Below are 121896 nucleotides of genomic sequence, written 5' to 3'. Positions count from 1 at the left end.
CTGGGTCTGGAATCAATTAAGGAATTGGTAGCCGCTCGACCTCTGCTCTACTGGAGAAGGCTCTGGTCTGTACCCAAGCTTGCTGCCTATAGAGCGGAGTTTCTTGAGGTTTAGGGACAGATAAAGAACAAAAACATCACCTGGTTATCCCACATTAAGGCCCTTATCTATTATGTAGGCTTGCCCCAGTTATGGGAGACCCCCTCGTTGAGCTGCCCGAGGATATCCAGGAAAGAGTTGGTGGCCTGTGTGAGGAACCAAAACACTCATGCATTACAGTCCTCATCAACTCTGGGCAAGCTTTCGGCTGAGTTTCTCTTAGTAAAAGTTGATTCCCTGAGGGAGGAATTCTTAGATGTAGTGCAACCTCCCCTTGCAAGGAAGCTATATACCCAACTGAGACATGGCTCCCTGCCCATCAGGGCGTTTACCTCTAAATGGGCCAACACTGATGAGGGAAACTGCCCAGCCTGCAACTGTACCCGAGAAGATGTTGTGCATGTTTTGTTCTTCTGTCCGGCGTACAGTAAAATAGGGAATTGCTGGCTGATCCCCCTATGTAGAAACTTGGGACTTAGGCAATGTGTGCAAGCATGTAGGGTTTTAACTTATGATACCTCCCCCCTTGTGTTTTTTGCTGTTCCCCGCTTCCTCCACGGTATGTGGCGCAGAAGGAAAGGCTTTGTTTAAGGCTAAATGGAAGTTACATGAATCAATTGTATCCCTCCTTTTTGTCTATTTTTGTCTTTTGATAACTTACTGTTTAATAGCTTTTTAATTCTTTTTTTAACTGTTTATATTTATGGATTTTATTGTTGTGCTCTGTATGTATTTTAACTGCACTTTAATGGTCTATGACTGAAATAAAGTTATCAAATGGCCAAAAATCGGAATTTGACATTCCAGCATTTGCCGGCAGGGCTGGGGTTGAACACCCTTTGGTTCAATCCTCAGACTCTAATGAAGTTGCTTTTGGAAAACTTAATAACATTTTGAGTGTGCCCTTAAGAGCAAGATCATCATTGTGGTCATCGACCCTGGTTTACTGAGAAAAGACCAATGAAAACTCAAAGAGTAGGTGCAACATAACAAAACCATCCTACAGGATCTGCTCCCTCAGGCGCTGGACTCAACATCACAGTTGTAAGACCCTCCTGCTTGGGTGAGGTTCCTTGAAGGCTGTCCGATGATACTGAAGATAGAGCCAGAAGAAATAACTTTTGCATCGTAGGTCAGTGGTGGCTCCTCATTAGGACCTCGTTTGGGTGTCTCCTCATATAACACCATTATACTGAATTATCCCTCATGCTCCTGTTTCAATGGAATCCTGATTATGATCCTATTATTTTAATGGATCAAAACGCTAAGGCAGACTTCATTGCATCTATGTGTACTATGTGAGACTTAAGTTTAAGGAAATAGTGATGTGTATATATTTCTGCATATTTCACGCATTCTCCTTGAGCTCCAAGCATTTTTGTTAACCACACTGCACTGTGATATTTATTGGTGGTTGAAATGTAATGGCGTTATATGAAGGATTATTGAATGTGGACAATCATTCTTTCGAGTATATGATCAATCACGTTTTACTAGGGATTACTGTTCTTGATACTTAATTGAAACCCCAGGTCCCTTGTGATCACGGGGTACACCTTGTGCAATAGAGCAAACTTCTGTGAGATAAGGTGCAGCCGAGTCCTACCTTAGTTTCGACTATTAGGCGGTATGAGCGGTGGTTCATTGGTTACATGGAACTACGCCCCCATCATTCCCAGATGTCTTAGTTCTTTTGGCAGGTGCCATGACCACCACAACACATAGCCTGCATTACCTTCTTTTGTTATCGTTTGGATGGGTTCTGTGCCTGATCGGTCTAGGAGTTCAGAATTGGAGGGGGAAGGGAGCTTTCAAGGGGCTAGCTCAGCACCTGGTCAGGACCATGCCCTCTGTCCACTCCATTAGGTCATCAATTAATTATGTGCTCTGGGGATCCTTAAGTAGGGCACTTTAACATGCACACGTTTTCATATGATAAATTAAAAAACCTAACCTGAAACATTTGAGGAATGGGCTACCCTAGCAAAAAAGTGTTAGAGCATGAGATACTACAACATAGATGTAGAGGGCTGTTTTTTTTCAACTTCCTACTCAGCTTATGCTAGAAGGGCTGCAATGTGGGTTTATCTGGGGAGCCCCTTCAAGACTCGCGCTACCCGTCTAGACCTATTGGCAGAAAGGACATGGTAAAGGGCTCCCTAGACGCCATGTTAATAATCCTAGGCAGCATCCATGCTCCCAATGTGATGCATTTGTTCTAATTTAATTTTCTAAAACTTTATCACTTGGGCAGCCATTCCCTGGGTTCTCCGAAGTGACTACAACTGCTTCTTAGATGCTATCCAAGGCAGGTCCCACTCTCCTCTCCCACAATCTCTGGTCATACACAAGGATAAGCCTGGTTGCAACACTGATCAGTAGATTAGACACTAGACATTTCATTTTACTCCAACATGCAACATTTATGTCAGGCTTGATCTTAATTTATGCACTGAGATCTACAAGGTTGCATTTCTCACACCACAAAAATCAGAAAATAAAGCTTCTGACCACAACTCATTAGGGCTGCGTATTATCTGGGAAACTGAAAACTACAACCTGCTCAGCCGGAAGATGCCATCTTCACCAACAGGTTGAAGGAGGCCACTGAAAATTTATTTTGCTTCAAACACAAGAACCATGATCATTTGGGAGGCTTTCAAGATGGTTGTTGGCTTGCAGGGAGCAAGCCTATGTACCCTAATTGATGATCACAAAACTATTATGAATTCCCTTTAAGCAAGAACTTCACGTTAACTGTTGGAACAGGAGGCAACCAAGAGCACATAGGGGAAAGCAGCACTATTACAAGAAAAAGATAAACTTGCTCTCTGGAATACTTGAGCTCCTGAAGTGTATTGATTACAACTTTTATTGGGCCAAAACAAACACAGAGTGGGATCAAATGGGTAAATGTCTTGCTAGACTAGTCCACCCACCTTGGCTTGAAGTCACAATACTCACAACACACGACAACATGGGTTGCACTTTGCACTTACCCGGGGCTCCGCTTTTTATGATTTCTATTGACGGTAATGCACTCAGCATATATCCCTATCAGTGGACAAGATCTCAAGCTATTTATCCACTATAACAATTCGCTATTTACCCCCCTACTGGCTGCAAATCTGGAGAAGCCAATCAATGAGCAGGAAATTAGAGGGCCCTGTTGGAACTACTGATAAGTAAAACCTCTGGCTCTGATGGGCTTCCTGCCATGTTTATAGAACCTTTGCCATATTATTGGTCTCCCATTGTCAACTTTCTACAAAGCCTCTCAACAAAAGGCCTATATACCCCCTCCAATCATGAGACAACTATTACACATTATGTGGGTTGAGACTCAACTCCTATAGCCGCTTACAGAAGATGTCAATTTTAAATAATGAGTACTGCATTTTTAGTAACATACCTTCCAGTAAGTGTCTTAAACTTCTCCCAGGATTACTCCACTCAGACCGGGATTGCTTTATTCTCAGGCACAGCACATCCGTTAACATTAGGCATCCGTTTGACACTGGGGGTGGGGCCCCCAAACCTGTCCTTACTCTATGTGCCCGGCTTTAGACCTAGAAAAGGCATTTGATGCTGTAAACTGGAAATACATATGCTTCAGATGCTGGAAAAATATTGGTTCAGAAAACAAATTATCAGAGTTGAAGCAGGAGGCAATGGGACTGCCCACTCACTCCTGAACCCGTAGAGGCTACGATCCATGAGACCAGAACAAACTGGGTCTCCAGATAAGAACCATCTCCATTGCATCTCCTTGTATGCCGATGATATACCGATATATTTCAGAGAGGCAAATATTTATTTATTCTGTTCTTCAGATGTATTGATAATCTTTCAGGGGATATTAGGCTTGGGAGCTAACTGGGCTAACTCGTGAGATCAGAGCAAACTGGGGTCTCCAGATAAGAGACATCTACATTGCATCTTCATGTATGCTGATGATATCCCAATATATTTCAGAGAGGCAAATATTGATTTATTTTGTTTGTCAGACGTATTGATAATCTTTCAGGGGATATCAGACTTGGAGCTAACTGGGCTAACTCATGTGCATTGCCCAGCTCCTCCTCGCACGAGCCCATACCTGCTGTACAGATCAATGAGAAACTGCGTTCTCCCACCTCACCCCCAAGACCTGGAACACCCTCCCCATCCACCTACGGCAAACCCAAGACCTGCTGACCTTCAAAAGACTCCTCAGACCTGGATTTTTGACCAGTAGCAGCATTCCCCACCCCCAGCGCCTTGATACCCTCACGGGTAAGTAGTACGCTTTACAAATGCTATGACTGATTGATTGATTGATTGATTGCGTTGGGGCCTCTTTTTGCGTATTAAAATATACTATATGGATGTCAACTTATTATATAGAGTTACCCTTGTGGGCATTCTGGCATTTATGTGAAAGCAGAATCCCTTTAGGCTTTCACAACAGTGTGCAGGGGAATTCTCACATTTTCACACATCTCACCTTGCATCACAAGGTTTATTTGTGTCATCATAAATGTCTTAGTGTGTATATTTTAGCTGTTCATAGCTCTCTCAGAGACAGAGGTGAGGACTTTGATTACATTTTAGAAAGCAGAATAGTGCAGTTCTGAGCTCTGAGTTGAGCTACCTAAGGCCATCTGCGCTGTATGTCCCTTATCCTTTCTTCTCATGTAGACTGCCTTGGCTGGCAGATAGGTCAACTGTTCGGACAAATATAAAGGATGTAAAGGAACAAGTGTGTGTAGATTCTGTTGAACTGCTGGCCCTCATTATGGCAATACTTTTTATAGGTTAGTCACACAGGGACTCTTAATAATGTAGAACATGCTGCAGGGTTTCATAATATTTACATTCTCTGATTACTCTAAAGCTATTGCTAAGTTTTTTGTTTCATTTATTCTGCAGTAAAATTGTCTTACACTGAACCTTAAACAATGTATTTGCAGATCTCTTTTCTGTGTGCACTTGTGGTGAAGGGATGCCAGAATTCACATCAACAATACATATGTGACTCTGATAGTCTCTGGTATTGTGATATGCCCATGAAGCAATAACTTCAGGTTTACTGAGGGAGATGAGTGGGTCATGACCTTTCTGTTCCTTGAAACCTGCTGTGGTAAGTTGGTCCATGTATACTCTTGCAAAGAGTCCCACTGGATCAACCAGGTAATGTTTGCAAAAACATAACGGAAGTGTAGCATGCATATATGTATGGTAAAGTTTGTTGTCATTTATCTGAATACTCTTCAGATAAAGCTAAAGTATCAGTAGTCCAGCCTAGATTAGATGAAACGATAGTCAGGGAAAGGTAAGAACCCACACAATTAACAAGACTGAAATCTAAAGAAGAAAGAATTACACATAAGCTATGTTTATATTGTGGAAAGTCTAGTCATTTTGTTACTGACTGAAGAAATAAACCTAGATCAATTAAGAAACATGTTTTGACAGTGCTGCTGTCAGCATCTGGCTTGAAATATGCTTACCTTTATGTGCAAATCCAGCATTTGACTCTATTCTGAACATGCATGTTGTGAGTAGCAGAAGAGGATGGGAGGTAACACAGCGTGTGTGAGCTATGCGAATAGAAGAGTTGTACCCTATTAGGGAGTGCATCCTAAAAAAGCTATGTAAAGACAAATAGGACTACTTGTCCCATGGGACCTCAGGACACTAACAGGACTTGCTAATCATGGCAGCCATCTTGAATGCCTAGCATATAACTTAACATGCTAACTTCAGTCACCACGGAGTTCACTTCTACATTTGGATATATGCTTACCGAGTTACTAGACGAATTTTCCCCCTGAAGAAGAGCTATGCTCGAAATGCATAGGGGATACAGCTCACTAACGTAACCCACGTGACAACGATGGTTAATGGAATACAATCATTTTCTATGTCACTAAAATTGAATTGATCTACCATGGACGTTTTATCATATGACACAATATGATGTTTGCCGTCAACAGAATTAAAATTTGATTTCCACTCTGAGAAGAACTAATTTTGTTCACTTTATTATTAAGAATTCCAGCACGTTTGACGCCACAGGAGTGCTCGAGATTTATCCTTACACTGGGTAAGGTCTCCCAGACATAGCATATAAGTTCCTCATGCTCCATGGCATCCTTGCTAGGCAATCATGATAGTTGTTACAGCTGGGATCATGTGTTGGAATCCTTGACAAATGTTCTTCTGTGAAATCAACCACAGACACACTGAAGTAAGAGAAGTAACTCACATCACACTTGCAAAGATATATTGTTGTTTTCAGAAAGGAGTCAACCATTATGATTTCAAACTTAATAGCCCTTGTTTTTTTCCCAAGAAGTCATTCATAAGGATTACAAACTCTAATGCTCGTATTAATGTCATACGGTGTTATCATTAAGATGCTGAACTCTATGACTCTTGTTTATTCCACAAAGAGTTTTATGTGATTACTTACTAATACTTGTAGGCTAATCATGCTCGCACATAATTAATGTTGTATAGTATGTGATATCAGTAACAGCTGATATGTAATTACCAGGAGTATAACTAAGATGTGCAATACTAATGGATGCATTTCTTGCTACAGTTCTCAACTTGTTACATTGAATGACCTTAGAATCTTGGCAAGCTAGTTCATAATATTGAAGACAGCACTCATCAGCACACGTTATAACCTTGAGTGTGATTCACTGTTATTATATCACCCTTAATTACATTTCAGCTCAGATAAAATGCTAAGTTGCTTTTCATAATTGAGAGTGGAAAACACAGAGAGTGTGCACAAGTATATCATTTACATTCTTCAGAAGTTAAACTTCAAGGTCCTCTCTACAGCCATCTAAACATGTCCTTTTGTTTCTTAATATCTACACTGCAACAGTGTAAAAGTAAGGATAGATGTTCAACCAGGCAGTGTGATGCTATCCATTGTCTCTGTTTCTCTCTCTTGTCCCATTCCTCTTACTTCGGGTGTAAAGCAAACCTACACTGTAGTAGTGTCAAGTTAGATACAGATGAAACATCATCACTCTTGCAGGATTTGGATTGCAAGTTTAGTATAGCTTGACAGTTCCAATTGAAAGTCAAAAGGTAGCCAAAACCTAGGGGCCTCAATTACAGTTTGACAGTCTAGAACTCCTTCACACATGGAACGACTAGCCCTTCCACCTTATTACAACTATACTAGGAGATAATTCCCTAGTAACAAGGCAAATTAAATATCTGTAACTTTTGTGATGGAGTACCCGTCGCCAAACTCTAAATTATGCTATAAGTTCCTTGGGCAATGAAAGGAGCTGCCTTATCAAGTGAATACATTAAATTAGTTCCTAAATGGGCAATGAATGCTGTGTGGTCCACAGTAGCTCATTTGATAGTTCCCATGACAAAACCTTTGTCATAAGGATGGGATAATGTGACATCTATCCTTTTACATTCAGGAACATCAGAAAGCTATATGGACAGTAAGTTTGCTTAATGTTTGCAAATTTCTGTAATTTAGAAAAAGGTTCCTGAGGAAGTCAAGGCAGTTGATAGTTATTCTTGTCTTCAGGTCAGTATATTTCCAAACAAAGATGAATTTGTTGATCTGCTTTGTTAACAATAAAGAAAACTATTGCTTTGACTTGCCATTTGACTGTGAATTTGTGTATGTCGTTCATGAATTTTTGTCAGGGCAGCTGTCTGACTGCATATAAGTCTGGGGAGAGTCATCCTTCTAAAAAGCTTGTAGAAAATGGTATTAATCCAGCTATTCTTTGTGCAACTTACTTGCTCTCTTGTCACGAAGAGTCCAGTGAAGAATTTATTAGGAAAAAAGCAAACGTGTTGTCCCCACATAGACGTTATGATTGTTAGACTGATCTGGAACAAGGTTATCAATAACTTGTAGTTAGTGTGTACGCTCACTTAATCAAAAACAAAATAACTTAAGCAGTACTTAAATGAAAAAATGAATAATGAGTTTATTAGGCCTTCCCAGTCACCAGCTTCTTCTCCTTTATTTTTTGTTCCAGAGAAAGGGCTTGAATTGAGACCATGTGCAGAATATAGAGTCCTCTATAAAATGTATGTTGAGGAATAGTATTTGCCACTGGTAATTGCTTTGTTAAATCAGGTTCGCAATGCAAAGATTCTCACAAAACTAGGTGCATCAAGTACAAAAATAACAATACAAAATTGGAATTTATGCTAATTAGCAATTCACAATTTATGATTCCTTATGTACTAAAATAATACCTAAGAATGATTATGGATCATTATGATTCACACTTGCTAAAGAAGAAATTGCTAATGCAGAATCATTAATAAACACAAATTGCCAGTGGCATCACAAATTGACAATGTTGCTCTGGCTTTCTGCTTTTAACCAACAGAACTTCTAACAACTGTTCCATGCAAGCCCCTGTCTGAGTAACAAAAAAAGATAATTAGGTTTATGTGGAATCAATTGTTCTCTAGGAAAGAGGTGGATAACTTGCCCAGATGTGTTGCTATTTGATCATGCGCAACATCTCTAGACATTAAACGGGGTTCTCCAGTGAACAATAATGTCACAATAGACCTCAAAACCCAAGCAAATATCATCAAATAAAGTAACATTCTGTAACGCCGACTGCTGCTAATTGTTAGAGATGCTGGACTGGGTAAAGATATTTTTTTTCTTCTCCACACTGAATGGCTCCTTTAGTAACTGGCTTAACCCACAGTTTACTAAGAAATAGAAAGCCTTGTTTGACTTCATATGTAGAGGGTGCTGTAAACAGGTGACAGCCAATTGTATTGGTGAAACACTCTTATCATTTAATAAAAACTCTGATTAGCAAATTCTTATGTTGTACAAGTGTGGGAATAGCTTAATCTGTGATTGGGTCTGGCAATATGTTTTTCATGGCATTCATTGTAATGTTAACTTTAAAAAAACAAATTCCGAAGTGGCCTTCCAATTTGATATACTGCTAAATAAGACATTGAAAAGCACACCACAAAAGTATTAACAAGAAATGTCCATATAACTGGATAAAATGGCACTCCTTTTAATTTAATTTAATATTTCATTTTCATACGGATGAACTTGCCATTCATATTGATAGTTTGGAAACAAAGTGTTCTGTATTTGCTTCTTCAAATGATATGTGTTAGTTTCATAAATAGCATCACACTAAATTAAATATTATTCACAGTATTTTATTGTTGGCAGTGTTGGTGTCAAATGTAAGTGCTTGTAAATTTGGGCTTTGCTGACTATTCACAACTAAAGTGCAAGAAGGGGAATAGAGGAGCCAGCATCCTCCACCCAGTCCAATAGGGTGTCACTGAGCTTTGATTGCTGAAGGCTGGCCGAGCAACTCACAATGCATACCCTTTTCTTCACTGACCATGTACCCATACCACCTTAAAGGCTTCATTTCTCAGAAATAATGGCATGATTGATGTACTATGTTATAAGTAAGGCAGATGTTGAATTTATTGCACGTTTAGGTCATACTCATGGATGAATCCTGAAATGATTTCCACAAGTGTCTCTTTAGAGTTTGGAGGCAATGGAGAACTTCTAATTTGTGGAGGAATTGGTGGGAATCATGGTGAATCCAGTAGTGGAATTTACTAAACTATGTCACTCAAATCCAAAACAGGTTCTCTCCATTAATCAGTAGGCTTGTCATACATGTGTCTGTACGTCTGCCTGATTATTGTTGTGTCAGTATTTTATGTATCACTCTAAGCTTTGATAAATATAGGTATGTGTGAGAATATTTTCTGCAAAGGATAATTTACCAAATGTTTTTTGAAAATATTAGTCAGAAAAAATAGGTTTGTTTAGGCCTTTGTCTTGCAAAATATTTTTATTGCAGGGCTTTTCATCTGTGATTCTTTTCATAGGTTGCCAACTTTTTGCAGAGGGCAAACACCAATGTTTCAAATTTCGCACCCCGCAGAAGACTATTACAATAACATTTTAATTTACTAAAATATCTTGAATATAAGTGTAAGAATAAGATGATATAGTAAACAGATATGGCAATTTAGAAGACACACCTGATGGCTAATACTTGGCTACAACTTGTATCTGACTCTGCTTTATTCACGTCATGTGATTTGGATTCCTGATTGATCAATTTGATATCTGAGAGCCTTTAATTTCAAATGCAACTTACATTTGAAACTCATTTTTTGCAAATATAAAAGAATCATAACATCTATGTAATTTTTTGGGGAACTCCTGCCCTTTCATTTTAGAATTTAAATTGGAGTTTTGGAACTGAAATGTTGCAACAGCAATATTTGTATTTCCAAATCCAAAAAATGAATGTTGATAAATATTTTGAAGCTTTAAATATGTGTAGGTTTCCATTACCTTTCAAACTTCTTATTTCGAATTTCACCCACTCCTACATTTTCCCCAGTAGGTTATTGGCTATACCAAATTCTTCATACAAACAGTTCTACAGGTGGACACTCATTCTGAAGGCTACCTTATTAGTAGTGTGCAAAACATATGTGAGAGTTGTTCTTGACTGAATATTTTTATATGTTAAAAGGAATTTGGAAAAATGGTCAGTTTTGATATGGTTTGATTTCAAGATGGCCGCTCAAGTTTGAACACATCTCATTATGACAGTGAAACTACAGCAATTCGCCCAGAATCAAAATTTGCCATGTATGTCTTTCATTTAAGAAAGAATGTCTTCTAGATCATAAATAATGACATAACAATAAAACTGTGATTCACAGCATTGATGCATATGCAGTAGGCGGTGGACTGTATAAGTTGCAGTTCAACAGATGATACGCCACTGTCAGCTCTAACCCAGAGAAGAGGGGTCAAAGCTGTCTCTGTGGGGCAGGCATGTCTTCTTCTTTAACTCTTGTTTCGTCATGTCTATTTGACCCTGCCCGACTTCCAGGTCAGCGTCATATTGCTGTAAGGAAACCATTTCCTCATGAACTGGTTCAGCTGCAACAGAGAAACATTGTTGTTGTTTCATGCAGAAAAAACATAACCCCAGAACTAGACTTTGATGATACAATAGTTTAAAAAAAAAAAATTGTTGGTTTTCATCATGCTACATATCAATTCTTCATGCATTTCTTCAATATCATCATGAGTAGTCAACCTTATAAAGACAAAACCCAAAACAAAACAATCATAATAATTAACCTAAAGGGGAAGCACTCCTGCTCTGTCTAATAGATATCAAAGGCAAACTGTTTACAATATTCACCTGATGGGTTAAGCTACATTATTTGTGAGAAAGATAACATCATTTAATAAGAAGAGACTATAATCAATTATACATTTTTTCTTATTTTGATTACTACAATCGTCATGTGCTTAAACCTAAAAATGTATAATGTAATGTATGAATTGTATTTGTGTAATTCTCAGAACATCTGATCTACTTTGTCTTCCAGTGCCGCAAGTGATGTACAGTTCTCCTTTGCTTTCTAGCTAGGTCTACACAGTAGAAATATCAACATCACACAATCATGGAGGTTCTTCAACTAATACCGGTTCAAGTTTCATCAGGATTACATCCCAATGTGAAATCCCTGCTGCTTTCCCTGCTTGGAGATAATGGGTGTGTTCACACTATTCTCGGCCAGACCTATGTGCGCATCTCTGATTGCCAATTTGTAAGGCAGAGGGTCAGTCCCATTTTGGGTGCGCCTGCATTAATTTCCTAAAATTTGAGGCTCTTCATTGTGCTAAGCTTCCAGAAGGACATTCCACCAACCACTGGTGGTCTCACGCAAGGCTCTAGCCCATGCTTTTTTATCACAGTTTTTGGAGGCACCATACGAATTTTCCACCAGTGACCGCAAGATTTTAGCGGGGTTGTTTTCAGTGATGATAAATGACAACAGACTTCTCACTGAATTATCTGTAAAAATGCCTTGTCAACTAAAACCCGATTAATGATAATTATGATGCACCTCTAGCCAGTTCTGGCCCTCAAGCCTAAACCACTTTGCATGCTGGAATTTGGTAGCCTTTCCTTATTGTTTTAAATGAGAAATTACTATCCCAAAATGCAGTTGCATAGTTGGCTAAAACGCCAGGGCTGGCTGAGAATGGCTCACAAGAAATGGGCCCAAAATGGGAGTTCTGAACATATTTAGTAGTTCAGACAATGTAGTTAGGTTCAACTATACCTTTTAAAAATCTAATCAAATACATGATTGCCAACATACCATTGGTAGCCCAGGCTCAGTAAAAGTGTGGAAGTGTCCACATAGTGACCCTTTATCAGAAATGGGAGCTGGGTGGCGGGGGGGGGCAAGGAGGAGGGTGATTTGCTACCTCTTTTTCAGCCAGGGCATGAGTGCCAAATGTTTTGATCAATAGTCTATTATGGAATGGCCACTCTGCTTTTATTCACTGAAAGCATAGCAATTAGGGGTGGGCGGAACCCACAGAGTTTCACTCCGTGGAAGTCCGCAGAGTTACATAAAACTCAGCGGAGTTCCGCCAACATCCGAAAATGTGCATCTCGCACTTAAACTTGGCTCCAGGAGCGCGAGCAGCAATGAAAAATCAGCGCGAACTGCACCATGCATTGTGCAACAGTGCGCAGTCATTCGAATTGATTTTGCAGCCGCTCGAGTAGAAAATCTTGAGCTGCAGCAAATCTACCAGAGCTGCAGCCTTTTGACCATGACTGCTCATGACTGCATTCATCCAACAGTGTTAGAAAATCGCACTATGGGATGCCAAATCTCGCTTGTGCTTGCCAACTCACATTTCTTGGAGCCTCGCCAGAGAACAATTCTGCCATGGGGCGGCTGGCTAAATTTTGTCAGAACAATGCATCAAAGAGTAACGCGGAGTCGCTAAAATTCCACCAATCCCACAGGCTGAATGAAACATTACGCCGACCCCTAATAGCAATGTTTTCACCATGATTGTCAATTTTTCCCAGCTAAAAACTAAATGAACCTCTTGGACAGAGCTTGGGGCTCTCCCTGAGATTAATTCATAACCCCCCACCAATCCACCGCGAGAGTGCCCTGCGTCATACCTGGAATACCTCTGTATTAGTCTGTGCCTATATATTATGAGCAAGGGACCAAGTGAACTTTAGAAATTAGGTCTCAGGGCCAGATGTATGACCATAGCATTTTTCGAAGCACAAATTGCGACAAACTGCGAGACGCAATTTGTGAGTCGTAAACTGCTGTGTACAACAGTGTCTGAGACACTGTTTGTGATTCCCAATGGGGTCGCAAATTGCGTGCCTCATAAATATTAATAAGGCTGCTGCAATTTGCGACCCCATTGGGAATGGCTAGCACTCCCAGGGATGGTGGCCTGCTAGGGTCCGCAAAACACCCTGTCCGGGGCTACTTTGTCAATAAAGCAGTATTTGTTTTTAATGCAGCGGGATGCATCTAAAAACTAATAATTTTACTTTTCAGTTTCATTTTGTTAAGGGGAGGCAATGGTCCCTGGGACCACTGCCGGCTCTTAAAAATATTTGGTCATGCATTCCCAAAGGGGAAGGGGTCCCGTTTGCGAGTGCCTTACCACCCTTCTGAGAAGGGTGGTAAACTGTGAGTGTTTTGCAACCGCAATTGCAGTTGCAAAACATTCATACATGAGTTCTGGACTCTCAATTAGGAAGGGGCACCCTTGGCACGCCCCTTCCTAATAGCGAGTCACTAACCCTATTTGGCGAGTCGTTAATTGATTAGCGACTCGCAAAATAGGGTTTGTATATTGGCCACACGTTGTTTGGTCGCAAACAGGTCTAAAACCCCTTTGAACCACACAAAACGGTCGTACATCTGGCCCTAAATGTATTACAGAAGGGTATTCAATTTTTTTCCCCACCATTTGAATCTCGCAAAACTAGGCGCCTCATTCACAAGCATTTTACTTTGAATGCGTGCGACTCACGCTTGTTGTACTCCTATTCAGAAGTGCTACAAGAGGTTGTCACAACAAATTATTTGTGAATCAGGTTGAATATTTGTGTGAAACCAGAATGGAGAAAGAAAAATCAAGACAAAGGGCCCTGTGTTTTGGAACATGCTAACCCCATCCATGCATCAAGCCTATTACTTACTTGTTGTAGAATCCTCTCCCTGACTGCAGTGTCTGTGAGATTCAGAAGGGTGGATAATCCCAAGGACAGATGGATGTGAGTATCACCTATGAAGAGAACAAGTGAAGGACGGTTATTAAACCATGAAATATTTCTAGCCCTTAGCCTAATCAGACATGCCCACATTCCTGAAATCAGATTTATGGCAATTGTTTGTAATTCCTTACACATATTTGATACCTATTAATAGGGAACATGTTTATTTACCTGAGTATTTCTTTACTCAGTATGTTTTACATAGTGGCAGATGCATCTCTGCTTTCTATCTTCTTTTTAAGGAGAGAATGGTGGGTGTGTTGATAAAAGCTCAATTCAATGATCAATAAGATCAGAAATTCATGCCCAACAACTTGCCTATTCCAAGCTTGAGTAGATGCTCGCTGAGTATGTCTTAAACATGAAAGACACTAGCTGCAAAAATTGAAAGTTTAGTACAACCCCAAGATTGGATAAGTCCTTTCATACAGGTTTTTTATTTCATGCAAGGAAACCTGTGTTTTACCATTAAATAGTGATTCCAACGGCATCTTTGAACTATAAAAAAATAATAATTTTAGAACCATGTACGCCCCAAATCTGGACCCTATTACTCTTCACAAAGTTATGTTGGCCCTAGAAAAAAGTGCACATGGAAAGGCTCCTGGTGTTGATGGGGTCCCCATAGATATCTTTAAATTTAAGATGAGTTTTTGGGCACCTCTGTTACAAAAAGTGTTTTATACTATTGCTGAGGGCCTGGTACCAAAAACATGGAGTGAAAGCATTATCGTCCCGATATTCAAAAAGGGCAATAGGAGTGATGCTAAATGTTATCGCCCGATCTCTCTCCTCGATACAACTTTGAAATTGATGGGCAGGATATTGCTGAAAAGTCTAGAATTGTGGGCAGGGGAAAATAAAATTATCACTGAAAGACAATATGGCTTCAGAAGGGAAATAGGGACAATAGAACAATGTTTCAATTTGCATCTCCTGATTGGTAAATATACGATTGTTATGTTGATCTTACTAGTGCCTTTGACCTGGTAAAACACTCAAAGTTGTGGCAAACGTTGCTTCACATGAGTGCACCAAATTATATTGTTATAAATCTTTCACAAATTTATAGTCGCTTGAGCAGTAGAGGCCGTTATGGGCTAGAAGGAGAGTGTACAACAAGTTTTAGGGTAACACAGGGAATTAGGCAGGGATGTGTGCTTGCCCCTCTCCTTTTTCATTATATATAAACAGAGTTGATGAGGGGTTACAAAAATTAAATGCAGGCGTCCCAAGAGTTGGCAAATGCCCTGTTCCAACTTTACTCTATGCGGACGACGCAGTTCTTTTTTTTCGAGAACTGTGAATGGGCTCGAGTCCCTCATAGAAAAATTTGCAGAATTCATGCTTGAAAAGAATTTAGTACTCAACTTGAAAAAAACATTAACGATGGTGTGTGGGAAAGGAAGAGTAAAAACCAAGATTCATCATGTAAACAGTGTCCCTATTGAAGCAACACATTCAGTTGTATACCTGGGATTAGTTTTTACAGCAAATTGATACTGGAGAGCCCATATTGAGCACTGTAAACTAAAAACATTTAGGACGACCATAGCAATTTTTAGATTCTCAAAAAAGATGGGTAACAAACCTATCAGGGATATCATGACACTATATGAGAGGAAGTGCCTTAGTGGAATCTGTTATGGTGTAACACTTTGGGGGTCGGCAAATTGTACAATTCTTCATACTCAAGAAAATGCTTTTTTACGAAGGTTGCTAGCCGTACCCAACTCCACCCCTACATATAGTGTACATAAAGAACTGCGGGCACCGTATATCAGTGACTTTATAAGCACTATAAGTTTAAACACCTGGTACAGGATATGTAGTAAAGAGGGCACAAAGTTTACATAAGATGGTATTAAAGACTATATTGCACTCGACCATGGAAATAAAACCCATTGGCTGATATATCAGAAATCTCTTAAGTGAATGCGCCACGGATATTGCTCTGGAAAACCCCTCCCAAATACGTGAGTATGACAAAAAAGAACTGAAGACTAGTCTGATGGACTCACGCATTTGGTTGAGGGACCTTTGGGATAGGGATACAAAATACTTATTACAGGTCACAAGCACAACACATAGATTCTACTTTACAAGATTACGCATGGGATTAGCTCATTTTGTAATAGCTTTTCCAAAAATGGGTACGTGGAATTGAAATTTGCCAAAGTGTCCCTGTGACGGTAAATCAAACCAGACAACGTTGCACTTCATTTTATTTGTGATTTCTATAGGGGAATAAAGGAAGGGTCTTTTACGCCCTCTGTTCTTAAGGAAGAGTCTATTTTTATATAAACCTGCCTTTGAATACGTTTGTGGCCTAGAAAATTGTTGTAATCTTCCATGTTAGTTATGGAGTGTGGAGCACTGTGGTTAGTGCGTTCCACATTCCTATGAGGTTGTACAGTTCTACTCTGTGGCAGTTACAGATTGACCAGCCAGAGGGAGAGCCACAGATTTCTACTCGGAAGAACTCAATTAAATAAATATGTTACTCTTCAGAACTAAACATATCTGATGAAGTATTATTTCACCTACCACAAAAATCTTGCCGTTTGCTATGTAGTGACGGTTTTTATCCAGAAGGCAATTAAAATATTATGCAAACACTCACATCTTGATGCACTTGTTTATGAGGAAATTGGGTCACAAAATGATGAATGAGGACTCAAGCTATAACCTGTGTTATAGCTTGCACTTTCTTGATCATGCTTTTTAGAAATATTGGTGGAATTTTTAATTAAATGTATTTTAGCCTGATATATGGTGAGAAAACCAGAAGTAAACGGGTCACAAATTGATGATGTCCCAAGTTATATCCTGTGTTCTGTATACTACATATCTTATCACATTTGCACTTTTTGTATCATACCTTTTTGAAATATTGATGGAAATTTTGTATTAATGCACTTTAGCTTGGTATGAGAAAAACATAAGTATGAATGGAGTTAAATTCCCGCTGAAATGGTCCTTTTTGCACTGTGCACTTTGTGCCTATGGAGTTAAATTCCCGCTGAAATGGTCCTTTTTGCACTGTGCACTTTGTGCCTATTGATTTCTGGGGTCTGTTATTGAGCTGTTAAATTTTGTGGCCAATTTTAAATATACGTCATTGTATATATTGTGAAGACAAGAAATCCCCCTGCCTTAGAACTGTACCAAACTAGACATTTTGCATATACCACCTTATGTACATGGGCTTTTGGTGTTTGTTGCTGGAATTTTAATCAGATGTGTTGTTTTTAATGAATTTTATAATCTTGTGATGTGCATATGTTTATGATTTTTAGGATGCTTTTATGGTTTGTGATTTTAAACCGAATAAAACTTTGAAATTGAATTGAATTGAATTGAATTGAAAGACGCTATCACAATTGAGCAAACATGTCCCATATGAGGTTAAATGAGAAACACACTTGTTCTCAATAATACCAATAATGTGTCCCTATTGTCAATGTAGAGGACCTGAGGCATAGTAATACAAGTATATGGGATGACCTCACACACACCCCTAGGTGTCATGCTTCATCATCGGTCAGCCCTAAGAATCCTCTAATGGCAGACAGGCCCTCAGTTACACTGAGGGTACTTACAGGGAGAAAGAGGCAGAGGATCCAGAGGAGGATTACAAATCCCGTTCACCACCCCTATAGATATTACACTTTATTGAATGACTAGTGAGGAAAAGATTAAAACAAGAATATGTGATGTGTAAGACACTAATATGAGTCTTACATCCATTCAAGTCAACAGGTTTCAGCCCTCTTGGTGGCCCAGAAAGGGTGCAGGGCTTTCTTCAGGACTGGAATCCTACTTTCCCTTAAACGTGAAACAACCATGTGGTTGTTCTTGTCATAAATTGATGCATATTTATGAAAAAACATGGAGTCTGAAGCTTGAGGTATTTACATTTGGTCTCTCCTAAAGAGTCAGATGGAACGGAATTACATTATGGAATTCTGGTCCACATTATTCCAAGTGGGTCCTTTTTTCTACACCTGTTTTCCAGATGTGTGTGAGCCAGTCCCAATTTTAGCACACAGTAATTCCACCCAGTAAATTGGCAAGAGGCTTTGGCTGCAGCAGCAGACAAGAGTCATTCCAAGTTTTTGTTCTGAATACAATGCTCCACCCTGCCTGAAACCTCCTTTCCCTTTCCTCCATTACTCCTCCAAACCCATCCTTCATCACCCACCCTACTTAGAAGTTCCGGCATACATTTACTACTTACTCAGAGCTGGTGGAAAATGTATGTAATGCCATGTGGTTTTACAACTCAAAAAACTTTCCTATAGGATGAATCCCCATTCTGTGGGTTTAACTTTTAACTGCATGATACTGGGAAGGATTAACGATAAAATCACATGCAACTTGGAATGAGGGCCTGTAGTAGTCACCTACCCCAGATATCTTGGCTAAAGAATCACTGGTCAGTATTGGTTGAAATGGGTGGTGTGGTACAAACACAGGCCGGGAACAGTGGCGTAGCTAGCCATTTGGCCAGCCATGGTGTTTGCTGCCAATGGTGTCTAAGTCTAAAACTTTGCATTGCAAACCTGAGAACATGCATCTTTAACAGGTGTGCAAAGGGTTTGAACCAGCATAATATAGCCTCCTATCTTGAAATAAAACTGCAGATTCTCCTGGATAATATCCTGATTTTATTCAAAACAAAAACAAAGGAGGTGGATATTATCCCACCTCTGATATTTGTTATCCTCTATTTTCTGATGGTAATATATTTGTTTGGTTACTCCTAGTTACAATCTTGACTAGCCAAGCAACGGGTTCAAGCATCTAACAATAATCTGGGGCTGCAAGTTGAACATTGGTTCTGGGAGGAGTATGACCAAAAGAAAAAAGTTCTTTGGCTACCCCTTCATGGACTAAAGAGTCTAACTCATCAATAAAAGAGGAAGTGGTGTATGGCTAAATGCTAATTATAGGAGGGGATGTCATTTGTACTTCTTGCCCAAGGTAGGGTGACCAGAATTTGAAAGCAAAAAACTGGGACATTTCACTAAAATAAAAGGAGGACTATAAATTTACGTCAAGTGAGCGCACAGAATGACAGCACTCCCCAGCAGAGAGTTACAAAACAGGCAGTAGAACATACATACAATGCAATTTTTAAACCCAGTAGCTTGCCTGTGAATTAAATTGCTTACTTGGAACAACTGCTAACTATCCCCACTTTGTAAAACATAAAAAAAACCTGCCCAGTTTTTAGTCGACCCTCTCCAAAAACCGGGACGTGAGCTAAATTTCTTGAAATCTGCCCGGACAGCTGGTGAAAAACGGGGACTGTCCTGGCCAATCCGGGACGCCTGGTCACCCTAGCCCAAGGGAGCAGCATTATGGGAGTTGTTGTATTCTTTTAAGCACAAAAAAAAACAAGTAAAGAGGCTGCTTAATTGCCACTGTTGTTAGTAAAATCAGGACTCTCCTTCAATATTATCTTCGATAATGTGAAATTTCACATTTAACTTAAGACATATACAGCAGGAATGAATTTGCTTCCAAATTTCCGATTTGAAGTCCCCAGGTTGTTAGTTGGGTGATTTTAGTTGTACAATTTTTACAGAGTTATACTACCACAATATATTTTAATCTGGCGTATGACTGATTTTTCACTGTTGTATATGCCAAATATATCGATGCCTACGAGTGCTTGAGACTGAGGTGAATTTAAAAATTATTTTGTTGGTATTTTCTTCTTTTTGGGCCCGATTCACGGAACTAACTTAAGACAAAATCCTAAACTTACTACCATTTTGGTATTCACTGAAGGCACTTACTCATTTTGGTATTCACAGAAGTCACTTACTCATTTCGGTATTCACAGAAGTTAGGAGTCCTAACTTTAGGACTCTTAAATGCCTTCTATGAATACCGAAAGTCTTAAACTTAGGATTTTTCTCAGTTTAGGAGTAGTAAAGTTAGGACTCCTAACTTTAGGACTCCTAAACTGAGAAAAATCCTATCTTTAAGACTTTCGGTATTCACAGAAGGCATTCAGGAGTCCTAAACGTAGGAGTCCTAACTTTACAAAATGTACTTGCTCCTGAAAAAAGAGTAATGAGGACTATGAAACAGTCTATTTCACTGTTTGTTGCTGAACCTTGTTGCACCTGGTACTGTGACATTTCTAGTATGGCGACTAACCAAGTTCAAGGCTCATGTTAAGAGGCAAAAAACGTGAGGTCTGCTATGCTATTAAATAAAACAATTCACGACCACCATCATCATACAAATGCATATCTTTGTTTCGAGTCAGTACTTTTTCATGATAGTACAGGCAGTCAGATTCAATGCAGATGTCGGAATAGCATATATATTACCCAGTGGCGATCGCAACCGGGTAGTTATAGTTAGGATCTTGTTTCCATAGTAAAACCCTTTTTTGTGTTGGCAAAAACTCTAGTGCTGTTTGACTACGAAAATTACCCAAAAAGTGCCACATTTTGACTAGTTTGCACATGGAAGGTTTCGGAATGATATGTCAAGTGGAGGCCAAGAAAAAAAGGGGGGGTCCCAAAACACAAAATCCCCATCCATTTTCCGTAGACGTTTTTTTAGACAGCTGTACTGAAAACACTGCTGAATTAAATTACACCACATTTGGCAGGAACCTAGATCTTGGTCTGGAAAGCATGTTTTCTGTGATTTGCTGTAAATCTGTTAAGTAGGTTTTGAGTAATTAAGGTCCAAATATTTTGTATATCTGAGTCCCTCAACCCCAATTTAAAAAAATTGGCATAGAGAGTTTTTTTTACCCATGGATCAATTTGCTCCTGGTAGAGTCAGACTCCTGTGGGAGCAAGAGCTCTGATTGACTCGTTAAAAAATATATATATAAAGGGGCAGAATACAGGTACATTGCTCTCCTAGGCCCAGTAGGGCTTGGGCACCCAGAGGTAGCCACCTAGGGCCTATATAAAAATTGCCAATTTTTGCTGTGATCCTGCAGGAGTCCCAAGGGATAGAGGCAAAAAACTCAACAAAGGAAAGGGGACTGCACGACCTCCCTCTTGAATCATTAAAGACCTTGGAGACACCACCCCCCAGGGCCAAATAGTTAAAAAGGGGGGGCACGCAGCCTCCCTCCATGAGCCACTGTAGGTCCCTTGGAATCCATCCCCTCAGACCGAAACAAAGTTTAAAAGGCTTTAAATACCCTGGGGACCCCATTCTCCGGGGTCGGCTATACTGCTCTATCCTGGGGAGCCCACCCTCAACACACATTATTTTCCCTGCCCTCACTAGTGCAGGCAAGAAATCACGTCTTTGCTCATGCTTGGCGGAAGCATTTAGAAATCTCCCACTAAACAGGAGCAAACCCACCTTGCCTGCTTTCAGTAGTGCAGGAAGGGAAGGCAAGTCTGCCCTAAGCTGGCAGGAGATTTAAGGATGCTTCTGCTGACTTTGCTTTCCTGCCCTCACTCAAGTGGGTAGGGACACAGAACACATATTGCTCCCGCCTGGGAGCATATATAGCTGCTCCCTCCAAGTGGGAGCAACAGTAGCTGGTGGTCCTTATGTGCTTCTTCAGGGGGCCTATACCTACTGTTTCTGGTAGCACTTATCTTCTGTTTCTGACAATTACTGCCTGATGTGTATGGTGAGCCTTCCCTGCTTCTTTCAGGTGGTGCTTCTAGTAGTCTTTGTCTGCTATTTTTGTAGTACTTATTTGTTGCTTCTAACAGCCCTTGTCTTCTGCATATAACCTTTGTCTTTTATTTCTGGAAGTCATTTAATGCTCCTTCTGTTGCTCATTGTGCAATTTCTGTCAGCCAGCCTTACCTGCTTCTTCTGGTGGTCATTGTCTGCTGCTGCGAAAGTACCTTATCTGCCGCTTCTGGAGGTCAATTTTTGTTGTTAAAGAGTATTATTATGTACTGCTTCTGACACTCCATATCTGCTCCTTCCTCCATCCTTACCTGCAGTTGTTGATGATACTTATCCGCTACTGTTGATGGTCATTGCCTGCTGTGTCTGGCTATACTTGTCTACTGCTTCTAGATATGCTTATCTGCTTCTTCGGACAGTCTTCCCCGCTGTTTTTGCAGTCATTATTTGTTTTTGTTTCTTATCTGTTGCTTCTGGCTTACCTTAGCTGCTGCTTCTAATGGCCATTGTCTGTTGTTTCTTTTGGTACTTATTTGCTGCTGTCACTTATCCTATGCATCTGGAAGCCTTTGGCTGCTATTTCTGGTGGTCCTTTTCTGCTGCTTCTAGTAGTGGTTCTTGTCTGATTCTTCTAGTGTTCATTGCTATTTTTGGGGATTCTTATCTGCTACTTCTAACAGTCTTTGCTGTTTGCTTCTGCAAGTCTTTTCTCCACTATGTCTAGTGGTCCTTTTCTGCTGCTTCTGTTGGTCCTTGTCTGCAGTTTCTGACAGTCCATAAACCCTGCTTCATCAGCCTTCTATGGCTGCCTCATCTAGTGGTCATTGTCTGTTGTTTTTACTGTATTACTTCTGGAGGTAATCTTCTGTTGGTATTGACAGTCTTTATTTGCTGCTTCTGGAAAACATTTCTGCTTCATCTGACAGACCTTGCCTGCTATTTCTGGTAATCCTGGGCCATAGTACTAGTAGTTCTAATCTGTTCTCTCCAGCATTCATTTACTGCTGCATCTAATGGTCATTGTTTGCTTGTATTGATGGACCTTACCTGTTGCTGCTGGCAGTCCTTGCCGGCTGACCCTGGTTGATCATTTTATTTCTATTGATCCTAATCTGCTACTTCAGGAGGTCATTGTCAGATGTTTCTAAAGTTTCATATCTGTACCTCTGTTGGTCATTGGCTACTGTTTCCACTTTTCTATCTTGCATCTTTATTTGCTATGACGTAAAGGGCATTCATCATGCTTGATGGATTACTGCTCATTCTATGTTCATGTACTTAGTTTGCACATGCTGCTCGTTATAACACAGTCAATTAAGATTTTTGATTAATGTGATTAATCTATATATTACTAACTGCTATGTAATTTGTTCTTTGGAAGATGAGAAAATCAATGGACCTGGACAAAAGAAAAAAGCCTTATTACTTTACACACTGCCCCTTGTACTGCAATCCCACGGGGTCCATCAGGCTGCTTCTGGCTCGGCTACCTGTATCAATAACTTCTTAGTTACACGTCCTAATGACAGAGAGTTCCGAGTATTATAGGTCAGCGGGTGATTGGCCATGCACTGTCCCAGGGCTTTACAAAAGGTAACTCTTACATCCTTTCCCTAGGCCCTCTGTTGCCAAATTAAGTTTCCCAGAAACCTATGATCTGAAGGAGCATATAGACCTGAACCTGTGCAAACCACAATTCATTTTTCAACACTCCCGATCAACTTGTGTCTTTCAGCAACTCTGTATTTTTGCTGCACTATAATTCTCATTTGAGATTGCAATAATTGTAGGAATAATCTAACAAACAATCACTGTTACCTGTGCCAGGGGTAGAAGGATTTGAAGTTCTGCCAGCTGAGGTGACATCAGAAGGGGCTCTTTGTGTGGCTGTTGGCCCCGTTGTAGTACTTCCTTTTCTCACTGTGGTGGTGTCACCAGTCAGGCTGCTTCTTGAGGTTATGACAACTCTTGTAATTGTGGTTTCAGGAGTCTTATTATTACCTACTTGGTTTTCCAAGCTGACCTGCTTGAAGGCAGGTGTGTTGGTTGATGTAACCATGCTTTTACCATTATTGATGGATTCAGAGGTACTCCCACTGGCCTGTCCTAAGGGAGTTGTGATGTTGGCTGTTGTATTTTTTATAATATTGTTTTGACTTAGCTGCTGTACAGTGCTGTTTGTTACTCTTGAAGACATGGTTTCTGAACCTACGGTGTTTGGGAGTCCTTCTGAGCTGGTAGGGCTTGTAGTATTTGCCTTGATATCTTGTGTATTTGGGTTCTCAAAGGATCTGCTGTTGAGAAAATCCGGCGGGAGGATGTTATTTGCTATTGTGGTGATACTTTTAGGAGTAGTGGTGGCCACAGGTTTCCTTGAGGTGGTCTGCACCATGATGCCTTTTGTACTTGTGCTTTTGAAAGTTTCTATATTTACAGTACTCCCTACAATAGGGTCTGCTATCATGCTGATGCTGTCTTTTATAGTTGTAATGTTAGAAGCTTTCACAATTGTGACATTGCTTGAGCCAGTTGGTGCTGAGGCATTGAGGTTGGTCGTTGCTGGTGCGAACTGAGAAGCATTTGTGCTTATTTTATCCTCTGAGCTAGTCTTCAAGGCAGTATAGATTACATGATCATTTGCAGATGTGTTTTCTAAGGCAGTGCTGTCTGAAATGACTTGTGCAGGACTGAAGGTGGTCCCTGCAGTTATACTTTCAGTTGTCCTGGGGTTGACAGGATTTTCAGAGGTGACCTTTACTTGAGTACTGATGATGGAGTATGTTGATGTACTGCTTTTGATAGCAGTGATGTCCTCACTGGTTTTTGAGAATACCTTCACTGAAATACTATCGTCCTGTGCCCTGGTTGTATTCTCCCAATTAGTTTTGACTGCATTGGTTTGTGAGATGGTTTGTTGTAGAGGTATAAGGGGTTCTGCTCTGTGTGTTGTGGTCTCAATAGATGTGTTACTTGAGATGGTTTCTGTGACAGGGTATGTTCTTCCGTCATCTTTTGCTTTTGTACTTTGAGAGGTTATGCTCTGTTTAGGGGTTTCTGTCCTGATCTCTACCATGGAAGTCCCACCCTCTGAGGTTGTGGTCACACTTTTATACGTTTGATTACTCAAAAGTGTTTCTTTCTCAGAAGTTCTGTTTACTAGTGCTGTGGTTCTTGCTGATATGGTATTGTTTATGAGAGTGTCTGAGCCATGCTCTGTCACAGCAATGGGGTCAAAAGCTTTGATAACTACACGTTCAGATGGGTGGATGCTTGGATAGTCATTCACAATGGTCGGAGTCAATACCTCTGTACTAGAACTTGGAGCAGTGATGCCTTTAATGAGGCTGCCAGTACTGATCTGGATAAAAGCAGTAGAATGTGGTGCTCTTGGAGTTGTAATCTCACTACTTATAGGTGGCTTTAAATTGCCAAATTCTATTGTGTAGCCAACACTGCTGGAGGTGTCCTTCGCTTGAGACAATATTCCTTCTGATGTGCCCATGTCTGTGCTTTTTAAACTCTCCCAGCGTTGTCCTGTTGAAGATTCCCTTGCTTGCGTGATTGCTGTAGTCCCGGTGTTTATCATGAATACGGCTGAGGTCCCTGTCTCTCCGCTGAGACGAGATTTTGTTGTGAGACCATTGCTTATAGATACACTCCTCACTTGAGTCAATGTTTTTGCATCTAAGTTTTGCTCTGGTGTGGCTTCTCTAGTTTTAGTTGCTGATGCTGTAAAACTGACCATAGCTTCTCCAGTTGTGATTGCGGTCACCATGTCAGGGCCAGAATCTTTTGTGAATACAATGTTGGAGACTCCACCCTTCTCTTGAGTTGAAGTTCCTACTGCCAGGCTGCTTCCTGTGCTTTTTAAAGCTTCCCAGTTTTGCCCTGTGGTGGTTTTTCCTCCCACTGTACTTGCTACTGTAATGCCATCTGTAGCGAATGGACTTATGTCCCCTGTCTCCGTGTTGAGGCTGAAATTTCTGGTGATGTCCTTGATAGTGGATGTGTCTTTCTTTTGAGTCACATTTCCTGCTCCAATGCTACTCCCTGTGATGGATCCTCTACCTGTTGTGCTGGCTGTAGTGGTGGTATTTATCACAGCTGCAGTTGTTCTTGCTGCCTCCATGATAAGAGAATTTGCTGTGCTTGCTGGTGTATTGCTGGCTAATGCAATTACAGATGAGGTCACCTTATTCATGCTAACATCAGAACTCCCTGTGAAGCCATTACTAAAAGATCCATCCTTCACATGTGTCGATGGAACTGCTGCCAAACTGCTCCATGTGCTTTTTAAACTAACCCAACTTCGCCCTGTAGTGGATTCACTTGGTGGTGCACTTGCTGCTGTAATGTTACTTATCACAATTGCAGTTGTGCTAGCTGTTTCCATGCTAATGTTAGAATTTGTACTGAAGCCACTGTTGGTGGACCCAACCTTTATTGGAGTCGATGTTGCTGTCAGACCACTCCAAGTACTTTTCGAAATCCCTGGGATTTGTTTTGTGGTGGATCCTCCTGGTGATGTGTTTGCTGCTATAACATTACCAGTAGCCATTGCAGTTGTGTTCTCTGTCTCCATGCCAATGCTGGCAATTATTGTGAAGTCAGTGCTGGTGGAGCCATCCTTCACTTGAGTCATTGTTCCTGTGGCAAATTTGCTGTCTGTGGTATGTCCTCCTATGGTTGTGCCTGCTGCTGTAATGTTATGTATAGCGATTGCTTCTGTGCTCACTATCTCCTTACTGAGGCTAGAATTTGTTGAGATGCCTTTGCTGGTGGAACTGCTTGCCACTTGACTCAAAGTTCCTAGTGCCTGGTTACTCCCGGTGGTATGTCCTCCTATGGTTGTGCTTGTTGCTGTAATAGCACGTGTAGTGATTGCAGCTGTACTCACTATCTCCGTGCTGAGGCTAGAATTTGTTGAGATGCCTTTGCTGGTGGAACTGCTCTCCACTTGACTCAAAGTTCCTAGTGCCTGGTTACTCCCTATGGTATGTCCTCCTATGGTTGTGCCTGCTGCTGTAATGTTATGTATAGTGATTGCTTCTGTGCTCACTATCTCCTTATTGAGGCTAGAATTTGTTGAGATGCCTTTGCTGGTGGAACTGCTCTCCACTTGACTCAAAGTTCCTAGTGCCTGTTTACTCCCTGTGGTATGTCCTCCTATGGTTGTGCTTGCTGCTGTAATAGCACGTGTAGTGATTGCAGCTGTACTCACTATCTCCGTGCTGAGGCTAGAATTTGTTGAGATGCCTTTGCTGGTGGAACTGTTCTCTACTTGACTCAAAGTTCCTAGTGTCTGGTTACTCCCTATGGTATGTCCTCCTATGGTTGTGCCTGCTGCTGTAATGTTATGTATAGTGATTGCTTCTGTGCTCACTATCTCCTTACTGAGGCTAGAATTTGTTGAGATGCCTTTGCTGGTGGAACTGCTTGCCACTTGACTCAAAGTTCCTAGTGCCTGGTTACTCCCGGTGGTATGTCCTCCTATGGTTGTGCTTGTTGCTGTAATAGCACGTGTAGTGATTGCAGCTGTACTCACTATCTCCGTGCTGAGGCTAGAATTTGTTGAGATGCCTTTGCTGGTGGAACTGCTCTCCACTTGACTCAAAGTTCCTAGTGCCTGGTTACTCCCTATGGTATGTCCTCCTATGGTTGTGCCTGCTGCTGTAATGTTATGTATAGTGATTGCTTCTGTGCTCACTATCTCCTTATTGAGGCTAGAATTTGTTGAGATGCCTTTGCTGGTGGAACTGCTCTCCACTTGACTCAAAGTTCCTAGTGCCTGTTTACTCCCTGTGGTATGTCCTCCTATGGTTGTGCTTGCTGCTGTAATAGCACGTGTAGTGATTGCAGCTGTACTCACTATCTCCGTGCTGAGGCTAGAATTTGTTGAGATGCCTTTGCTGGTGGAACTGTTCTCTACTTGACTCAAAGTTCCTAGTGCCTGGTTACTCCCTATGGTATGTCCTCCTATGGTTGTGCCTGCTGCTGTAATGTTATGTATAGTGATTGCTTCTGTGCTCACTATCTCCTTACTGAGGCTAGAATTTGTTGAGATGCCTTTGCTGGTGGAACTGCTCTCCACTTGACTCAAAGTTCCTAGTGCCTGTTTACTCCCTGTGGTATGTCCTCCTATGGTTGTGCTTGCTGCTGTAATAGCACGTGTAGTGATTGGAGCTGTACTCACTATCTCCATGCTGAGGCTAGAATTTGTTGTGATGCCTTTGCTGGTGGATCCGCTCTCCACTTGAGTCAATGTTCCCAGTGCCAGGTTATTCCCTGTGGTATGTTCTCCTATGGTTGTGCTTGCTGTTGTAAGAGCATGTGTAGTGATTGTAACTGTACTCACTATCCCCGGGCCGAGGCTAGAATTTGCTGTGATGCCTTTGCTGGTGGATCCGCTCTCCACTTGAGTCAATGTTCCCAGTGCCAGGCTACTCCCTGTGGTATGTCCTTCTATGGGTGTGCTTGCTGCTGTAATAGCTTGTGTAGTAATTGTAGCTGTACTCACTATCTCCGGACTGAGGCTAGAATTTATTGTGATGTCTTTGTTGGTGGAGCCACTCTTCACTTGAGTCAATGTTCCTAATGCTACGCCACTTCCCGTGCTTTGCCCTAAAGTTGTTATTCTTGCAGCAGTGGTAGTGTTAACTGTGCTGGGTTTGGATGTTTCTGTGTTGGCTGTGCGTGCTGTTGCTGAGCGGTAGTTTTCAGTTGTTGGTGTTATTCCTCTAGTTGTTCCATTTGTAGAAATCCTGGTGGTTGCTGTTGTGGATGTCTGCGTCGTCCTCACTTGGAGAAAACAAAAAATCAGAAATATCCAAGTCATTCACTATATATAGTGATAAGCCCACCACTACCCTAAAGTTTAAGACATATGGACACAGTCAGCTTTGGAAAGCCAGCTAGACACATCTCCCCCAAGTAACACAGAGAGTAGAAGTGCAGTGTAATCAGTGTGTTGTGTAGGAAGGGATTCTAATCCACGGTGAACACTGCATATCCACATATGTTTATGTAAGGACGTTTCTCCCTCAGGGAAGAGGTTAATAGACTGATGTGAAGATTACTGAATGCCTGAGTGCCTAAACTTGTGAATGAATGTATGTGTGAGTGAATGCAGAAGCAAGTGAGTTCCCCTTTAGAGACTCAGGGCAAAATAGCGTACAAATTCAGTGATTGCCACGGGTGTTATCTGCTTTTGTACCCTAAATTTGACCTGATTTTCTATGAAAGATTGTCTTCACAATGTATGCTACACAGAATATTCACCTTCTTATATGTTAGCTTGCAAGAAAACCTGAAATCCACCACAGCAGTGGAAGCTTCACAAAATAATACTCACAAAAGATGTGATTAAAAAAATTAAATGCTAAGATCCATAGATAAGAGCAGCCTAATGTGAAAGTTGTATAAATAGAACAATGAATGGTTCACCTGGATCTGATATGTTTAACTTCTTCGATAAGGGAATACAAAATCTAAGCTAACATTTAATGTGAAAAACAAAACCACTCAAGACCCCTATGAGTGATTTAATTAAAGCACAAGGTAAGTGCAAATACACATAGGTTATTTACAAATCACAGAAAGTATCTGTACCATATACAATGTACACAAAACAGACAAGACGACAAATGGGCGCTACGTCCTGATATGGGAACACACATTTAAGTGAGTGAATGCAGAAGCAAGTGAGTTCCCCTTTAGAGACTCAGGGCAAAATAGCGTACAAATTCAGTGATTGCCACGGGTGTTATCTGCTTTTGTACCCTAAATTTGACCTGATTTTCTATGAAAGATTGTCTTCACAATGTATGCTACACAGAATATTCACCTTCTTATATGTTAGCTTGCAAGAAAACCTGAAATCCACCACAGCAGTGGAAGCTTCACAAAATAATACTCACAAAAGATGTGATTAAAAAAATTAAATGCTAAGATCCATAGATAAGAGCAGCCTAATGTGAAAGTTGTATAAATAGAACAATGAATGGTTCACCTGGATCTGATATGTTTAACTTCTTCGATAAGGGAATACAAAATCTAAGCTAACATTTAGGGGGTCATTAGGATGGCGGACGGACTTGCGTCCGTCCGCCACCCCTGAGTTTGAGGGACCGTCCGCATGGGCAGCGGCGGTCCCTCCATAGCAAGTAGGATGTGACCGCCACCCTGGCGGTCACATCCTGTATGTTTTACATTGCGGCGGATGCTGCTTGAAGCAGCATCCGCCGCAATGCAAAAAACGAAAGGTGTGCATTTGCATGCACAAAGCGGCAGGCACCGCGTGGTGCCTGCCGCTTCGTGCACGCAAGGGCAGGGGGGTACCATAGGTACCCCCCATGTGCACCCCCCACGCAACCTTCACCCAGGGGGCCCGCAACGGGCCCCCAAAGTGACTGTCCGTATGCTTTTCCACGGCGGAAAAGCCGCCGCGGAAAAGCATGACTCACCCTGCATCCTAATATGGCTGGCGGTGTCTGATAGACACCGCCAGCCATGTTATTGCTTTTCCGCCGTGGTCGCCTTCCGACCACGGTGGAAAAGCGGCGGACGGATTGGGAGACCCACCAGCCATCCTGATTTGGCGGTGGGTCTTTCAGGCCTCCTCGGCGGATTTCCCGCATACTCCGGGCCGGCGGTGGCTTCCGCCGGCCCGGAGTATGCAGGAAATCCGCCATCCTAATGACCCCCTTAATGTGAAAAACAAAACCACTCAAGACCCCTATGAGTGATTTAATTAAAGCACAAGGTAAGTGCAAATACACATAGGTTATTTACAAATCACAGAAAGTATCTGTACCATATACAATGTACACAAAACAGACAAGACGACAAATGGGCGCTACGTCCTGATATGGGAACACACATTTAAGTGTATGTATCATGATTATATACAAACAAACATTTCATGTATATGTTTCCTGAAGCACACATATATTAAGTCTGTATAAAGGAAATTAATTTAGGACCGTATAAATCAGTGTGCTAGAGTGTCTATGATGTTTCAAACTTGTTTGAAATATGGGGTTCTCTTCAGGACAATTGGATGGTAGGGACACCTGGGAGAAGATTCAACAGTAATATAAATTACTAAAGGAAATGGTGTTAAGAGGTCATCATCATGGGCTGCAGTGAATTAAGGATATTAACCTGAGAACAAAGAAGGCCACGGGTGGTAACTTATCTCAGACACATACGTAGAGTGAATTGATAGATCCATTGTTGCGAAAGGAGACAATATTTAGGGCAGTAAATGTGAAAACACGCATCTTGGGGCAAGTTTATCAAACATTCAACCAGTGCAGTGAAGCAAGCCACCTGTCTGCGCCTCGTGAAAGGGAAATGGCAGGAATGCGCTGTATTTAACATTATATGGCACATGCATGGCATTTTCTTTCACTGGCGTACAAATTGCTGCCTAGCACCAACGCAGGCAGCCTTGCCCCATGTTGCAAGGTTGCCTGTATTGCAGGCAGGATAGTATTTGTGCAGGAAGGGACTATTTGAATTTTGGAAGGATCTGGTTGAAACATTGCAAATCGTAAGTATTGGTTAATTACTTCCGAAGCCAGTCCATGGGCTTTAGGGGCGTTCTGAATCTAATTTAGTTTAAATAAGATGGACGGTTTCTTTAAGCGAGTCAAATTGAGACACAGGAATATTGCTCAGAATTAGATATTTGGTCAGATAAGGAGCTGAGACAAGGGAGAATTTTTGATTGGAGAATTAAAAATATTTTTTGAGGATATTTTTTGTGACAGCTAATAATATTGGATTACATTTTATTGTTTCAGAATCCTGTATCATGGGGAGAAAAGGCATTTGTTATTGACTTCCAATGAATTGAGAGATAATTTAAATGTTGATATGAGTGTATAGAGATGGGACCATTGGATTAAGAATATTGGGCCCGATTCACAGAACTAACTTAAGACAAAATCCTAAACTTACTACTTTTGGTATTCACAGAAGTTAGGATTTTGTCTTAAGTTTGTCTTAAGACAAACTTAAGACAGACTTAAGACAGACTTAAGTTAGGATTTTGTCTTAAGTCTGTCTTAAGTTTGTCTTAAGACAAAATCCTAACTTCTGTGAATACCAAAAGTAGTATGTTTAGGATTTTGTCTTAAGTTAGGTCTGTGAATCGGGCCCGATGTGACTTAGAAAGGGATTAAGATAGTGAGAGGAGTATAAGAGAGGCTATTGTTTAATTGATATCGATATGTACTTTTTTAATGAAAATTTTAAATATATTTAAATTATAATTTGCTCGCGTTGTGTTTCTAAATTGATGTGTTGAAAGGCTGATATTTGTATGAACTTTTAGAAGCCAACATTTTCAGTGTCTACCTAGTATTGCATAATGGATCTATGGCTAAAATTGTGGAACAATTTGTATTGTTCATTTAGATTTTCGTAGTGTAAATATTTGTATAATGGGCTGAAAACAAAAGAGGGCTTTGATAAATGTATGGATTAATTATATTGTTTGCTGCTCTTTTAACATTGGCTTTATGGACTATTTTACTGGGCCAATTAAACTGTTCTTTTATATTCCTGTATAATGGAGTGAAAATTATTGAGGAGTTTCTTGTACAAAGAAGTTGAAGCAATCTAGGTGAGGGTGGGACATGGGGAAATGTTTGGCACAATTCAGGGTAATAATTTGGAAGATAATGTTATGGAAGGGAGGTATATACAAGCTAATAATATTCTATCCGTTTCATGCACAAAAAAGCCTGAAATAAAAAGGTTTTCACTAACAATCTGATAGCAAGGTGGTGTTTAGTTGGAAGTCAATTGGGCTGGAATTTTATCAGAATTTTTTGATCTTATTATGAGCTGGGAAAGACTTTATCTGGATACCAATTTTATCAATGAAATAATTGAAAACATTTTATTACATCCTCACATGCCACTTCTGTATATATTGGAAGATAAAGAACGTAAGCGAATGATAATTTGTTGATTATAAGAATATATATACTTGGAAAACTGATAGGTATCATGGGAACCAACATCTTGGATTTTGATAATGAAGTGTTATCATTATTAATATCTCTACCTTTTAGGTGTTTGGTTATGATTTGAGGAGGATCACACTAATATTTTATACCATTACAATATATTATGTTCCCATAACATTAGCATATGAAAATTAATTTGTTTTATATTGCTAACAATGTAGCTTTTGTCATGAAATCTCAATGTGCATTGTGAATTTGGAAATCATGGAGAAGCATTAAAATGTTATTTTTATATATTTGACAGACCTGAAGAAGCTACAATGTCACGATATATGATGGTTGTATTGATTTGATTTTGGATTTGGTTCAAGGGAATTAATTGGAGCAATTTGACAACTTCCTGAAATAGAGGACTTTTTCATTGACTGTTTATATTAAAGTTTGTAGTGTCCTCAGATCCTTTGGACATTTCATATGGAGACATACTGCACACTGGCTGGACTACCAGTGATCTGGGACATAAGCACTGGGCTAATTTTCCTGTAACCCAAAAGTTAATTGCTCAATTTAATACTAAATTATATGTTAAATTTGAATGTGGTCATACAAAAACAGTTTAAATATCTCTTGCCCAGGATCCCAAAAATAGTTAACATAACACTGTTTTTGAGCGATAGAGTTAGAGGTAATGGTAGGCAGTGAGGGAGAGGGGTTAGATAGAGAAATTGAATAGATAGAGGTCAAATAGACGGAAAGTTAAGTGTCCCAGGGGGAACCTTGGATGGTTGGGGCCACTTGGAAAGTGGGGGCCCTGGTCAGTTGCCCACTTTGACCATGCCATAGAACATCTTTGGCCAGGCAATCATCCCTTCTTCGGGCCCTTTCTGCAGTTGAATTTACCCGTGCTGCAGGTTGCGTTGTAGTCTGAACAGCAGTCAGGTGGAAACTTTTTCGAGCAGAACTCATCACAATAGCAGTCTCTCCTCAAGCAGGTGTCATTCTTTCCAAGGCAGCAAAGCGGGGGGCTCAGTGAACATTTTCCTGCAGGTATAGGAAAAGCAACATGGCGCAGTTACACAGCTGTCAAGTTTTGAGAATGCTAAGGAGAGACACCTGGTTAGCAGGTTTCATGTTATTGGGGGAAGTGATAATACACAAGCTCTGACATCAATTAAAACATGAGAAGGGAAATCAGAGAAATGATAAAGAAAAAGTTTAAATAATTATACACTTACACCAGCACTTCAATCAATCATTCAAAGCATCTTTACTCTGCATGGAGACCCACCATAAAAGCAGTTCGAAATACATAGAAATCAACATCAACGGCAAACAACATGTTTCATATAGAACTTGAGTAAAAGCATGGCATGTACGGATCAATAGTATAAAAAAAGTACAAGGGGGCACATGCATTAATATTGCTTTTTGCAATTCCTTAATTGCGAAAAATAAGGAATCGCAATTAAGGAATTGCAAACTGCAATGCATCAAGAAATCCCTAAAAAAAATAACGATTTCTTAAAATTCCTTAATTGCGATTCTCTAATTGAGAATCGCAATTAAGGAATACCTCCCCATTCATTCCTATGGGCCTAGAGGCACATAGAAATGAATGGGAAGACATTCTCAATTTGCGATTCTCCATTAGAGAATCGCAAATGCAGAATGCAATTCCAAGGGTGCAGGGGTGTCACCCTGTTGCACCCCTGAAATCTGCCTATAAGTACATCTTGCACACACACATGCCCCAAGGGTATGTGTGTGTGTAAAATGGAACTTTGAAAAATGCACTTTAGTGCATTTTTCAAAGTTTTCGCAAATTACCATAAAGGTCAACTTCATGGTAATTTGCTCCCCTTATTAGCGAAATCGCTAATTTTTTAAGTTTGATGCATTGCATTTAAGGAATCTCAATTTGAGATTCCTTAAATGCATTTGCAATTTAAGAAATCGCAATTGTGCGATTTTTTAAATTGCGAAAAGTACAAAAATGATGATGCATCCCAAAAGTTGAAATTGCATTCGCAAACGGCCGAATTTTGCGATTCGCACCATTTGCGAATGCAATTTACAATGATGCATGTGCCCCAAGATGTTAGTCAAAGTGCACAGTGCTTATTGAAGGGACGGCTGCTTTAAGAAACAAACTTACGGAAGAACAGTTTTCATTGTCAGTTAATTCTTGCAGAAACCTAAAAACTTGTTGGCATTTATGATAATTTTTTAGCCTTAAAAAAGGTACAAAAATACTTTCTCATAAATAATTGGTAGTACCCACAGAATAAAGTAAATTGGATCATAGTTTGCTTAGATACATTGTTGCACGGGCAAACTTGTGAGTTCAAGTTGTGCTGGAAACCTCGAGGGAATATTTCAAGGTCCCTGCTCTAAATTGAAATAGAAGCAAGCGCACCCAACTCCTGGTTGTATTCATCAGTTGACACAGCACCAAAATTAGCAAGGAAGTAAACCCCAATCTTATGTTTCTGTGATTCCTCATTCAACCTGAACCCTGCAATTTTTCCATCAACAGGGTCTGTTCTTGCTTTCTGCTGGGTAGCACACCTATAGCTGACTGAGAAGCAGCAAACCTTACACCAATCCCTTTCAGTGACTTTATTTTATGTAGGGCAGCCACGGAATAGAGAGCCCTTTGTCACAGGCCAGGCAGTCAAAAAGTATCTTTCTAGTCAGTGAGGATTCCACATTGCTCGTAACAGAGAGCCACAGCAGTGCAGGACAAATAGATGTTTGGTTGCATAAATAAATATAAATGGAGCACTCCACTAGGTGCATCAGACATCAATGAATAATAGAGCTAGGTGAAACAGACACCAATGTACAAAGGAGTTGGGGAACCAATCATCAATGCATCACTAGCTAGGTGAACCACACACTGATGCATAGTGGAGGTAAGTGAACCCAACACCAATGTACACAGGTGCTAGTTTAACCAATCACCAATGCATCACCTACTAGGTGAACCAAGCAGTAATGCAGAGAGGAGCTAGGTGAACCAGTAAGTAATTCACGAAGCACCAGCAGACTCAGACACCAATGGATAATGGAGCTAGGTGGATCAGACCCTAATGGGAAACATCCTTTACAACGCAACTTTTACCACGCAGTGCCTTTACGACGCAACTATTACAACGCATGTCATTACAACGCATAGCGCTGGGGGGCGCTCTAGGATAGGGAATAGATTTAATTTACTATCCAACACCTTCCCTACTATCCACGGGGACTGGAGTTGGAATAGTAAATTAAACTATTCACTATCCAGCACCCCTAAGCGCTATGCGTTGTAAAGGCATGCTTTGTAAAAACTGCGTTGTAAAGGCATGCGTGGTAAAATCATGCGTTGTAATGTCATACATCCGACACTAATGCATTGAAGAGCAAGGCGAACCACACGGCAATGTATAGCGGAGCTAGGTGAACCAGATACCAATGAATTATAGAGACAGGTGGCCCAGACACCACAGCAGCCGGAGTCCACACAGACATCAACGGAGGATGGCACCAAGTGACCGAGACACCACTGCAGCAGGGGCCCACACAGACACACACAGATGGAGGATGTCACCAAGTGACCGAGATACCACTGCAGCAGGGGTCCACACACACACACACACACCCCGACGGAGGATGTCACCAAGTGACCAAGACACCACTGCAGCAAGGGTCCACACAGACACCTACTGAGGATGCACCAAGTGACCGAGACACCACTGCAGCAGCGGTCCACACACACACACACCCCGACGGAGGATGCACCAAGTGACCGAGACACCACTGCAGCAGCGGTCCACACAAACACCAACGGAGGATGCACCAAATGACCGAGAAACCACTGCAGCAGGGGTTCACGCACACACACACCAACAGAGGATGGCATCAAGTGATTGAGACAGCATTGCGGCTGTTTGGCAGCGGTCCACACACACACACACCCCGACGGAGGATGTCACCAAGTGACCAAGACACCACTGCAGCAAGGGTCCACACAGACACCTACTGAGGATGCACCAAGTGACCGAGACACCACTGCAGCAGGGGTCCAAACACACACATACCCCGACGGAGGATGTCACCAAGTGACCGAGACACCACTGCAGCAGCGGTCCACACACACACACACCCCGACGGAGGATGCACCAAGTGACCGAGACACCACTGCAGCAGGGGTCCACACAAACACCAACGGAGGATGCACCAAATGACCGAGAAACCACTGCAGCAGGGGTTCACACACACACACACCAACAGAGGATGGCATCAAGTGATTGAGACAGCATTGCGGCTGTTTGGCAGCTCTCAAACCACAAGGTGTACATCTGACATCAGAGATGCTTAGCATCGATACAATGCTGGAGTGTATGCTGGTAAAACAACGTAACCATCTCTGAACTGATACCTGTGCTATCAACTTCAGAAGACTGTACCACTGAATACTGAGACCAGGAAAACAAGAATACAATAATATAGAAGAATATTGATGACAGAATATTGAAAGATAAGTGCATAAGTATAGATTTACAATTCCTAACTCCACATCTGTGTGCCTTGAAGCTATATATACTGAATAGGTATATAAATGTGCAGTCAGGTAAAAAAAACACTGGAATTATTTACCTGATAAAGTTTATTTTCACATGTTTTTCCTCAATATTCTGTCCCATCGGTTTAGTGGCTTGGATATTCAAGGTCACACCACATCAGAACACAGTGGTGACCCTTGAAGTAGATGGAAGGGGAGACTAATGCCAGGGTGATGAGGATCAACAAAAACATAGAGGAAGGGAAGGGAGGAGACTAGAATGGAACAGGAAGGGAGTTGGAGAATGTGTGAGAGGGTAAGAAGCGGAAATAGAGAAAGAGATATGGGTAAAGAGAGTAGAATAGTAGTGGGTGCAAAGAATAATTAGAATAAATGAGAACGTGTAACTCCACTAGAACCAATATATGTGCTGAAAAACAGAACATAATGTTGCCTCCCGGAAGTTAGTAAAGAGGAAAGAAATCCAGGGGTGAGGAGGAAGAACAGGACTTTGGAGGAAGGGTAGAATGGTAGCAGAGAGATAGTTGGGTAGCACGCGATGGCATAAGAGGAATGCAAGAAGAGAGTGACAGGCAGTGCCTAATTTGTGAAAGAAAGAGTGCCGGTACCCGAAGCTCTACTCAGAAGCAGCTGAACGGTGCAATTAAAAGTTGGTGAGTCGAATACCAAGGCTGGTGGTTTTCAATCCACTACCAGGCACTTTCTGCCTCTTGTTCTCACTCTTGCAGGCTCCTGGCTTCTCTCTTTGTGATGTTTTTGCTGTCTTTCTCTTCCTCCTTGAATGAATGAATGATGCATGAATAAAGGCATTTCTATAGTGCACAGCTACTCAAAAGAGTGTCCCAGTGCATAAGATTCAGAAAAGGGGGTGGTGATGAACAGAGTGTCTGAATTAAGCAGACCACTCTTACCCAGTCCAAAGATCAGGGCTTGATCCATCACCGTTATTTATCTCACTGCCCCATCCCAGCTCAGAACCTGGCTATATGCAAATTGGTCTGTCCCTGGCCCAGTGCATCATGGGAACAGGGCAGACCAAACTACCAAGCCAATTCTTCACCAGAAAGGAGACAAGCTACCGGGGACCGGTTTCTGGCATTTCAGCCTCTTCGGCCCGGCTTGCTTGAATCCTGATGGAGCAGTGAGAAAGGGACTCATGTCTGAGTATACCCTGCCACACCTATAGTGGCCAAAAACGATTCAGAAAAGGGGGTGGTGATGAACAGAGTGTCTGAATTAAGCAGACCACTCTTACCCAGTCCAAAGATCAGGGCTTGATCCATCACCGTTATTTATCTCACTGCCCCATCCCAGCTCAGAACCTGGCTATATGCAAATTGGTCTGTCCCTGGCCCAGTGCATCATGGGAACAGGGCAGACCAAACTACCAAGCCAATTCTTCACCAGAAAGGAGACAAGCTACCGGGGACCGGTTTCTGGCATTTCAGCCTCTTCGGCCCGGCTTGCTTGAATCCTGATGGAGCAGTGAGAAAGGGACTCATGTCTGAGTATACCCTGCCACACCTATAGTGGCCAAAAACGATTCAGAAAAGGGGGTGGTGATGAACAGAGTGTCTGAATTAAGCAGACCACTCTTACCCAGTCCAAATATCAGGGCTTGATCCATCACCGTTATTTATCTCACTGCCCCATCCCAGCTCAGAACCTGGCTATATGCAAATTGGTCTGTCCCTGGCCCAGTGCATCATGGGAACAGGGCAGACCAAACTACCAAGCCAATTCTTCACCAGAAAGGAGACAAGCTACCGGGGACCGGTTTCTGGCATTTCAGCCTCTTCGGCCCGGCTTGCTTGAATCCTGATGGAGCAGTGAGAAAGGGACTCATGTCTGAGTATACCCTGCCACACCTATAGTGGCCAAAAACGATTCAGAAAAGGGGGTGGTGATGAACAGAGTGTCTGAATTAAGCAGACCACTCTTACCCAGTCCAAAGATCAGGGCTTGATCCATCACCGTTATTTATCTCACTGCCCCATCCCAGCTCAGAACCTGGCTATATGCAAATTGGTCTGTCCCTGGCCCAGTGCATCATGGGAACAGGGCAGACCAAACTACCAAGCCAATTCTTCACCAGAAAGGAGACAAGCTACCGGGGACCGGTTTCTGGCATTTCAGCCTCTTCGGCCCGGCTTGCTTGAATCCTGATGGAGCAGTGAGAAAGGGACTCATGTCTGAGTATACCCTGCCACACCTATAGTGGCCAAAAACGATTCAGAAAAGGGGGTGGTGATGAACAGAGTGTCTGAATTAAGCAGACCACTCTTACCCAGTCCAAAGATCAGGGCTTGATCCATCACCGTTATTTATCTCACTGCCCCATCCCAGCTCAGAACCTGGCTATATGCAAATTGGTCTGTCCCTGGCCCAGTGCATCATGGGAACAGGGCAGACCAAACTACCAAGCCAATTCTTCACCAGAAAGGAGACAAGCTACCGGGGACCGGTTTCTGGCATTTCAGCCTCTTCGGCCCGGCTTGCTTGAATCCTGATGGAGCAGTGAGAAAGGGACTCATGTCTGAGTATACCCTGCCACACCTATAGTGGCCAAAAACGATTCAGAAAAGGGGGTGGTGATGAACAGAGTGTCTGAATTAAGCAGACCACTCTTACCCAGTCCAAAGATCAGGGCTTGATCCATCACCGTTATGTATCTCACTGCCCCATCCCAGCTCAGAACCTGGCTATATGCAAATTGGTCTGTCCCTGGCCCAGTGCATCATGGGAACAGGGCAGACCAAACTACCAAGCCAATTCTTCACCAGAAAGGAGACAAGCTACCGGGGACCGGTTTCTGGCATTTCAGCCTCTTCAGCCCGGCTTGCTTGAATCCTGATGGAGCAGTGAGTAAAGGGACTCATGTCTGAGTATACCCTGCCACACCTATAGTGGCCAAAAACGATTCAGAAAAGGGGGTGGTGATGAACAGAGTGTCTGAATTAAGCAGACCACTCTTACCCAGTCCAAAGATCAGGGCTTGATCCATCACCGTTATTTATCTCACTGCCCCATCCCAGCTCAGAACCTGGCTATATGCAAATTGGTCTGTCCCTGGCCCAGTGCATCATGGGAACAGGGCAGACCAAACTACCAAGCCAATTCTTCACCAGAAAGGAGACAAGCTACCGGGGACCGGTTTCTGGCATTTCAGCCTCTTCGGCCCGGCTTGCTTGAATCCTGATGGAGCAGTGAGAAAGGGACTCATGTCTGAGTATACCCTGCCACACCTATAGTGGCCAAAAACGATTCAGAAAAGGGGGTGGTGATGAACAGAGTGTCTGAATTAAGCAGACCACTCTTACCCAGTCCAAAGATCAGGGCTTGATCCATCACCGTTATTTATCTCACTGCCCCATCCCAGCTCAGAACCTGGCTATATGCAAATTGGTCTGTCCCTGGCCCAGTGCATCATGGGAACAGGGCAGACCAAACTACCAAGCCAATTCTTCACCAGAAAGGAGACAAGCTACCGGGGACCGGTTTCTGGCATTTCAGCCTCTTCGGCCCGGCTTGCTTGAATCCTGATGGAGCAGTGAGAAAGGGACTCATGTCTGAGTATACCCTGCCACACCTATAGTGGCCAAAAACGATTCAGAAAAGGGGGTGGTGATGCTCAAGCAAGCCGGGCCGACGACGCCTGAAATGGCAGAAACCGGTCCCCGGAAGCTTGTTTCCTTCCCAGTATAAGAATTGGCTTGGTAGTTTGGTTTGCCCTGTTCCCATCATGCACTGGGACAGGAACAGACTAATTTGCATATAGCCAAGTTCTGAGCTGGGATGGTGCAGTGAGCTAAAAAACGGTGATGGATCAAGCCCTGATCTTTGGACTGGGTAAGAGTGGTCTGCTTAATTCAGGCACTCTGTTCATCACCACCCCCTTTTCTGAACCAGTGCATAAGAGGCCCCTGGAATAGACCTCCCTACCAGCTGCATTTGGAAGGAAAAGAGGGGAAAACAGGGACATCAGAGAGAGAGGATCGAAAGCTCACAGATATTGGTTAAAGAGCAGAGTTTTGAGATGTTTCCTGAAAGTGGCTAACTCTGTCACCGCTCTCAGTGCAGCGGGCAGCGCATTCCATGCTTGAAACCCGAGGAACCCAAACGAGGAGCCCCCAGCCTGAACATGAATAATTCTAGGGACAGTGGCTAGGTTAATAGAGGAGGATCTTAAAGTTCTGGAAATAAGATAGTGAGCGATCCTTCTGCAAAGGTACTTAGGCCACATTCAATGCAAAGCTTTAAAGAATAGCACCATAGCTTTAAATTCTAGATGATTCTATCCTTCATCGGGAGCCAATGAAGCACTCTGAGATGGGGGGACATATGAGTTCTAGCTTTAAGCCTGAGAATGGCTCTAGAGTCTGCATTTTGTGCCACCTGCGGACGCTTGAGAAGATATTCTGGAATACCGAGGTAGAGTATGTTCATAGTCCAGTCTTGAAGTGATCAGTGCCTGTACCACCAATGTCCTGTGATCTAAGGTCAAGAATGGAATGAACTTCCTCAGCATCCTGAGGATGCCATAGCACGTTCCCACCACAGATTGGATTTGAGCTTTCATAGATAAGCGGTCATCTATCAAAACGCCCAAATTCTTTACCTTTTGTTGTGCAGCCAGAGGTGGCGACATATCTTTTGGCCACCAGAGCCTCCAATCGACTGGCGGTTGGGTGCCAAAAAAGATAATTTCCGACTTTTCCGGATTGCATTTAAGGTGGTTAGATCTTAACCATGCAAACACTTTTGAGAGGCAAGTTTTCATCTTGGATCCATCAAAACTCTTCACTTTGTCACAAGAGAAAAGGAGCTGAGTATCGTCAGTGTACTTTTTGCTCCATATGTGTCTGCTAAGACAGCTAAAGGAGACATGTAAAGATTGAATAATGTGGGACTCAAAATGGAGCCCTGAGGGACCCCCACATCGATTCTCGGAAATCCAACATCAAAAGGAGGAATCCAAACCTCCTGAACCCTGTCCTTTAGATAGGAGGCAAGCCACTTGCAAACTGAGCCTCCAATACCGAGAGCCTGGATCCTGTCCAATACTTTGTCATGGGGCACGGTATTGAAGGCCGCTGACAAGTCTAACAGAATCAGTTGTGTGTTTTTCCAGCCCTTGCACTCTGTAAATATCTGATGCTGGATAATAAGTGCCTGTCCCCAAAAGTAAGTGCTGGTGGCCCCCACCAGTGAACACCAGCTCAAATTAAGCACTGCTGACAGGCACTAGGGGGATATTCTTTAGAATTGTTCATATCACTTCACCAGAACAAATGTATTTCCATCCCATAATTTACTTTGAAGCAGTGTGTTTTTAGTTTTGAAAACCTTAATCAAACAAGGTGGGAGTATATTGACATGTATCAACTATGTTTATAAGAAATGATCTAAATAAATTGTACAGTGCTAAGGCCCTTATTTTCAGTACTTCACCAAGAGGAAAACCACTCTCTGACGCTTTTGTAGACCTGACTTTACCCCTGCACCCATTATCAGACGAGAGTAAGTACCACACACTTAGGTCCTATGTTGTTTTTCATTATTAGGTCTCACTTACAGTTAGCTTTCACATGCCTATTGTTGAAGACCTCTTGTGTACAACACCAGTACTTAGAGTGGGCTTTGGGCCAGCCCACTCTTTATCATTGGTTGGCTTTATTGTCAATGCCATTTGCTTTCTTCTTATTCAATGACTTCCTTCTTCCTGTGTGTGTTACTCCTGTGGAAAATAGCTTCTTTACCTACTTTTGACTTCCAATATTCTATCCTTCTATGACTCCACATCTGGAAACTACTGTTTTCTTTTTCTTTTAGCACTCCATGGGGGTGCATGTGTTATCTTGCTCTCTTGCCTATGTGCTGCTTCTGCCCACACATCCCCAGAGCTTTCCCAGGTTCATCTGTTGCTTCCCCGGCCATCCCTCCTCTTTTTTTAATTGCATTTTCAGAATTCCCCATCCAACTCCCCCATTGCTCATTGGCTCTCACCTGTCCTAGCGTTTACCTGCATCCAACATACTCTTTACTGTTGCTCCCCTTCCCCTCCTAGTCGCATTTTCTTGTTTTACCTTTTTTAAGAGAGCATGGCAGCCATGGTTGATCTTTCAAAATAAGGAGCCTTTGCCCACCTTTAATATGTGATTATACAACTAAACACGATTTTGCACCTAAATATGTTTTTGATTCCAAATGTGATTTGTGTTCCTAAATGTGTTTTCAGTCTCCAGATACTCTTGTACCAGTGGTGATTTGAACCAGAATGTGAATTTGGATCTAATTGTATTTTTTGTTTTGCTCCTAAATGTTTTTCCACACTCATGTGATGTTACACAAAGAGTGATTTTGCACTTAAATGTGATATTTGGTGCTCGATGTGATCTGGGCTCCTAAAGGTTTATCTACACACAACTGCTGATGTTGGCCCAAGGGTAGTTTTGCTGCTAAAAGTAATACTAAAATCCTGCTTACTTTGCCCCAAATGTGTTTTGCAGCTAAACATCATTTGGCACCTAACTGTTTTTTCTTCTGTTAAAGACTTCTCACACTTTTACTGATGTTGTTTCAGGGGTAGTTTGACACTGCCATTTGTTGTCATCAAATGTGAGGTCATGTAGGCGCATGCCTTTTACACGAGGCGCAATCTTGCTGTGCCGAGCTGCGTCATTTTGCAGGAATGCGGCGTATTTACAACAAAACTGTGCATTCCTGTACTTACGCCGGAGCAAAAAATGCAGCCTAGCCCCAGTGCAGGCACCCTTGCATCATGGTGCAAGAATGCCGGCATTGCAGGGATGATTGTTTATATACAGGAAAGGACACCTTCCTGCACAAAACAATCATCAATGACGTTTTGCTCCTTCTATATAGAAAGAGCAAAAAACAAGGAGAAATAAGTGTTTCTCCTTGATGCACCACTCTTATGCCTCCCCTGGGGAGGGGTACGTTTTTGGTACTGCCTCAAATTTACAGATCCTTGAAAATCTAGAGCAGCGTCAAAAACTTATGGGAGCTGAGTGGGAACGCCCATAGCAACACAAATTGCACGCCCCTCTGCCGTAGAAACCTGCAATGAGCAGGACCATATTTACAAGGCAGCGTTAAGCCACGCTAAGTGGCTTAGCGCCACCGTGTAAATATGGAGCAGGGCACAGCGCCTACGAGAGTCGCAAAAAGTGACGTTTCGGTGGTGCAATGCCTTGTAAATGTGCCCCCTAATGTGTCATTATACTATTGCATTTTCTTAAAATAAATTGTCCACATTTTTTTCATATGATTTTGTAATAATGTAAAACAAATTTCAGCTAAAACAAAGGAACCTTCATATCTGATCAGATTAAAGGATGCATAAAGCAACACCTCAGAGATCATATTCCCACTGACCTTTCCAAAACTGCTACAAGCACCAAGCTCTTTGTTTTATTTCAAAGTGAAACTCTACATGGCTGGGATTGGTGTTGTGTGTGTCAGGGGATGTGCAAATATTTGTAATCATGTATGTACTTTGGCACCAGAACCTAGCGTTTGCCTTAAATTTCCAAAACCGCTTAAAGAATTTTCACTAAACCAAGAAAAGGCAATTAAATAACAGAAGAACCAACAAGCCATTGGTGACCAGGGGGGTGTGGCTGACATTATGGCTGTGAAGACCTGAGTTGCCCAGGCTCTGCTGGAGTGTAAAATAATTCTTACATTATCTTATACAAAGATGACCAATCCAGCTTAAAGAACAACATTGCACAATGCTGGATGGAAGGAAAATACAGCGATGTGCTTTTTATTCACAAGAAAGTTGAACATGCTCTGATTTAGGTGCCGTGGAGGATTTGAGGTGCAGCCTTTGTGGAGAAACAAAGATGGCGGAGCCAAGAATTGTGTTGAACTGACCAATCAGAAACACATCACGCGAGATGATTTTCTCTCCGCATTGGATTGAGGGGATGAGTGGTGCAGTGCCCTTGTGGGGCTTTAAGGAGTGATAGCAGAGCTGGGCAGGCAAGGTGGCAGTAGAAGAGACTGGATTTGGAGCATGGAGGAGTGGCGGGCAACAGGAGAGCATTTTGGCCCATTTTGATCCCCCGCATGGCATAGCCCATGACCTCTGGAGGCTCCATAGGTTGGACCAGAGCTCCAAGTGAAAAATGAGATCTGGAAAATATTACAAATAGCACCTCAAAGTGGGATTGCACATTAAGAGAGGAGATGGACTAGATGAAAGACAGTTATCGAGAGCTACTGCTGCACACATTAGGAAGAGACCCAAGTTAAAATCCCTCTGTATAAAGAAATAATCTCCAAACTTGACTGCCCTGAGTGATGGGGCGTGGGATCCATTGCCTCCTTGAGACTGCTGGTGGCCTCATACTTTTTGTTCTCCACACAGAGTAAGTTTAAGATAGCATAGGTGGCTCAGTAGACCTGACAAGACAGGGCTGCATGGACTTCAACGTACTTCAAATTAATAAAGATGTGAAGTAGTCGTAGCCAGATAACCAGTTCCCAAGATAAAAGGGATTGTAGTTCTTGCAACACAGATTCTTCATGCCACTGGTGAAAAATCAAATGGAGAGAGAGAGATAACAAAGTACTTCTCCACCCCTTCGTTAGGACTGGAGCAGAGTAAATATGACCTCACAAGCAGTGTCCCACACCTCAGACAGACTAAAATGCATCCGACTGAGGATAGATCTACATGAGCTGAGTGTAGATCTACATAAAACTTTGATAGAATTAAAATCGAACTGAGAACCAAGACAAAGCATCTTAGAAGTGATAAAGGCTCAATGGCAGCCAGAACACTCAAAGCAGAGGCACTAAATTTGATGAACTGGAAAGCAAAGAGAGTAGGGTGAGAAAGGACGCTGTTGCACTGCAAACACAAGCAACAGCCATCATTTCGAAATGCAAAGACCTCGAAAATTGAGCTGGGATAAGCAACATTCACATGCAGGGGTTCACTGAGGGTGTGGAGGTGGTCCGCCTAGAGATTTGCTTTATAGGTCTTTTTTTGCCATTGCTAGAGGATGAACACTCATCAACTTACAATCAAAAGAGCACACAGTGTATACCCAATGCAATGCAGCAAAATGAAAAAGCGGAGAGATATAGTAGTAAAATTTCATACGTTCAAAGACAAAGTGAAAATCCTTTAGCAGCAAGAACCAACGACTTAACTGTGTATTGAGAGCACAGGTGTTTCTATAGCATGACGTTGCCCTGGCCTTTCTGTGCAAACAGCATTCCGTCAAATAACAGAGTCACTTAAAGAAGACCGCCATAGATACCGCTGAGCCTATCTCATTGGTATATCATTTGACTATTACCAGAGATGTACCATTTCGCAGAAGTCCTGTGGGCAGCTCAACTTCAACAGATTTAAATATACCACAATGGCATTGAAGATCATCCAGATGGAACCACTCAACATTCAGAGCGTGATGTTGGTTTTGCTCCATAGAGGAAGTCCAGAACACAAAAATAGAAAAGAGAGCATAAAAGCCTGCACTGTTAAAGGATAATAATGAAAAATACAAAGACATCGCAATTGTTATTATGGGTTGTTTGTTCATAATGATGCTTGAAAATGGGCCCCTGGGACCCTCTCTTCAGACTGCCAATGAGTGCTTCAGGAGAGACAATTCATTCTGGCTGTTGGTGGCTGATCACCATCTTGGGAGCACTGCCTCGACTTGAGGTAGTAGGACTATCATGGGTGTTTTTTTCATTTGTGTGGTTTTGTATGGGGGGTTCAGGTTGCAGATAATGAATGAGGGGACTTCTTTTACTATGGTTCGGATACAACGCAGAGATTTATCTGATGCTCCCATACACAATGTGCTGACTACACAATGTATGGCAGAATGGCAGCTTTGCACAGTGATAAAATATGAAGCTTTAAAGTGTGTCACTCACTTCAAAGAGGCTTAAATTCCATTTAAAATAAAAACATTCTTGCAATATGTAGCGGAAGGTAGGTACAACATACTAGCACTCCATATTACATACACAGGGAAACATGACGATCACTGCATCAAACACAGATCCTACCCACTACCATATTGATCCCCAGCCAGGACACAATGGGGTGGCTATGTTTTTCAATACAGCCTTAGGTTTCACCCTAACGGCACACATAATTGATAGGGAAGGCAGGTATATTATGATCTCTGGACGTCAACATGTCTGGAAAATCACAATTGACACTCTGTATGCCCCCTAATACAGACCAGGATGTGCCACTCACCTCATTGCTTGAGGCATTGGGGATTTTGCCATAGGAGATATAATAGTGGCTTTAATTCTGTTTGGAACTCTGCAAAAGACACATCTCACCTCATTCCTCTAAAACTGAGGCTTTCTCTAAAAAACTGAAATCAGCAGTCAGAGATATGGTCCTTAGAAATCAATGGAGTGAACAATAATACACTAATCAATCAAACTATACCTTGTTTTCATAATCTCATGGATCGTATTACAAAATTTAGTACATTCTCACAAATAATAGGCTACCTCCCTTGTGGAGTCATACTAAACCAAATAGTAATATCAGACCACGTCTTTATAGAAATGTACCTATTAACAGATGCAACATTTATCAAAAGGTCGAGGTGGATACTTCACCCAGTACTACTTGGAGATCAGGTGCTAAATGAGAAGCTAAAAACACGTATAAAATATTTCCAAACAACCCATCCTGAACATTCTAGCTATGCCTGTACCTGGGATGCCTTTAAAGTGGTGTTACAAGGGAAATGTATTAGGATGGCAGCAGAGTATAAACAGTTAAAGCACAGGGAGCATGATATGTTGAAAAGGAACTCAAACTGGCAAATAAGACACACAAGGAAAGCCATTCAAGAATATTGCAAAGGAAGGTTAGGGCACTAAGGGTGTAAATAGAGCTGCTATCACACCTCTCCATCCTAAAAAGACGTCTTGTGAGCAAGAATAAAGTAGGAACACATTTAGTGAGGCAGTTGCAACAAATGATAGAACATAGTTATAATGGGGCTGTTAGACAGTCTTGCCTACAGTATGTGTCACCTGAAGATGGGAAGTTGAGAACTTTTTGAAACTTCTATAGCCATCTATACACATGAATCATATTCATATTGAATGTTTGGAAAACGTTGAGTTTCTCTGACTGACTGATCAGCAAAGACAAGAGCTTAAAACAAGTATTTTAGAAGAAGTCATAGCTGTTATTAAATTGCTTAAACTGCATAAATCACCAAGGCGATAGATTCAGCTCAGGTTTTTATAAAACCTTTGTTCCAACTCTGACACCCTTTTTAACAGATTTCTAACTGTAGTAGCAATGCAAGATCAGGTAAATCACAATATGAAAGCCGCACACATATCTTTCCTCCCCAAGCCTGGTAAAGACATGACAAAGTATGCTTTGCACAGACCTATAGTTCTAGTTAATGTTGATATAAAGTTATGTACTAAAATTTTAGCAACTAGAAATGAAAACTTTCTTTCTACCAAACCTAATACATCTCGATGAGCCGGGATGCATCAAAGGCAGCCAAACATATAACATTTGTAAAATAATCTTTAAAAATAATATTCATCCATTATTGCAGGCCTGTAAGTGTTTAATCTTTCCACCTTATGAAATAGTTTGTGACAAGAAATTTCAATTTCTTTGATGCTTTTCAAATTTGTACTAATGAGTTAAGTTGCCTGCATACACAATATGTCACTTATTTAACAGTCACAAACTCTGTGTTCTATTATGCACTATATTACTTTCTAGTTTAGTGTCCTAATATAATAATAATATACTTAATTAGTTTTGGAGGCCCTTAGGAGTCTAATGTTTTCTCCAAAGGCAATGCATGGTGTGAAGACTTTTTTAATTCTCAGATGTTTAAAACGTATAACTGAGTTGTAGCTCACTATTTTGTCTTTAATATATTGTATTTATTCTTGTATTTTGCATTTTTGAATTTTTGATATTGCATTATGTGGACCTCCTTTGGAGTTCCATATCATAATACATTGAATTTAATTGAATGGTAAAGTGGTCTACTTGATTGAAAATGATTGTAAAAAGAAGATGCCAGCTAATATAGCGTTACTTTTCCTGCTATTAAAAAACTCATGTAGAGATTACCCTACATTAATGCCTTTGTTTCTGTCCTGGGTAGGCAGGATAAACGCAATAAACAAATTCTTTATCCATTTCAAGCACTACAATTGTAATTCAGATAAAATTCTTTGTTGAACTTAAGCAAGGCATTAAAGTTCATATGGCAAAACCAAAAAGCTTGATTGACTTTTATAAATATCTCTGTGCCCTTAAGCAAGTAGGGGTCCTGGCATTGCCAGTGTTTGTGACATACTATAGAGTATCACAATTAACGGTTAATATCAATTGGTTGCTGAGGTGCTTATAGGAGCGCAGGGGTGGGAAGGACTATATGAGATCTAGTATGCACACCCAAGCCAGATAGATCACTTAATGCTTACAATAAGTACTACCTCTTACATTGCCCTGCCCATTTGGGATACCCTGAAAAAACACTTTGCTATGATTTCCTGCCTTTCCCCAGAACCCCTGTGCACCATAACCAGGGCTCTTAGTTTTATGGTAATATTAATTTTTTGAACATTCCATATGTATTTATCCATATTTATTTGTCTGACTTATTGGAATTCATCCATATTTATTTTGAGGTGATGTCAGTAAATGAAGTAGGAACATGCATATTTCCACAATTATTTAACTAATAAACATTCACTCATACCTTGATGCCTGTGGGATTTTAACTCAATAGATAGCCAAATATAATAACACCATACACCTATATGTACATTTTAGCATTAACCTACACATATATGTTGAAATCTGCATTAGTTTAAGGAAATCTCAACCACTTTTTAACTGCCCATGCTGTGAACCTTTTCAGATGTTTGCTTGGAATTCATGAATGGAGTCACTAAAAAGAGGCCCAATTTTCCCTATTCTTCAGCTTCAAGCTTAAATATAGAAAGGAATCACATTTTTTCTGTCTGTATTTATCTGTAAATCAGTAAAAATTGAAAACTTGGAGCCTTAACCATAACCCAGAATTTAGTACAGCCTCGTATCTAGGCCCATTTGATAAAAGGAATCAGGGAAATTAACTGGCGATTTTTGAAATGTGTCTGGGCAACCAAATCCCACTCTGGAGTGTGTCTCTTTTTTGGATGTGGTGGAGGCATAGAACCACCCCTCCTGAGCCATTTGTGGGCCTGTGAACCCCATCCTCCTGGGCCTAAACAATGATAAAAATTCTGTGGGTGCCCCGATCCGATCCCTATTGCAATTGTAGGCCATGGGACTGTGGGGATATCCTGCCTGCACATATCCTGGCTTCCTAGGGAGCTGGCTGTATGTGTTTGCTCCTGGCCAGTGGGAGTAGCTTTTCCCACTGTTCCAGTCGGGCTCTTGGTTTGATTGGACAACTTATAAACTAACGCCCAAGCGCGTCAAGGCACTAAAGTGTTTGATCCTCCAGGGGGCAAGAGCATCATCCCTATATTAAAAAAAAAGAAAACCTTACAAGGCAAAAAGCCAGGTCTTCAAGGACTTACGAAAAGATAGGTTGGCTTCAAGGCAGGAGATGGATTGAGGTAGAGTGTTCCAATGCTTAGATGCTGCCACAGCAAAGGCTCTTCCTCTCCATCTAGCCGGCGAAACCTAGGAATAACCAACAGGTTTTTCCTAGCACAACACAACTGTTTAGTGAGAACATACCGTTAGAAGAGATGCTTAATTCCCACAGGGCCTGAGTTGTGAAGTGCTTTATTAACAATGCATATGGCGGGAGAACGGCGGCGCGGCGACGCCAGTTGGCCGCCGCCTGAAGAGCTCCGCTGCTTCGAGCTCCGCTGCTTCGAGCTCCGCTTAATTCACTTGGGACCTCCTGTACGTCATCCCGCTTCGACCTGAGTATGGATTTCGGCGTCGGAATGCTGGGGGAGCTATCGGTGCATGTTTCAGACCTGGAGGTAGTCTGAAGTTTTTACTTTTTGGTGTTCGTTTGTTCCGCGATATTGCGGCCGCCATTTTGTCTCTTTTTTTTGCCGGCGCGCTATACTTTCAGTCAGCGCGATAGTGCACCGCTCTCTTTTTCTTCAATATCCTCCCCATTATTGCTCTGGCGCATGTTCTTTATTTTTCCCCTTTTTTTCCCTGCTGCAGAACTGAGGCATTTATCTATCCCATGACTTTAAAATATAACAGAGGTTAACTTAATAATGGGATTGAGTTGCTTCACTGTCTCCTCGTCTTTTGACTCCTTGTGGTGATACCTGCGCTGCTCCTCTGTTCTGCTCATTGTGCTCTCTCAATTGTTGCTTCTCCAATAAATAATTTGACGGTTCCTTGTTACGCCTACTCCCCAACTCTTCTGCAATTATGGAGCACTCCCATAAATCTCAGGGCTCAACTCCTGGTGGGCACAAAGATGCCAACGCTGCACCCGGCAAACGTCTTAAAAAACACCTGCCTTCACCCTCTAAGTCACCTCTTCCTCTCACCCTGGAGGACATTATGGAGGAGTTGCGCTTCATTCGCCCTTTCATGTCTGAAACTGCGGCCAGCTTACAACGTATGGAAGACAAATGGACCAATCTTGACTTAAGAATATCAGACGTCGAACAGAAAGTCAGTGATGCGCAGGATGTAATTGCTAAAGTGGCCACTCTCACTAATGAAGTCACTCAACTGAAGAAGGCCACGGAAAACCGCAATCGGCTCAATAATTTCTGTATTTATGGTACTCCGGAGAATTCAGAAGGCCCAGACTTGATCACGTTCTTGAAGACTCAAGTCCTTCCAGTTGTCGGTCTACCAAAGTCAACGAACTTTAATATCCAAAGGGCACATATACTTGGACCTCAGGATGCTTCCACCTCTTCCAAGCCCAGAGGGTATCATTGCCTATTTTCTTCTCCACTCTGATCTCATGGCCATCATCTCCGCTGCAAAACAACATAAACAACTCTTCTGGTCTGGTCATAGACTATTCTTCAGTCAAGATGTTGCCAAGTCTACCGCCACTCGTTGGAAGGAATTCCTGGATTTGAGACCTACACTACGCCCCATGAATGCACGCAATGGATTAATTCATCCCTGCTTCTTTAAAGTCACCTACAAGGAGAGGACATGGAGTTTCGAGGACCCTGCTTACCTCCGCAAATTTATTCAATCTGACAAGGGAGAGTCAATGGACCTAAGTAAAACATGATGATGAACTTTGGTTGTTAATGTTTGTTGTGTCTCTTATCTTGTTAGTTATGCCTATATTCTCTATTCAACATCATTGTCTTTACCTTCCCTTGTGTCTTTCAGGTGTGTTTTCCCCACTGTAGTTGAAGATTTACTTTCCACATGTAGCGTTTTTGTGTACCCCAGTATGTCTACGGTGTTCCCGTGATCCTGTTCTTCCTAGTTCATGGTAAGCCTCTTTTATTGTCCCATTGTAATTTCTTCTTTTCTCTTTTCTGCTCGTTGCACCTCTTCTGTGTGGAGGTCTCTCCCTTCGCTGCCCTCTTCCCACTTCATTGGTTTTTCTTATGTCTCATCCTATGATTGAAGTTTTCTGACTTCTGGTCATCTCCTTTTTGATATCTGTCTGGGTGGAGTCTTTCTCTCCGCCTTCTCTCTCTCTGGTTTCTGCTCTGTTTCTTTCTCTTTCCCCCCTTTCTTTTTTCTCGGCCCCCTCACTTTTTTATCCATCATTCTGGATACTATGACTCTTCCTGCTCGTATTTTTTCACCAGGCTTTTCTGTATTTGTTGTTTCTCTGCTCGCTTCTCATTTTTTTGTATTTTACTTTTCTATGCTCCTTCATTTCTTTTTGTCTGATTTTTTCATCCCTTTCCATTCTCTTCATTCCTTACTCCTCCAATCATCTTCTTATGTTCATTAATTTCTGTTTCCTTTTTTTCCTTTTTATTGTTATGGGTTTTTCTTCCCCACAACTCTCTATTCTTTCTCTATTTCTTCTTTTCTCATATTTTGGAAAGGATTACGAATCATTACTTGGAATGTTAAGGGTTTACGTAACCCCATCAAAAGACAACGGGTGCTCTCGCACCTTGCTAGACTCAATTGCTAAATTGCAATGTTACAAGAATCGCATCTTAAGTTTGAAGATTTATCTATGTCACGTAAACATTGGGTTGGTGAAATCTTTTGCTCGCCTGCTGTTCACAATAAGAATGGTGTTATTATCCTTTTTCATAAATCTTTAGATGTTTTATTACATAACAGTAACATCTAAATAAAGCCATCTTCCAACGTCATCTAAAAATTTGTTAACAAACATCAATTGTCTCTTTGCAATGTTTATGGTCCTACTGGTGTAGATGTTTCTTTTTGGACCAACCTTTCCACTTTTCTTTCCTCACACGCTGCCGATCACTTAATTCTTGGTGGGCACTGTAACCAACTCCTGGACCCTTTCCTTGATAGAAAATCCCAGACAAGATATGTCCCTAATAGAATGCAGAAAGGCTTTCTCAAAGCCATCACTACCAGAGGATTAATAGATACATGGCGTGCTTCTCACCCTGACACCCTAGAATTTTCTTTCTACTCTCCCGTTCACAAATCACATTCACGGATCAATTATCTTTTTCTCACACAACCAGCACTTCAATTCATGACCAATGTTGAGATTGGCTCAATACTCATATCTGATCATGCCCCTGTTATTCTCGATATGGATTACCCTCTTCCTTCTTCTACTTCCAGGAGATGGTGCTTTAACAACTCACTCCTTCTCGATCCGCAATTCTCTGCTCCATTTCTCCAATTTGCCCAAGAGTTTTTTCATCATAATCTTTCTTCCGTTTCTGACTTTCATGTTTTGTGGGATGCTTTTAAAGCTTCTGCTAGGGGTTTTATTATCGATTTTGTTTCTCGTAAGAAAAAGAAATCTCTATCGCACTCACCTTCGCTTCTTAAGCAAATTAAAGATGTGGAACACATGTACTTTACTACTAATTCTCCCAATACTTTACCTCTTCTCATTCAGGCTAAGCTGCAATATAATAAAATCTCGTGGGATTCAGCTAGCAATACCCTTCTTAAATTTAACGCTAAAATGTATGGTGGTCGTAACAAGGCTGGTAGGTCCTTAGCAAATTATTTTAAGATTAAAAAAGAGAAATCCAAAATTGCTGCCATCAAAGACGACTTAGGCACTTTGCACTTTTCTGACTCTGCTATACTTGATTGCTTTTCTAAATATTACTCTTCTCTCTACACCCCCGAAACTTCCCCATCCTCTGATCTTCTCGACTCCTTCTACCGCAACATTCCTAAAGCTCCAGATAGCTCCCCTGACCTTACCTCTCTTGATGCTCCTATCTCTGTGACGGAACTAATCGAGGGGCTGACTCTATTACCAAAAGATAAAACTCCAGGGCCTGATGGTTTCTCTGTTCTCTTTTTTCTACATTTCAAAGCACTTTTGATTCCCCATCTTTTATCACTGATCAATTCCTTTTTGCTATCTGGCGACTCGCACGGGTCTTTTACGCAAGCTATGTTGTGTTTAATCCCTAAAAAAGATAAAGATCCCACATTATGTAAGAACTCCAGACCGATCGCCTTAATTAATACTGATTGTAAGATTTATGCTAAACTCCTTGCTCTTTGTATAAACAATGTCATCCCCAATCTTGTCAACATATATCAATCTGGCTTTGTGAAAGGTCGCTCTATTATAGATAACTCGCGTACCCTTCTTAATATTATCCACTTAGCTTCGAAATCCGATTGCCCAATTGCAGCTATTACCTTAGACGCCGAAAAGGCTTTAGATAGGGTTAGCTGGGACTTCATATTCGGATCCCTGAAGTGGCATGGATTCGGTCCCACTTTTATTAAATTTGTAAACCTTCTATACTCCTCCCCTTCCACTTCAGTTTGGGTTAATGGTTCTCAGTCTTGTTATTTTCCTCTCCTCTGTGGCACAAGACAGGGTTGCCCTCTCTCTCCCCTCCTTTTCATCCTTGCTTTAGAACCCTTTCTAGAAACTCTGAAACGCTTCAAGGATTATTCGGGATTTGCTTTTCATGACATAGATATAAAGTTTACTGCTTATGCTGACGATATTCTTCTTTTTATCTCTAACCCATCCACTTCCCTTCCTGCCTTTTTTTCCTTATTACATAATTATTCTTGCGTCTCGGGATATTAGCTTAATGTTGACAAATCTGAAATTCTCCCCTTAAATAAATTCTGCTTCTCTTCCATGTTTAATGACTCTGGTTTTGAATGGGCCTCCTCTCATATCAAATGTCTTGGTATTTTGTATTGTAATAATCTAAAGGACACTATTAACCTTAATCACTCAGCAATTCTCACCAAGATTACGGCTCTCACAGACAGTTGGTCTCCTCTCTTTCTTTCTTGGTGGGGCAGGCTTGCTACTATTAAAATTATGCTTCTCCCTATTGTTAATTTGTAGCTCTCTATGCTTCCTATTTCCTTCTTTCGCTCTATTAACAATCTACTCACTAAATTTCTCTGGAACAATCGCAAACCCAGAATTTCGCTTGCATGCCTTCAACTCCCTAAGGATTCGGGAGGAGTTAACTTTCCCCATCTTAGACGATATCACTCAGCTTTTTCCTTGAAGCATTTGGACCTTTTTATCCGAATCCAGTCCCTCAACTTGTACTGCATGGAGTGCTTTAGAGTTGGCGCAATGTTCTCCTTTCTCTCTTCTTTCTACTATCCGGATCACCTCACCACCGAAACGACTTTCTTTCCCCACTCTTGATTCATTCTAAAGCATTAGTTCTAACTTCCCTCTCAGCTCACCTCTCTCCCACTTCTCCTTTCTTTGATATACCTCTTTGGTATAATAAACACTTTAAGATCAATAATCGTGCCCTCTTTTGGAAGGAGTGGATTGATAAAGGGATTAATACTCTCCAACATCTGTTTAAAGACGATACCTTTATGTCCTTTTCTGAACTTCAATCCCTTTATGACATCTCATCACGCTATTCCTCCCATTACAATTCACTCAAAGATACCCTCACACGTCACTATTTTCCCCCCACCCCTCCACTCACCACTTCACATGACCCCTCTCCTCCTACCCCTATTCCTATTGACTTCTTCACTCAATTCAAAGCAGCCACCATCTATAAACTGATATCTCACCCCCCTTCACCCAGAACCAAGTCTTCCTTAGAACTACTATGGGAAAAAGACCGAGGCATTGATCTCCCTATACGTACTTGGGATGTTCTCTGGTCCAAAATTCATACTACTTCTCGTTCAGCCAGTACGACACAGACCCTATATTATTTCTATAATAGATTATTTTTTACCCCCAGTCACCTCCACAAATTTAAAGTGTTTGACTCTCCTACCTGTTGGTCGTGCCCCCACGCTACTGGTGACATCCTCCATATGTTCCTTCAATGCCCCCCTATAACTGACTTATGGTCTAAAGTATGGTCTACAATTAATGAAATCCTCATATCTGACATTCCTTTCCAAGTGGAACATGTTTTTCTAGACAGTCTTGCTCCTGCTTTTGATAATTATAAAGATGTTGGTAACTTTGTCAACCTTCTTATTGCCATCACCTTTCCAATTATCACTTCTAATTGGAAGGATGCTTAGAAAATTTCCTTCCAAGCTTGGTGGAACCTACTCTGTCACCACCATAGAATGGATAGAGCTTTCGCTACCTCTACTTCTTTACTGATTAAAAGAGACTTATTGTGGTTACCTTTGACTAATTTTTTATCCAGGAAATTGCCCTAATTTCTTTTTCTTTTATTTATCGTTATCTATACAGATTTATAGTTGCCTTTTTTCTCTCTTTTCTTTCTTTATTTTCCTTTCCCTTCCTTTCTTCTTCTTCCTTTCTCTTTCTTTTCTTTCTTTACGAAGAATTCTTCAAAAATGCATTTGCACTAAGTTTGATTATCTAATCATAAGGATACTCTGTAATATTATTTTTTATCACATGTCAGGTTATTAATACTTCCTGCTTTCTTATCTCCTGTATTGATCTTTTACATTGTTTTAATATTTTAATAAAGCATTTTTAACTTAAACAAAACAATGCATATGGCCTTAAACACAATTTGTTTGGCAGCCAGGAGCCAGTGCAGTTTCTGAATAGCAGCAAAGATTAAATGACATTTGGGAAGTTCAAAAACGAGTCTTGCTGCAGCATTCTGGACTAGATGAAACTTATCAATGACTGTCTTATTAATGTCCAGGTAGAGCGCATTACTATAGTCCATCCTGGACATAATCAATGCCACAGCACTTGTTCATGCGCAGAGAGGGAGAGACAGGTAAATGCCTTCTTAAGGGTGGTTTTAATAGCCCAAAAACAGGATGATACTGTCTTGTTGACCTGAGGATTAAAGGACACATTGTTTTCAACTAGGCCACCAAGAATATTTGCTGAGTAGGCAGGGCTGGGACATTGCCCAAGCATTACTAGCCACCAGGAATGGGTCCAAATAGATTGTTGACCACCAAAGATCAAGACCTTGGTTGTGTCTCCATTCAATCAGAGGTAATTAGTTCATATCCGATTGGCCACAGCCTGCATCCAATTGTTAAAGTTAGTGGTGGAGGCCCCTATATCCTTTGTGATAGACACAATTATTTGTGTGTCATCAGCATAAGATAGTGCCTGTAACCCAAAATATCTAATCACTTTGGCCAGTAGGGAGACATATATAAATTGAACAAGTTAGGGCTAAGAAATGAGCCCTGCAGAACCCGACACAAGGTAGGTATGGGGTCAGAGTTGAATTGGTCCACCGCCACTGTCTGTGACCTATCTGCCGGGAAGGATGATTGAAGGGCCTTTCCCTGGGTTGTGGAAAGTGGCTTCACATCCCCTCCCATTTATAAAACAAGTATTGGCCCCAGGGTATGGGGTCCCATGGTCCTTGAAAAAAGGCTCAGAGAAGTGGGGGGGGGGGGCACACCTCCTCCTTAATAAAAAAAAGTTATCAACATCGGGGATGTGGTTCCTGGGCCATTGAAATGGCTTGGGGAGCGGGCTACATGCCCCATCCCCATTAAGAATAAAGTGGAGGAGCTGCTCATTTCACAGTCACTGCTCCAGCTTGGGAGTGTCCCATAATGCCCTGAAAGGCCTTTTTAATAAAAATCTATTTGTTCTTGTGGTGCCCCTAGAATGCCAGGGCACAGGCAAACTTTTTTTTTAAATATCGTGGTGGGCTACAGGAAGCACAGAAGCCCCTAATAAATTTTTTTTTGAATGCAGTAAGTCTCCCTGGTCACTAAATCTACTACCCAGGAGAGCTCATCATTATTTTCCAAACACTTGGAGGGACTCCTTGTGGTTGACTCTATGGCTGTGTTTTGTGACCTGATTTTTTTTTTTAAAGACTCAAAGACTTATCTTTTTTATAAATGCTTTATTGGGAAAAGTCTGTAACAATCACCATTAGTAAACATTGGAATGCTTATATTTTTAAAATAATCATTTGATTATAGATATTTATAACTTTTTGACAATGTCAATAGATCAGCTTTGTATATGTTGACGTGCTGACTCCTTGTTAAAGCAGTAAGGCCCGCTTTTCATATTTTTTGTTGTTCTGGCTTTTTGACAAAGCCAAGAGGAGAGCCTTACTAAAAATAACTCCCTATATATTGTTACTGTTACATGAGATAGTCACAGCTATGGACATATGTTGTATTTTTAAATGTGTTGTATTTGTAAAGTGCACGGCTGCCCACGCGACGAGGCGTCCCGGCGCTGCACTCATACCGCTGTGGAACCCTTCCTGGCTTTTCAATGTGAAATGTCTACTCCTGGGCACCTCCAAGGTGAAGCCAGGCATCCAAGCGCTGCTGGGGCTGTTGTGGAGATTAAGCAAGCTATTGCTCAGAGTCACAGAGTGGGACCCATGATTAGACTAGGCACCGAGGCGAGAATTATCAGGTCAGGGGAGATTGAATCCAAGAGCAGCTGAGGTGGGAATTGAACCCTGGTCCCAAGCTAGACCTCTGCATCAGGGTCTGTCGCTCTAACCATTGAGCCACGCTTCTCCACATCATACTTTATGTTAAAAAAAACATAGAAATTTACTGAATTTCACAAAGGTTAAAGTGATGTTATAATTAGGAAGTGAAATTTTATCTTACTTTATTTATTTTTTTAAACATAGAAATTCACTGAAAAAAAATTAAAGGGACGTTATAGTTAAGCAAAAATGCCAGTTAAAACATGCTGTCATAAACAATGCCACTGAAATTCTTCTGTTATAGTTATCTCAAGTAAGTATAACTCATGCAGGGCTGTCAGGGGTTGATTAAAGCTGGCATGCTGTCTGTAAATAGAAACTCACAAAAAATCTAAATGAACAATCTGCACTGAAAAAGTGTTCTCAGGAAATATTCTAAAATGATTCAACATAAGAGTTGACAGCTGTGCAGAGGGTAACACAGCACGAAGAACCGTGCTGTGAATAAATGAACTGACTGCATGGATTTAGCCATTTGTTTGCGTTTTATGAATAAATATTTTTCTTAGCTACTACTGAACATAAAAAAACTTTGCAAGAATCACACATGCAGATAGATCCCCAGAGCAATAAGCTCATTGTTAACACTGAGAAAACAGGTAGTCAGGCCCATTCGGGGTTACACTTCTCATGAGTCATACCCCCCCTCAAGAACATTACGTGGAAGGGGTGATACAAGAAAATTGTAGTCAGAATTACATCTGACTGAACTATTGCGTTTTAAATATCATTGACAAAATGTTGCCTGAATAGAGTTAATGACAGAACATCTTCACCCAATGGGACAATATTTTTGTAAATGCTATTAAGTATGCAATACTTATGTCAGGTGATATTTATGTATAGAATATTCTGACATATAAACCAATGGTAATAAATGGGATAATACAATGCACCCATCTGCAGGTATACTAAATGTTAATTTCTCACCAGCATATATACTAAATATTATATACACGCTGAGTGAAACGTTTCAAGCTGACCAGCCAATCAGAACTCTCGCCATTTATACATTGTATGTAATAAAATGGATAGGAATGCATTTAGTCCTTGGCACTGGTGGGGGCCATGGGGACCGGTACTAATTTCTCTGCAACTCATATTTTTCAAGACCATGACGAGGAAAAACAAATAAAGAGGAAAGATGAAGGAAGAAAATATGGAAAACTGCCAGAAAGGGAGAAAGCAGAAACTTGCAAGAGTGGGGTAAAGGGGCAGAAAGTGCCTGGTAGTGGATTAAAGATGCATGTGGGGGATTCAAGATTATGCAGCCTTGGTATTGGGTGCACCAATGTTTAGTTGCACCAGCTGTGGGCTTCTGAGCAGAGCTTAGGGTGCTGCCATTCATTCTTGCACAAATTAAGCACTGGTTAAGAAAAATTGACTTCTCCACAAAAGGACAGAGAGTGACTGGATGTTTGGTGTCTGTTCCTTTATATGTCTTACATTACATTCTCAAAAAGCCTGGTGTTGTTATGCATTAAGGAAGCACGGAGCACAGCCACAGGCAAAGTGCCAGTGTTTTGTGTGTGTTTTTGTAGTAACTTAACTCTCTTTTACATTCCCAACCCCGCCAGTGTTCCACTTATCACTGCACTTCATCTGACACCCTCTGTATCATTTCATCTTCATTTCAGCATCATATCTTGTAATTACGCCAGATCTGTTGTGTTCTCAGTGCTCCAAATGAAAGAGTGTTTTGTTAGCTCAGGCACTTCTGATGGAATCTCTGGTTTCAGGGCCCAAGAGGACTTAATTACAAGGCACGCACACACACACATATGAAAGGACACCACAATGAAAATAGAAAAGATGTTGAATGTTTTTCCTTGCATTGCAACTAAATTCCATATATTGTTTTGAAAAAGTGGTGGAAGAGCCATAGTCCAAGAACATGTGGTGACATACTGCTTGTTTACATCTCTTTGCAGATTGTGAAATTATTTGTTTGTTGATTATGTTAACTGCATTCATTCTGTTATCACACACCAGCCATGCTAACTTCTTATCTACCTCAACAAGCTCTGGATCATCTCTCTTTCGAGAGCCCCCTGAAGCTGCAGTGGTGGTATCTGGCTGTGATAGATACTGTGTGACTTTGCATGCTGGAGCTGGTTGTGGATACATATACATACATATATATATATATATATATTCACTAAAAACACATAGGTTTCACAATCGTTATAGTAAGGAATTAGCATTTAAAAAACCTTTGAAATTCACTGAAAAAACCATAGGTTTCACACCAGTTATAGTTAGCTGAACATTTTACTCATACAAAACCATTGAAATTCCCATGTTATAGTTAGTTGGACTCAGTATAACTCGCGCGCCCGCAATCCACTGCTGATGATGTCACATATTACATCATTCATGACATCACTGATGACATCTCAAATGACATTACTGATGACATCACTGATGACATCTCAAATGACATCACTGATGACATCATCCAGTGTCTGTGTGTTTCTGTAAAGTTAAAATATGTTTTACATATTGAAGAATAAGTGTATATATGAGTGTCTGGATGAAGGATTTAGGAGGTGCGTGACTGACTGTATGAGTGAGTGATTAAATGTGCCTTACTGAATGCATGGGTTAGTGACTAAACTGTCTGAATGTGTGCATCATTATGACTGTTGTTGTGTAAGCTGCTGCATGTGTTGATTAGTAGCTATATGAGTGGCTATATGGGTTATTGATTGGTTGCCCAAGTATTTGTATGTGAGGGTGAGTGTGTGTGGGAGTGGCTGGGAGGTGTGTGACTCTGTGCATAGATAAGTGAGCAGTTGATTCACTTGGTGTATGGGTTCAAGAGTGAGTGTGGAAACAGCTGTATGGGCGATTGACTGTGTGCATGGGTGTGTTGGTGAGTGAATGGATATCTCAGTGCTACATGTCCAAGTAAGAACATATGTAAAAACACAGTGCATGTGAGAGTTGGCATATATCAATGACTATACATGAGAGCCTGTGATTGCGTAAGTGACTGTATGGATCAATGTGTACTTGTATCAGTGATTGTAAAAGAGAGTAAGTATGTGTTAGTATATGTTTGAATAAGTAAGGTCATGTGTGTATAACTGTATAGATGAGGAAATGGGAGTGTGATTGATTCTTTGCATGACTGACTAGGTGTGTGAGTAACTCCATGGATGAGTGGCAGTGTGTGAGTGTCTGTATAGGTGTATGAGTGCATATGATAGTGTTGTATTGATGAGTGACTGTATGTATGAGTGATTGTATGGGTGAATGAGTGGATGTGTGTGTAGACTTAGGAATCTGTGAGTGTGTATGTAGTAACTGGTATTGGTGTGTCAATAATTTCAGGAATGGAAGTTTGTATTTAACACTGGGTGTATCAAAGGTTAGATTAGAGTGTGAGGAGGTGCATCGTATTATCACATGGATGATGACATCAGTGATGTGATCAGTGATGTCATTTGAGATGTCATCAGTGATGTCATCAGTGATGTCATTTGAGAGTTGTACTAACTATACTTCGCGCGCCCGCAATCCACTGCTGATGATGTCACATGTTACATCATTCATGACATGGTCAGTGACATCACTGATGACATCTCAAATGACATCACTGATGACATCATCCAGTGAATGTGGTTTGCTTTGTTATTTAAATATGTATTATATATATAGCAATTTGCATTGAAGAATGAGTGGATATATAAATATAAATATCTGGATGGAGGATTTAGTAGCAGTGTGATTGACTGTTTACTTGACTAATTTAAAGTGTCTCTCTAAATATATTGGATAGTGACTAAACTGTGTGAACATCTGTATCACTTTGTCAGTTGTTGTAAAAACTACTTCTCCAGTTGGTTACTAGCTATTTGAAAGTCTATATTAGTTATTGATTAGTTACCTGAGTATTTGTATGGGAGAGTGAATGTGTATGTGGTTCGGTGGGAGGTATGTGTCATTGCGGATACCTACCTATGCTAATTCCTAACTATAACTGGTGTGAAACCTATGGTTTTTTCAGTGAATCTGAATGGTTGTTTAATAGCAAATCTCTATAGGTATGAAAAGTAATATTTTTTATAACTAATTTTATATTGTGTAATTATGTAATAGTATTTTTTACATTTTTATTTTTTTTTGCCCCGGGGCGCGTACCGATGCGCTCACCGGTAATCGCAGTGCTTCGGCGCGCCCCGGGGCGCGTACCGGTGAGGGTCCCGTTAGCGCTATTCCCACGAACGAAAACAACATCGTGACGTATCGCGTAGCCACGTGATGCGTCATATGACGCACTACATAAGCGCACCCGGAAGCACCCGAGCGCATACGATTGCGCAACAAAAGCGCCACCGGGCGCGCCCCCGTGTACGCACGGGGCGCGCCCCCGGGCACGCACCGGGGCGTGTAGCGTAAGCGCGTTGGGTCATGTGACCTGAAAATAACACTTTTGATTGGATCAGAACACTTTTGGTTTCCAAATGATGAGAAAGCCCAGGTCATGAGACCTGAAAATAACACTTTTGATTGGTTCAGAACAGTTTTGTTTTCCAAATGATGAAAGACCCCACCTTTTTTCCTCATTTTCACTTTGTTGTTTGAGTGAAGAAGACCTGCATTCATTCTGTGAGAAATGGCTTCACTAGTAGCAGCTGCAGGTGCATCTGCACCACCACCACCTCCACCACCACCACAAGGACCACGACAAGACCACATTGGTGGTCAAGAAGAAGAGGAGGACGAACAGGAGGAGGAGGAGAGGGACTTTCTGCCTGAGGACAATCCCCCATACAGACCCAAGGAACATTTTATTTGGAACTTTTACAAGATGCCAAGGGGTGCAAAAAAGGTGAATGCAGCTAAGGTGACCTGCCTCATCTGTGGCCAACAACTGTCAAGAGGGAACCCAAAGAAGAAGTATTCTTTTGGGAACCACACTATGATTCGACATATGCAGAGGAAGCACCCGAACAATTATTCGGCAGCAGAGGTCAGGGAACTGACCAAGAACCCTCCCCATCCTTTTTCTTCAAGCCCTCCAATCAACCCACTCCATCGGGTGCACAGGCTAGGGAGATGGTCTCTAATGTACAAACCAGGTTTGCAAATTTTAAATTTGTTTGCAAATATTGCAACAAACCAATTTCATATGGTGAGCAAAGCATCACTTTACTCAATTGAGCTGCAGACAACCATCACTGCAGCAAGCACCTTTAATTTTTTTCAAATTTTTTTTTTGCTCCAGTTGAGCTGTTTGCAATTCCCTGTGTTTTGTTTGACCCCAGAAAAACTACAAAAAAATATAAAATTGTTCAGAAAAGCCAAAAAAAGTAAAAAAGTTCCAAAAAACAATAAAAAAATATAAAACAACAATAAGAATAAAAAAACAGTTCTTTTCAGAACTACCTCCAATTTATATAAAATGCTACATTTTTTAAAAACTCTGTCTTTCTTTTTTCTCCAGGGTACGCGTACCGATACGTGTACCGGGGCGCGCACCCCCTCAAAAAAAGAAAAAAATAATAATGTGTGTGTGTGCGTGTGGTGTGTGTATGTGGGGGGGGTGTGGGGTGTGTGTGTGGGGGGTATGTGTGTGGGGTGTGTGTAGGATGTGTAGGTGTGTGTGTGGGGTGTGTGTGTGGGTGTGTGTGTGTGTGGGTGTGTGTGTGGGTGTGTGTGTGTGTGTGTGTGTGTGTGTGTGTGTATGTGAGGTGTGTGTGTGGTGTGGGTGTGTGTGTGGGGTGTGTGTCAGAGGTGTGTGTGTGTGGAGGGTGAGGTGTGTGTGGGGGATGTGTGGGGTGTGTCTGTGAGGTGTGTGTGTGTGTGTGGGGGGGGAGTGAGGTGTGTGTGGGTGGGGGTGTGTGGGGTGTGTGGGTGTAGGTGGGGGTGTGGGTGTGTAAGGTGTGTGTGTGGGTGTGTGGGGTGTTTGGGTGTGGGTGGAGGTGTGGGTGTGTGAGGTATGTGTGGGGGGGTGTGTGTGTGTGGGGTGTGTGTGTATGGGGGTATGTGTGTGGGGTGTGTGTGTGTGGGGGTATGTGTGTGGGGTGTGTGTGTGTATGAGTAAAATGTTCAGCTAACTATAACTGGTGTCAAACCTATGGTTTTTTCAGTGAATTTAATAGGTTTTTTAAATGTTAATTCCGGACTATAACTGGTGTGAAACCTATGTTTTTTTCAGTGAATTTCATATGTTTTTTAAATGCTAATTCCTAACTATAACTGGTGTGAAACCTATGGTTTTTTCAGTGAATTTCAAAGGTTTTTTAAATGCTAATTCCTAACTATATAAGGCCTGAAACCTTTGGTTTTTTCAGTGAACTCGCAAGGTTTTTTAAATGCTAATTCTATTAGCGGATAACGTTTATATATGTTAATATCCGTATGGGACCACCTGAACAGCCCTAGGGGGGTCAGGGTGTTTCTACAAGGCCCCCAAATCTTTTTTTTTCTTTTAAAAAAATGAGGTACGCGCACCGTACGCATACGGGTACGCGTGCGCATACCGTAGGCGCACCGTAAGCGTACCCCGCGACTTTCCGACATTCTTTTTTTTTTTTTTTTGGGCCTTGGTGGTCCTTGTGGGACCCCCTGAGCAGGCGTAGGGGGTCAGGATGCTTCTACCCTGCCCCCTTTTTGAGTTCTACACGCTTGTTTTTCTGATTTCCTGTGCCTCAGTCTACCGAGGCACAAGATGGCTGCCAACAGTTTCTGTTTTGGAGTGTTGACAGACATTGGCAGCCAATCAGAATGCAGCTCGCACACTAGAGGTACGCGTACGGTACGCGTACGGTAAGCGTACCGTAAGCGTATGGGTGAGCTCACGGGTAAGCTGCTATAGATACATATATTTTTTTTAACCTAAATTACTCAAAATCCACTGAAGCACATATCTTGAGACATAGCAAAGGCACATCGGGCTACCAGTCCCTACAATTTTGCCAAGTTTGGTGGAAATCCATTCAGCCATTCGGGCTAAAAGTGAGTCCAACCGCCCTATGGAAATTAACATGGGGAAAACACGTTTTGGGACCCCCCTTTTATCTCGGCCCCCGCTTAACGACTCCCCCCAAACTTTCAGGAAAGGACCGGAGCGCCGCGAGGCAAATTTGAGGAAAATTTCACGCAGATTCCTCAACCGGCGCCAAAGTTATTCCCAATAGAATGTTGCGATTTCCCTATGGAAAACAATCCTAACTATAACTACCTACTGGCGACCGCCAGTAGGTAATATATATATATATATATACTAGCAGTACGTCCCGACGTTGTCTGGGAGCAATCAGGCTTCTGGGCCCCCGCCCGCCCCACTTTCAAGGCCCCCAACGAGCCGCACACGGGCCACTTCACCTACCTCAGCCGCCGCTCCTCCCCGCCTGTCCGCCGCTCCTCACCACCTGTCCGCCGCTCCTCACCGCTCCTCCCCGCCTGTCCGCCGCTCCTCCCCGCTCTCATGTCCGCCGCTCCTCCTCGCGATCCTGTACGCCGCTCCTCCCCGCGCTCCTGATGTCAGCACGCACGTCGCGGCCGGCGCTACTTCCAAGGGACTACTTTTTTTTATCGTAAATATTTTAAAGAACGTATATTTTATTTTTTATATAGCCTATGTCCATCTGCAGACCCTGACAATTACAACGATGTATCGGGTGTTTGGATTGGTGCTGTGGTTCCTGAGTTTACCCGCCTCAAAGGTTCAAAGTTCTCTCTTTATAATAGTAGTATAGATTAGTATGGATAGATACAATTGATTTCACAAGCACAGCGCAAGCAATATGCAGGAATAAACTAAAAAGTGCAGACAATCAGGGGCGGCTGGTGACATTTGAAGGTGGTGCGGCGTAAACTAATTTGCATATTGCACCGCAACGAGCGAGCCCGAACCACCTTGCATCCATCCATACATCATTCATGCATCCACCCATCCATCCACCCACCCACCCATCCTGCATCCATACATCATTCTTTCATGCATCCACCCATCCATCCATCATGCATCCACTCATCATGCATGCATCCATGCACCCATCCATACATCATTCATGCATCCACCCATCCATCCACCCACCCATCCTGCATCCATACATCATTCATTCATGCATCCACCCACCCATCCTGCATCCATACATCATTCATTCATGCATCCATGCATCCATCCACCCACCCATCCTGCATCCATACATCATTCATTCATGCATCGACCCATCCATCCATCATGCATCCACCCATCATGCATGCATCCATGCATCCATCCATACATCATTCATGCATCCACCCATCCATCCATCCACCCATCCTGCATCCATACATCATTCATTCATACATCCACCCATCATGCATCCACCCATCATGCATGCATCCATCCATACATCATTCATGCATCCACCAATCCATCCTGCATCCATACATCATTCATTCATGCATCCACCCATCCATCCATCCATCCACCCACCCACCTATCCTGCATCCATGCATCATTCATTCATGCATCCACCCATCCATCATGCATCCACCCATCATGCATGCATCCATGCATCAATCCATACATCATTCATGCATCCACCCATCCATCCTACATCCATACATCATTCATTCATGCATCCACCCATCCATCCATCCACCCACCCACCCATCCTGCATCCATACATCATTCATTTATGCATCCACGCATCCATCATGCATCCAACCATCATGCATGCATCCTTCCATACATCATTCATGCATCCACCCATCCACCCACCCATCCATCCTGCATCCATCATTCATGCATCCATCCACCCATCATGCATGCATCCATCCATGCACCCATCCACCCAACAATCATTAATGCACCCACCCTGCATCCATCATTCATGTATTTTTATGACCATATAACTTGCACACAGCTTAGCGCCACAGTCTCATAAACTTGGGCTTCTGGTCGCAGTGGTGTCTGCATCCTTTGCCAGGGGGTGTGTAAAAACGCCTGTTGCAATCTCACTGTAATGCTGACAAACCTTAACATGTGCAGACAATTTATAATGCCACAATTCCCGTAAACTTTGGCCACTCTGGTCGCAGTGATGCTGGTGTCTTCACGCACTCATTGATCACTGTAAAGCAGCGCTTTGGCAGAGACCTGACAAAACCTCAGCACCCAAATTGTCTGCGATGTAGAATTCCATTTTTTATAAATGTGATTTAATAACAGGAGAGACATTTACTGTGAGTGGTGTTAAAGTGGAAACAGAAACAAATATGAAATGACTTCACCCGATGAATATCACAAACCACTGATTCTCTCTCCCTCCCACCCTCCCTCCCCCGCCTGCCGCGTCCATGATCCGTTATCAGGTGTTTTTATCAACTATCTCTGCCTCTTGTGAGTCTCCGTAGCTCCGGGGGGAGGAGGGTTAATCCGGTCCTCAGTCCCTGTATTGCTGCACACTTTTACCGATTCCGAGTAACCACAGGCCTGTTTTATTTATTTTTCTGAGTTGTCGAAGGGCCTTCTTTTTCCCTGTTTATTCATTTATTTGTAGCCCGTCCTGACGTTGTCCGGGAGCAAAAGGCTGCTTCTGGGCCCCCGGCCGCCCCGACGTTAAGGCTGCTTCAGGGCCCCCTGCAATACTGACACCCGTCACAAATTGTCTGCTCCTTTCCGCGCTCCAGGAAGTCCCTTACCTCGCGTCCCCACTGTCGCCGCCACTCTCTTCCGTGCTCCTCCCGCCGAACGCCGCATTAGTTTTCCTCCCCATGGCTGTACTCCTCGCGCTGCTGATGATGTGAGCACGTTCGTGCACACGGCCGGCGCTACTTCCAAGGGACTATTTTTTTTGTAAGGTATATGTTTCAAAGAACGTATATTTTTGGGGGTTATATAGCCTATGTCACTCTGCAGACCCTGCCAATTCCAATGATGTATTGGGTGTTTGGATTGGCGCTGTGGTTCCCGAGTTTACCCGCCTCAAAGGTTCCTAGTTCTTACTTTATAATAGTAATATATATATATATATATATATATATATATATATATATATATATATATATATATATATATATATGAAAAGAAGTTTCCTCCTCAGCTTGCTCTGCGCTCGCAGACACCGCCTCCACGCCAGCAAAGAAAAAGGACCGGACCAGCAGAGTCAGCAAGATGGTATTTATTTTAAAACAGAAACAGAACCAGCCATTTTAAAACAGAAACAGAACCAGCGACGCGTTTCGGGCCAGAAGCCCTTGGTCACGCTGCAACATGTTAAGGATCATTATGCTATTTTGTAAGTTTATGCAGTGATGTTGACGCCGCCCCCTGGTGGCGTCCACCATAATCACGTGACAAATAATAAACAGTGAAAACACACTATCGCTAATATACTTGTCTATTTGCTTGCATGTAAACAAAAGGTTGTTACTGGTTAAATCCAGGAATTAATCCAAATCAGTCACATAATGAACATTGTAGATCAAAAGCATTAAGAAGCAATTTCTTTTGTCAAATTAAAATTCAAATGACATATATACCAATTCTGTGCAAATATGCAAATTCTTATATGTAGCAGCGAAATTTTATAAAGTGCATAGATAAAAAAGTGCATAAGTGATAAAGATGTAATAAAGTGCAAGAAAGTTGCGGGAACATACTAAACTACCATTAGAACAGTAATGTGCAAATATACAATGTACATTAATAAATGCATGATTAAATTCATCAAACAATCCCATTCTGTACTAAGTTCTTTTAAAGTGTTCCAGGTAGAAAAAGCAATTATTTTCCAAGAAGCTAAAAATGACAATATGTATAAATAAGACCATATTTCATATATACACACACACACCCCACCTCTACATACCCTCCCCCACAACTAACCAACAGCAACTTTAAATCAGCTCAAAGAAACCCCACTATTATAACGAACACAAAAGAACCCAATTTCATCCCAGATATATACATCTATATACATATATACATACACATATTACCTACTGGCGGTCGCCAGTAGGTATATATAGTTAGGATTTTTTCTCTATGGGTTTTTTGAAAATTCTATGTCTAATAACTTTGGCGTTTGTGGACGGAATTGGCTGAAATTTTCAGGAAAATGGCACATTTTGTTTCTGAGCAGCCCTTGAAAATTTGGGGGGGGTTCGTCCAGTGGGGGCCGAGAAAAAAGGGGGGTCCCAAAACGTGTTTTTAACATTGAGTTTTCCATAGGGCGGTTGGCCTCACTTTTAGCCCGAACGGCTGAATGGATTTGCACGAAACTTGGCAAAATTGTAGGGACTGGTAGCCCGATGTGCCTTTTGTAGGTCTCAATATATGTGCTCCAGTGGATTTTGAGAAATTAACGTTTAAAAAAAGATATATATCTGTAAGCGCGGACTGGGCAGCGCACTGGTTCGCGGACTTTTCGCGCAACGGAGCTTTGTGAAGCGAAGCTGATTGGTTCTCCGGCGTCTGTCAACATTCCAAACAGTCCGTAGCGGCCGCCATCTTGTCTCTCGGTAGGATCGAGAGACAAGAGGAGGTCAAAACAAAGGGGGAAATAACTATAAGGGGGCATAGTAGATCCTCGCTGACCCCCTAGGTTTGATGTGGAGGTTTTAAAAGGGCCCCGCGGGGCAAAAAAAAATAATAATAATAATAATTGAACGGCTGAATGGATTTGCACGAAACTTGGCAAAATATTAGGGACTGGTAGCCCGATGTGCCTTTGCTAGGTCTCAATATATGTGCTCCAGTGGATTTTGAGAAATTAACGTTCAAAAAAAGATATATATCTGTAACAGCGCTCCGCTTCGCGTAACGGAGGTTTGCGAAGCTGATTGGTCATTCTGTCACTGGGCTATAGTTGGGCTACATCTGGCTGATATTTGGGCTACATTTGTTTTTTTGTGTGTCTGGCGGCCATCTTTGGGCTACATTGGGCTTCATTGGGCTACATTCGGCTAATTAGCAAATAGCTCATCGCAAACTAGGAATGGTAATGAATCGCTATTTATTCCTTAAAGTTCGCTATTTAGGAAATGCAAAAAACTTTGATGATACATATGGCGGTTCATCTCTAACAAGATAAGAAGCATAGGGATACATTTATGATGACTGGCGCATCACCAGGGATGTGTTAGTCATTTTGTGCCGCTGTTCCGTCACCTATGGTGTGCTGCATTTACAATGCGGCGCATCATGGGGCAAAAACAGCACAGATGCGTGATGTATCTGTGCCGTAAAGGTGGCGCATTGCTGGAGTTGTATCGCAAGTGTGATGAAGCTCCAGCAAGGGTCGGGGGTGCCCCTGTCGCAGGGTTTCTGTTCTCACACAGAACTGTGGACAGAGGATTGGAACCTCGGCGAATTAGGGTGTCCCAAAACTCACGTTAGTAATCAAAAACTCCTTAGCAAGCTAGGTACAGTGTCACATTGGATATAACAAACTCTCAATGTTTAGACAATCCAGAATATGAACTTATAGTACCTCAGGATACGTGGAACTCATGAACAGTCGGTCGTTATAGATTTCTTAGAAACCAGAACATGGAGTTAAGAAGAACAGATGTGTATTTGAAATGTTTATTTACTAATGCCGTCTTCTCAGGCGTAGTACCTTAGATAATAAAAGTACACATATTATCAGTAGCAAAATTACCAGCATAGTTACTAGTACATAAAAAGTGAATGGTGATAGTATGTTAACATGCTGTAAATGAATAAGAGTTAGCAACACTTATAAGCAGCCGCGGGCCGTGGAGGGAGTTACGTTGAGGCAGGGAGGCGGGGAGGGGGAGAAGCAGGGTGGAGAATACAAGTACACATATTATCAGTAGCAAAATTACCAGCATAGTTACTAGTACATAAAAAGCGAATGGTGACAGTATGTTAACATGCTGTAAATGAATAAGAGTTAGCAACACTTATAAGCAGCCGCGGGCCGTGGAGGGAGTTACGGTGGGGCAGGGAGGCGGGGAGGGGGAGGGGCAAGGTAGAGAGGGCTCCACCCTGCTTCTCCCCCTCCCCGCCTCCCTGCTTCACCGTAACTCCCTCCACGGCCCGCGGCTGCTTATATCTCACCCTCCCTAATACACATATTATATTATTTGCTAAGAAGGTCTCTTTGTGTTGGTTTAGGGCGTGCCCATACTTTAGTGTCTTAGATTTGAAGGAATCACATCAGCATACACCAGCTCTCTCTTCATGTGAACCGCATCAACTGTTGTGTATGTGTGTTCGGCAAAGCAATATAAAACCCGCCTCATGCCCAGAATTGGCAGAAGTTGCACTTATGTTATGAGTATGAAGTCGTGGAGATCAGACCTCATAACAATTCTGTATCGTGTTGTTCTTGAAACTTTAGCACTCGCTGTACAGATATAGTTTAACAAGTAAAGCAGATAGTAGACCAATAACATATTATTCTCATGTAAACCACGATGAACTACTAGGTGGAAAGCTAAAGCAACAACTAAGTGTCGTGTGCAGAAGTTGCAAAAAAGGAAAAATGGCGTTTAAACCGGTAATGAGCCCATCCTAACTTAACACGGTGTAAAGATATCCAGGACCTAGATGACACTTCCTCATGATCCGGAAACGAACTGAATAAGATAATAGAAGTGCCATCTCATGAGAGCAGATTGCAAGTTTATATGTGGACGGTCCGCAAGGTAAAGCATTAAAAACTAGGAAAATTTAATGCTAAAGAAAAATAAAACAGCCAAGTACTTTATCGAGTCTTAAGCCAATAGGCAAGGTAAATAATAAAAACTTGACAAATAAGTCAATGAATTGTCAATGAAATGCTAGTACTCAGCATATCAAACATGAAAAAGGTCTATGACATAACTGTGTATGCAAAATAAGCTGCAACAGCCTCCAATAGGAAGTCACCGTCTTCATCCGAAAACAGTTCAGCCATCCAATTTAAAAGCGGAAAAGAACATACGTGCTCTCCCAGCACCGGATCCTCTATCACCATCAGAGGACAGCTCGGTGGGTTTTCAAGAAAGCTCTGTTCCAAGAAAGACTGTGCTGCCGCCAGTAAATTCCAGGGACCAAGTAGTCCATGCATCAATGCCACAGCCATAATCCTTTCGCCAGGACAAATCAACTCGTGAGTAATGATAGGAGTCATCAGCTGATTAAAGTCGACGTCAGGAGAAACCGGTCCGCAGAGACACAAATCAATGGCCCAATCGAAATCACAGGTCAGGCAGTGAAATACAGGCTGGACACAGGTGAAGTAGGAGAACCGAAAAGATAATCCATATGCCGTGCTTAATATCGCCAACGGCATTGTGCCATAATATTCTAGCATGCGATTGCGGAACAGTGTCAGCAGCTGCAGGGTCGGAGGTTGCATAGGAGGGACATCCATATTTAAAAATGTAAAAAAGCACAAGAGCGTCCGCTGGTAATGCAAGTAAAAATGCCAATCCACGAACCAGAGTGCAGAAAATACAATGAAAGGGAGCAGGGATGACTCCAAAGATTTTCTCAAATGAAGTCACGAGACCACTGGTAACAACTTTAAAAAAGTGTGCCAGGGATTTTGTGGAGGATGCGTTAAAGATAGTCGGAAACATGTTGCTGAAATTGAAAGGCAAACCTGTGTACGGGTGTTCGCTATGTGAAGTACGAAAGTTTCACGGGCCGAACTCAAGGCCACCTCTCTCTGAGACAAAAGAGCTCTTATTCTTGCCATGCCGTTGAAACGTGTCCCAAGGTTGGTATTTGTGGCCAGATTGAAAACTCCCTATGTTCATGTGTGGGAGGAAATAGAACATTTCTGCAGCAAATAACCCGTTCACTTACTGTTACGATAAAAGGAATACTTTTAATTAACTCAGAACAATCTTCATTATTGAGCATCAAATAACTACCATTTTCCAACAACTTGAACGTGGGGATGATAGCAGGAACTGGCGTGCCTTGCAACACGCAAGCCATATTTGGTCGGTGTTTGTTGCATGAATCGTGTAACTGTATGTGCCTACACATTAGTGAATGATCTGGCGTCTCAGTGCATTCCTCTCCATTCAGATAAACTTCTTGATCATCTTTGAAACATCTGTATGTGTATGGAAGCGACCAGACCTCATGAACAAAAGCACTACCTAAAGGTTCATAACGACCTATTGGTATATATTTCATACAATTTGAAAACTTATATAAAGCAAAAGGCAGCGTTATTAAACCGTGGATAAGGCATGTTGCCAAAAAACCCGCAATCCTCTGCTGATGATGTCACTGAGCATGTCATGAATGATGTAATATGTGACATCATCAGCAGTGGATTATGGGTAATGGTATCTCTAGTTTACTCCCCTATAGCTGTCTTTCTTTTAACATAAGTGTGTGTTTCCTTCCCTTATACTTACTGTTTTTGGTTCGCTTCCAGTTCGCGTACCAGCGAGCGAACTAGGAAGCGAACCAAGAGAAATAGAGGTTGGCACAGTTCCAAATATTGTACCAATTTTTTAATAACGGGGAGGTAGTTCTGAAAAGAACTTTTTTTTTTTTTTCTGAACATTTTTTTACTGTTTTTGAATTTTTCGGAACAGTTTTATATTTTTTTGGGTTTTTCTTGGAGGGGGCAATGAAAACGATTCATTGTAAAGGGCTCAACAGGAGCAACAAAACAAAAAAAAGAAGTATTTATTATTTTGGGCGTTTCGGACAAACTTGCATATGATAGTCAATAGCTCTGTTGATCAGAGTGATGCTTCTTTCTCCGTAGGAAATGAATCCATCGCAAAATACGCAGGTGTGTTTTACTTCACCAAATCTCATTTGTATATTTGGCACCATCTCCCTGCCCTCTGGTCCCGTTACTTCCGGTACAACAGATCTTCTGGCCATAATAGGGAGATTATCTAGGTCGTTCCGAAACTGTGCAGCACTGTAGTTGTTAGGATGCCACCTAGTCATATGGCGATGCATTGTGTAGTTTCCGAAACTGTATTTTTTGTCGGTCCCTCTGGACAGTCTATCTTGACATATAAGGCAAGTTACGTATCTTGCATTTACTTTTTTCTGACCTTTGGGAATTTTAAAAAATTGCCAAATGAAGTTTTCTTTCCGGTGAGACGTCCTGGGCTGCTCAGGCAAAAACTGCCTCTCTTCGTGCTCGTCCTCCTGTTCCTCTTCTTCTTCTTCTTGTTGAATTACAACTTCAGCAGGTGGTCCTCTCTTCCTTGGAGGCGGTGGAGGTGGTGGGGAAGCACCAGCTGAAGCTACTAAAGAAGCCATTGCTCAGTGATCACAAAGGGTCTTTCTCTCACAATGATGAAAGTCAGAGTGAGGAAAGAAGGAGGGATTTTCATCATTTGGGAAAAACAAGAGTTCTCAACCAATCAAAAGTGTTCATTTTAGATTATATGACCTAGTCTTACATCATTAGGAAACCAAAAGTGAAATGAACCAATGAAAAGTGTTATTACCAAGTCACATGACTTGCTGTGTTTACGTTAAGCGCTTTGCAGGGCCTCCCGGTTTGCTTCTAGAAACCTGCGCTTTGCGACTCGCTTCGCGTACCAGTTCGCTAACGTAGCACGTCATATGACGTATCACGCGACAACGTGAAACGTCATGCAGACGGGAGGCGTCACGATGTTGTTTTCTAACGCGGCACTTGCGGTAAAGAAACGTTTACCGGCTCGCGGTCTATTTCGCGGCATCAAGGTCAGCTAACGGGAAGCTTCCCGATTCGCGAAGCGGGAACGAAGAAAAAAAAATATTTTAAAAAAAAATTATTCATAAACATATAAAATATATTTTTGGATTTAAAGAAGAATACATTTTACAGCTACAGATATTAGCTGTTAAAAAACCAATGAAATTCACAGAAAAAACCATAGGTTATAGACCATATATAGTTAGGAATTAGCATTTACAAAACCTTGAAAATTCACTGAAAAAACCATAGGTTATAGACCATATATAGTTAGGAATTAGCATTTAAAAAACCTTATTTTACTCACACAAAACCATTGAAATTCCATATATAGTTAGTTGCACTAACTATATATCGCGCACCCGCAATCCACTGCTGATGATGTCACATATTACATCATTCATGACATGGTCAGTGACATCACTGATTACATCACTGATGACATCTCAAATGACATCACTGATGACATCACTGATGACAACATCCAGTGACTATGTTTCTGTAAAGTTAAAATATGTCTTACATATTGAAGAATGAGTGGATGTATAAGTGTCTGAATGAAGGTTTTAGTAGGTGCGTGATTGACTGTATGAGTGAGTGATTAAATGCGTCTTACTGAATGCACGGGTTAGTGACTAAACTGTCTGAAAGTGTGCATCAGTATGTCTGTTGTTGTGCAAGCTGCTGCATGTGTTGATCAGTAGCTATATAAGTAGCTATATGGGTTATTGATTGGTTGCACAAGTATTTGTATGGGAGACTGAGTGTGTGTATGGCTGGCTGGGAGGTGTGTGACTCTGTGCAGATCAATGTGTACTTGTATCAGTGATTCTATAAGAGAGTAACTATGTGTTAGTATATGTTTCAAAAATGTAAGGTGTTCTGTGTTTAACTGTATAGATGAGAAAATGGAAGTGTGATTGATTCTTTTCAGGACTGACTAGGTGTGTGAGTAACTCCATGGATGAGTGGCAGAGTGTCAGTGTCTGTATAGGTGTATGAGTGCATATGATAGTGTTGTAAAGATGAGTGATTGTATGTATGAATGATTGTATGAGTGAATGTGTGTGTAGACATAGGAATCAGTGAGTGCGTATGTAGTAACTAGTATTGGTGTGTCAATGGTTTCAAAAATGATACTCTCTATTTAACACTGGGTGTAACGGAGGTTATATTACAGTGTGAGGAGATGCATTGTATTATGACATGAATGATATCATCAGTGATGTGATCATTGATGTCAAGTGAGATGTCATCAGTGATGTCATTTGAGATGTCATCAGTGATGTCATCAGTGATGTCATTTGAGATGTCATCAGTGATGTAATCAGTGATGTCACTGACCATGTCATGAATGATGTAATATGTGACATCATCAGCAGTGGATTGCGGGTGCGCGATATATAGTTAGTGCAACTAACTATATATGGAATTTCAATGGTTTTGTGTGAGTAAAATAAGGTTTTTTAAATGCTAATTCCTAACTATATATGGTCTATAACCTATGGTTTTTTCAGTGAATATAAGTATATATATGTGAACATACATACATACATATACAAATACAGGCACAGACCTCCCCTTTATTTACAAGTATATACATGTGTGCATCTCCATAGATACCCCATATATGTAGATGTTCAGCACAATATCCATATGCACAAATCCACAATTTATACCTTCATATTTCAATAACTATACAGTCTAAAATTGTCATTGGAGTGATTACCATAAAACTCTTTCAATAAGTCCTGGAATAGAATTGTATGAATATATTAAAAATGAATATTAATCGTGCTATATAATAGAGTACATGATGTGCGTCACCATGAGTGAATAACGATCTAAACTTCACTAGTTGTAAAAGCAGATCATGGGACAAGGGATATTGCAAACACAGGGTACTTCTAATAGGGAACCTGACTAGAAGTACATGTATAATTGCTGAGAGGAAAACAGAGTGGAGCAACCAGTATTAACATGATAATTAAAAAAAATGGTGCATTTCCTCAATATTGTTGAGCCCGTTGGGCCAACGACTATCGAGTTCCAATATGAACCTAGACTCCATTTTCCTGAGTTCTGCCTCACGGTCACCTCCTCTTCTTAATCTGGGTACTGCTCCAATCACAAAGTAGCTGAGGCAGTTTAAATCTTTGTTATGTACCCGCTTGAAATGTCGGGCGACCGGGTATGTAGGGTCACTATGAAGGATTGCCCGCAAGTGCTGTAATATTCGGACGTGCACCTGGAGCTTAGTGCTGCCAACATATCTAAGCCCACAGGTGCACGCCAGAACATACACAGCATGATCAGTTTTGCAGTTATAATTGCCATTGATGGTCTTGGCAACTGTGCTAAACGGGGTAAGATAGTGAGTGGTAGTGACGCCAAACTTACAGGCCCTACAACTGGAACATTTAAAGAATCCCATAGTCGGGCGTAGCCATGGAATTTTGTTTTTTAGTTCAGGCGCAGCTTTGTCCAAGTAATTGCCCGTGGTTTTGGCCCGTCTAAAGGTTACAGTAGGGGAAGAGGGTAATCTGGTGTTTAAGATGTGATCACTCAGAATGATCGGCCAATGTTTATTCAGGATTGACCTGATTTTCCTATCTTCCCTACTGAAAGTAGTGATTAGACGTGGGCACTCTAGTTGGGGTTCTGTGTCCAAAGGTAACTCAGTTGTAGGAGTAGAATCAGGAAAAAGACTCTCCCTAGATCTTGAAAGGGATTTAGTTACTGCTGCGTTTAATGTCCGCTCGGAATACCCTCTAGCTCTCAATCTATTTAGAAGTTCTTCCAAGCAGTCATCAAAGTCAGAAGGGGAACTGCAAATCCTCTTTAACCTGAGGATTTCCCCATAGGGGATTCCAGAGATTGTATGCCTGGGATGCATACTGGTTGCATGCAATGTGGCATTGCCTGCAGTCTGTTTCCTGTGAAGGGTAGTGTTTAGAGTTCCATCGGAGACATATACCTCAACATCCAAGAATTGGATGCGGTTTTTCTGAATGTGGGCCGTGAAGTTAAGATTTAGCGAATTGTCATTGATATCACAAATAAAAGACAATGCTTCCTCTTTACTACCCTTCCAGACGATGAAGACATCATCGATGTACCTTAAAAAGCACCTTACATGACTCTCCATCAACGCCTTGTGGCGTACTTTGAGGACCTGCTCCTCCCACCAGCCAACGTGCAAGCACGCATAGCTGGGAGAGAAGCAGGCCCCCATCGCCACGCCTCTTAGTTGCCTGTAAATCTCTTTACCAAAGGAAAAGAAGTTGTTATGAAGGCACCATTCTATAAGGCTCACAATCACCTTATTGTGTTCATAATATTGGATGGGTCTGCTAGAAAGGTAGTGTTGTACGGCTGAAAGACCTCTCACGTGATCTATGCTGGTGTACAGCGATTCAACATCAAGCGAAATAAGCCACATGTCACTCTCCCATACAATTGTAGCTATCTTAGTTATAAAATCACTGGTGTCACGAGTGAAACTGGGGAGTTGTTTGACAAAGTCTTGGAGGAAAAAGTCTATATATTCTCCAACTTTTTCCCCTGCACTGCCAATAGCTGACACAATTGGCCTGCCAGGAATTGGTTGCACGGCCTTGTGTACCTTCGGAATGAGGTAGAGAGAAGGCAAGATGGGAAAATTAACATTCATGAATTTGTATTCTTCAGATGATATTAGTCCTTCCCTTTTCCATTGGCTTAAAGACTTATGTAGCTGAGATGTTGCTTTTTCATATTCTTTTTGTGTACTCTAAGCATAACAAAGGGGGTCCTCAAGTTGGCGCTTGGCTTCAGCGATGTAGTCTTTTTTAGGCCAAATCACCAGGTTACCCCCCTTGTCCGATTTCTTGATCACTATATCAGGGTTGTTATCTAGTTTCTTCATCAGCTTGTCATAGGCAATTTTTCTGTGAGTCTCCTTTTTGCGTCGTTTATTGTTAGTTTGAGTATACAATTTCTTGATGTCATTTGTGACGCAATCATGAAAAATGTCAATCGCATCTTTCGGCATTAAAGGTACGAATTTTGATTTGCTGTGGAAAGGACTCAAACCAGCTCCTTTAGGAGGAATAGGGACTTGTCTTAGACGATTTTGGGTTGAATCTATAAAATCAGGTTCTGCATTATTATTAGAGCTGAGTAAATCATTAGCATCAAGGAAGACATGTGTATCGGATGCCAATAGTGATACTGGCCCTTCAGATTCATTTGCTCTCATGTCGTCATTCTGGCCATCAAGATCTTTGGCTGATTGTAAAGCAAAATGTTTTTTCAGTTTCAGTTTTCTTATAAAGCAGAAGAGATCAACCCTAGTCATGGTGTAGTTGAAATTTTGTATTGGTGAATAGTTTAATCCCAATGTAAGTAATTGCTCCTCTGCTTTGTTAAGAACAACATTGGAGAGATTAATGATGGTATTATCACTTATCGTCGTTTCCCCCATGTTTTTTCTTTTTCTTTTGCTGTTGCTGTGCCTGCACACCGGCGCTGCTTCCTTCTGCGCCGTTTTTCCTTCCTACGTTTGTTTCTCCTTTGTTTGTTTGTGGATTGTGTTGCCACGATCTCAGGGTTTGGAGCCTCTCCTCCACTACAAAATCCATTTCCTGCTGGAGATTTAATGTTTCCAGTCCAATTAAGTTTAAATCAGAGCTAGCTGAGCCAGATGATAAAGATTCGATGCTGGATGCACTTGTGACCGATGAATCAGTTTGATGTGCCATTCCATCTGCATGAGAAGTGCCAGATACTGTTAGGCCAGAGCTAGAAGCTGTCATCACATTGTTGGATTTGGATGCAGAGGCATTTTTCTTGTTCGTGTATGCCTGTCTTTTAGCTGTGTTATATTTTCTGGAAAATGTAAAAATCCTGCCGAGGCGATAATCGTCTGCATCGCGGGTATATATGTAGAACACTCCTTTGGGAAAAGAAGCAGAGGCCACGTCGGGGTAGATAGGGAACACCTTTATTGAAGCTTCGACTCGTGTGTGGCGAATGCATTTCGGCATTATTTAGCCTTCCTCAGCGCCCAGAGTCTATGAGCAGGGTGTGGGCAAAAATGAAAAGTTTATGCACTGTCCTGCCGCACACCGATAGGTTCGCTTCTGACCCCGACTCCCAAGTGGTCAATCTACTACACCTGAAGCTAGGTGACTGCAGCGCAACTACAGGCCCCAGAATGCAGCGCTTCAATGAGGTGAGTGATGCGGGGGGATCAGATGCATGTTGCGGCGAGGAATGAACATCTTTGCTGCCACTAGTGTCCTGTTTGTTGCTCCATGTAAAGTGCCCCCTCGAGTCCCCTGCACCGCATAACCTCAGAAGAAAGAGCAGGAAAATGACGGGGGCTCGTCCTGAATTCCAACTTGCCCGTCGTGGTGCATGAAAGCCTCCAACACCGCTAAAGTCCTTGCAACTTGATCCGAGGGTGAGCCTGGCAAATTTCAGTAACCTGAAGAGAGATGGCGCCGAAGCGGTTACCAGTAGAAGCCAGGCCAGCTTAGGATGCGGGGTCCCCTGAGACGCGATACTGGCAATCGCGTGAAATATGTAGAACACTCCTTTGGGAAAAGAAGCAGAGGCCACGTCGGGGGAGACAGGGAACACCTTTATTGAAGCTTCGACTCGTGTGTGGCGAATGCATTTCGGCATTATTTAGCCTTCCTCAGCGCCCAGAGTCTAAGAGCAGGGTGTGGGCAAAAATGAAAAGTTTATGCACTGTCCTGCCGCACACCGATAGGTTCGCTTCTGACCCCGCCTCCCAAGTGGTCAATCTACTACACCTGAAGCTAGGTGACTGCAGCGCAACTACAGGCCCCAGAATGCAGCGCTTCAATGAGGTGAGTGATGTGGGGGGATCAGATGCATGTTGCGGCGAGGAATGAACATCTTTGCTGCCACTAGTGTCCTGTTTGTTGCTCCATGTAAAGTGTCCCCTCGAGTCCTCTGAACTGCATAACCTCCGAAGAAAGAGCAGGAAAATGACGGGGGCTCGTCCTGAATTCCAACTTGCCCGTCGTGGTGCATGAAAGCCTCCAACACCGCTAAAGTCCTTGTAACTTGATCCGAGGGTGAGCCTGGCAAATTTCAGTAACCTGAAGAGAGATGGCGCCGAAGCGGTTACCAGTAGAAGCCAGGCCAGCTTAGGATGCGGGGGCCCCTGAGACGTGATACTGGCAATCGCGTGAAATATGTAGAACACTCCTTTGGGAAAAGAAGCAGAGGCCACGTCGGGGTAGATAGGGAACACCTTTATTGAAGCTTCGACTCGTGTGTGGCGAATGCATTTCGGCATTATTTAGCCTTCCTCAGCGCCCGGAGTCTATGAGCAGGGTGTGGGCAAAAATGAAAAGTTTATGCACTGTCCTGCCGCACACCGATAGGTTCGCTTCTGACCCCGCCTCCCAAGTGGTCAATCTACTACACCTGAAGCTAGGTGACTGCAGCGCAACTACAGGCCCCAGAATGCAGCGCTTCAATGAGGTGAGTGATGCGGGGGGATCAGATGCATGTTGCGGCGAGGAATGAACATCTTTGCTGCCACTAGTGTCCTGTTTGTTGCTCCATGTAAAGTGTCCCCTCGAGTCCCCTGAACCGCATAACCTCCGAAGAAAGAGCAGGAAAATGACGGGGGCTCGTCCTGAATTCCAACTTGCCCGTCGTGGTGCATGAAAGCCTCCAACACCGCTAAAGTCCCTGCAACTTGATCCGAGGGTGAGCCTGGCAAATTTCAGTAACCTGAAGAGAGATGGCGCCGCAGCGGTTACCAGTAGAAGCCAGGCCAGCTTAGGATGCGGGGGCCCCTGAGACGCGATACTGGCAATCGCGTGAAATATGTAGAACACTCCTTTGGGAAAAGAAGCAGAGGCCACGTCGGGGGAGACAGGGAACACCTTTATTGAAGCTTCGACTCGTGTGTGGCGAATGCATTTCGGCATTATTTAGCCTTCCTCAGCGCCCGGAGTCTATGAGCAGGGTGTGGGCAAAAATGAAAAGTTTATGCACTGTCCTGCCGCACACCGAGAGGTTCGCTTCTGACCCCGCCTCCCAAGTGGTCAATCTACTACACCTGAAGCTAGGTGACTGCAGTGCAACTACAGGCCCCAGAATGCAGCGCTTCAATGAGGTGAGTGATGCGGGGGGATCAGATGCATGTTGCGGCGAGGAATGAACATCTTTGCTGCCACTAGTGTCCTGTTTGTTGCTCCATGTAAAGTGTCCCCTCGAGTCCCCTGAACCGCATAACCTCCGAAGAAAGAGCAGGAAAATGACGGGGGCTCGTCCTGAATTCCAACTTGCCCGTCGTGGTGCATGAAAGCCTCCAACACCGCTAAAGTCCTTGCAACTTGATCCGAGGGTGAGCCTGGCAAATTTCAGTAACCTGAAGAGAGATGGCGCCGAAGCGGTTACCAGTAGAAGCCAGGCCAGCTTAGGATGCGGGGGCCCCTGAGACGCGATACTGGTAATCGCGTGAAATATGTAGAACACTCCTTTGGGAAAAGAAGCAGAGGCCACGTCGGGGGAGACAGGGAACACCTTTATTGAAGCTTCGACTCGTGTGTGGCGAATGCATTTCGGCATTATTTAGCCTTCCTCAGCGCCCGGAGTCTATGAGCAGGGTGTGGGCAAAAATGAAAAGTTTATGCACTGTCCTGCCGCACACCGAGAGGTTCGCTTCTGACCCCGCCTCCCAAGTGGTCAATCTACTACACCTGAAGCTAGGTGACTGCAGCGCAACTACAGGCCCCAGAATGCAGCGCTTCAATGAGGTGAGTGATGCGGGGGGATCAGATGCATGTTGCGGCGAGGAATGAACATCTTTGCTGCCACTAGTGTCCTGTTTGTTGCTCCATGTAAAGTGTCCCCTCGAGTCCCCTGAACCGCATAACCTCCGAAGAAAGAGCAGGAAAATGACGGGGGCTCGTCCTGAATTCCAACTTGCCCCTCGTGGTGCATGAAAGCCTCCAACACCGCTAAAGTCCTTGCAACTTGATCCGAGGGTGAGCCTGGCAAATTTCAGTAACCTGAAGAGAGATGGCGCCGAAGCGGTTACCAGTAGAAGCCAGGCCAGCTTAGGATGCGGGGGCCCCAGAGACGCGATACTGGCAATCGCGTGAAATATGTAGAACACTCCTTTGGGAAAAGAAGCAGAGGCCACGTCGGGGGAGACAGGGAACACCTTTATTGAAGCTTCGACTCGTGTGTGGCGAAGGCATTTCGGCATTATTTAGCCTTCCTCAGCGCCCAGAGTCTTTGAGCAGGGTGTGGGCAAAAATGAAAAGTTTATGCACTGTCCTGCCGCACACCGATAGGTTCGCCTCTGACCCCGCCTCCCAAGTGGTCAATCTACTACACCTGAAGCTAGGTGACTGCAGCGCAACTACAGGCCCCAGAATGCAGCGCTTCAATGAGATGAGTGATGCGGGGGGATCAGATGCATGTTGCGGCGAGGAATGAACATCTTTGCTGCCACTAGTGTCCTGTTTGTTGCTCCATGTAAAGTGTCCCCTCGAGTCCCCTGACCGCATAACCTCCGAAGAAAGAGCAGGAAAATGACGGGGGCTCGTCCTGATTTCCAACTTGCCCGTCGTGGTGCATGAAAGCCTCCAACACCGCTAAAGTCCTTGCAACTTGATCCGAGGGTGAGCCTGGCAAATTTCAGTAACATGAAGAGAGATGGCGCCAAAGCGGTTACCAGTAGAAGCCAGGCCAGCTTAGGATGCGGGGGCCCCTGAGACGCGATACTGGCAATCGCGTGAAATATGTAGAACACTCCTTTGGGAAAAGAAGCAGAGGCCACGTCGGGGGAGACAGGGAACACCTTTATTGAAGCTTCGACTCGTGTGTGGCGAATGCATTTCGGCATTATTTAGCCTTCCTCAGCGCCCAGAGTCTAAGAGCAGGGTGTGGGCAAAAATGAAAAGTTTATGCACTGTCCTGCCGCACACCGATAGGTTCGCTTCTGACCCCGCCTCCCAAGTGGTCAATCTACTACACCTGAAGCTAGGTGACTGCAGTAATCTACAGGCCCCAGAATGCAGCGCTTCAATGAGGTGAGTGATGCGGGGGATCAGATGCATGTTGCCGCGAGGAATAAACATCTTTGCTGCCACTAGTGTCCTGTTTGTTGCTCCATGTAAAGTGTCCCCTCGAGTCCCCTGAACCGCATAACCTCCAAAGAAAGAGCAGGAAAATGACGGGGGCTCGTCCTGAATTCCAACTTGCCCGTCGTTGTGCATGAAAGCCTCCAACACCGCTAAAGTCCTTGCAACTTGATCCAAGGGTGAGCCTGGCAAATTTCAGTAACCTGAAGAGAGATGGCGCCGAAGCGGTTACCAGTAGAAGCCAGGCCAGCTTAGGATGCGGGGGCCCCTGAGACGCGATACTGGCAGAGCCTATGAGCAGGGTGCGGCAGGACAGTGCATAAACTTTTCATTTTTGCCCACACCCTGCTCATAGACTCTGGGCGCTGAGGAAGGCTAAATAATGCCGAAATGCATTCGCCACACACGAGTCGAAGCTTCAATAAAGGTGTTCCCTGTCTCCCCCGACGTGGCCTCTGCTTCTTTTCCCAAAGGAGTGTTCTACATATATATATATATATATATATATATATATATATATATATATATATATATATATATATATATATATATATATATATATATATATATATATATATATCAAACCAAATTCTCCTCCTTAGGAGATGAAATGCAAAGGACACAGTGGGGCTCCGTTCGTTGTTTTATTGGGAAACAGGCATGACCGGTTTCGGCGGGATGACTTTATCAAATGCCACAGTCCCAAAAGCGTGAAACCCACTTGCAGGTCTTTTAAAGTAGGCTCCTCCTTCCCCAGTGGTGGTGGGTTCACCTGCACTGGATTACAACTGCATGTGTCAATCCATAAGGACTACCAGTCCCAAAATACAACACGCTGGTTCTCCGGTGCAGGGCAGTGGCAGAAAACACGCTGAGAATTAAAATTTAAAAATAAACAACTCAATGTCTCCTACTTTCAACCACCATCTTCCAAGGTAACAGGTATGGAGGCGCAGATCCAGTGACAGCGTTACTCCATACTCAATGTGCCCGCTGAAATTAGCCGCTTCTTGGCACCTTGGGGATTACGGTGGTGGGTCACGGTATAGTCCGACATCTCGGTAACATCAGCAGGATTCCCATGAATGCGTGACCACACAAATGAAAGGGTCCTTTGCACGCCCCACAGGGAACGTGTAAAAATCAAACCAAATTCTCCTCCTTAGGAGATGAAATGCAAAGGACACAGCGGGGCTCCGTTCGTTGTTTTATTGGGAAACAGGCATGACCGGTTTCGGCGGGATGCCTTTATCAAATGCCACAGTCCCAAAAGCGTGAAACCCACTTGTAGGTCTTTTAAAGTAGGCTCCTCCTTCCCCAGTGGTGGCGGGCTCACCTGCACTTGATTACCACTGCATGTGTCAATCAAAGAGGACTACCAATCCCAAAATACAACACGCTAGTTCTCCGGTGCAGTGCAGTGGCAGAAAACATGCTAAGAATTAAAATGTAAAAATAAACAACTCAATGTCCCATATATATATATATATATATATATATATATATATATATATATATATATATATATATATATATATATATATATATATATATATATATATATATATATATATATATATATATATATATGTGTGTGTGTGTGTGTGTGTGTGTATATCTTACCTACCGGTGGTTGCCAGTAGGTAGTTATAGTTAGGACCATGTTTCCATAGAAAAATCTTTTTTTACTTGCCTATAACTTTGGCATTGTTTGACAAATCTTCCTGGCATTTTCTCAAAAACGTGCACCATTGATTCTTGTTGTGCATATTACCTTACAGGGTGATCTGTCGAAGGGAACTGAGGAATTAAAATCTGTATATGTGAGTGATGGGGTGTGTGAGTGGCTGTATGGGTGGGTGAGTGAGTGAATGTGAAAGTGGCTGTATGGGTGAGTGTGTGCATGTGTTAGTATCTGTATGAGTAAGTGAGTGGGTGGGTGTGTGAGTAACTGTCGGGGTGATTGAGTGGCTGTATGAGTGACTGCATGGGTGAGTGAGTAGGTGTGTGAGTAGTTGTATGGGTGACTGACTCAGTGTGTGAGTGGCTGTATCGGTGTATGAGTAGGTGTGTTATTATCTCTATGACTGCATGTGTGAGTGGCTGTATCGGTGAGTGAGTTGTTGTGTGAGTAGCTGTATGAGTGAGTGGATGTGAGAGGGTCTATGAATCAGTGCGTGGGTGTGTGAGTACTTGTATGGGTCTGTGAAAGTTTTTATGAGGGGTTGTCTGGGAGTGGGTGTATATGAGGTTGTATAGGGGTGTGAGTGGGTGTGTGAGTGGTTCTGTGGATGATGCCATCAGCGATGACAATACTACAACATATATCACATATACATCATGTTAGTTGGTTTTGCATGTTATGTTTGTATTGAGGTATATGTGATATCTGTAGTATTGTTTGTCTTTTTGTGATGATGACTGTCATAGAGAAGGAGGTGGAGGATCGTCGCCCCACTGCTTTAAAGAAGTGCAAAGGAAAAATAAAATGATAATAATGGAACATTATTATCATTTTATATTTAGTGTTGCAGTTGCACTGCAACCAGGTTAAGTAGGGCGGGGCTGGACCGGGCTCCTGTGACGTCAAGGGAAGAGGAGTGACATTTTGGCAGCCGTATCGGGCCGGCAAAAACTCTCATGCACACTTTGCATGCTCTCCACAATCTGTATTGCACAGCCTGGTTGGAGAACATGCCCAGACTTCCAGTCCCTCTCTGATCACCGAACCATGGCACTCTGACCAATCACAACGCTGTTGTAATGAAGCGTTGTGATTGGCTAGGGGAGTCTGGGAGCCTGTGTGCTTCCTGGTTCCTGCATCGGAGGAGAGGTGGCAGCTGGCGCAGGGCCGGCTCTAGGCTCATGGTGGCCCTGTGCAGGAAGCGTAGGTGGGGGCCCCGGAAGAGGGGGACCGGACGGAGCGGAGCCAAGTCTAAATATGGTTATGATTTCCAGTGCACTAATAGCCCCCCAGGGATCCAGCACAACTCCCCCCAACCACAAAAAGAGTGATAATACTCCCCAATCAAATAACTTGATTTTACATATTGCTTCATGCCTCACTTATGCCATTTCAATACCTATACGTGACTGGGGCAGGTTACATAAACTTAAGGTGCAGATACCAGTGTCCAATTCATTTTGCACAATGTTGGCACTTTTCAAATATGAAATTGTCCCCAAAATGTTTGTCTGAGTCCACATTACAGAGAGATCTTTGTACCAGGGAAACGATTGTGGAACCATTGCTGACCATATCAACTCACTTTTTTTGCTTATAAATCAATTTATGCGATCATTGAGATTTTAACAGACAAGCCATTGTCCATGAGTAATTCTTCATTTAAAAGAACGAGCAAAGACACTTTAATATATAATATATATAAAGTATGGAGCAGACTGATTTTCCTTCAGATGTAGTCCTAAATCGTGCACATTTGAAAAATGCTGAAAATGTTTTTTTCTTTACACATGCTTTTTAGAAAACAGTAACAACTATGACTTCACTTTGTGTCTTGCTTGTCCTGGTGAAACCAGAATTTATCTGAATCCCTATCACAAAAGTAGCAAAAATGGTGCCAATAAATATGCTCTGATTTTGGGGTCTCAGTGGGGTGTTTCTGCAAAACGGTCAGTGATGTTTCTGTCATTTGACTTAATAGTGCTCAGTTTACTCACTTTAGGAAGATGGAACGCTGACTCGACGTTTCAAGGATTAAAACTCGTGCCCTGGCGATCATTGCAGAGGGCAGACGGAAACGCCCAACTCACTGGACCATCTTGACGGCTAGTGCTTTAAATGAGACTGCAATGTCGGGTTCTGAGTACCTACACTTCTTTATTTGGAGAGGGAGAGTACCTGCACTTCATACGCTTTAATGGGAAAGAACCGACCCTTTTCAGAAGTAAACAGGTACTGTTGTATATAGGGTACCTGCACTTATTTTTCTTTTTAAAGCACTGTTGGCAGCATATATGAAAACATAAAAAAGGATGTCCCAAAGACTTTCTAAAGGTGGCATTTTGGGCAGCAGTCACCACCCCTATGCAACATACGCTTGCTACCCTTTGTAAACTGCTTGCATGCTCTGTGGTTTAACCCAATTTTATTTTTAATTAAGTGTTCAACTTTTTATAGTTGCAGTAACTGTTTTGTCAGTGCCTGTTGTCAAATATTAACGTGCTGCTGCTTCGTTTCACAAAACTTTAAAACAGTTATGTCGTCCACTGGTCAAGTGTTCTGTGATAAAATCAGAGAGTTTTTTTCCGTTTTATATAGCGCGAACAAGACCTGAAGGTATTACATGAGCACCAGTTATATTACACAAGAACACAATTTTTGGTAGGCACGGGGAGATTAAGTGATTTGCCCAGAATCACTGGATGTTAGCCGCTGCTGAGACTCGAACCTGGTTCCCCAGTGCCAACGTTGGCAGCTCCCTCTGGCCATTGCGCCACATCCTCTCTCCACATCCTCTCCTATAAGGGGCCTACAAGGTTGTTTCCGCTCCCCATTATTTTGCTAAAATGGTGTAGCCGAGTCTAGTCCTGTCCCCCCTCACCCTTCCCTTCTGATATGTTGAGAGGCCCTTCCAACAAGAAGCAGAAGGCGAGAGCAGTGGAGCACACGCCTGGCACCATGCATGTTATTGTTGCCTCCTTGAGTGGGCAGGGAAACCACACCAAGTTCTCCTACATTATTTTTATGTTTGCCTCGGCCATTGATGGGGTCATGCGTCCTTTGTGGACGCACTCCTCAAATACCTGTTTCAATGTAGGTTGGAGCGTGGTGAGGTATTGTTTGTAAAACCCTGCAGAAAAACCGTCTGGCCCTGGTGCTTTGTTTTCCTTGAGGCTTGCCGTAGCTTTCCTTATCTCTTCTTCCGTTACTGTTACCTCTAGAGTGTCTCGCTCTCTTTCTGTTAGTGTGGGTGTGGATATGTTTTTCAGGAGTTCCTCGCCCCCGTCCTCAATCTCATCAAATCCTAGACAGAGTGAGCATGATGTGTCACATACAGGGCTGATCACATATCCGAATGCAATGACAGAAACATCAAAATACAAGCTTTTTAGTGTGTCTTAAAACCACGCCCTTAATTAAATCGGCCACCCGCCTTTGAGAGAACCCCCCCCATTTTTTATATCCCACTTAAAGCCCTGTTGGTATCTATGCTACCCACTGAAAGCTCTCTTACCTCACTCGTGAATGATGCACTCCAAAGTCTGTGTCTATACAAGGCAGCCAGGGGTGGTTGATTAGAGAGCAGAACAGCGCCGACTGCCCCAGGCCAAAATGAGCGCGAGAGCGCGTGGCGGTGAAGCGCCTGACGCTAACTGCTACGTCCTACTCATCGCGACGCGGGGGCAGGGCCAGAAAAAATAATACATGATTTAATGTCGCCCCAGGGCCGTCATTGGTAGCGCTCGTGCGCTACAAGTCTGATTGACGGGCCTGGAGGCTGGGACGGACCGGCGGACAGTAGCAAATTAAAATGCTGGCAGCAAATTAAAACGCGGGAGTCGGGACCAGGACGTTGCTACCGCAATTTTTGAAGAACAGCTGCGCGCACTTTCAAACTGGGCCACGCACAGCCTTTCTAATTTATTTGTGGACAATACACAGTGTCCCAAGGCCCACATAAATAATAAAGGCCGCAAAAGGCCGCAAAAGGCCACAGTGCCACGCGACGCCCCCGAAATTGTGCCCCCCCCCTAGCTACGCGGCTGCAGTGAAAACAACAACGCTCACGCATTGCTCGGAGGCCGCCAAATCCTGCCAGGGGGCCGCCAGTGATCCTTCTGATCCGATCCTCGTGGCGGCCCCTGGGGTTTGGCGGCCCTGTGCAGGTGCACAGTTTGCACATGCCTTGGGCCGGCCCTGGCTGGCGACGGCGATCCCCAGGTACATTTTCTTTTTCTTTTTTAGTGTATTTTTTTCCTAACTCCCCATCTTCCCCTGCCACCGTTCCCTACCAGCCATCACTGCTCTAGCCTCTTGTGGGCCAAACAATAATCTGTGTTTTATGCTGTCTTTTGGAGTCATGTACAATGGGTGGTAACAGACAATAGTCTTTAGATTTATTTGGTGTTCCATGTTGTAAATAGAATACTATGTGAAACACGTGGGGTGCACCTATCTGTATTTGGGGAAGAAACAACTGATTAAAGAATCACAGAATCAACCAAAGAAGGTTTTTGTTTTATTTCCTCTTGGTGTTCTATGTTCCAAAGTTCATAAGGATACTCTGTTTTGTTGCCTCTCGATTATGCTTTAAAATATTTCATACATCAATACCACTCTTCATGTTATATAACATCTGATGAGTGATATCAATAACATGTACAATCAGTAGATTCATGCTTATAAATGGATAAAACATGAAACAATAGCATGACATTTAAGAAGTCATCACAAAGTAGAATATTTATTTAGAAAGTGCTACATTTACCAGGAAAGAAAACTGTTTCATGCCGCCAAAACAGAAAGGATGAGAGTAAATACCAAAGTGTATCCAAATGTGGCAATCTTCTGTGCACCAGATTCTATTCGCCCTCTTCATTTTAGAAAAGCAGATCAGAAGATTGGAAATCCAGCTCTCATTTGCCTTGTTTAAACTGCAGCTTTAATTTGGTCTCATGATCTGCAATTCACCTTGGCTGCTGGCTCTAGCAGCAGGTATTATGAGGAGACATCTCAAATGTAATCTCTTGTTACAGTGGAGCAGCTACATCAGTTCTTTATTACAGGAGACTAGATACGCCCCAACTCAATTGTAATAAAAAGAATTAGAAATCGGATTGCAAGCTCCCATATATTATATAAGGGATAATTTACCGCTACTGTACATTATAAGGATGTTGCAAGTCACTGAGGAGTTACATAACATTATAGGGGACCGAGGAGAAAACTGAGTTCCTTTTTAAGGTTATGGAACTCCAAGAAGACTTGCATTATCTTTTTCATGTATGCCCGGTGATACTTTATCCCTTATAATACATGATCACTCCATCATCTTTCCAACAAACCATTTAAATCCTTTGTGCGTAATTGTTTTAGAAAGAGAGAACATGTTTAAAAACATGAAGAATAAAAAAAACTTCTACCGCAAAATTAAACACATCAAAAACGTGTGTCAGATATTTTTTGCACAGAAACAGTTCAACACTCGTCAGTTTTAAAAAAAAGACTGCAGTAGCTGGGAATGTGTAGAAACATGCGGAAAGATTCTAGCTTTTCTCTATCTGAGGAGTGTTGTGTTGAATCACAAGGCACAGTGAAAGACAGAGCGCGCACAGCATAAATGAAATATACACAACATAACAAGGAGTGCAAAAAATAAACATTCTCTCTGCTTGTCAATGTTCAGTTTTTATTGCTGAAAACACCTGTTTTAATTATGCTCTGTGACCTGACCCGCCTTTCTGCTCACCTGCTGTCTCTGGCAGCAGTCATTGTAAGGCCGTAATTCACTGAAATAACCTTATAATAGTCGAGTTCTGATGTCTTCTCTTTATAATCAGCGACGGGGTGCACCACAAGTCACCGATTATAAAAAAATCAGAGACTGCTGTTTATATAGGGGTTTCAGAATCCCATGTATTATAAAATCATATATAACAGCAAAGACAGGTTCCCCTTAGAGAGTTTTTTCTGAAATGTTCAATACTACAATTTGGTAATTTTATTAGGCCAACTGATATTTGTGGTATTATTGCATGGTTCCACTAAATGAGGGCTACGTATGGTATTTTTAGATGGGCCTGGTCCTTGCGCCTGTTCTTTAAGTCTGATTTTATAATTAAGGCCAAAGTAGCAATAATGCCCGTGGAAATACAGAGCTGGAGATTAGGAAGAACATTTGGTATTGTAGCAGGCAGAGCCTGAGCACGATGATGGCTATGATGTGCCTGTATTTCCCATGGTGAGTGGACCATGGCTCTACAGTTAAAACCAGTGCTTAATTTGAGCAGTGGTTTTAGGTGCTCGGCACCAGCACCTAATTGTCAACACCAGCACTTATGACAGTCTGCCACATGGTGGCGCTGTTTGTCTCATTTAGAGGTGACCACAGCAACAAAGGTTGTTAATTTACTCAGTATACACTACAAAAATGACAAATACCTGCCACCAAAACCATTCCTATAGCTTTGGGGGCTTGGAATAGTCTGAAGTGTCACACTTGAAGGGGTACGATGGTTAGAAGGTGTGTTTGTGCTGTGACCTGCAGCACTGGTCGGGGCATTTGGGTGGTAAAAGCTGCAGTAGCCACCTAAAAAGGGCCCATGCACTTATTTTTTCTACAAATTAAGAACTGAAATGACCAGTTGAGTGGGGGAGTTTGTGAACGGGCAAAGTACGGTTTGTAAAAGCAGAGAGAAGCGGTACGGATGGGGGTCAAGGTGCAGGGCTGTCAGAGATAGAAGCAGTGCGGTCTTACCGCATAGGCACACTGGGCATTTGCCCAGGGGTCCCATGAGCACAGGCACACCATGCAAACCAGAATTTAACAATAATTTTCTATTAAACATTTTTATTCCTGTGAGTGGTTGTGTGGGCGGGGCCCAGTACACTACTTTGCCCGGGGTGCCTATAATGCTGTTAAGACGGCCCTGGATACCAGATGATAAGAAGAGGGTGCCATAGTCAGATGGATGTCAGAGGCAAAGAGGGAGCCAGGCCTGAGTGCTGGGCTTGTTTGTACACTTTGAAATGTCTTGCTGACCCCTGTAAATGTAGGGGAGAGGATGTGGCCTAACGGCTAGTGCAGTGTACCTCGAAGCTGGGGAACCATGTTTGAGTCTCGGGAGGGACGTTCAACATCCTGTGATTCTGGGCAAATCACGTAATCTCCCCGCGCCTAACAAAATGAATGTGTCTGTCAAAAAATGCAACTGGTGCTCATGTAAAGCGCTCTGATACCTTCAGGACGAGTTTGAGCTATAGGAAACGGATGTATGTCATCACAACGCATGCTTTTACTGCGCATGCCTTTACAACGCAGGATTTACAACGCAAGTCGTTACAACGACTTGCGTTGGGGGGTGCTGGATAGTGGAATAGTTTCATTTACTATTCCAACTCCAGTCCCCGTGGATAGTAGGGAAGGTTTTGGATAGTAAATTAAACTATTCCCTATCCTACAGCGCCCTCCAGCGCAAGTCGATGTAATGACTTGCGTTGTAAATCCTGCGTTGTAATGGTAGTGTGTCGTAAAAGTTGCGTTGTGATGGATGTTTCCCATAGGAAACTCCAAAAAACACAAAAAAGCAAGCGTGGTGCTTCATGACCCTACTTTGCAAGACAAAGTAGGCTCCTCTTGGTGCTACAGCGGGAGCACAATAAACCCCAACAGTCTTTATGTAGTATGAGGCCTTCATTGGCTAGCTATGAAGCATTGTTCCTATGAGAATATCCTGAATATTGTAAAACAGCCAATTTGTAAAAAACTTCAGAAGATAAAAAAAACCAGCACATCCAGTTCAACGGCCTGACTTACGCATTAGAAAACTGAGCCAGGAAAGATTTGAATCAGGAAACTTGATTTATCATGTAGGTAACTGGAAACACTGTCTTTGACCTCATTACAAGATGTATTCAACAGGCTCTTTTATTCAGAGGAATCTGACTTCCTTGGCAGATGTTTATAATACATTTATATTAATAGTAAAGACAGAATTTAACCCTCATGAGTCTTTTACGACTCGTCCAGCCCTTAAAATATTAAGCGATTGGCCCTCCCTTCTTTCATCTGGCCTTGTTTGACCTCATAACATAACTTGTGTATTTGTAAGGCGCATGTATACCCAGAAGGGTATCTTGGAGCTGAATAACAGATGTTTATTGTTACCTAACTCAATGGTACTGATTATATCGACCTCAGAAGGATGAAAGGCTGAGTGGTCCTGCCTGAACTGAACCTGTGACCATGAGGTTGAACACAGGCCCCTACAGTGGATACATTAGTCCACTATGACAACAGACCTCCCTCCTGATCACTCCATGAATATAATCAGACATTATATATGATATTTACATATGTGATGCTTCCTTACACTTTAAAAGTGTTGTATATTCAACCACATTACTCAGTTTCTCACCAGCCGCAATCTGCTCCACACCCTTCCATTGGGCTTCTGAACACTCCATTCCAGAGACACTGAACTCACTCAAGGTGCTAGGGGCCAGATGTGGGAAGCACTGGTCACAAAATACCAGTCGCAATACGTACTGCCCCCTGGGATCCCTTTATTTATTTACTTATAAAGTTTTATATAGCGCGAACTTGACACAAGAGGGTATCAGACCGCTTTACATTTAGAATTGTAGCGTTACAAGTTACATCAGATACAAGAGTATAGTAAGGTGCAGTACACATAAACAATGTTTCAATAATTCGTAGGAGGGAGGGGAGGAAGGAGTAATAGTGGGTAGACGAGGAGGAACAATGCCCAATGTCCGACTGGGTAGGTGACGGTCAAGGGAGAAAACCAGGGCCAGACTTCTCAATAGCTGTCAAGCAGCTCCACCGGGCATCAGCCATGTTGCTCAGGTCTCAGCGTTCAGAAAAAAACTGTTTTTAGTTTATTTGATTTGCTAAGGTTAAATAGTGCTATCTAGACCCGGACGTGTCAGACCGCAAAACCAGGGGAACGTTGCATTAGAAGGTACATCAAAAGGATTATAAATCGCTGGCTGGACCCGTAGGTATCAGAGCGCTATGACAGAGGAACATTGTGTTACAATTTACATCAGTTACAATAGTGTAGTAAGGTACAGTAAACAAACAACGAGGTTGAGGGAATTTATAGGAAAGGAGGGGAGGAAGGAGCCATAGCAGAAAGACAAGGAAGAACTGTGTCCAATGTCCGGAGAGACAAATAGAGAGGGAAAGGGGAGAGGTAGAGTGAGAAGGGAGAGGATGAGGGGGAAAATGGAAATGAGATAAAGGGAAAGTCAGCCCAAAGACCGAGTGGCTAGGTGACGGCCAGGGAGATAATCCAAGGCCAGTCTCCTCTATAGCTCTCAAGGAAGCTCCAACGGTTATCAGTCCGAAAGGTAGTCCAGAGCCAGTCTCCCCTATAGCTCTCACAGGAATCTCCAACGGGCATAGATCAGAAAGGTGGATAGAAAGGAGAAAGGGCAAAGACAGAGCATAGGAAATATGAAGAGAGGGGGGGGTGAGACAGGGAGAAGGGAGAAACTGTGCCCAAGTTCCGGCTGGGCAGGTGACGGTCAGGGGGTGAGACGAGGCCGATCACCTCATTAGCTGAACAGAGCAGCTCCACCGGGCGTCAGACAAAATGCTCGGACTCCACTGTCAGGATAGAGGTCATGTGAGCTCAGGGATAGTCAGAAAAGTGTGGGGGGAGGGCGGGAGCTTTGGTCCGAAAGAATTGCAGACATCCTCATGAGGGCAGGCGCAGTCCTGGATGGGTAGAGTAAGTCAAAGATCAGCAAGTGGGGGGAAGAGGTCATTATTGTCAGCCATGATGGGGTCAGGCATCCTTGGACCCTGTACCATACCGAGAGAGTGTCGAGTGTGGCGGAGCTTTGCAGGGATGGAAGAGTCCGACACCCATTAGTTGTTTAAACAGGCCACAAAGTCAATCACTCACGGCGTCCCTATGTGCCCTGTAGATGCGCCAGGAAACATCTCCCTATACAGTGGGGGCTGCCATTTTTCTCGGCGCATGGGTGGAGGGGAGAGGGGACCGCTCACCTTGCTCTTCGGCAACAGGAGCCTCTCTACGCAGAGTAGCCGACATGTCTGCTGCGGTATCAAGTTCCTCCAGGCACACCGCAATCCCCAGCACCTCACCACTTGCGCCCCCGGCAATGCGCTCACCTCGTTGTCACATCAGAAACTATCGTGGGCTCCCAACAGTGACTCAGTTACAGATCCGGATTCCTTCCCCGTAAGAGTAGTAATCGACGTCGGTTACCACCTCCTTTGAGGTGTTGGTGACCTATTAAAGATTTGCGAAAGCAATGGCAGTCGCAAACCATTTGTATGTAACATTAGAAATCGCAAATTAGAAGGTACGCCCTAAACACCCCCTCTCAATTCACGATTTTATATGTAGTCCCGAAACCTATTTTGCAATTGTTTGGACCACTTTTTAAGTAGCCCATATCCATGAAAGGCTGTCCTTCAAATATTAATGACAGCCATACCAGTAAGTGCCTAACACCAGGTGAACCACAGTAGCCAGTGGTTGAAAGGGGCTGTCCATGAGACTCTTTCTGTATCTATATGTGTGCATGTATATATGCTTGGGTGTGTTGTGATGACATGAATGCTAGCCAGCTGCCTGAAGGCAAGATCTAAAAAGCCACAAACCAGTAAGTAAAATTGTGATGTGTCATATGTCTTAGGCAGAGAATTTGGCTTGGTCTGACCGTTGGTTTCCGGAGACTTGTGACTCACTACTAGGGGTGGGCGGAATTTGCGTAATCGCGTTACGCAAATCTTTGCGTAACGGTAAAAAATCTCAGAGAACACGCAGAAATGCAGCGAGCACGCGGAATTGCTTGTTCGCAATGCTTTTTTCCTGTTCGCAATTGCTGTTTGCGTGCTCTGGGAATAATATCTCGTGAACGCGCATTTTGAGAACGCGAACAAGCAAAAAATTTCACGAAGTCGCGGAACGCAGAATTTTGGGCAATTTCGCGTACTTCGCGGAACGCCAAATTACCCAAATTTCGCAAATTCCGCGAGCGGAACAGAATTTGCTGCCCAGGCCTACTCACTACCTGTTCCTAGAATCTTCGCTAAAAAACCTGTAGGTGATCTATGATAACACTCTGACATTTGACCCCCAGGTTAATAGTATAATGAGTTTCTGTTTTTGGCTCATCAAAGAGCCTGAAGAAGGTCTTTCCCTCCGTACCGAGAAGTTAAGAGTGTCAGTGGTCAGTGCGCTAATAACATCTCACCTTGACTACTGTAACGGTCTGTATTTGAATGCCAACCAGTATTTGCTGAATAAACTTCAGGTCATTCAAAATGGCGATTCGTGATTGGTGTTGGGCGTTCCTAAACATCTCTTGGTGAGGGAGGAGTTGAGGTCTCTGCAATGGCTGCCATTGAGAAAGAGGCTGATTTTCAAAGCCCTGTTTCTGATTTTTAAGGCTCTTAGCCAGCAGGGCTCTTAATATTTAGGAACCATTTTTAACTGGTATCTTCCCGGCAGACAATTAAGACCGACTGGTCAGAGGAAAGTGACAGCTCCCAGTTTTAGGAAGGCGAGATGGGGTGAGCGTGTATTCTCTGTGGCAGCTGCTAGGTCATGGAACACTCTCCCTGTACACATTGGTAGCATTGCTTCTTCTGTGTTTCGCAAGAAGGTGAAGACCTGGCTTTTCTCACAACTATAACTTTCTCTGTTGGTCCCACCTTCCCCCCCCCCCCCCCCCCCCCCCCCCTGCGCTTGCCAAGTTTCGCACTTTGATGCCTTTTGGTTTTATGCACTTTACAAATTTTAAGTTACAATTATGTAATACGTGAAAGAGCACAGGCTGGCTCTAGTTCAACAAAATGACTACATGATGCCTGATTACAAACGCGCAATACGAATATAAGTGAGGCAAACTAACTGCATCAGAAATGCCACAGCATTGAGGAGTAGACTATCCAAGCAATAGCAAACTATGAAAAAATCTATCTATGAAAGTAACGAGAGAAGGGGCTGGCCCAAAGCACAGTCTTGATGTATGGTCTTCCTTGAAGAAATGATGAGATGAGGTCATCCTAACAGGTAAACCAGTATGTTGCCAGACCTAAATAGGAAAGGAGGAATGCTTGAACAATCTCAGTCAGTCGTGATTATTGTGGGCCACTTTTTGTACTTTCTCATCACTTTATGCTTTCCAGAAGGCACAGGTATTTGTAATAGAACACAATAAAAGTGAGCAGCTACTTATCAACTAGTTTAGTGTAAATGTGTGTAATAAAAGTGTGTTATGAACATTACAATAATTCCACTCTCAAGTCGTCTGTTTTCTAAAGTTGGTTGACATCTTGCATGATGGTTCTTATCTTCAGAATGAATACCTGCACTGTAGGCTAACATAGTTCCTGATTATACACATGATTAGGCACCAGTCAGTCAACATGGCAGCCCCTATGAATCTCAAGCCAACATGGAGCGGCCCATTAATGTAAACAAGGAGAGTCAGGCTTAGATAAATTAGGCTGTGATAGTTTAGTCTAAATAGATGTTTTGAAAACATTGGCACAAAAAACCCGATAAAGATTTGGCTTTTTGACCATTAATTGGGAAGGTCTTTGCCTACAGGTTATCATCAGACGTCACGCCGCTTTGCTGATTTGTGGGTCCTGATCCAGATTTGACTCTCAATCAGAGAGATGCATCAAGAGAGCCAGCTGATACACAGAGAGAGCCACCTCATAAATTCAGAGATCCAGCGGATACATCGCGAGAGCCAGCTTATACATTGAGAGAGCCAGCTGATACACAGAGAGAGCCAGCTGATAAATTCAGAGATCCCGCGGATACATCGAGAGAGCCAGCTTATACACAGAGAGAGCCAGCTGATAAATTCAGAGATCCCGCGGATACATCGAGAGAGCCAGCTTATACACAGAGAGAGCCAGCTGCTAAATTCTGAGATCTAGCGGATACATCGAGAGAACCAGCTAATACATCGAGAGAGCCAGTTGATACATCGAGAGAGCCATTTTGTCTCAGTTAAACTTAAGACAAAGTTAAGTTTAACTGAGACAAAATCCTGGTCATAAAGTTAGGATTTTGTCTCAGTTAAAACGTAAGTTTATCTTAAGTTTAACTGAAGACCAAAACGTAAGATTAACTGAGACAAAATCCTAACTTTAGTACTCCTAAATGCCTTCTGTGAATACCGAAATTCGTAAAGTTAGGATTTTGTCTCAGATTACTTTTGTGAATCGGGCCCCATGACAGGAGAAAAACATAGCATACAAATGTCCAGGAGAGACACATAACTGATTGCCCGGGAGGTCCTGTCAGTGCATCAGTTGCCCTATCAGGAGCCTCACCCCCATGTCGTTCCTTTTTACCGGCCACTGGGTTGCCCCCCCTTCAACAAAAATTTATTGTGTCCTTACTTTCCGGCCTTCCCCCGTTTCGCAATTCCTTTCTCTTATTCCCCTACAATCCACCCTCACACACTTTTTCAAATGTACTCAGGCAACCACGACCCATATAGCCCAACTTAGGGCACACATCCATCTCTCATGCCCAATCTTGTAGTCCTGGAAAAACCTGCACTACCCCTTCTCCATGCTATCTCTCTCTGTGTTAGGAGAAATCCCTAGTTATCCAAGATTTTCTGATAAGAGCTGAGGTGTGTAGACAAGGCTGGCTTTAGAGCTGGTGGTGCCCGTGCGACAATCAGTTTTTGTACCCCCTCATGATCTCCACCTCGGATTCCCTCACTACCACTGCGTAAAAGTGCCCCTTATCTCTCCAAAGCCCCTCTCTCACATTCATTTCATTCATTTTAAAACACTTGTAAAGGCTGGCTTTACTAATAAGAATGTATATCTACTCACCCTAACCCTTTTTAGCAACATTAGGAATAGATAATGAAAGACTGGGGGAAAAAACATAGCATCCTAACTATCTTATGCAGGTTGCATGTAGCTCTTTGATGACAGCTTGTAATAGTCACTGTTCTATGTAGGGATGTATCTTACGTACTGCAGTAACACAAGGCTCTCTGTGACAAAAGCAGTAATCCGCCCATCTATCTGTACAAAATACAGATTTGTGATCTGCAAGGTAAGTGTGCTTTGCAGCAGGTATAATAACCCTCTGCCTTACTTTATGTCGGATGTATGACATCACAACGCATACTTTTACATCGCATGCTTTTACAACGCGGTTTTTACAACGCATACCATTACAACGCATAGTGCTTTGGGGCGCTGGATAGTGAATAGTTTAATTTACTATTCCAACTCCAGTCCCCGTGGATAGTAGGGAAGGTGTTGGACAGTAAATTAAACCTATTCCCTATCCTAGAGCGCCCCCCCCCAGCGCAATGCGTTGTAAAGGTTTGCGTTGTAAAAGTTGCGTTGTAAAGGCACTGCATGGTAAAAGTTGCGTTGTAAAGGATGTTTCCCCTTTATGTCACTAGACAAAACGGAGACATCTCTCTCTAATAGGAACATTAATCAGAAGAGTTATCTTGACATTTTTCTTGCAAAGGTGTTTTGAAATCATAAATTATTGCAAAATATAGTGCCCCCTCTGAGGTCAGTGCTCCTCTTCCAGGTCAGTGTGGCTGCACCAGTCGCTCTGCCTTAAAGCCGGCCCTGTCTGTAGACCCTCACCCCCCCCCCAACAATGCCAACCATGCCTGGGGTACAAGCTGCTCCCAAATCGATATCTCCAAACAAGCTTTTGCTCCCTCCCAATACAGGTGGATCTTAGGACACTCCCACAAATTATGTAAGAAGGATCCCTCCTGACCACAGTCACACAAGTACTCGTTTACCACCATCGAGATCTTGTGTTTTTGCTCCCATGCCACCCCAGTTTGGACCCAGCCATATGCAAATCAGTCTTGACCCTGCTCCTCATAGGAACAGTCCAGCCCATGCTACCAAGCCAGGTTCTCCCTAGACCTGAAACAAGCATCAAGGGACTGGTTTTGGAGTGTCACCCCTCATCAGCCAGGCTACCTTGTATCCAGTGGCACAGAGAGCATGGGAACCACGTCTGGGCATACCCTTCCCACTTATTGCGACAAAAGCAAAAAGAACATATGATGAACGGAATGCTGAACAATGAAAACATTCAACCCCAGTCAACAGATCTGGGTTTAATCCATTGTTTTTTAATCAACCACGCCACCCCAGTTCAGACTGGACTGCCCCATGAGGAGCATTGCATCTGACTGGGTACAAACTGGGGTAGCATAGTGAGAAAAAGAACAATAGATTCAACCCAGATCTGGGACTGAGATGAGTGGTTGAAAAGTTTCAGCACTTTGTCGATCTAATTGTTGTGTTTGATACTGTACACTTAGGTCCGATGGTTACTTGTGTGTGCCCCTCAGCCTTCCAGTTGTTCTTGACGCTCGTAAAGTGCCTGTGTCTTTGCCTGTCCCTTGCACTTCTTTCACTGCACCTTCTGTTGGCAGTTTGGCAATCAAGGCAAACAGTAAAAGTGCATTTGCCAGGTTTGTTTCATTGTCCAAATCATTACTGTGAATGGAGCTCGCTGGAACAAATGTAGCCTCTTCGCTAATGTAGTTTTCCAGTTTTATATACACAGCACCCACATTTTCCCCTATTTGCTGATAAGCACAAAGAACGGCAGGGAAATTCTATGATTTGTCTATAATGAAACAATTGTGTAAGGTTGGAACAAATACATCTCTCCAGTTTCCATACCGAACACTGTGGCATGTTATTTGGTGACATGCCCTAGGCAGCCGCTCCGTGATTGGCTCTCACCCCTGCCTGGCCCTCCAGGAAGTACTGTACCTTTAGCTGGGGAACAAGCACTTTCTTGTGGAAGCCGAGGAGGCAGGAAGTCTGCAGGTGTTGGCCACGCTGCAAACCCTTCCAGGAAGGAGGGGGACCAGGCATGGTGTCAGGGGCTCTTTGTCTCCTGTATATATTATAGTAATACAAGTGCACCAAAGAGAGTGCATCCGCTGTCGCGTGCTGCAGAACTGGTTCGGTCTGTTTCTTTTTCAAGTGCCCTTTTCAGGATTCCTGCTTTTCATAGCAGGGAGCATGGAGCCCGACGCCAAATCACAGGCACAAATATGGTGACAATCACATAGAGATGCTGCAACGTGCACCTCCAGACAACAAATGGCATCAGATTTCACGCGAAACATACAGACCAGGTCAGCCTTGGAGTGGAACAGCCAACACTATAGGCACATTGATGTGTGAAATCTCAACCCTTCAGAAGCAACAATTAGTCCAGACAAAGGGTAGGCCTGGCCTAGACATTTCCTCCACAACAGAAACTATAGTCCCACCTTTCACCCCTACCATCAATAAAACTAGCAGGGCTCAGGAAGAACTAATCAAGAGCCCTTTGCTAACAACCATCATGGAATTCCTAAAAGTAGCCATGTCTGCATCCTCCTCACTTCAATGTTTGGGTCTCCACCATCCAGCTACAGGAATGCAGGCCATGCTCTTTAACATTCTGGCCAGCTCCCCTCCTCCACATCTTGTGCCATATCATAACTACGGGACATCCACAATGTATCTCACTTCGCTTTCATTATTAAAACTGTAAACCAAACTTCAAGGGTGAGCATCAGAAGACATCTACTCCACAATCTGCAGAATCTCCTCTTCGACGTTTGATTGATATTTTCTGAGCACCCTAATTTTGTACAGTCTCAAAGAAACCTCTTCTGCATGCTCATGAATATTGACCTTGTCTTAAAACATCCAATTGCTGTCTCTCTGTTTCTTTCAACAATCCATTGCCTGTAGACCCCCTCTCTCTGGGCACAGCACTTTAAGTCATATGCGTGTTTTACCTAATCCCTAGTATTGTATGCGTTTATTTCCCACACCTCTTGTCAAAGATCACACCGTCTCAGACTCGGGACAACCAACCTCTGGTCGGCACTTCTGTCCGCCTGATTACGATGCGACCGAACACTGTTTGGTCGGATACATCCATTTCTAAATGGGAGCTCGTATTACAGCCATAAACCGCCCCTAATACAGGCTCCCATGAAGAAATGGGGGGGTAAAACCTGCACCCTATTGCAGGCACCCGATGGTGCCTGCCACACAGTGCATGGATTTACAGGGGGCACCTTAGGTATCCCCTCAACCACCAAAAGTAGACCGCAGAGGAAAGGGGGCTTTGCTAGGGGGCCCCAAAGTTGCTCTCCGCCAGCCTTTCCGGCTTGGAAAGGCCAGCACAGAAAGGCTGTGGGAAACTGACATCATAATCCCGACGGTGGAAACGCCTTCCATAGGGGAATGGAATGACCAACAGGTTCATGCTCTACCTGACGACATCGTAATTTGGTGGTCAGACTGCAAACCAACCATGTCGGTTGGAAAGCCTCGAACCGTGGTCGGAAAGCTTCCAACTAGCAGTCGGAAGCTTTCTGACTGACATCATAATTGGCCCCTAAATCGTATTTGGGACTTGAAATGTTGCTCTCGGTGCTTATTTTGTAAAGAATTAAGTGCCAGGGCCCTTCTTGGAAAGCAACTGCAGCCTGCACCACCCATACCGTGCCAGTGCTGCCAATGATAGTACCAACATAACATCCAAACATCGCACTCCTAAAAGTGTGACAATTCAGGCTATTTCAGGCCATACAAAGCTATATAGGCTATTATTCATTTTCAGTGTATATTGCGTTAACAAACATGGTTGTTGTGCTCATCTCAATATTATAAAGACAGCCCCACCGTGTGGTGAATCATCACAACGATTGGGGCTGACAATTAAGTGCCGCTGCAGAGCACCAGAATCCACTAGAGCAAATTAAGCACTGGTTGCTGTTAATATGGTAACTATAGGCTAAAAAACCTCAAAAGTTTGGGGTACCTTGCAGAAGATTGAAAGCTCCGGGTCTTTTGAGGCTCCCATCTCTATGAAGTGATGCGATTGTTGAGGATGGAGGCACTTTTGCTTATTTCATGCTGCACATCCACAAGCAGAGTTTTGGTACCTGAAAAAGGTTTGGGTCTCTGAGTCGGTTAAAAAGGAAAGTGTCAAAGAAAGGCAGGGCCCATCCACCCAGTTGATGTTAAAATCCAATTCGATTGTTAGGAAGAATTGTTGGTGGAAATAATCGCCTCTAAAATGCATTATATATTAATGTACCCTACACACCGTAAACATGTTTACTGTAGATATCCTGATAACATGGTTGGATTTGGTGGGTCAACAAGCCATAGACAGATCAAAGAGGATCAGGACAGTAGTGCAGTACATACACAGCTATGCAATATTATTTTGTAAAATATTTAATAAATTGTGTGTTTGTTTGAAGCATGCTTATTCCTGCACTTCTATGCATTATTTTGAGGTTCAAAGTTGTAAAAATTGCATAGGCGGGTTTCCCGGCGTCCAATTGTGATTCAGTGGGGCTCTGCAGAAGCCACAGATTAAGAACCCCTGCTTAGCATAATTCCCTTTTATTGATCTCTCTTTACAGACCCCAATAGGTAGTGCTGATAATCAATCTCGTCTAGATTATTCTAATTTAATCTACCTTGAATCACCAGCAAAATCTTACGTCGCCTGCAACTTGCTCAGAATGCTGTGGCACGAGTGATTACAAAAACTGCCAGAAATGTGTATATTGTAATAGTTCTGCAATCACAAAATTGGCTTCCCCATCCATAGCAGGTAGCCGGTAAGTCCCTTAGAATGCTCCATAAGAGGGTTCTTCAAAGTCAGTCCCGGAGAGCTGGATCCATGCCAGATTTGTAATTCCGCCGCGGCGCTATGAGGGAGGGGGGGTCGCAGGGCGCCACCATGCTCGTGACGGAACCACTCCGTCATGAGCCACGAGCGCGCTGTGCTCATGATGGAGTGGTTCTGTCATGGCCCCGCCCGCTCATTAGAACGGCCGCGCAGGCGTGGAATTCCTGCAGCTTGGGCGGGGCGACCGCGCCATGACGGAACCACTCCGTCATTAGCACAGCGCGCCCGTGGCTCGTGACGGAGTGGTTCCGTCAACAGCACCGAACGGGTTAAGATAACTACATTTATCTGAATGGGGATATGCAAAAAATCTGGCATGGATCTGGTCCTCCAAGACTGACTTTAGAGAACCTTGGTCTATAAAGTCCTACACCTCAACCCATCTTCCTTTCAGGTGAATACATTTTTATTATATCAGCCTTGATGGTCCGTTAGACTTAAGAAACCATGTGTTTTCTACAGAAGCAGCCAAACTGTGGAACTATCTCCTTTTGAGTTTGTGGGCAGAAAAAAATCTACTTTTTTTAGACGTCCCCTCAAATCCTGGCTTTTTGAGGATTTTCAATACATCTTCCCCCAGTCAATGTCAGGTTTTAAAGTTGTGTCTTCCTAATGCATCAAAAGTATCTGTGCACGTGTGCTCTACAAATAAATTATAACATAACATGTACCTAAATAGTAAGTACATTGGGCTTTTAATGGTGTTACATAAATAAGTATGAGCTACTTTTCTAAGTGAACACTACAAAGGTTATGGAGTATTTACACAGTGGAAACAAAACACATGAATAGATTAGGCTTCAATGCACATGTTACCCATTTGCATAGACGTGATTTACAAAGTGTGTAAGTTATGAATTTTGCCAATACTTTTGTTAATTGAGACTGGGGTGTATTTTTCACATACTATGACCAGGGAATGGAGGAGGAGAAGGAGGGACTCCAAAGGGATGTGCAATGGAGAGAAGATGAAACAGTTGTAGGGTTGGAGTAGGGTGGGGGGATCCAAGAAGAGAATAAGACAATTATTGGCCAGGCTGATATTGCTGGAAGTTGTATGTTTTGCTTTGGAGAGTAAGTCCATGATATAATGGGCTTATACAAAAAACTATGGGGCTTATTTACAAGCCTATTGTGCCACCAGCGCGAATCTTTTATTGACCCATCAGCAGCGCAATGGGCTTCCCCATATTTACAAGGCCATGTAAAGTCACCCTGCATGACTTTTCATGGCCTTGTAAATATGCTTCCCTTTCACGCATATCTTCCATGGTGGTTGCTGTGGGTGTTCCCATACAACATCCATGGAACTTGACGTATTCCCAGATTTAAAACATTTTGTAAACCTGGCAATGCATCAGAATCCTACGTCCCTCCCGGGGAGGTATAAGGATTCGCAACGAGGAGAAATATTTTTATTCCTCCTCATTTTTTATTCCTTCTATAGAAAGAGGAAAATGCCTTTAATGATTGTTTTTGTGCATCCCCCAGCGCAGGCACCCTTGCAAAATGATGCAAGGGTGTCTGCACCGGCGCAGGCGAGGACAGGAATGCAGCGTATCTTGTAAATAGCGTGCATTCCTGTCCTTTTATTTTGACGCGCGGCAGCGCAGCACGAAGGCTTGCTGTGCGTCAAAATATTGTAAATGAGGGCCTATGTGAGTTATAAAGGCCATGCACAGGTCAGGAATGGGCAGCCCTGTTAGAGGGGCCTACAAGTATCCTTATAAATGCTAGATTACGCCTCATACAGTATTTTATAGCCCACAGGGCATACTTGACGGGAAACATCCATTACAACGCAGCCATTACATTGCACTGCTTTTACAACGCAACTGTTACAACGCAACTGCCTTTACACCGCATGTGATTACAACGCATGCCATTACAATGCATGTCACTACAATGCATGCCATTACAACTCATACCATTACAACGCATGCCATTACAACGCAATATAAGGTAAGTAATCAAGATTTTTTTGTTTTAGGGTGGGTATAGGTTTTGGGGTAGATGGGAATAGTCATTTTTACCCCTACACTATCCAACACTTTCCCTACTGTTGCACTCACTGGAGTGGGAATAGTAATTTTTACCCCAACACTATCCAACACTTACCCTACTATTGCACTCACTGGAGTGGTAATAGTAATTTTTACCCCTACACTATCCAACACTTACCCGACTGCTGCCCTAAAAGTATTATGCTTTGTAATGGTATGTGTTGTAATGGAATGCGTTGTAATGGTAGTTTTTAAAAATGCGCTGTAATGGCATTCGTCGTAAAATCATGCGATGTAATAGTAGTTGCGATGTAAAAACCACTTTGTAGAAGCATGCGTTGTAATTGTTTGCGTTGTAACGTCATATATTCTACCTGACACCAGCTAGAATCAATAAATACTTTGGACGCATGAACGCTCACTGTCCCAGATGCAGCCATGTAGATGCAGACCTATTGCACATGCTGTGCTACTGTACGGCCCTCACCAAGTACTGGTAGGTTGTAATCACTTATTTGTCGACTTGCACTGGCCGCGAATTGGGCACCTCCAGGGCCTCTACCACAGATCCAAGACACATAAAACAACATCCAGGTTTGTAGAGCTAGGACTAATCACAGCTCACTGTCTGATCACCAATCGCTGGAAGCACCCGGATTGCTGACGTTGAGGACCGTGAGCAAGCAAAAAATGCCCGCTATGCATTTTTGCACTGTGCTACGTGCAATTCGCGTAGCGCTGTAGTTGCGCAAACTATGCAAACTACGTGAGCGTAGCATAGTTTTCCACTTAGGCTTCTCAAGAGGGCCTGGTTTCACTCATTGACCACCTGGGCACAGGCGTAAAGCGTTGCTCACCACCGCGAAGATACCATGGGGATTCATAAACACCCAATGGCGACTGCATGGGACACAATTCTATTAGACTTCCGAACCACCTGGCAGGCAAGTACAGAACCCCAGGCGCTCATCACAGACAATGGTGACACACAAGCCACCATAAGCCACGTGGCAATGTTGAAGCATAAATGTGACCCACTAGAAGACTCACTACAGAGCCTGGCACCTTAACCTCACACGTATACACCCCGGAGGCACAACTTCTGATGAAACAAGGAGGGACATAAACCTGATCCAATCACTAGAATGAGCAATATGCACTGCAAAATTATAGAAAACTAAGTTGGGCAAAAGATAATATTGTTTACCTCTAGTTACCTCCCCCCTTCCCCTTGTTTAAATATTTTATTGTTTAACATCTTTGCACATTTTAAGCATACAGTCAGAGCAGTGCTCTTGCATCAAGAGAGAAAGAAAGACAAGTGATTGCCAGCAGCATAATGTGCAGAACCCAACAGCAAAAGGAGAGACAGATGAGTAGATCACAGCAACCACAAGAAGTCATGGGAGAGTGTCCATAGACAGGGCGGATCAGTTCTGATGAGCCTCACCACCGAGTGGCATGCAGACCATTCAGATATAGTGCAGTTCGAACCAAACTGGGGGCATAGGGTACAACAAAATGTGGACAACAGAAGTCAAGGAAGGGAAAGGGAGTCGCTTGAGACCTGCTGCCGTATCTAGTGTAGCCATGGACCGCCCCCCTTCCCCTTGACCTTCCATCTCCCCTACCTACCCTCCCTTGCTTCTACCACACATGTCAGATGTAGCCACAAAACTTACCGGCACCAAAAGTGTATTGTCATCCTTCTTTGATCCACCACGGAACAACAAGCTGATGGCCGTGGCGGATTGGATGACTTCTAAGTATTTGCAATTAAATGCAAATAAAACTGAAGTTTTGCTAGTTGGCAAGAATGCTAGCCTTTGGGGTGAGCATTGGTGGCCAAATGCTCTGGGCAAGGCCCCGGAACCTAAGAAGGAAGTTAAGAACTTGGGGGTGTGGATGGACTCCTCTCTTAGTTTTTGTATTCACACTAAAAAAGTGGCAGGTACATGTTTTGGCCTTTTACGAGGTCTTAAACCCATCCTGAAATTCTTTGACCCGTCAACGCGCCAGCTGATAGTCCAGTTGACTATTCTTTCTCACCTGGACTATGCTAGATCCTTGTTATTGGGGGCTAACCAAGCTGAGATCATCCGGATGCAGCGTATTCAAAACACGGCGGCCAGAGCCTTCGTAGGTCTTCCACGGTTCCGTCCTATCGCCGATACCATCCGGAGACTTCATTGGCTCCCTATGGCGGAGCGGATCCAATTCAAGACTCTTTGCCTCTCTTTTAAGATCCTGAAACTTGCCACACCTAATTTACTCTGTAATTTGTTGACCCCGTATGTTCCCCCCATGCACTGCGTTCCCTGGGGCAGCACTTGGTCACCGTTCCTCGGGTGAAGCGCTGCCGAGCGGGAGCCTTGAATTATAGGAATTACTAATACAATGAGAAATAAGCCACTAAGGAATGTTTAATGCTGGAACATATCCTTCCCTGCACAAAAACAACCCTGACCACAAGGCAGGCGCACACTCAGGCACCCATGGTGGCCTACGGGTGACTATAATGGCTCTCGACTCCTAAAAGTGCACCAGTGCCTGGAGAAAGTAGAAGAGCGCGTCTCAATAAATATATTGCATTTCTGACTCAACTCTTTCATGCATGGCAACACAGAAACCTCCCTTGCTGCATTCGTTGTGTGAAAGATTAGTACATCTGGTGCCAAGTCTCCTGCTGGAGAAGGGTACCCGATCGGCGTGAGCATACATAGAGGATGTGGCCTAATGGCTAGAACGGTCGGCCTTGACGCTGGGGAACTGGGTTCGAGTCTCGGCAGGGACGCTCAACATTCTGTGATTCTGGACAAACCACTTAATCTCCCCGTGCCTAACAAAAATGAATGTGTCTGTCTGTAACGCAACTGGTGCTCATGTAAAGCGCTCTGATACCTTCGGGTTAAGTTAGCGCTATAGAAAACTAAAAATAAGAAAAACCGTAAATTGTGTGACCTTCAGTGTGCCCAATAATTGAGATTTATGCATACTCTGCTCAGGCTTTGTGGTAATATACATAAAGGCCAAAATTAGCGTCACATGCAGAATGACATACATACACTCCTAGGTACCATTGGCAATTATTTTTTTGTGCTTTTTTTTTTAAGTAAATTAAATTGCACATGGCAGTACATCCTTCTGATACATCAGCTTACAGAAGAGCGAGCTACATAGAGAAAAGGAAGAAAAGGGAGAACATTCAAGTCACACCACAGTCTACCGAAAAAAAAGATTCAGATAGTTCAGAATGTCTGCCTTTTAAAAATCTGATATTATATTTATGCATCATAAACTTGTTTTGCTAATTACAGCTCCCAATCGAGTTTTACCTCAATGGATCAATGCATCTGCTATGAACATTTCTGCGCAACCTGAAAATCAGAGATTTGAATCACAGTAGAAACAAGAATTGGCAAATAGTTTTGCCTGTGAGAATAGGGATGCTGACCTAATGGTTTTTATGTTTTCCCAGATGGTCTTTATGAATCTACATGCACAATGCTTCTTTTTAAAATCAGAAGAAAAATCATTCTAAGATTTCTGTCATGTCTGTGCACTCATGTGTGTACACACACAGCAGCCATCTTGGATTGGTTTTCCTTTTGCTTTAATAAAAAGATTTTCAGGATGGCCGCCATGTGCAAGCGTACATGCTTACTCCAGCAACTCAACTCCGGTTGAGACACCATCCAGAAATGGATGCGCCAGCCTATTTTAAGCTTAACTAGTCCAAGACAAAATGGCTATTATTTGCCAAGAGCAACAAGGAATCCCAACTTTAACCCTTAACTTCTCAAATGAAGCTGGACCGATTCGCTCCTCAGCTTCCACTCAACTCAAAATCTTTTCCCTTTGTTCTCACAATCTAGTGGTGGAGGCACTAGCAGTCAGCTGCACATACCCTGGAGTCACCAAAAATCATAAAATGACATCATAAAGTTATTTTATAGTTGATGAATACCAAGGTCCTACCACCACTATCCCCTAAAGTTAGACAAAATGAATGGTCTCGATCAAGATTATTAAAGTATGTTTCAGCACTCTCTACTATATGTTCAATCAAGATTCAAATTCAAAGTAGGACAAGCAAAAAAAAATGTATGAATATGGGATTCCTTTCTAGGGACACAGTAATCACATGATGATCCAATGTGAAGTATAAATGGTATTCTTTATTTCATGATGTTCTTCACACTCTTCATATCATATTGATGCACGATTCAATGTCTTGTTGTAGCCAACACGTTTCGTTCATAAGAACTTCTTCAGGGCTCCTGTGTCCAATATAGTTCTTTATCAATCAGGGGTTTATAAAGTGCCCTACTCACCCGTGAGGGTCTCAAGGCACTGGGGGGAGCTCCAGAACAGTCAAAGAGCCAGGTCTTGAGGTCCTTCCTCGATGTGTGCAGGGTCAGGGAGCGGCTGATGTTCACAGGGAGCTCGTTCCAGGTCTGGGCTGCGATGTAGGAAAAGGCTCTCCCACCTGCTCTGTTTCTGCGGATGCAGGGGACCTCTGCCAGGGCAAGCTCGGCTGAACGGAGGTTCCTCTTGGGTATGTGGGAGGAGACTCTCTCATTGAGGTATTTGGAAACGATGTTGTTGAGGGATTTGTAGGTGTGGGTGAGGAGCTTGAAGGTGACCCTCTTCTTGATGGGGAGCCAGTGGAGGTCGCGTAGGTGTTTGGTCATGTGTTTGTGATGCGGTGTCCTGAGGACGAGTCTGGCTGCAGTGTTCTGGATGGTTTGGAGTTTGTGTTTAAGAGTTCTTTTGATTCCGGCGTATAGGGTGTTGCCGTAGTCCAATCTGCTGGTTATGAGTGCGTGGGTGACGGTCCTTCTGCAGTCGTTGGGGATCCATTTGAAGGTCTGGCGGAGGATGCGCAGGCAGTTGAAACTGGAGGAAGTTGATCTAACCACAAACATGTGTCATCTCGATGCATCCATTCCTGTGCAAATATTAGTACATAATATCCTCCTTTGGTATGGAGTGCCATTCCAAAATTAGCAGCCGTATCGTAAGAGTTCCTTTTTCTTCAGAGAAAACATCGACAGGAGGTCTAAGACAGCATGGTCCTACAAAATGTGAAACCCTTCGTCCTTGAAGCCAGCATCATAACGATCTTCTCTGGTCCTCTAGCACCACACTGGAGGCAATGCCCTACTCCAGAGTCTCCCCAACATTACACTGGCCTCTGCGAAAGACATCTTGCATCATGTCTCATCAAAGACTTGAAGAAGGTCAGCCATATGACCCTAATCCTGAGAGACCGACACTGGCTCTGGTTCCAGGCCTGCATCCTCTTCAGCACCGGCTGTATCACCAACAAGGGTACAAGGTGTGGTGCCCCCGCACACTTATTGACATGTCCACCACCTTGAGTGGGGAGTGCCCAATCTGAACCGAAGACGGCAAATAACAAAATGCAAAAAAGAGAAAACTAGAAGACAGTCCTGCACTGTCTACGCTCCAAAGACATGCAAAGATATCTCCATCGACATCTGTAAAGTACCACCTCTCCTGCAATTCAGAAAGAACCAAGAAAATCCCCTCTTCAGAGAACATTACATCATCATAATTTAGGATCCAACGCCCTCATATGAAATGAAATGAATTTGTACTTGTAAAGCGCACTGCTGCCCCAGCAAAGGGACGTCCTGGCGCTGTACTCATACCACTGTGGAACCATTCCTGGCTTTTCCTTGTGAAATGTCCACTCCTGGGGACCCCCAAGGTGAAGCTAGGCATCCCAGCGCTGTTGGGGAGATTAAGCAAGCTATTGCCCAGAGTTGGACCCATGATTAGAATAGGCACCGAGGCAAGAATTATCAGGTCCGAGGAATTGAGCTCAAGACCCGCCAAGGCGGGAATTGAACCCTTGTTGCAGGCCAGACCTCTGCATCAGTGTCTGCCACTCTAACCATTGAGCCACACTTCCCCTCAATGTAAACAATCTTGAATCGTATCCTATATATCCCCATTTCATACTCAGCACTCTGTTACTCTCTAGCTATATTTGTGCTGTACACATAGACCCATGTGAATATATACACATGAAGGCACCTGTTCAAACAAGCACTGGCAAAGCCAATAGGTCTGGTGTTGGCTTCCAGTCTTTTGATAATCTTCATTACAAAAACATTAAAAAACACAAATGAGATAACATTTACAAAGTACATACACACGTATTAGCCCACCAGTTCCTGACAGTGAAAAGGACCACTTTCTGTGTGAGTGACACCCCCGTGCTTGGGGAGACGCTGTCACTCATGTAAAGTATCACTTGGTTTCGTACTAGGGTCTTTCACGTTCATTTTGTAATAGTTCCAGAATTCCTGACACTGAAGTTACAACTCCAGAAGTAGAATTTTTTTAATCTAAAATAAACTCACTTACTCCTGCAGTAATCTCGTCATCACCAGAACAAGGGGGTCATTTAAAATCTCCTGAATGTTCCAGAGAGGAAAATGTCCGGGTTAGCATCTCTGATATTATTTCTGATGTACTCAATATAAATATGTCTGATATTTACAGAGTGCTGCAGAGGTAATACTGTGGTTGGTCACAGCAATGCCGTACACCTACAGTTAAATATTGAAAATGTTTCCATAAGCATTGTTGTAATGGCCAGCTGGAACAACGGGCTACTCCCCAAATTCTACAGACACGTTTCAGCCATGTTGCAATATTTTATGGACATGCTCTTCTTCAGGGCTTTAAAATGCCAGAAAAAAAGGGGATAGATGTGATGATGCTATATTTAATGCTTCAACTGACTTACATTAATACTACGCATCACTGCTGTAGAATGTAATTACTGCACCGTGGATAATTACCACAGATTTAGAACCACCCATTAAATGAAGGCTATGAACTGTTATTTATGTATTTTACTGCCTCGTGTACAGTAGTGCGCACCTCTCTGATAAATTCTGCTTTAGAAACAGAAGATTCAGACCCCCCCCCACACCCCTCAAATGAATTCCCTTTCTTTGATATCTGTTGGCCACTCTTTTCTTGCTTGTCAAATTACAAAGATCGCCCGTTCGACATTGTTCTGAAATTCCAGCTTTTCATAGATTGTATTGGTTTCGCAACACGTGTGTACTAGCATTTGAAATGCACAATTATCAATGACAATGCTATTTTTTGACTTTGCAAACGGTGTAAAGGTTAGTATTAAATTGCACAGATTAGAAAGCAAATTTTCGGTGCAATCTAATTAATCGGGCGATTGGTGGTTCTAGTGACTATTTTACAGAGCGCCCAGAGGCGATATTTAGCTGCCTTCGGAGCTTTACTTTACCCACCTTTGAAAAGCACATACACGCTTACCTGTGGCTCCCATCACCGCGATGGTCTTTAACGTGTGTAGCAGAAGGAACAAGGGTAAACATCTCCATGGGCCAGTAACGCCCATCTGCTGGCTGTCCCTGGCCCAGGGTGGGCCACGGTGCTGGAGTCGGGGTCCAAGTGTGTCCACGTGCCCGGGGGAGCTGGAGAAAGGCGCGCGGCGCAGGCTGGGTGTACACACCTGAATAGCCGTGGCTGGCTGCAGGGTAACTGGGTTTGCCTTTCACAGGAGGTGGGCGGGGCACAAGCATCTTGGAAAGACGATTCTGCTGTGCCCTAAGGAATACCTGGCGTGTTGTTGTGAGTGGAGGCCGAGGGAGGCTCGTCCACGTGAATGCACGGTCTCATGTTACCTTTATCTCTTTGGAAAAGTACCCGCACTGTTCTGTTGAAAGAATTACAGACCGGCTCTGCGACACCAGTACAATCCTATTAAAAGTGCTGTTACTTCTTCAGAGTCCTGCCCGCCACATGATAGACAGAGCACACCGTCCCTCCTTTGAAGTGCCGCTACTGTCCTATTACACGCATGCCAGAGATTCAGAGAACTGCCCCTCCTATTTTAGATAGAGGGCACCATCCATTGTTTGAATTGCCAGCACTGATACTGCCCTATTACAAATAAACATGTCCTTTAAATCCTGCCTGTCCTCTTGAAGATAGAGGGCACCATCCACTCTTTGAAGTGCCGCTACTGCTACTGTCCTATTACAAGTAAACATGTCCTTCAGAGAACTCTCCGTCCTATAGAAGATAGGGGACACATCCCTTCCTTGAAGTGCCAGCACTGATACTCCCCTATTACAAGTAAACATGTCCTTCAGAGAACTGCCCATCCTGTTGACGAGAGAGGGCGTATCCCTTCTTTGAAGTGCCACCACTGATACTGCCCTATTACAAGTAAACATGTCCTTCAGAGAACTGCCCGTCCTGTTGACGAGATTTGGCGTATCCCTTCCTTGAAGTGCCAGCACTGATACTGCCCTATTACAAGTAAACATGTCCTTCAGAGAACTGCCCGTCCAATTGAAGACAGAGGACACATCCCTTCATTGAAGTGCCAGCACTGATACTGCCCTATTACAAGTAAACATGTCCTTCAGAGAACTGCCCGTCCTGTTGACAAGAGAGGGCGCATCCCTTCCTTGAAATGCCAGCACTGATACTGCCCTATTACAAGTATACGTCCTTCAGAGAACTGCCCATCTTATTGAAGATAGACGGCGCATCCCTTCTTTGAAGTGCCAGCACTGATACTGCCCTATTACAAGTAAACATGTCCTTCAGAGAACTGCCCGTCCTCTTGAATATAGAGGGCACATCCATTCTTTGAAGTGCCAGCACTGATACTGCCCTATTACAAGTAAACATGTCCTTCAGAGAACTGCCCGTCCTATTGAAGATAGAGGACACATCCCTTCTTTGAAGTGCCACCACTGATACTGCCCTACTACAAGTAAACATGTCCTTCAGAGAACTGCCTGTCCTCTTGACGAGAGAGGGTGCATCCCTTCCTTGAAGTGCCAGCACTGATACTGACCTATGACAAATAACGTCCTTCAGAGAACGGCCCATCTTATTGAAGATAGACGGCGCATCCCTTCTTTGAAGTGCCAGCACTGATACTGCCCTATTACAAGTAAATATGTCCGTCAGAGAACTGGCCGTCCTCTTGAATATAGAGGGCACATCCATTCTTTGAAGTGCCAGCACTGATACTACTCTATTACAAGTAAACATGTCCTTCAGAGAACTACCCATCCTGTTGACGAGAGAGGGGGCATCCCTTCTTTGAAGTGCCAGCACTGATACTGCCCTATTACAAGTAAACATGTCCTTCAGAGAACTGCCTGTCCTAGAAGTGCCAGCACTGATACTGCTCTATTACAAGTAAACATGTCCTTCAGAGAACTGCCCGTCCTGTTGATGAGAGAGGGTGCATCCCTTCTTTGAAGTGCCAGCACTGATACTGCCCTATTACAAGGATACATGTCCTACAGAGAACTGCCCGTCCTATTGAAGATAGACGGTGCAACCCTTCTTAGAAGCGCCAGCACTGATACTACCCTATTACAAGTAAGCATGTCACTCTGAGAACTGCCCGTCCTATTGAAGATAGACGGAGCATCCCTCCTTTGAAGTGCCAGCACTGATGCTGCCCTATTACAAGTAAACATGTCCCTCAGAGAACTGCCCGTCCAATTGAAGCTAGACGGAGCATCCCATCTTTGAAGTGCCAGCACTGATACTGCCCTATTACAAGTAAACATGTCCTTCAGAGGACTGCCCGTCACACTGAAGATGGACGGTCCATCCCTTCTTTGAAGGTTAGGAACTGATACTGCTCCATTACAAGTAACACAAGTTTGTGTGTAAGCCATTGGATCTTCAATAAGAAAGGTCCTAGCTTCTTGCACCCCCTTCTTACCGCCTATAGACCTGCATGCTGCCTAAGGTCCTTGGGCACGGCAACGCTAATTGTGCCTAAGGTTCCGAAGGTACGAGCTGGTGGGAGTTCCTTCGGCTTCCTTGCGCGGCAAAGACCTGGAATGACCTCCCTGCTGACTTAAGGATGTGTCCGTCGGAGACTCTGTTTTGGAAAAAGCTTAAGACTTGGCTATTCCACCATCCTCCTGGTGGTCGCAAATAGGCCCCTGTAGCTGTTCCATGGGGGGGTTCTGGCTTTATGGTGTGTGGGGTGGTTCTGGTCCTTCTGTTGGGTACTAATCTGGTGTTCTAGCACTGGGACACTCTGTTGGAGTAGCCAGGCGCTCTACAAGCTGTATAATAATAATAAACATGTCCTTCAGAGAACTCAGGAGGCATTGGAATTCTCATTCCAAGTGGAGCATGTACCTTCCCCTTAACATAAGTTAAAGTCGAAAGGTGTGATCCCTCCCTTTCAGACCCGGCATTGCATCCATAATGCCCTTATCTTCTGGTGTTTTTGGGGACATCCACTTGTGTCGTATGTAAGTGTGCCAAGCAGTCTGCATCCACGGAGTTCTTACCTCCATTTAGCATTGCCTGGGGTCTCGGGTTTCCTCCAGTTCTGTGCAATGTCTCGCTTGGCCAAGATCAGCCTCAAAATCAATCAATCAATCAGTAGAATTATAGGGCCTCATTTATGAGGCCTTGCGTCAGTTTTGCGCTTCCGATGCGTCACTTTTTGTGAATCATCGGTGGCGTAAAACATGCCTCCTGTTGCGCACTATTTACAAAGTGACGCATCTAAGCAGATGCGTCACTTTGTAAACCCCTGCGCTACATTATACCTGCGTCAGGTATAATGTATGCAGAGGGGGCGTTCCCCCGCAAAAAGCCTCGTAATAGTGACGCAGTGAAATCTATGAGATTTCACTGCGTCACTTTTAGGACGCTGTTGCGTCAAAATCTTGCGCCTGCCTCACAGCAGGCGTAAGACTGACGCAAGCCCTTTCACATGGGGCTTTCCCCATGTGAAAGGACGCATTGCTGGAGTTGCGTCACTTTTGTGACACACTCCAGCAATGCGTGACTTTTGCGCTTACAGATACGTCAGAAATACTGACGTATCTGTAACTCCTTGCGACATGATGCGTCATACTGTAAATATGATGACTCAATCATGTCGCAAGGAGTGCTCACTGAGAAGTGACGCATCGCTGCTTTCACGCAGCGATGCGTCATTTCTCTTAAATGAGGCCCATAGAGCGCAGCTTGTCACCCACTGGGGTCTCCAGGCACTGAACGTGAATATATGACTGAGGAATGGCTGTTCATATCCAGTCAAACTGATGTCTTCAGCATATTCAGTAAGGCTCTCTGAGGGGGTTGAGGGCAGCAGGCATACCTAGGAACTCTGCACACAGCTCCCTGACTGCATCCCAGAACCCTTGGAGGACACTACAAGCCCAGACTGTGGGTTAGGAATCCCCATGCTCTGCAGGATATCCGAGGCATCCAAGCAAGGCTTCCCTATGCATGTCCTGAGTATGCAGCAGTATCTCGCCAGCGCTGGGAAGCCCAAGGGCAGCCATGCGCTCTATAAGTCCTTCATTCATTCATTCGCAATACCCTTAGGTATTACTGTCTAATTCAGTATCTGGTTGCGCAGCGCTGGGAAGCCCAAGGGCAGCCATGCGCTCTATAAAAACTTCATTCATTCATTCATTCAACATGGTGATCTCTCTGGGCACCATGAGATCTGCAAATCTGTGTCATTGAGTGGACCTAAGTCCTGTTCCCGGGACTGCCTAAGAATAGAACATTTGTGTCCCTCTCCAGCTCATTTATGGTGAGATGTACCTCGAGGGAATTGAAATCAGACATCTTGTCAATCTAGGCAAGCAAAGTAGGGAGACAATTTAGGCAAGAACTTTTTTTTTTTTTTTTTAAATAAATAGTATACAATCACAATTACTGCTGCAGGGTTAACCACAGCTGGCATAGATCATTAGTACAGTGCTGTTTATGCGGTAACCCCCTTGCTGGTTAGATTTTTGATAGGTGTAAGGAGGAAAGGGCAGAAAAGTTAGAGATGAGAGAGAGAAAGTGGATAGGACATGCAGATAGAGAGGTATACGTTCTTGGTTTAACATTAGCGACCAATACATCAACTGCAATTCGTTTTATCTCAACTCGAGATTATTAACCCCTTCGGCGCTCATGACGAGCTCAGCTCGTCATGAGCGTAACGTGCCCTACGCTGATGATGAGCTGAGCTCGTCATGTAACGCGGGTTTTTTCAAATCGCAGCGCGCAGCGGGAAAACCGCTAGCGCGCATGCGGTTAAGCTAGTCTTCGAGTCCATCTGGTTCATGCTTGTGCTGTGCCTTGGGCCGTGGATCGTACAGTACTTTAAAGCTGTATAACAGTGTTACAAGAGGAGAAGGTGTGCACCTAACTGTCTTAGGTGCTGCAGGAGGAGGGCTGAGTGTTGGGGTCGGGGGGGTCTCTCAAAGGACAACCACCATATAAGAAGTGCAATGGTGAAGTTTCCAGAAGCACCTATATTTCAGTTTTGTACGCTGGATTCAGCGCCGGCTTTAGTGCTGGTGGCGACTACCAATGACCTCCTCTTCGGATTCCCTCACTACCACCCGGCAAAAGTGACCCTCCTCTCTCCACTGACCCTCTCTCACATACATTTGATTTGATTTAAAGTGCTAGTAAAGGCTGACTTTACTAATCCACCCAGCTATCCACATAAAATACAGATCTGTTCTTTGCAGCAGGCATGTTCACCCTCTACGTGACTTTATGGAGAGTTAAAGCTGCCTCTAGAAAAAACTCTGATCCCTCTCTTTAGCAGGACCATTAGTCACAAGAATTATCTTGACATTTGTATTGCTGCCTGAAAGCAAGACACACATGGAACCAGTGTGAACAGCAGTGACAATAGAGGGCATCTTGGATGAGTGCCACTGTCTTTTGGAAAAGGATTGGACGGAAATCCATATACGTGCACACTGAGCACAGGATTTGTGTTCAATAGGTATTTGTAAGAGATAAAGATTGGCCCAAAATGTATCCTAGTGAGGAGTGAGAATAGATATCCCCAGTCATATTTGTCAAATGATTTTTCCAAGTTGATCAGAAGCATGACACTAGGAGGGTCATTAGTATGACCCGCCCGCCATCCTGTCGGAATTCGGGACCGCCCGCCATAAGGGCGGGGGTCCCGTGGGGGGTATTAGGATGTGCCCGCCACTTTGGCGGGTACATCCTGCATTTTTAGCATTGTGGCGGGTGGTGCTCTCTGCACCGCCCACAACAATGCTAAAAATGCATTTCAGCATTTGCATTAACAAAGCGGCAGGCACCGCGCGGTGCCTGCCGCTCTGTCAATGCAAATGAAGGGGGATACCCCCCACCTATACTTCACTCTGGGGGTCCGCAGGGGCCCCCCAGAGTGAAGACCGCATGCCTTTTACACCAGAAAACAACCATCATAATATGGCTGGCGGTGTCTGATAGACGCCGCCACCATATTATTCCTTTTCCGCCCTGACCGCAAGGCGACTGAGCTGGAAAAGCGGCGGACGGTCCCCCCGCCATACTAATATGGTGGGGGGGAATGAGTGTGGATGTCGGGCGGATTGCCCCCGCCAGGCTGGCGGTGGCTACCGCCAGCCTGCCGGGGGCAATCCGCCCGACATCATAATGGGCCCCTAAGTACCCAGAATCGTGTGCCTGGGCCATGGCATTGACTAGTCGCCCAATGTGATGGGTGGGTCTATGGGACATGAAGCCGCTCTCACCTTGATGGATTAGACCTTGGGTCACCTCTAGCAGGAGATTCACTAGTGGTTGTCCAGGATGTTGGCTTCTGTGTTTGTTAATGAAATAGTCAATCATGGAGTAGTTGTAGTCAATACCACCAAGATAGGTAAGAACAAATAATACAGAATATAGGGAGGTTAGGTGAGCATGCAATGTGAAAAGAAAAAGAACCCTCAGGCACCAACATATAGTTGGTAGCCAGTTGTCTTCATTGGGTTCTTATTGGAAATGAAAATATCCATAGTATAGTGAACAGGTGAGGTAAAAGGAGTGTGGACTACTCCCCAAAATGAAATATTTATTTAATAAGAGGGTAGTTCTAACTCCATTAAAACCAGTGGAATAGCGGACTTATACGTGGTTATGTTAATTTGAACCTTAAAGTCCTATCAAAAAAAGTGAAAGTAAAGGTCAACATGTTTCTGCCAGTGAGCTAATAATCAGCTCGGCATTCGTCAGGACCAATAAAACACCGTCCTCACTCCAAAGATGACACGCGCTAAGGTGTCGAAACCATGTGGGGTGGGCGGGAGCGTTTATACAACCTTTATTGTGTAAGTTGCACTGATGTTGTCTCCTATTGTCT

The 121896-nt window shown here is 43.2% G+C and overlaps 1 protein-coding gene across 1 annotated transcript; it reads right to left on the bottom strand.

The window, feature by feature from the left end:
* Nucleotides 1-8070: 8070 nt before the first annotated feature.
* Nucleotides 8071-51504, bottom strand: LOC144790705 (uncharacterized). The gene is made up of 4 exons (XM_078665425.1): nucleotides 51465-51504; nucleotides 23703-28682; nucleotides 14172-14257; nucleotides 8071-11059 (listed from the first exon to the last, which is right to left on the bottom strand). The coding sequence occupies exons 1-4, from the start codon at nucleotides 51502-51504 to the stop codon at nucleotides 10985-10987; spliced, it is 5181 nt and encodes a 1726-aa protein (XP_078521551.1). The 3' UTR covers nucleotides 8071-10984.
* Between the last annotated feature and the right edge of the window lie 70392 nt (nucleotides 51505-121896).

Source organism: Lissotriton helveticus, chromosome 11 (genome assembly GCF_964261635.1).
Source record: "Lissotriton helveticus chromosome 11, aLisHel1.1, whole genome shotgun sequence".
NCBI lineage: Eukaryota > Metazoa > Chordata > Amphibia > Caudata > Salamandridae > Lissotriton > Lissotriton helveticus.
This window is presented reverse-complemented; position numbering and strand designations above follow the sequence as displayed.

Excerpts from the sequence above, each read along its gene's own strand:
- LOC144790705 (XM_078665425.1), bottom strand. The coding sequence starts at position 51,504 with ATGGCGGCCGCAATATCGCGGAACAAACGAACACCAAAAA. Across the intron at positions 28,683-51,464 it reads GAACAAACGAACACCAAAAA|TGAGGACGACGCAGACATCC; the intron begins GTAAAAACTTCA and ends GTTTTCTCCAAG. Across the intron at positions 14,258-23,702 it reads TCCTTCTACCCCTGGCACAG|GTGATACTCACATCCATCTG; the intron begins GTAACAGTGATT and ends TTCTCTTCATAG.